The 105,623-nt window shown below is 33.6% G+C and overlaps 5 protein-coding genes across 21 annotated transcripts; 1 reads left to right on the forward strand and 4 right to left on the reverse strand.

Annotated features, from left to right (window-relative positions):
• Positions 1-502: 502 nt before the first annotated feature.
• LOC132267532 (AAA-ATPase At5g17750-like) lies at positions 503-3,070 on the reverse strand. Its single transcript, XM_059768686.1, has 2 exons — positions 2,063-3,070; positions 503-1,408 (listed from the first exon to the last, which is right to left on the reverse strand). Exons 1-2 carry the CDS (start codon positions 3,068-3,070, stop codon positions 917-919), a joined length of 1,500 nt encoding a protein of 499 aa, XP_059624669.1. The 3' UTR covers positions 503-916.
• Positions 3,071-5,881: 2,811 nt separating this feature from the next.
• Positions 5,882-9,172, reverse strand: LOC132266672 (AAA-ATPase At3g50940-like). Of its 2 annotated transcripts, XM_059767617.1 has the most exons (4): positions 8,651-9,172; positions 7,847-8,524; positions 7,686-7,743; positions 6,890-7,315 (listed from the first exon to the last, which is right to left on the reverse strand). In XM_059767617.1, the coding sequence occupies exons 1-4, from the start codon at positions 8,993-8,995 to the stop codon at positions 7,215-7,217; spliced, it is 1,182 nt and encodes a 393-aa protein (XP_059623600.1). In that variant the 5' UTR covers positions 8,996-9,172; the 3' UTR covers positions 6,890-7,214. The 2 variants fall into 2 exon arrangements, with proteins under 2 accessions (XP_059623598.1, XP_059623600.1); XM_059767615.1 differs by lacking the exons at positions 6,890-7,315; positions 7,686-7,743 and adding an exon at positions 5,882-6,514 and having other exon boundaries at positions 8,651-9,156.
• A 1,660-nt stretch (positions 9,173-10,832) lies between these two features.
• Positions 10,833-20,888, reverse strand: LOC132266671 (toMV susceptible protein tm-1(GCR26)). 3 transcript variants are annotated; one of them, XM_059767613.1, is made up of 10 exons: positions 20,004-20,877; positions 18,612-19,268; positions 17,851-18,057; positions 17,268-17,483; positions 16,924-17,140; positions 15,855-16,102; positions 14,376-14,554; positions 14,025-14,278; positions 11,584-11,778; positions 10,833-11,255 (listed from the first exon to the last, which is right to left on the reverse strand). In XM_059767613.1, exons 1-9 carry the CDS (start codon positions 20,136-20,138, stop codon positions 11,627-11,629), a joined length of 2,265 nt encoding a protein of 754 aa, XP_059623596.1. In that variant the 5' UTR covers positions 20,139-20,877; the 3' UTR covers positions 10,833-11,255; positions 11,584-11,626. The 3 variants fall into 3 exon arrangements, with proteins under 3 accessions (XP_059623596.1, XP_059623595.1, XP_059623597.1); XM_059767612.1 differs by lacking the exon at positions 10,833-11,255 and having other exon boundaries at positions 11,412-11,778; XM_059767614.1 differs by lacking the exons at positions 10,833-11,255; positions 11,584-11,778; positions 14,025-14,278 and adding an exon at positions 15,033-15,238 and having other exon boundaries at positions 14,424-14,554; positions 20,004-20,888.
• A 21,552-nt stretch (positions 20,889-42,440) lies between these two features.
• Positions 42,441-63,369, reverse strand: LOC132266673 (uncharacterized). Of its 14 annotated transcripts, none has more exons than XM_059767627.1 (14): positions 63,125-63,369; positions 62,829-62,926; positions 61,569-61,780; positions 61,293-61,410; positions 58,435-58,596; positions 57,859-58,080; positions 57,458-57,535; positions 51,477-51,814; positions 51,234-51,344; positions 50,644-51,131; positions 46,119-46,287; positions 43,088-43,327; positions 42,864-42,998; positions 42,441-42,779 (listed from the first exon to the last, which is right to left on the reverse strand). In XM_059767627.1, exons 4-14 carry the CDS (start codon positions 61,393-61,395, stop codon positions 42,651-42,653), a joined length of 2,175 nt encoding a protein of 724 aa, XP_059623610.1. In that variant the 5' UTR covers positions 61,396-61,410; positions 61,569-61,780; positions 62,829-62,926; positions 63,125-63,369; the 3' UTR covers positions 42,441-42,650. The 14 variants fall into 14 exon arrangements, with proteins under 14 accessions (XP_059623610.1, XP_059623611.1, XP_059623603.1 ...); XM_059767628.1 differs by having other exon boundaries at positions 58,435-58,593; positions 61,293-61,414; XM_059767620.1 differs by having other exon boundaries at positions 61,293-61,414; positions 61,569-61,746; positions 63,125-63,368.
• A 20,666-nt stretch (positions 63,370-84,035) lies between these two features.
• Positions 84,036-87,371, forward strand: LOC132266675 (S-adenosyl-L-methionine:benzoic acid/salicylic acid carboxyl methyltransferase 3-like). The gene is made up of 4 exons (XM_059767633.1): positions 84,036-84,186; positions 84,593-85,000; positions 85,136-85,390; positions 86,715-87,371. The coding sequence occupies exons 1-4, from the start codon at positions 84,112-84,114 to the stop codon at positions 87,120-87,122; spliced, it is 1,146 nt and encodes a 381-aa protein (XP_059623616.1). The 5' UTR covers positions 84,036-84,111; the 3' UTR covers positions 87,123-87,371.
• The last annotated feature ends 18,252 nt before the right edge of the window (positions 87,372-105,623 follow it).

The raw sequence follows: 105,623 nt of genomic DNA on the forward strand, positions 1-105,623 counted from the left end.
ATAACTCTTACAATTTCGATAAATTAAATTTTGATCACCCATAGCCAAAATCATCCCCACAAAAAGTGATAGTATTGTTTACAAAATGGTATAGAGATATCACTTTTTATGCAGGTATTATTTGTTATGCGAATGATTTTGAATTTTTTTTTTTTTTTTTTTTTATATATAGTTTAGGCAGTTGGATAAAATGAACAAGTGTTATTTATTTATTTATTCATGTCATTAACTCCATGAAATAATAAATAACAATTCAAAATCTATGTATTTGTAATTTTTCCTTATCCTAAACGAATAATCTTGGCACTTCAACGTTTAATATATCAGTATTAAATAATAATTAATAAGTTTTATTTTAAAATTACCCTTTTACAAAATTGCTAAACCCATTTTATTTTACTTTATTTTATTGTAATTTTTTTTTATTTATAACAACTAATGAAATTATGGCACCAAGTAGAAATTACATTATTTTTTTTTTTCTTTGTTTCAAATACTAATTTCAAATCCCTTGGAGATTAGGTTTTGTGAAAGTTTGCAAGAAAACAAATATAGAAAAATTTAAAAATACTAAGAGATGTGAGACAATAAAATATATATATAAGAAATGGAGTGAGATACCACTGAGAGGAAGATGGAGGGGCAAGCAAAAAAAAGAAAAGAAGGAAAGATAACCCTAAAAAAATTAAAATGAAAAGTTTTACTATTATTTTCTAATATCCATACCTTAAAGTTCCAAAGATAATGCTAGGGCCAAATCTAATTTATACAGGAATTTGAAAGTAGCAAAATATATGTCACACGGAACGAGAACGAGAGTCCGAGCACATTCATGTGGAGTGTAAGACCAAGTGTAAGAGCGCTCGGCTTGGTGAAAATTTGTAAAATTCAGGGCCGAACCCACTATTAACACGTCCTATTGGTTCGGAGCCTTAGCTACAGTTTGGGGGATTTTTTTTTTTTTCGATAACTTGGGTGTCTGGGGAGTTTGGAGCTTATCTGCTTCCTGGAATTCAATCCCATCCTTCCCTTCATCCTCAGTTTTATGACTTTCGGTTCTCTTCAGCTCAAGGAAACCAATGAGTCCTTCAAGAGAGACATCGGCATCATTGCTCTTCATGAGTTCCTCTGCAACTTCTGCAGGAGTAACATTTGTTGTCGCGATCAGTTCTTCTATCTGTGGATAAAGCCGGTGACAGCCGCCATGGATGTCAAGGTAATTGGAGGCTAAGAACTTGAATCCATGAAAGGTACAGTAAGACATGTGAATGTGCATATCCATCCGCCCGGGGCGCAACAAAGCAGGATCAAGCTTTTCTTTGTTGTTCGTTGTAAATATGATGATCCTCTCATCGCCACAGCTAGACCATAGACCATCTATGAAGTTCAGTAGTCCAGAAAGTGTGAACTGCATGCAGAAAAGATAAAGATGATCAAGAAGTAGAGCTATAGACTGCGCTAGCATAATATTAGTTTCTTAATTTAGAAGGACAAGTGAGAAGCTCAACAACAGAGGACATGAGGCATGAGTGTTTTTATTCATTAAATTATTTATTTGACTTTTTAGGCATTTTAAAATATTTCAATTCAATAATTAAATAAAGATAACTTATATCTTTGTCATAAGAGAATTTTCTTAATAGTATTATTCAATTAGACGTCCTAAACTTCATATATCCTCAATTACCCATGGAAATTTAGGGTCATTGTAAAGGTATAAAACTTTTGTTTGGTTTATTTCTTTAAAATTGATCCTCAATTTTTACCCCTCAAAGTAAATTTATGGGAGCGTTCATGCCTCATAATCACTTCCTTTTGATCTAACCTTCCTAGCTTGTGCACTCCCTAATATCATCTGTCAATTAGCATTGCACACCGTGCTCACGATTTTCAAAACCGGACACTCCTCTACATCTATATCATGATATCTACAGACATGCAAAGCGCGCACACAAATATATATATATATATATACACACACACACACACATACATACATGCAAATATTTGTGGCAGAGTAAAATATGTACAGCAAGTATATATAGATGACACCAAAACTGACCTGCGGATTACGTTTACGTGGTTCAGAACCTGCCGGAGACACCAACTCTCTATCCGGCAATTCCACACTGCAATCAATATCTTCAATCACAAGTATGGATCTATTTCCAGTTGCAAGAAATATTTTTCTCAAGCTTGAGTCACTTTTTGAATTCATGAGCTGCAAATCATACACATCAAACTTGAGGTAATTAGCCATGGCTGCAACCAAGCTCGATTTCCCGGTCCCCGGAGGGCCATACAACAAGTAGCCTCTTTTCCAAGCCTTGCCCACTTTCTTATAAAAGTCCTTCCTCTCAACAAACCTATCAAGATCATCGATCACCGCCTTTTTCAAGTCCGGATCCATAGCCAGTGTGTCAAAGGTTGACGGGTGTTGCAGATTGATGGAGTCCCACATCTTTGCCCCTGGATATTGTGACAATGTGTGCAGTTTCACAACCTTCTTCTCGGCTTTAATGGCCTTCGCTTTTTGGACCACGAATGGCAAGTAAGAGCCCAACACTTTGTCCCTGTGTTGTTTGTCAAAACTTAGCTCGAACCGTTTCTTTTCGTCTCTGTGATGGAGATTTGCCTCCCCGCCAATTTTCGCACTACCCTGTGAAGATTTCTCATGAATGAACTTCCACTGAAGCTCGAGCCCTTCGAAGGAATCAATAATCTTCTCACACTCTGCGAATTTGACTCTTAAATTTCTCTCTCTCGGGCCTTGGAAAATCTTGAGCCGTTGCGCGTTGGGACTGATCTTTGTGCACAAGTAAGTTTCACAGGCATCGTAGACTATGTTTGGGGTCATGCCATCGCCGTCTTCAACGATGAAAGTGACACGATTGGGTGGGGATTTGAACAGAAAGTGTTTGATTTTGGAGACGATATAGGATTGGACTTGGATAGGCACAAATTGGTTGAATATGGTTTTGAACAACATAATTGAAGCAGACACTGAAGCATAGGTCGTGAACATTGAGGATGATGAAAACATTGGATTCATGCCTTTCAGGGAAAACATGGTGCTAATATTCTCTGCACTATCAACAAATATAACAATTGTATTCTGAGGGCTGAATACGTTTATGCTTTTATAGGGGCTAGGAATCCTTTATGCTTCTATAGGAGCTAGGAATGGAAACATCATGGACAAAGTTTATGCTTATAGAGGGGTTAGGAATCCCTTCTAGTCATGGAGACATCATAGAAATTTAGATACCAATGTCGAGTCTTAATTAAATTAGGAAACTACCATCTAATGGTATAAAAATTATACTGTTAATTAAATCAGAAATTCACAAGTATTAGGATAATCACATTACAATTCAGTTTTAAAAATATAATACATAAAATCACAAAAGTAATTTTATTTATTTTAAAATTTTCAACAATTTTTTTTTCCTTAGTTAGTATGTTGGTAATTTTTCAGCAATTATTGCTTTGTAAATTTGCAGTAACTAATGATTATTCGCCAATGCAAAGGAATTGTTCCTAGGTTATTCAGTATGGCCTGTTTACTAACAGGAAGTAATTTTTGTTTTCTACTGTCAACTCTGAAAAAGCAGAAATAAAAGTACAATTATGTTTAATAAAATTGATTCTGATTTCTAAAAAGAGAAAGTGAAATTAGTTTTAATGAAGAAAGTGAAAAATGACTTTTCGATGCTTTCTATACTTTCTGCACTGTAACGGGAAATTGATTCCTACACTGTTACCACACGGGCCACTATTCATCCCAAATAAGTTGTGCGTGAGTTGCTGTCTCGTTTATAACATCTTCTCTCTTCTCTCTATGCTCGCCACTCTTATCTTTTTTACACTCTATTCGAACCATATCTCATCCCTGAATCCACCATGGACGACACAACCGAAGGCTTATGGTTGTTCTTCAAGGCTTCTCGTTTCGAACCCACCATATCTCCATCTACCCAAACTCTTCTACCCATCAAATTTAAGCCTTTGCGTCTCTATTACTAATCACCATAATCGAACCCAGATCAAGGCAAGCCACTTCTGTAACACCCACAATGGAATCTTCAATTTCTTTGACGAGGCTGAGGTCCACGATTCCGGCATCGGAAGAGAGAGATGATTCGCTAACAGGAACTAATGGATTTTGTTTTGGTTGTTTGTAATCATTTGTGTTTGTGTGTATATTGATTTCAGAATCGAGAAGCTATATGACTTTGTTATCCATCTCTTACACACAAGATTAGGAAAACAAAATTAAAATTAAAATTATTAAACTTACTTTTTATTTTTTGCTTTCAAAATATTGAAAGTAAAAGAAATTATTGAACATTATTTTACTTTCTATTTTAGTTCAAGAAATCAAAAACATGATTTTACTTTTAGAGAAAGTAAAACTAAAAAAGTGAAAGCATTAGGACGGGCCCTATATACATGTTATCTCTTCCAGAGGATAAGTCATTATTTATTTATTTTATTTTTTGTGAAAATTCTTCATTTCTCTAAAAGTGAGTATGTGTATAAATACCCTAGAATATTGTATTCTTGAATATATATATATATATATATATATATATATTTGGTAATTATTCCAGTAGAACACTTGGTCTCCCCTGTTTTTTTAGGCTCTATAAAAGAGAGGCCCACCCTCCCAAACGAACACTTACAAATTTAGGCTCTTATCTTTTTTTTAAAAGGATGTATGATCCCGTTTTTAGTGGTTTAACATAAATGGGAGTATACTATATTAATTATATTTGGCATATATGTACATGCTAAGGAAGATCTAAATTAGAGAATTGTAAGCCAATCTTCTCAGGCACTTACAAGTCCTTTTTGTCCCATTAGGCTGTGCTTTGTAATGGCTAAGGGCAATATGTAATTATTCTTCAATTATGCAATTTATGTATGAGGGAGGATGAAACAATTGAGCATTTGTTCTTTAAATGCAGTTTCTCTTCCTACATTTGGATCATGTTCAACATACATGTGGTTTTCAATGCGGTGAGCGTAATCATACCAGATGGGTTGACAATGTTTGGAATGACAATTGCAATTTTATGAATGCCATAACAGTTAGACTATGTTTTTCTACTGCTGTCTATTTTATATGAAAGAAAAGGAACAAACGTTACTTGTGAAAGTTTCCTACCCTCGTGGTGTGGAAGCTCATTGAAGATTGTATTTGTAGTCGACTTCTATCCATGAGGTTCAAAGACTCTAAAAAAAATCTCGGAGTGTGGTTGCGGATTGGAGACTACCGAGTGTAGTCATTGATAGCAATACTAGAACTGGCTAAGTTTTTGCTCTTTGTTTGTGTCTCTGTTGTGCTTGTTCCCTCTGTTTTGATTTGTATGGAGGGTGTCTATTGCCTTCGGGCTTCTTTGTTGGGCCTTAGTGCCTTGTTTGTTGTTTCCTTTTTGGGCTGCCTTTTTGGGTAGCCTGTGTATTTGTTCGTTTTTCCTCTTAATAAATTGACTTACCCAAAAAATAAAATAAAATAAAATGTGAAAAGTCAGTTATTTGTAGACGAATTTAGATGAATCGACACTCCAATGATAAAATAAAATTGTAGGAGTGAATTGGGAACATGGAGATGAAAAAAGTAACTATACAAGTATGAAATGAATGGGTCTATAAAATAGTGTATAAATATATGTGGAAACAAAGTGAGTTCTACTTAGTAAAGCAGAGTAATATTTTGCATTCAGTATATTCTTTTGTATTTGTAACATATTTTTTTTATTTCTTTCTATTTATTTATTTTTGGAAAAAGTCAAATGGATTTCCCAAGAAGACCCACCTGACATGCGCCTTAAAATTGGGCCTTTTTAAAAGTAAAATGTCTCTTTTTACATGCATAAATAACAACAACAATCTATTGATGCCTCAATTCTAAGCCCAACCCAATTCCAATGTTGTTGCACTGATTTGTAATACTCTAAAAATGTAATGCAACGATAGATGCTGCTTTAATGAGAGTTAAGTCATGCTCAATCTTTTCTTAGTTTATATTTGTCTCTCTAGAATTATGTATTATTGGAAAGCACTACTCTTCTGATTTGTTACTCGCTTTTTGTTGTTCACTCTTGCTTTCTTTTTCTACTAAATTTTCTTCTACTTTCTTAGCCTCGGCCTCTTCAATTTCCCTCTTCTTCGCATGGAGGAAATCAATTAAGCCACCGAGGGTAGTTTCAGGCTCATCACTCTTCAGGAGCTGCTCGGCCACTTCAGCCGGAGTTACTTTCGTCGATTGAATTGCGTTCTCAATCTCTCCGAAAAGCTCATGGTCCTTGATGCCGAGGTAATTGGCTGCAAGAAGTTTGAATCCACATGGAGTACAATAGGACATGTGGACGTGAACGTCCATTCGTCCCGGACGCAACATTGCCGGATCGAGCTTGTCTTTGTGATTCGTAGTGAACACGATGATCCGCTCATCGCCACAGCTCGACCAGAGACCATCAACAAAATTAAGCAAACCTGACAATGTCACCTATAGGGAGTAGAAAAAAAAATTGTGAATGAGAATCAATTTGTCGGTGTTCAGTGCATCAATTAATATTTATTCATTAAAACACTCTTCGTGATATTAAAGAGAGCGCGCACATAGGAGGTGCCACGTCAAAGGAAACTCGAATAAATTTAATTCAAAATTCTTATTTTCTTTTAAAGATTCAATCTTTATACATTAAAAAATTTAGTGTTAATCCTAAGATATGTACCATTATAAGAAAAGAGGAGGTTAGGATGGTCATTTTATATATATTTTTTTCCTATCCATTTCCGAGTCTCACCTTATCAGAGTGACATGGCAAAATTGTCTGTTTATAGAGAATGATTCTGGCATCGTTTCCAAACAAGTCTGTCAAGATGATATTTGAAGAATAGGAGGCGGACAAGTCAGAAAATTAATAGTGCCCTGTATGATCGTGCCCAACATACAGGCAAACTACTAGGAGACTTGAAAGCGAGCATACTGTTGGAAAAATTGAACGCACTACTAATTAAATAAATAGATTATGTGAAGATTTAGACTCAAAAGTTCGTAATATCAAGGTCAACAATCATACTTGACAAAGAATTATAGCATATTCCGTGTAATTCAAGTATGTTATATTGTATCAAACGAATTCCAACACGTAACGTGTGAGTTTAGATTTGTCGGATGCAATGTCCTGATCCTAACTTGTCCACTAGAAAGGTAGGCCTTTGATAGTGTATTTCACCGTATTATCATTTTCAGCCACACTCCCCATATTGATGCACCCAAAAGAAGGATGTTCACTGTTCAATACTTAAAAGACATTATCAAAATTTATAATTAAAGCAATTTCTAACCGTGAAACCATTGATTCAAGAAAACTAAAATTTTTAGAATTATGATGTTGAGACCGAATTAGGTCTAATTCAATATATACATAGTAAAGTGGGACCCACCACAACATGGTGTGTTGGAAGAATTTTGTTAATTTTATTATTGTTTCCTAGGAACAATATAGTGAAAAAAATAAATTATTAAGTAATTTTGTGACATGGTTCCAAGAAAACTGTAAAAATCAATGTATTAATTTTATTCAGCTTTTTAGTTGTTTGGCCTTCTCTAATTGGCCGAGACCTGTCTGACTATTCTTTTGAGGTTTGCATTGAAGCATAGAAGTACTCACTATTAATTTTCTCAGCAACCAAACCCTTCAACACCATTGAAAGAGACCAAAAACAACTCTGGTTGACCAAAAACCAAACAATAAAAAACAAATGGAAACACAAATAAGAAGAGAAAAAATAAAAAAATACACACACAATCCAAAAAGTTAACAAAACTAACCTTGTTTTGTTGCTGATTATGTGCAGCATGAATCTGTGAAGCTTCAGCCACATCCCTATCTTGCAACTCAATGGTGCAGTCAATGTCCTCCACCACCAGTATAGACTGGTTCGCCGTCGCCAGCAGCAGCCGCCGGAGCTCGGAGTTGCACCGGAGCTCCGTCAACTCCAAATCATAGATATCAAAATTCAAGTAATTCGCCATGGCGGCGATCAAGCTCGACTTCCCGGTCCCCGGCGGTCCGTACAACAGGTACCCTCTCTTCCAAGCCTTCCCAACCTTCCTGTAGTACTCCCTCCTCCTCACAAACCTCTCTAGATCCTTCATTAATGTATCCTTCATCTCCGAGTCCATCGCCAGCGTGTCGAAGGTCGCCGGATGGTCGAGGTTCACCGGAATCCACGCATTGGACAACCCCATGTACATGTTTTCGTGATCGACGGTGAAGATCTTCAGAGTCTTCTTCTCGTGGTGCATTGACTTGGCTTCCTTTAATATGAATGGCAAGTATGAGTTGAGTACTTTGTCTTTGTGCTTCTTGTGGAATGTGAGCTGGAATGATCGGAGCTCTGATCGGAGAGTCGAGTTCGTGTCGCGGGGATTGTAGAAGCTCTTGGATTCAACTTGTGTAGTAACGAAAACCCATTTCAATTTAGCCCCATCAAACTCATCTGTCACCTGAAATTGAAATTTGATTAGTTGACGAAACGAAGTTATTAGAAATGACTTTAAAATGTTAAATAAAAAAATATAATATAAAAAATAAAAATAAAAATATGTAGCGAGATAGCGTTTTTTTATTACCTCTTCGTTGCTGTCCATTGCAATGTTGATGCTCTTTTCTTTGTCGGGTTTGGAGACTTTTAGGCGGTTTGTGTCGTAGGAGATTTTGGAGGCCAGGTAGACCTCGGCGGCGTCGTAGATTTCGTTATTGACGAGGCCGTCGAACTCGTCGATGACCATGGTGAGCTGAGAGGAGAAGCGGTTGAAGAAGGTTCGGATGCCGGAGAAGAGGAAGTCTTGGATTTCAGGTGGGAGGTAGTCGTGGGTGACGGATCGGACCACCATGGCCGCCGCGGCGACTGAGCCTATGGTGGTTACGACCGTCTTGGCCATGGCCAATTTGGAGTGCTCTTCTGTGGAAGACATGGTTTGGGATTTTAACAATTCAAAGTTGTTTTCAGTTCTTTGTTTTTTCGTGTTTTGGATCTCTTCTTAATTTCTTATAGAGTTGGTTTTGTCTTGACCTCTTGACTTGGGTCGTTCCCAAAACTTTTGCTCTTGTTGACTAGTAAAAAATAGTGCAAAAATGTCATTGAAAAAAAAAAAAAAAAAAAAAAAAAAATTTAATTTAGATGACGATAAATGATCAGTCTTGTTAATAATTATCTATTATTATTATCATCGAGTTGTGACAATAAACAAGATATGATTAGTTTTGTCAATACTCTGATAAATTTTTATTCTTTTCTTCTTTTTTAGGTTATTTCAAAATGGGTGGGTGTGTTTTGGGACATGTGAGGCTTAGTGGCTAAGAAAATGTGTCATTGTTCTAAGATAGAGAACTCCAAAACCAATGAACAATGAAGCAGGCTGATTCTTCTTCGAGAATGTGAGGTTGGGCTGACTCATTGACTTTGAGAGACAAACAAATGATAATGGAGTTTCTAGGAAATTTCTTGATTTTTTTTTTTAAATGGCCAAAATGCACCTCTTAAAATCTTGGATGTATAGACTGCAAAAAAGTGTTTTAAACCATTTATGTATTACTATCGTTATCAGGATTTTTCAATGTTAGTTTTGAAGTGTGACTAAGCCAAGTCAAGTGAATTGCTAAAATGTATGTAAAATTAAAGCTTTTTTAATTAGGGAGGTGTTAAAATATTTTCCCAAGATAAATATTACCCAAACTTTTATCTTTGTTGTTTGAGCCCTAAGCTGAGTTGGGTAGACCTTATTATTTGGATAAAAAATCAAATAGCATTGGATCAAGGGCCTTAAACAAATAGTAAGTTGTAACAATGATTCAACATGATCACAAGGGTTTGGATCACGAGTTAAAAGGATGTTAACTTGGTTCCTCTCCAGAACATCGGTATTTGTCAGTACACGAATAACAACTCAGATTAGCCCAATAACAGATATCAGGACTAAATTAATCCGGCTAAATTGATCCCAAACCGTTGCTAATGACAAGGACCGGTGCCCTAGAGGATCCTAATTCATGGTTGACACTGTGCCAAGAAAACTAGTAAATAGTACCACTGGTGCGGTGTCTTCTTGTTACAAACTGCAGTACTCAAGCACATGTATTGTATGAATGTACTGCAATGTGCAGCGGAAAAATCTGCATGATATTCCTAAGCTCTGAACACGCATGGGTGGTCTGTTTTTAGTGTCCTACATGGTGACATAGGCATAAGATTTGGGCTATGAAATTACAAAGTGCAATTATATAGTTCATGAGATTTCCGAAAGAAATTTTCAGAATACGAATTTTCATTGTTCATAATATGTTAAGAGTAAAAAGAAATCCTTTTATCTAATATCATCAATTTACTTACTGGAAAAAAGAAAAAGAAAAAAGAAATGGTTTAGATTTTAAAAAAAATTAATAAATAAAATAAAAAGTCATTTGTTCAACTTGGACTTGAATGACTTGATTAAATAGCATTTATTAGACGGAACTTGTGCACCAAACCAGACGTTGCAGTATTTGGCCAATGGTCCAAAAACATTGCTGTATTTCGTGAGAAAGACTCTGTCTTCTCTGACTGGAAACTAAAGAATGTCATTGTCACAAAAGATTGTGAACTTTTCTCATCATCAAATTTTTTCCACACATATCTTTATAGCCACCAAACAAGAATCATGTAAAGCACATAGAAATATAATATGTGTGTGTGTGTGTGTGTGTGTGTGTGTGTGTGTATATTGGTCCGTGCAAGACCAGGTCTTTAACAACCCTGAAGTCTTTTGCCCACGAAAGATGGCAAATACAGAGTGCCAAGTAGAGACATTTCCCGCTTGATTAAAGGAGGAAAAGAAAAGGGTGGAAAATGAAGTGAATGCAAGTAAATGAATATTATTGCATATATTTGGTTACTATGAAAAAATTTACAAGCAAGTTTTAGAGCAACACAATTTTATGATTCTAGTAGAGAAAGGGAGAAATCGGGACATACCTAACCTTTATATTTCACGAAATGGGTGCTCTACCAATGACACTGATGATCAAGCGTTAAACCGCTGAAACAGACGACAACACTCTCAAACGTGAAAATAACAGTAGATTTGATCATGGTCTACTTCACCCAAAAAGCAAACAGAGCCACAATGTTCCTAGAATATCTGGTAACTCTAAATTTTCTGATTTCCAGCTAACAACATCGTGAAACTCCTGTGTTAGCTAGAGAATAATACAAGAAAGTAAATATTAAGAATATCCTTATAATGACAGTATTTAGTACAGAACAAGCTTGACATGATAGGATGAAGCACATTTTTTTCTAGAGTATTGTTCATTAAAAATATGGTAAAAGCATTAAAATTATTGACAAAAGCCTTCCTCAAGTATTGTTTATTAAAAGTATTTCTTTTATTTGATGAATGTCTTTACAGAGAACGACACAGTTTTCACATACAATCTCAGATTTTACTTCACAAAATGTCAGTTTCTGCACATACGTAGGGTGTAAGAAAAGTGAAATGTAAATAAAAAACAAAGATGAACATACTGATAGCATCTGGCTTTACGAAGGACAAAATCCACCATTGTTTTTACTTCAAAGAAATCGATTTGTACTGTTGGACTGTCGCTGTTATAGCTTGTTCAACCGGTAGCCTCTCCAAGCTCGAAGCACCATAGAACCCATGAACTCCTTTGGTCCTCTTCAGTACGAATTCTGCCTCTTCTGGACCGGATATAGGACCTGTAAGTTGCACAAAATATTCTTTTCCGTAAAACAGAACTACCTCAAAAAGAAAGAGAGTTGAAAGGACAATCACGGTGTAATATTCATATCTAAAACACCAAAAACACATCAACTGATATTGTTAACCACAAAGCACTAGCAAACTGGAAAAAATTAACTGCTAAATTGTTATGAATCATTGGCATGAACTTGTTATGATTCCCAATTTAGAGTCAGTTTCCTGTAAGTTGCACAAAATATTCTTTTCCGTAAAACAGAACTACTCAAAAAGATAGAGAGTTGAAAGAACAATCAGAGTGTAATATTCATATCTAAAACACCAAAAACATGACAACTGATATTGTTAACCACAAAGAACTAGCAAACAGGAAAAAATAACTGCTACATTGTTATGAATCATTGGCATGAACTTGTTATGATTCCCAATTTAGAGTTAGTTTCAGTTGGATCCTACAACCTCTCAGGAAGATCCCAAGAACTAGAGGCTCATCCATTGGACTAGCACCAAAATTTTCATTTCATTCACATGACAGTACATAGCAATTTTAAAAGCCTCTCATCTGCATACATAATTTGAGCAATGAAAAAATAAGAAGGCTCTTCTAACTAGAGCATGTTAATAATCCATCACAGAGCTGGAAATGGATCTGATAAGGTTGAGTTGAATATTGAAACAGACCGGACCAAAATGGCATATGGGCTAATAAAATCCATCAACCTAACCTTCCTAGAAAAGATCCTAAGCCACAGAAAATCAATCTAATTTGCTTGAGATAAATAATCTTAAGCAGGACTAATTGTGATATTTTTCAACATAAAAAGAACAATTTATAGAATACCAATATTCATATGGCCATTACAAACTTCAGCATCTAGTTATGATTTTGGTCTTATTAAAAGGAATTGGTACCATTTGTTTTGCCACATCATTTCTTCTCTAATGCCATAAAATGGCATACATGTATATATGTATATATTGATATTTGATAATTAGACAACACACACATGTTCCATCTGGGACTTGAACCATGCACCATTACATCCTGAAACACAAAGAAACAGATGACATATGCTGGAACCTATTAAATTCTGAATGAAACAAGAAACAAATCCCCCAATCCAGTTTTCCTTACAAAGCAGAATATCCCAGACCATTCCTGCCAAAACAGAATGTATTTCTCTCCTCTCTCTCTACCAATCCTCGAACTCTAGACCCAAGAGTTGACCATGGAAACCAACTCCCAAGCCAAAGAGGTCATATGAGGTTCAGTAAGCAAAATGTATTTCATAAATGTGCTTCAGCATTAGACTTATGCAGCAATTAGATTCATGGATCTGGATAAAAAGATCCAAATCCGTTGTTCGTAACACTTTTTACATTGTGAATTTGGATTTCAAATCCAAACATGTCTGTATCAAATGAGGCCTAGACATTATAAAGTCCTTATCACACAAGTTTTAGAACTTCAAATCTCAAATCTAAATCCTACTATCCAACTGCATTCTTAAATCATTAAAGGATATGTCAAACAAGTCGATGCGAATACTATCAAACCACAACCTAGTTTGAAATAAAAACAAAGGTCAGGTGCATTGGCCAACTGAAGGAGATATGGCCATTGTTATCTCAAATTATACAGGATAGGTTTTTGTGAAGGGCTGCTAAAGTTGAAGATGGTTATCACAGTAATAAGGCATCACAATGACGATGCGCTAAAACGATTATGGCTGAATGTCCACAATAAGATGATTAAAACTCCATATATTATGGATAATTGAGATGGGAACATTGAAGTGTATAAGGAGAGAGAGAGAGAGAGAGATATTTAGCAACAATAGTCATCAGCATACCAAATATATTTGATCATTCACACAAAACAACTATAGGAACCATGCGAAGCACAATGCTATAGTGGATGTACAAAATGAGAAAGAACAGTGGGACTCCTCAAAAACAAAAACAAAAACAAAAACAAAACAAAACAAAACAAAAAAAGGAAGCAACGGGGATGAGAATGGATCTGAAAATCTTGAAATTGGCGCACATGTATGATGTCTAAGTTGTGTACTAGAAATATGACATTTTCCCACCCCAATCCAAAAAGATGGATTATACACAGGATTGCTGTCAGACTACAGGCAAAAGTTCATTATATATTCCAGACATTTCATGGAAGTATGCCAAAATTTAGGACTGGATCACCATACTTCTATCAAATAACAAATGGTTAACCAGATGATACCTCCATGGCACAGCACAATGGTCTCGGGATTGATCTTATGTGCAGCATCTGCAATAGCCTGAACACGAACTACACTTTCCTCAATTGAGACAGCTGTTTTTGCACCAATTGACCCAGATGTGGTGAGCCCCATGTGGGCTACTATGATATCAGCACCAGCTTTTGCCATGTCAACGGCTTCATTTTGGTTGAAAGCATAAGGAGTCGTTAAGAGACCCATTTTATGAGCTTTTCTAATCATCTCAACCTCCAAGCTGAACAAGAAAAAATAACAATTACAGTCTGGTCAACATAAAGGAGGAATTTGTGACTTAATGAGAATACTAGTGCGATCTAACTTTAAAAACATACCCATATCCCATTCCTGTCTCTTCCAGATTTTGTCTAAAATTACCATCAAAGAGACCGACTGTTGGAAAGTTCTGCACCCCAAAGAATCCGATTGACTCCAACTGTTGTAAAAAGTAATCCATTCGGCGAAAAGGATCAGTTGCACATACTCCAGCGAGAACTGGTACTTCTTTCACTACCTATTCATTTCAAATATGTGTACGCATCAGTTGAAAAGTTTCAACAAGCAAGAAGAATTAAAGCTCATGGATTGAACAGTCAAAAGACCCAAAACTAGAAACAGCTTTTATCTTCTTTTCCTTTCTAGACCAAATAATTGGAAAGGGGACAATTAAAGGTGGTATCAATTAATTTCCTAATTTTGCAGTAGCAGTTTCAAAGCATGTTTGACAGATTTTGATTCCCAAAAACAGCACATAAACACTTTAGCGACTAAAACTGTCACGAACAGATGATCTGGTATCTAAATACTGGTGAGAACTAGAAATTTTTAAACGACTAATTGATCATCTCTAATACGACTCCACACAATATATATTCTTCTAAAAGATTTCACTATAAGGCACCAGTAGTAAAGGGGAGGGGGTGGAACAAGGACATGAATTGTATACAAAGAATAAAGTATATCACTCTAGCAAACAAATAAAGAATCCATACCATCCACAAAATCCATAAAGTAAGGGTTCCAGCCTCCCTGTTACCCAACTGTATAACACACTTAAAAAGTAAATCTTTAGCCTATGGATTGGCTCGTCAACCCTTTCAAACGACCACCAATTCCACCCGTCCCAAAGACACCACATAATGCATATAGGGGCCCTATCCCACAACCTCCTCCCCCTTGGACTATGGTAACTCCTCAACTGTAAAATAATACAAACCAATTAAGGGAAGACCCACATCCCTAACATAGCCAATGCATAAAACCACAACTCCCTAGCACCTTGCAAAAGAAAAAAAATAAGAAAAGTAAAAAAAATAAGAAATAAAAAATTAAATAAATAAATAAATAAAGCGATCAACCAACTCATCATTCTACTCACACATGCAATAGCAATTTGGAATAAACTTTTCCCTAATAACCAAATTGTCAACCGTCAAGATCTTCCCATGAGCTTCCAAGCACCAAAGACATCTGGATAGTCATGTTGGAGCCGATTAAAATTCAAGGAACTTATATTACTTAATGTTTCCCATTTTAGTCCACCTAGTCAAATGTTGGTCAACAGGAAAATCAATTTTGAAAGATTAAATCCTTAGCACTTTGACATGGTTTTTCTTTCCTTCCTCCATTCCAATGGCTTCTTCAACCATGGTTTCAATTTTTCAAGTTCAAATTTGGTTGTTTTAAGATCACAATTAATTCATTTTATTTTATTAAAAGATAAGCAGCCATCAGACTTACACTACTTTTACAAAATTTGTGTACAAACTCCTGAGTTCATTTGAATTTAGAACAATCAAGCAATTGATACTTACAGGCAACACTTCATTGACCATCTCAAGTACTATTGCATTCGCATCAGCGAAAGGTAATAGACCTGCTAAGGAACCCCTTCCTGCCATTCGGAAGCGCCCTGAGTTGTACAAGACTATCAGATCAACACCACCAGCTTCCTCAAACTTCGCAGATATACCTGTTCCAGCACCAGCCCCAATAATGGGCTTGCCCTTACGCACCTGATCTTTCAGTTTTTGCAGCACTCCCCAAGTTCTCTGCAGGGTTTCTATTAATAAAAAGTTGAGAGATTAGGTCTTTGTCCAAATTGACAGTACAAGGTCCCATATCTGTCCACAATCAAACATTAGAAAAGTGTAGGCCTAAAGATGAAAAGCTGAATAGAATCTGGGGACGGAACCACAAATCAAACTCGCATTAGAAAAGAACATTCAACCAGAGTAGACTTTAACAAATTACTAATATAGCTTCAGCTATAGATATTTTTCTAGTGGTTGGTCAAGACTTCAGAATAGCCTAAGGCTGGAGATTTTTTTGTACACGGTAAAAGTAATAAATCAAAGGAAATTAACTACTTAATTCATCAATGTTAACTCAAGTTTGACATCTTAACAGTATATATAACGAATATATTATAGACAGAGACATCACATAATTTTATTATTAATATTAAAACCACTACAGCTATTGTTGCTATCACTAATATCACTACTATTATTACTGTGTCATTGCTAATTAGGTTTGTAATAAATCTACATAGTTCACTTGCATAACATAGTTACCGTTAAGTATATTGTTTAGCCTCTGTTATAAAACTTTAAGCCTTTCAGATAGTTGGATGTTAGAGACAGAGTCATGTTTTAATTACAAATTTTCTGTACTTGTGATACAATCAATAAACAAGAACTGAACTTACATACATGGTATTACAGGTAGCTTAAATGAAGTATGTCGTACATCTCCAAAATGCTTTAGTTCCATTTAATGCAATAATATGTGCTGTGTAATTGTAACTAATACTATCTAAATATGACAGTTCAATGCAAAAAGATGTAAATTTCTAAAATGAAAAACAAGACAAGCTTCCACCTGGTTTTGCATCAGGGAAATCATTCGGGCTGTAAGAAATTGTCCCATAGCCTGATGAATTTATCTTGGAAACAGAATCCTTTTGAAGGTCTTGATTGGATTCACAAAAATCTTGCTGACCAATTGCACCTTTAGAATTCTTACATATCTCTAAAAATGAGTCAACCAATTTGTTCGCAAACTCAGGGTCATTAATATGATAGGGATACACCTTGACCTATTATACACACAACTTTCAAATTTAATACATAAATTGAGATGATAATTAAATGAAACATGAAACTCAAGCAAACAGAAAAGGTCAGAAATTATAATACACACCATTTGATGAGTAATCATGGTACCTGCCGGTCTTCATCCGTCTGAATAAGCCTCTGTAATTCACCTATAAGACTACCAGTAGCCTCAGGATCATAGAAAGGCTTCCCTGGGGCATCCAGGGCAGAGATTCCTTTCTCTGGCAAGCAAACACATATCTTTGATGATGACCGGTTCAGTTTGTTTGCAATGAAGTCAGAAAATTTCTTGTTCTCATCCACTGTAGTTCGCATCAATGAAACCTGCAGATGATATACAGAACCATGTAACAGACCACACTCCCAAAAACCTGAGTTATAGGAGTGGCAACATTAACTAATGCCATAGAGTGAATCCAGTTGCCTGTTTGTTCCAATGATCCATCAGAAACACAATTCATATCACTCCAGTCCCCATATAGATTATAGACAATCACATCACAGGATTGATGAAAGCCAACTTATATCTTATTAGAGAATGACAATGAAGGAACTCCAATAACAGATACGTATGCAAGGATTATACCAAGCTAAGATTTTTATAGATACTTTCACTGGATCAATTCAACTCAAGGAAAAGTCAAAGACCCTATAAGAAGAAAAGTGAAGAAACAAGGTCCGAGAAATCTACCTGCTTATTATGTTCATGAATCTTTCGGTGTTGAAAATTAGAAGGTATGGTGCCTCTGGCTCCAAAATTCACCATATCCAAGGCTCCCACACTCAAAACTAAAGGGATCTTCTTCTCTATAATAGCATCAAAGCGAGTGCTCTCACAAGCCATGACCCCTCCAACTACATAATCTGCAACCTCTGTTGTTGTAATGTCCAAAACTCCCTGCATTATAGAAAATAAATGAGATAAGTACCAAAGGGTAGAGATTCTTATTTGTTTCCCTGAAAGGTACAGATATAACTGGGGAAAAAAGGTACACATATAACAGTCATCAGATAGCTCAATACTTGGAATCATCTACAAGTGAGGGAATCAGATGCGCTGGCTATGCCAATTACATCTTGAAAAACATAATTACATCTTGAATCAAATAGAGGCTTGCTCAACTCTATTCAAACATTGCTTTAAGATGGAGTGAAAGCATATTTGCTTGGCTTTCAAAAGAACTGATAGACAACTCACTCTTATGAGAATTGGAGGAGGTTTTATGTTTTAGCAATCAAATAGCACATATATTAATGATATGCTTTATTCAAATTTGCATAAACAGCATAGAGCTTGTAATACGAGCAGCAAACACATTGCTCTTTATCATGTTCGTGCTATTGAGATAAACTGTTAAAGTCATACAAATCCTCATCTTCCAAGAAGACATGCGTTTGGATCAAGCTTTAAGATTTTAGAATGCATATAAGAAGTACAATCGAAAGGTATACCTGTATTAATCCCCCTTTAACCAGATCCTCCATAGCCCTACCCCCTACCCCTGTGGCATGGAAAACCAGGGTCTCATAGCCTTCTTCAAGCAATCTTTCTTTTACAGCATTTACACATGGAGTTGTAACACCAAACATGGTCATACCAACAGTAAACTTCTTGTCATAATCACGGGAATCCCTTAACCTTTTGAGCCTTCCAACAACCATTCCAGCAAAAGCAGCTCCGGCATTAGATAATACGACCCTACTCACATTGTTAATGCCACAGACATCCACAACCGATGGAAACAAAATCAAATCCGATGTCCCAACATAAGGTTCAGTCTGACCACTAGCTACGGTTGATACAATGAGCTTGGGCATTCCAAATGGAAGACATCTGAAGGCAGATGATAGCAGAGACGTTCCTCCGCTGCCCCCAAGCCCAATAGCTCCAGCGACAACACCATCCCCGTGGGCTTTTAGGAGGAAATTTTCTATTGCTTTACTCATTATAGCCATAGCTTCGCCCCTATCACCTGGAAGCATGGTTGGAGATTGCTCCTCTGATTTGAAATAGCAAGAGAGAACATCCTTTCTTGAAACAAACTTGAAATCACCACAGCTCTCTGTTTCCTTCGGACTGGCAGAAACATCAACAACTGTCACCTGGACCTGTAAATTTCCATGGACTAATGAAACCAATTTTATGAACATATCACTTTAAAATTTGACAATCTTAAATATATACATACAGAATTACACCAGAAAACCACTTTAAAAAATTACCAAGCATACACTTGTCAAATATATATATATATATATATATATATATATCAAGCATACCATCTTAACATGTCACAAATTTTCATGTACTTATGCATCAACTAAAAGTTTTAGTTCATTCGCAGTGTGCAACCCTAGATTTAGTAATGTAGTGAAAGAAAGGGTTTTTTTTTTTTTTTTGGATATGTTGGAAAGGGAAAAAAACACAAAGAAAATTTGGGTAAATTGAAAGAAAGGCTTAATAGGGCAAGACTATAAAATCAAAACAATTTCTACCAGACAGTTAAAACATAAATGAAATAGGGATTGCCAAAGATAGATACTATGTTTAATGTAATACAGACTAACAAGAGATTGTGCCCAATTCATCCCAATACATGTAATTTAAATTACTCTCTAAAGATTGTACACTGAACTTTCCCCTTAAACCAAATAATGACAAAATACAACATTTCAATTATTTATATGGTTCTAGAAATGGGTTTGCCACGAATCAAGCTAGAAGGTGCCACTATATATTGTGTGTGTGTGTATGTACACATTTAAGCATATATATATAGACACACACACATACATACAAGTGAAGAATGAAAGAGAAGTAATACTAATTCATAAAGAATTTACCTTGAAAGAAGATTCTTTGTCCGAGAAGGTGTTAAGATTGGATCGAACGGACTCGGAGAGGAATCGGAGCTCCTCAAGCTTTGTATCAGCCGTTCCGACACAGAAAACTTGAAGGGCAATATTTTCATTCGCCATATTTCCGGGGAGATGGGTTTGGGTTTCAGAGTTGAAATGATAGAAAGAGTGTGTGTGTGTGTGTGTGTGTGTGAGAGAGAGAGAGAGAGAGAGAGAGTTGAGTGTAGGTTGGAGATGGGGATTGATTTTGAAGTCCCACTTAAGAAGAAAGAGTTGCAACTGTGTTGCAGGTATGAGGGCATAATGGAGATTTTGGGGAGTAAAAGCTGGTTTACACGTGTTTGCGAGTCTGCGACAAATAAGGGATGGGAATTCCGTTGTCCATACGCAATCACATCTGCAACTCAATTCATCCGATTATTTTATGAGAAGATGAAGAATATTTTAGTAATGACTCAGCCTGATCTTCCGATTATTCTAGTGGATTCACTCTTCCTAAATTTAATTTTGGTGTCAAAACTTGTTCTACCCAGCCTGATCTTCCTATTATCCGAGTGGATTCACTCTTCTTAAATTTAATTTTGGTATCAAAACTTGTTCGATGGAGTTATAATTTTTGTTTTACTTTGAGAATTGATGTTAGAAACAGAACATCAATTACAACTCATGTGCAAACATAATTTGATTTTGACGAAAACATTATTTATAACATGCATAAGTGAGGACACTTGTATTTCAAGCTTGGCGGGTTAAGATTTTGAATGAAAAATCAGAAATCTAAAAATGTTTAAATAGTCTAACTGGTTGCACTTCATTGTAATGGTTTCTGAGGTTTTTCTAAAGTTTGGAAAAGTTCGACAAGTCGCAATTTTTTTTGGAAAGATCACACTTGCTGGAATTCTTAAGTTTTGCAATCTGTAAAAGTTGGACCGGTTCTTAGACCGGTCTCATTTTTCCTGATACGTACGAGATTTCATGTCTTTTGCAAGAATTTGTTTCTATTTTGATCCAAAATTGTGAGTGACGTACTAAAACGTTTTTGACCTATTGTAATGGAAAATGATAGTTACACCGAACCGATTTAAATTTATGTGTCTCACTGTAAATTTATGTGTCTGCTTAAATGGATATTCACGTTGAAAGTCAAAATAGTAACTCTAAATTCTCTCTCTTCCGTTTTTCTCTCTCCTTACTTATCTTCAATGCAAAGCAAAAATCTATTTTTCTCTCTCCTTCCTTTCTCATCTTTACCAATATTAATCTCTTTTGCATCAGGCATCTTAACTATAAACGCCCACCTTACCATCTCGCTGACCACTAGCGGCAATTTAATCCATTATATGAAAGATATAACATCCATATATATTGTACATAATGTTATAACAAACAATTGCATATCGCGAACTGATATTTTTTTTTGATTGATAAAGATAATTATTTAAAATTTAATTTTAAACAAAAATTGCAGGGACGCCAGATTTCCTTTGGTTTCCAAAAAGACGCCGGGATTTAAAAACCCTAATTTTTTAAAAAGATTGCATACCATACAAGTACGAACTATAAAAAAATAAAAATTCCTTTGGTTTCCAAAAAGACACCAAGATTTAAAAACCCTAATTTTTAAAAAAGATTACATATAATACAAGTACGAACTATAAAAAAATAAAAAACTAAAGGAAAAGAAAAATAAGGAAAAAAAGGTTTTTCTAATGACAAAGAGGTTTAATTTGTGATATTTTTGAAGTTAAATTTGCGAGGTTATGAGCAGTGGTGGTTGTCGTCAACGTGTTTTAGTAATTATTTTAATTAATTTATTGAGAAACGTGTAATTTTGATAAATAAATAAAGATAAGCGTAAATTTGGTGACATGGCATCCATGTAGATTCGGCTAAGAAAATAGGTTAGACTCTTCCAGTGTGAGTATCACTACTCTATTGTAATACATAAGAACTCTTAAACCTTTATAAATAGTCTCATATATTCTCCCGTTAAAAATTAGAAGTTTAAGGCATGTTTGGCAATCGCTTTTTCTTCCTATTTTTTGCTTCGAATAGTGTACGGTAAGGAACCGAAAACATGTGTTTGGTAACTTTTGGTATGATTCGAATAGTACCAAAGTGTTTCTAAAAAAGTGGCAAAAACTAGAAGCATCAAATTGGAATTTGGTATTTCCGTTGCTTCTGCATTGTAGCAAAAGTACAGTAGGGATGAACAAATCCCAAAAAAATTAAATAAAATTTCTAAACTGACTTTTTTAACTAGACATTTTATTTTTCAAACTTGTAACAATTTTTTACCAAACATGTTTTTTATGCTTTTATTTCTAAAAATCTTGTAATAAATATACTTTACCAAACATATTTTCGAATATTATTGAACACACTCCATAGCAAAAATATTGTTTCTTTTCGGGTTAAAGCAAAAGCACAGCAACTCTGATTTCCAAATATGCCCTTAGAGATTAATTCTTTTCTTAAGAAAACTTTAAAAAAAATTATAGTATTTTTGGCAGAAAATAATCCTTGAATATCAATCCAATAGATATATACTCAATAATTAATAATAAGGTTTGAGTCCCCAGCCCATATGCCTTATTTTAATAAACCAGCAGGCCATTGGCCTAACGACACCAGGCCCCTACCTCCCAAAGGGAGGTGAGGGTTTCAAACCTTGGTGGAGATATGTGTGTGAGTATCAACTAAAAAATAATAATAATAAGAAGAAGAAGAAGAAGAAGAAGAAAGTGCAATGAGGGGGAGGAGGCCAGGAAAAAAAAGTTAGAAAGGGGTAAAATATAGGCTTTAATTCTTTAGATTCATTATTAAATCTTACCAACAAGGTCAGTGACCGGAAAAAAAAAAAATTTGACATTGATTGGGGTCTATTAAGGAAATAAAAAGGACATTAATGTCAAATCACCTTAATTTGTGAGGTTTCATTGCCACTCCCATGGCGATATGGGTTTTGATATAGGTAATAGGTTTTTTGCATTTTTTGATTTTTAGGGCAAATCATTTTAGCCTCCCCAATAGCCTCTATCTCCTCTCTTTCTCTCTCCAACTGCAAACTACAAAATCTACAAGAATCCGAAGTTAAAACCCTCCTAAACTATTGCGGAACATGCAAACAACCCCCTGTACTACAAAAAATGCAGAAAACCCCCTGAACTAGTCACATTTGTTGCAGATTGCCCCCTCCGGCAATAATCTGGCCAAAAACGTCTCTAATTTGAGCGCGTGTGTGACACTTGATATAGGAATTAATTTTGATGGACAATAATGCCCTTACAAAGCTGAAAGGACCAATTCGCCCCTGTTATGACCGTTGCAACCAAATGCACCTTAAGTCTCAATACTTTTATATATACACACACCTGTATATACACCCAACTATTGGAAACCCTAAAATAATTTCAAAAAACCCCTAAATTGATTCGTCATACCTCTCAATCCTCTCAATCCATATGATTATATGTTTGTTGTGGATCCTCTATCTCTCGTGCCATCAGTTTGTCGTCTATTAATCACACTCTCTCTGTATTTGCTGTGTTCTACTCCTCTCTGTGAATCTCATATCTGTATCGACTATAAGGTAATCATCTCTCTCTATTTGGCTCTATATTGATGTCAGTTGATATATATATATATATATATATATATATATATATAAGGTAATCATCTCTCTGTATTTGGCTCTATATTGACAAGTTTAATTGTACAAATAGAGATCGTGTACATATATATAGTTCTCCTAATTTTTTGAAGGTCTTGATAATGGACAATACTGGGCCTCGAATGATGAATAAGAGGTGTTGGTGTGGCTAGAGAGCTTCTGTATTCATTCCTGAGTCTGCGAATAATCCTGGAAGGCCATATTATAAGTGTAGTAGAAGGGTTTGCAAGTTTTTTGAATGAGGAACTCCTCATTTGATACCAAACATCAATCGACATCCTCAAGCTGGTCCTCTTGTTCCTTTGGCTAATGAAGTTCCTCCAGTAGCTCTCAATTCCATCACATCATTTGCAATGGCTATGTTTGTGGGAAACATTATATTCTTTGGGTTCTCTATTTTAGTTTTATTTAAATCTGTTGCTCTTAAGTGAATGTAATGTAGGTTAAGACTGTTTTGGTTATTGTATGATGTTATATGGAGGTTTGGGTGTATGATGGCATGGAGGTTTAGGTGTATGATGTTATGGAGGTTTGGGTTATTGTATGATGGTTTAGGTTATATAGTTGGATGTTATGTAGGAAGATTATGCCAAACTCTGTTTTGTAATAGTGTTGTTGACTAATGCCAATTTGCAAAACCCTTGGTAGCTATTGTGTTTTTTAAGTGGTATTGTGTAATGTTAAATGACATGGTATTGTGCTTTTGACGTGATATTATGCACAAACACACTGCACTGCAATAAAGCAAGCCTGCATTAATAACAAATGGAACACATTCAAAGTACACTAAGTCTGTGAAAACCAAACTACACTGCAATACATGCCAATGACACATTTAAAGTGCAATTTAATGACCTGTTCAATGACAACTACAAATGGAACACATTGAAAGTGCAATTTAATAAACTGTTCAATGACAGACATGTTCAATGACACTAGGCCTGTTCAACCAAACTACACTGCAATTTTTTAAAGCATTCAAAGCACACTGCAAGCAAATAAATATACATTAAAACCAAATGTCTGAGCACCATCAACCTTTAATTACAATGAAACAAATTTCTAGAAATAACCTGTTCAATGATAGTATATCTGTTCAATGACACTAAGCCTGTTCAACCAAAGTACACTGCAATTACATAAGAACATTACCATTGTAAACAGAAGTAACATCAGTACTACTTAATAACATACATATATGGAAATCGAACTAAAGTTCTCCTATCCCATGAGCATATACAGTAACCAAAAAGTCAACATGAGCCATAGCAGCAACAAAACAACATCCAACAGCAACTTGGAGTGACAAAAACCATTGACAGTAAGAAGACCATAGACAAAAAGGGTCATCTACTAACAAAAAGCATCAACAAATGCTGCAATTACTGGCCTTCTTCACTACCAACAGGCATACTCACTGTCCATCATGAACCTGTTAACAAACCAACCAATTTGTTATGATTTATAACAAGTCATACCAACCAACATAAAGAGAACATAATGGATTGTTTTCAGCATACCTAGAAGAAGATGATGCCTAACTTTGTGAAAGTTGTGTAAAGGGTATGTTTAAAACCTAAAATGAGTGGTACAAGTTAGCTCAGTTAAGGTAGACATAACATGAAAATTATCATAAATATCATATTAAAAGTACCTCTTGGTTTGAAGGTACTGGAGGTGGAATTTCAATTCTTTTAGCTCTCCCTCTTCCTCCCCTTCTTCTTCTTCCTCTGCCTGTCATGCCTTCAGGTACTCTTGGTCTTCCCCTTCCAAGAATGGGTGGTCTACCTCCCCTTCTTGGAGGAGGTTTGTCAATCACCAATGGCTCAGGTGCTTTGCAAGTCCTTGTGTTATGGCCACTCTCCTTCACCTTGAACATTTCAAATTTTCCTTAGACCTACTAAGTTTGGTTCCACCCCTGGTTTCATCATTCTTCTTATTGACCTTAAGGATTCCATCTAAGGACAATCTAGAGATTTTGATGATAACAAACCATTAATGGTGTTTGAGGACTAATGTTTACATTGAGTGTTATAGATTATTCAAATTCAAAGGATGACCTTAATGAAGCACGAAAGATCATACCAAGTATTCCATTACTTAAGATCACGTCTATGGAAAGTAAAGGGGACAAAAGGAACATGAAGTTGCAAAGAACCAAATGCAAAGTCCATCCAAAGATAGCTTGGACTACAATGAGCAAAAAAACAACTCAAATGAAGGAAGAAAACAAGTCTACCTCAAAGCCTAAAGATCATGAACAAAGCTTGAAGAAAAAGGTAGATAGGATGGTGAGTGTTTAGGATTCAATGTCAAAGTATTTATGAATCCATTTGAAGCTCATCTCTATAGGACCATGCATATCATATCATCATTCATATGCTCCTATATCTATTAGCAATAGACTATGCACTTCATTCATGTACAATTGACACATGAAATCATTGCTAAAGAGAGAGTTAGTTCAAGCTTGCATAAGCTTTGAAAGAACTCTTCACTTGTGCTAGAAATGCTAAGACCGTGCACATCAATCATATAATTCATATTGGTCAACAATTAAGGTATGAGAAACCTTCATTACCATGAGTTGGTAACGGACATTAGGACCCCAAAATGCGCGTCATGAAAAACTGTGTTTTTGGCTAAGTGTGAAAAATGAATTTTTGAAATAATGATTATTTCAAAATAATTTTTTCCAGTAATAACTCCTTATACTTAAACTAGCCTAAACTGATTTTATCAGAATTTTTGACTAAGTCTACATTGGTCTACATGCGGATTCATTTTTACCAAAACTGTCGGAAATCCAAATTTGTACTAAAACTGAATTTTTACATTTTGATTTAGTTGGATTTCAATTTTCTAGTATTTTTTATTGAATCCAAATGGGGGGTACTTCCTTATTTACATTGTAAATTTAAAGTAAATGGACATATAAATTAAAGTAAAAGACATTTACTTACAGATGTCCTGTAGTGCACTGTCTCACCTATTAACTTAGAACAATTCATGAGGCAGCAGGTCTATTTCGGTCTACTGAAATTCAGGACTATTCTATTTCGGTCTACCGAAATAAGGAACCATGGCCAACCTGAACCATTTCGGTCTACCGAAACAGAAAAGGGTTTCACTTCAGTCTACCGAAGTAAAAGTAGTAAGAGTGATGTTCAAATCCATAAATCATTTCGGTCGACCGAAACAGAGATACTGAGAGGATGACATCCAACCTTAAGTAATTTCGGACGACCGAAACATAAGGGTGTTTCATTTCGGTCGACCGAACCTGCGCAGATTCGAATCTGAACGGCTATTTTGCCTTGCATTAAGTGCACAACAGCTATATTTTTGAATTGGCTTATCAAAACTCTATAAATAGAGTAAGGGGACTTCGGGATTGAGTGTTGCCACCATTGAGAAACATTATACAGCATCCAAAGAGCTTTTGTTCTTCATTATATATCATACTCTCTCATCCCATATCATTCATAGAGTATTGAGCTTCAATATATTCATATATACTCTAGAGTGAGCTGAAAGTTGTGAGCTTTGATTTACATATCTATCTTTGAGAGATATACTTGTATGCAACAAATTTGATCTTCAATTTGTAAGGGCTGGTGTGGCCCAAGAAAGAAGAAGCAAGCTAGCTTCAATTTGTAAGGGTTGGTGTGACCCAAAGGAAGACTAAGAGAGGTTGTCTCTTAGCAAGGTAAAGCAAGGAGTTGCTTCATGTAAAGGTTGTCTCTTAGCAAGGTGAAGTAAGGAGTTGCTTCATGTAAAGGTTTGCTCTCCACCCGTAAGGAGAAGTCATAGTGGATTGGGAAGTCTCAAGAGGGGTCTTGAGCCGAGGAGTAGGAGTTTCTGAACCTCGCTAAAATCGCCGTGTGAATGTTTGCAAATCTCTCTTCTCTTATCTCCTTTACATTTATGCTATAAATTGATTATGCCTATATATTGATTATTGCATAATTGTTAGAAGGTTTTAGTTAAATTTGCAAAACAGAAAATTGGTCATTGTTTGCCATAGACTCTATTCATCCCCCCTCTAGAGTCAATACTTGGGCAACACTAGCCTTCTTTGGCCTACCATTGGTCTTCCTATAGTGTGGTAGAAGCAGTGGTTAAATGGGGTCGGTTTTCATCAACCTTCCCATTGGAATAGGTAGGATTAAACCAACATAGGACTTGAGGTAGGTTTCTCTGTGATGGTATGGGTGAACATATACCTCAGGAGCTTCCCTCTTCATAAAGATGCATGCTACAGCATGCCTACGGGGGATGCCAGTCAAATTCCACACCTTACAACTGCAAGTTTTCTTCTCAATGTCAATTGCTTCACTTATTCCATAGTATCCATAGTATTCAGCCTCATACTTTTGTTCACCAACATAATGCACCTTACACATTCTAGCTTGGTGTTTCACTTTGTTGAGATTCTTTTGAATTTCTAGACATAACAAGCCTTGTTGTAATGACATCCATTATCTTTTGCATTGAAACCTTAACATTAGATGCCTCCTAATCCATTCCAGCATGTATATTATTGCCTTATCTCTTGCATCAACAATAACTGTATTCCAACTTTCACATATGTTGTTGATGACCATATCACATTTTGAAGTTTGGGTAAAGCCTGACCTTGACCACAAAACAGCTGGCACCTTCCTCAACCACTCATAAGCTTCCATATTTAAGTCCCTTATTTTCCTCATATATTGTGCAAAGTCTGCTTCAGTATATGCCCTTGCTGCCTTCCATAACTCTATTTTTAGCTGTTGTCCTTTGAACCTGAGTTTGAAATTCTCATACAGATGCCTTACACAAAATCTATGGTCTGGCCCTTCCATCATGTTCTTAAAGGTTTCTACTAAACCCTACACATGAGACAAATCAAACAGAAAATCAGTGTTAAAAAAAGTAGAATAAAACAGACCACAAAATTAAATTAAAATAGAATCTAAACATAAATAGAAGTAAATTAAATAGAAAGTGTACCTTCTGTCTATACGATATAAAAGTTATATCTTGGTAAGGTCCTATAGCATCCATTAATTCTCCCATAAACCATTCCCAATAATCTTTTGTCTCAGACTCCACTACTGCAATTGCCACTGGAACCATCTGTCAATTTCCATCATTGGCCACTGCACTCAAAAGGTGGCCACCATATGGTCCCTTTAGGAAGCAACCATCCACACCAATAAGAGGCCTACAACCTTCTTTAAAACCAGTTTTCATTGCATCATAACAGATAAATACTCTCATAAACCTTCTCTCATTCTCAACACCAGTGGGCTCAGTTTGCAATTTAACAATACTGCCAGGGTTACTTCTCAAGATTAAACTGTAGTAATCTCTCATTTTTTCATATTGCTCTTCTTCATTTCCTTCAATCATCTCTAATGCTTTCCTCTTAGCCCTATACACTTTGTGTTTGGACACATCAATGTCCAAATCAGAAGCAATAGTGCTCTTAAGTTACTCAAAGGCATCTTTGGGTTCAATCTTAGTTGTTCTAAGTATTTGTTTGCAATAAAGGATGATGAGGCTTGTGCATTGCTATAAAACCAAAGACAGTTTGCATGATCTTGCACATATGTCTTAACTATCAAACAATCATCACCTTCTGTTTTACTTGCATAGATTCTCCAACCACATTCAGCCTTACATACTGCACTTACCTTACCTCCATCATTCTTTGTGAACTTTATATCAAACTTACCCCTCAATGCTGTCTCTCTAAGGGCCAACCTAAAATCTTTAGCAGAGCCAAATTTCATACCTATTTCTAGTTCATTTTCTCCTAAATCCCTTAAAGGAATATATTCTTGGTACATAGATTCAGTATCAAGAACTTCATCATCAGATCCATTCAAGCTTATCAACTCATCATTAGGGCCATATGGGCTTGACACAGGAGCAATGGGGTCTGATTCATCCCACCCTACACCCCAACCCACATCATCACCTAAGATATCCTCATTTAGTGCTTCATTCAACAAGATAGGTGCAACAATGTACAGCTTAATTTTGTTGATTTCCCTATAGGCTTCATGGTCATAAAACATTCTAAATACATCTAAGTCACATTTGACTTCATTAAACTTTTGCCATTGATAAGGTACTTTGTAGAACACTTCACTAACCTCCCCATATCCCAACTGAGTTGCCATCCCTTGAATTTGAATAAAGGATATCTTATCTGGGTCTACATTATCAAAATTTGAGATTTTTCCTCTCATGTATGTCATAGGGTGTGATTTCTCAAAAATACCCCCATGATGCACTTCAATAGTGTACTTACCATCCATTTACAACAACATAATTAAATAAACAAGTGGGCTCAGTGAATAAGTGTACAGACCATCGATTCAATCATTATGTGTACAGACAAATTATTGTCAGCAACTGTGCACCTACACTGAACAGGTGTAAAAATAATTCATATAACAAAGACAATTCAATGAATGACAACCAACAAAATTTTATACACAAGGACTACCTAACCACTACAAAGCATAAAAAAACACATATTCAATAGAAGGACCACCAATAACATGACCAATTTTATACTGTTTCATGAAGACAAAGTTCACTGATCGAGACAACATTTGAACAAAAAACAAATATTGCAAAAAAAAGGCTTGAAAGCAACTACATCAACAGAATAAGGCATAAAAAGCTAAAAATTATGCAACATAAAGGCAGACAACATTTGACAAAAAATAATGGCACAAATAAGGCATGAAAACAAGTAAATCAACAAAAAAAAGACACAAAAAACCTACAAATTCAGCAACACAAAGGCAGACAACATGTGACAACAAAAAGGTAGAAAAAGGTGAAACCAAGTCATGAACAGAAAAAGGCAAAAAAAACACTAAAAATGAAGTGACACAAAGACATCGAAAAATTACTTGAAAACAACAACATCAACATCATATGTAGACCTTGAATCCTTTCAAAATGAAAATATACTTTATACATACCAAGAAAAAAATGACAATGATTATAAAACTAGTAAAAAAATCATCTACAAACTCAACTTAGAAATGGTTTCAATCAATTATTTAGGGTAAGAGAGTTACTGATTTGGCTTCAACACTTTTAGCAATAGAGATATTAAGATTTTAGTCACGTTTTAGCAATAGATCGAGGACTTGCAAAGCTTTGCAACTGCTAGTTGATAAAGACAAAAAATGGCGCCATTGGGGTTGTGTGGTTGAAGGAATATATCTGTAGCCTTATCACAATTGCATTGTTGTCGCATTTTCATTGGTTCTTTAGATTTCACTTTCCACATCAGCAATTATAGATTTCCTTAGCCTTAAACTATGTCGTTTTATTTAGGGTACAATGGTCTTTTCGAATTTCCAGTATCGGAATGTTGACCCAGGGAGTAAATTGCAACAAATGCATAGTTTGGGGGGTTTTTTTGTACTCTAGGGGGTTAGTTGCAATACCCCAATAGTTCAGAGGTTTTTTTTACATTTTACCCTATTTTTAATAATAATATAATCAAATATATATAATATACATATATATATATATGTATATAATATATAAATTTCTGAAAAAGAAAAAAAAAATTAATTCACAAATAGTGGTAAAAAAATTATAAAAAATTTGTTTTTTTTTTTTTTTTTTTTTTCTTTTTTGTTCCTTTTTTGACCCGATATTTTTTATTTTTACTTCTTTTTAATTAGATTTAATTTTAATTTCCTTCAAATGTCTACAACTTGACTTAGAATGTGCCTAATATTAATATTACTAATGCAAATATGAATGGTGGGAATGGTAGTTGAAAAAGAATGGTGGTTGTGTCGAAAAAATAGCATTTTGCATGAAATGCACCATTAGAACAGAATTGCTAAAATGTAGCATTTTGACACTGTAGCACTTGTCAAAATATAGATTTGGCATGCGAAAATGACTTTTAGCATTGGGAATACTCTTCATAGCTTTAAACTAGCACGGATACATTATTTGAGATGTGCCATGCTAAGTGTAGCAATTTTTTTTTTTTTTTTTTTTTTTTTTTTTTCAACACTCCATTAATCCACAAGTATAGGTAGATGAAGCTTTTGTTAATGAGAGCTAGGCGAAGGTTACGGCTCCTTCGGGCATTCTCTAGCTAAGGACAGACACTCCCTCTATCCGATGGTGCGACCTAACGAGGTACCGCCCGTCCATATGTGACTTCCGTTTCACAACCTTGGTTGACTCGATGAGTTGGTCATGTACCAGAATTGAGGGTATGGCGTCTTTGGTTATAAAAAGGAAATGATCTAGATAACACTAAAAAACATGCATTGATTATTGAATTTAAATAAATAATAAATAATTATTAAATTTATATATTAATTTCTTATAATTATCTCATCAAATATATATATATATATATATATATATATATATATATATATATAACTTACAAGTTGATCATTTCTACGTTATAATTATGGAGTCTCGTACACATAATTGTCAATTTCTGTTTGGAAATTTTTCTTATCATTATAATCAATAAAAACTCTACCCAAAGCAAAAAGTAAATACAAATTAAAAATTATGCAAAAAGTAAAGTAATGGAAATAGGAGGAGGGGTTTTCCATAAAATCTTTTGACTGGCTTTCTCAATGATAGAGCAGATTCAACGCTTACAAGAAAATAATGTATATTTTCATGAAGCATAAATTGCTGATTTAACTCTTCTTTCCTGATCAATCTCATACATATATTAATTTGCTTTCACTGTCCTCAATTTCTGAAGAGAAAAGAATCAATCCCACTTTTGTAAGATCCAAACAACGTACGTACTTTAGTAGTATATATAAATATTAGAATGAAGAAATATGGAAGCAACATGAACATGCAATCCATACATGATCAATTATCTTTGTTATTTTATTTTATTTTTAATCTGAAAAGGAAAGAAGATTGTATTAATATCAACAATCATCAATACATTCAACATTTACTATCTCTATCACCTACATAATGTATACCCACGTACCAAAAAATAAAATAAAATCATAATGTGTACCCAACACGAGTTGCGCTATTGGTGACTTTAGGAGAATAAGACGCTTCAAAGTTGCCTTGCAATGTTATACCTCCAAATCCATTCAATGCACCAATAACTACTGAACTAGACATTCAAAGTCCACCAATCTTTATATAAGTGTATGCATTAATTATTTAGACAATAATTATTTTAGTTTTAAGTGTTGTTATTAATTATACTTACTAATTATAAATAGGGGTGGTAAAATAGGTCACAACTCATCAACCCGTCTATATTCGCCTGCTTTTTAATGATTTTGGGTAAACCATATTTAAGATGGGTCAAAAATTGGTTGGGTAAATTTTAACTACTTAATTTGAGGGTCAAGATGGATTGAATATGAATACCCATATTCAATCCATATTTCAACCATCACATAATAGACACACAATACACATCTATTCTCTCTCTAAAATTCTCTCTCACTCACAATCCTCTCTCTCTAAATTTGTCTCTCATCAATCCCCTCTCTCTAAGTTTCTCTCTCTAGAAATTTGTTCTCTTTCCTACATTTCTCTCTTTCTCGAAAACAAGTCGATAAATATTGTTGAGTTTGAAATTGTTTTTTTTATTTGTTATTAAATAAAATTTTAAAACCTTTCGGAAAAAAAAATTAAAATTAAAAAAAATTAAAAGTTAAAATTAAAAAAACAAACTGTCGCTTCATATCCTGATACATTTATCTCCTCCTGGATGAACAGAAAATTCAAAATGATGAGTCTCAGTCATCACATCCTTTCTTAAATCATCAGCAGAAGGTACCACTAAACGTCCCTTGTACCTCAAACCTCCATCAGTGCCCAACATAGTAAAATGGGACCTCCCTATAAGCTATCTCTACAACTCTGTCAATGCACTGCTGATCCGTGAATTGCGCTTTCAAAACTTTGTGAATAATAGAAGGTGTAATCACCATGCAAGCCATGAAAACATCCGACAACTCATCCACCGTCTTCAAAGTATTCTACTCAGTGGTGAATAAAGCAAAAAGACAAGCAGCGGGTTGGCGACTGAGTGCATTTGCCACCACATTCGCTTTTCCTGGATGGTACTGTATAGAAAGTCAAAGGTACAATTTTTTTTTGATAGAATTACCAATTTAACCTTCTTATATTAACTTATAAAAAATAAACAATCACGTCATGTGGATCCAATACGAACATATTTGATAATTCACTTCCTATCAATATAATTAATAAATATTAAAACTCAGCCTTTTAAAAAGTTAGATTCCGAAAAGAAAATTTTAATTTGAGGCAGACGGAGTATTATTAGTTAATGATATAAAAGTATGAATATATATTTATATATATTAATAATTTAATATACTAAATGTTGGGCATATAATTAATTAATTACTAAAGTTCCAATTCTTCAATTGGTAGAAAACTCACAGCATTCATTTGTTCTTACAAGAACGCCTTTACCATCCCTTCTATTGAGAATTAGACGAGAAACAACAGCAGAGTATAGAGACACTTGAACGCATTCATTTTTGTAATTAATTTTTCATTTATTGAATTTTATTATTTCCTGCTCCTATAATATTAAATGGACCTTGGTTCAATTTTCTAAGAATAATTCTCTATTTTTTATGATTAAAAATTAAATAATTGTATAAAAATTTGTTTGGTTGATATTCAAGATGCTTATCATGACCAAAAAGACATGAAAGTCCTACAGTTTGATACATATTACACTTTCTCATTTGTTTTATGAATTTATGTTTCATATTTCGGCATACAAAACGTATTGGCAATTGAAAGAGAAGGTGAGAATGAACAATCAAACTGAGTTTCTCTCTATCTCTAATTCTCTTTCCCCCACTAATGTATATTATATATATATATATATTACTTTGTGTGCTTCTTGTTCAAAATTTCAGATTTACTTCTGATTTTCGTCATTGATTTGTCTTCCTAAACTCCTCTCGCAGCTAAGAAATTGGAGGGAAACAAGATTATATGTTCTTTTCTTGATTTTACAATTTTGAGCAATCAGAACGAACAGTTATTAGGGTTTTTGTTTGATTCCAGAAAGAAAGAATTATGCACACACAGATTACACATTGAGTCTGTAATGTTTATACATATACTCTCAATCCCATAAAAAGTGTCACTTTTAATAAATCGTGACTCTTACAAATTGAACTGACACGATTTGCCATTAAAGACACTTTTTTTTGGACCGAGATTGTATATATTTATGTAAATGTTAAATGAATTTTTTTAAAGTCACGGGGCCCACCACTAACTTGATTTTTGTGGTCAAAAGGGGCCAATTCAGCCTATTTTTCCTCTCTTCCCGTAATCTTCTCACTCTCTCACTGGTTCTTCACTTCACTTTTTTTTTTTTTCAAAAATTCAAGTTTTAATTACTCTCATCTCTTAGAGTTTTTGGGAGCCGTTTGCGACAAAACGGAAAGCACAGCGAGATCTACGTGTGACAGGGGTGGCAATTCGGGTTCGCGTGTCATAATCATGTCGTGTCGAATTAGGGGTATAATACTAAACAGGTCAACCCGAACACGACACGATTAATAATCGTGTCACATATCTTGAACTCAAACACGACATGTTTATTAAACAGGTAACATGACACGACACGTGTAACCCATTTAATAAACGAGTCGTGTTAGACACACCAAACACGACCTGTTTAATGACCTGTTTAACATGTTTACCTGTTTAACCTGTTTAAGGTGCTTACCCACTTAACATGTTTAAGGTGTTTACCCGTTTAACCTGTTTAATGTGGCCAAAGATTAAAAGACTAGCAAATTAAAATACTAGCAAACATTACTAGAAATTTTATACTGTAGTGATGTAGTCCAAAAGAGAGATTAAAAGCCAAAGATGAAGATTAAGTCACAAGTTACAGACCGAAATAAAGATAAGTTATAAGTTATTACAGACTAAAATTAAAATATTTATAGAAATGTCAGGGTAACAAGTAATCTTCTTAAAAGCCAAGGATCCATAACTCAAAAACTTCCTCTTGCAATTTGCATGCACTCTTTTCTAAAACTCCCAAAAGTACAAATTCCTACAAAACAGGTAAGTATAAAATAAATAATAATAAAGAGGACATAAAATTACAGTAAACTTAGCATAATTTGTAAAGAAACCAATTTTTTTTTTCTAGTATAAATAATAACTAAAAACTGATCCAGTGAACAACAATAATAATGGAAAAAATAAATATATTTATCAACCAACAATAAATATTTGAGACACTGATTTACGACATTGCACCTAAAGACACAGATGGAATAAAGGTCATGAGACACTGCTTGGCTACCATAGTGTTTTTGCATGACCTCAGCATTTTCCAAATACAGTAGACCCTCCCTCCAAGCACATGGGTCAAAAGTTATCAAATTCATTGTATGATTGATAAGATAAGAAATACAAAAAACACTCAAATTATCACCACAACAGCCTGTCTAAAAACAAAGTTATCACCATATATACAAAAAGAACTAATAATAGATCTCTCTTATGCATGGAACAAAACAAGTCCACCAACGGAATTACACATCAACAAAGTTTTTAATTCACAGACATTTCAATTTCACAATTGAATACAACCAAATTGATTATCACAACAACAGATTCAATTCAACTAAAACTTCAGCAAAGCTGAGACTTCAATTAGCCTCGATTTCAAATATCCAAATTAATTAACAACAACAATTCTTTTAAACAGACAACAATCTTCATTTTACAACCACAAATTACCCAAATTATAACTAAATATATATGAGAATGAGCCCATCTCCTCCAAGCCTGTGATACCAATGGCATGACTCAGTGCTGGGTCACAGACAGTGAGACACCCCAACACGAGTACCACTGCACCACCACGTGACAGATACAAATGATTTCTAGAACTACAAGTCATGGTCAAAAATTTGCCATAGCAGCTCTTAAAAAGGAAGAAAATAAGAACTGCGATTCAGACTTTGGTTTTAAAATCATCAGTCAAGTCATCTAAAAAAACAACAATAATAATGGAAAAAAATTAGATAAAACTTGTTTCAGAATAGATCTAAAAGAAAAAAAAATTAAAGAAAACTCATTTCCAAGTAGATCTGAAAGAGGAAAGACAAAAAATAAAAAATAAAAAAAAAATCGAACTTTTGTTGTTTCAAAGTAGATCTGAAAGAGGAAAGACAAAAAAATTAGAGAAAAGTAGAAAGCTTACTTCGTTTGTTCAAGGTTTGTGTTCTTCGCTGGTTGCTCGAAGTGTGGATTGTACTGATCTTGGTCACTCGAAGTGTGGTGTGGATTTGAGAGAGAGAGGGAGTTGTCTGGGTTATTGTCGATTCAGCGATTCAGAGAGAGAGAGAGAGTCTGAGAGAGGAAAGAGGAGAGACCGAGAGAGAGACTAAAGAGAGAAAGAGGCGATGCCGCTATGTAAATAATGAGTCTAAAATCTAAATCCGTAAATCGTATGATATATAATATATATTTGTATAATAGGGTTTGTTTTGTAACCATGAAATGACCAAAATGTCCCCTACTAATCAGGTTAAAATAGGTAACGGGTTAGACGGGTTCACGGGTGACACATTTAATTAAATGGGTATAAACGGGTTACACGAGTTGAGTCACAAAACTCGAACACGACACGTTTAACTAAATGGGTTATTCGTGTCAACCTGTTAACAACATGAACCCGTTTATGATAAACCCATTACCCATTTAACTCGTGTCATGTACGTGTCGTGTTGACGGGTCGTGTCGAACTTTGCCATTCCTACGTGTGAGAACAAGCAATTCATCATTTGGTGCACTCTAGGGATTTCAAAATTCTAAAGTTCTTGGGCTCAAATTTGAGCTTTTTCTCTCATTTGAGGTAGGGATGTTTAATTCATGCATTCTTATTCTTTTGTGAATTTTCTAGTATGTGTTGTGCTCTAGCATACCTATTTTGTGGAAACTCTTGTAAAAATTGTTTAAGTGTTGTGTGTGAGATTGTGAAAGTAGAAGTTAATTGATGAATTATGATGATGCATGCTTAACATGAAATTAATTCCATGTTTTATATGTTTAACATGTTAAATTATGGTTGAATGAAGGCATGTCATGTTTTATTGGAATTATTTGTAAAACATGTTATGTTGTATAATTTTTAAACTTGTGTAAAATGATAAATGTTGGTACGATGCATCCATGTACCTCATTGGGAAGAAATGGGAATGATGTTTTGAGAAAAATGAAACGGGGTTTTCGGGAAGAAGTTTTATATATGGTTTTATAAAAAACCCGGTCACCTAGGGGTTACTGAAGGGCCGTGGTGTTAGTGAGGCCTAGAGGGCACTAGGAAAATTCTCCTTAATGTGTAGTTGAGCTATCTGGGCCCAAATGACACCACGGGGTTACCATGGGTCAGGGACAATAGTCAATCCTCCTCTCGTGTAGCCAGGGGGTCACCGTGAGACGGGTTTCACTAACGGTTTGGAAATGATGATGGTTATGATTTTGAAAAAGAAAAAAAAAATGGTGAGAGACATAGCACGACATGACATTGCATTTTATGGCATCTTCTTTCATGCTTGGGTTATTGGTGTGATTGTGTAATTATTTTCCCGGCATAGCATGATCCTTGTTCTTTTATTGCTATTCATGGTGTGGATTCACGAGGTTTCAAAAGGTGTGTCTTAAGCACTACCTACTGAGCTTTATGCTCACCCTATTATTTAATGATTTTCAGGACACGGAAAAGAAGTGGCGGATGACATTCCACCACAGGCCTAGCATGGATTAGATGATCGTTTTGTTATTTTTGTATCTAAGTCTCACTTTTTTTTTGTAAAACTTAACATAATGTATTTTGTATGAAGACTTATGGACCCTTATTATTGTAATTATATCCTTATTATTGTAAAGCTTGGACATTTGACCTTAACTTTGTATTTTGGGACTGTAATTATGACATTTGAATGAAATGGTATGTGATTGTTTTACCATGGAATGAACTAAGTTAAGGCATAATAAATGGAGGAAAGGGATGTTGAAATATAATATTTTGCATTGTGTGTTGGAACAGATTGAATAAGTTTAAAAGGCCCGAGTGAGGCTATTGTATATTTTTTTTATACATCTAAGCAGGTTGTTATAGGTCCCTTTTTAACAGAGGTCATGCAGATTTCTTTTTATAATTAGTATCATTTTAAAGTCGTTACAACTCCTGAAGTGCTTGCTATAAATACAAATATCTATTGTGTTTCTTTTCCTTTTTTCTCAGATATTGTTAAGCAATATGGAGAAATTAAGACTTCAGGTATCAGAGTATGATTATATGTATATCCTATTTGGGGAGTCGGAACTAAAAATGTTGGACCAGCAAGCATCCATAGAGGATCTTCAAAACAAGCTAAGAGAGAATCAAGCCGGCCACCAGCCTCCGCCGGATGTTGGGAGAGGCTGAGCGTTTGGTCGAACAGTATCGCCGCCAAATGAGAACATATGAAGGCGATATGAACACAAAGAGAGAGCAGATTATCAGGGACATGATGGAGATACGTTCACCACGACGACGGAGATTGCTGACATTGGACGACGTGAGCTTGATAGCAAAAGCCAAAGAGTGGTCGCCGGCGGGGTTGGGCGGTAGGGAGTTAAGTATATGCTATACAATGGGGAAAGTTTCTGAAAAGATAGGGAATACGATGAGGTTCGTCGGGGAAGGATATGGAGTCTTTGTGCCGGAGGTCAGAGATACCAAGTGTTATCTCAACTTCAGCAGGCGGCGAAGTACAACAGAGTCTATTTCATAATTTAGTAGTTTTTTGTGTATTATTATTATTATTAATAATTTCACTTTGTTCCAGTGCATCACTATTTTATTCTTATTGATTTATTTTTATAAAAGAGTTTCTATCACATATTAAACGAGTAGTTTTTAATGTAAATAATAATACTCTCTTTGTCCTAATATAAATGTTCTGAATGAAAATTTTAACTTTTTATGATAGTGGAGTTTCAATAATTTTTTATTGCATTGATAAGAGTGAAGATTCAAATATGTCAAGATAAAATAGTATTCCGTGATTAGTGCAATTATTTAGTTAAAAAGATAATTTGGAAATGTTAGAAAAAATAGTACATTCAAATTAGGAATAGGACATGTTTTTTGGGACATCCCAAAATGAAAATGAAAGATGGATAACTATTTTGAGATGAAGAGAGTACTAGTATTGTTTTCAATTTCTTTATTAATTATTATATTGAAAATACAATAATACTCTCCCTCCCTACCCTCTCAATTATTATAGGAATTAAATAAGTTTTTTTTTATATTATTTTTTTGTATATATGGTATTAATTAAGAAGTCTTGTTGAAGTTTATTACTAATTGAAACATATTTTCTTTCTCTAATAGGTTATTCTTTTTGAAGTAAAAAATTGATTGCAAAAGATATTTTAATTCTTTCTTCTATATTATATTGATTTTACTTAGTATTATTATTTTTTCATTATTTGAGTATGATTTTTTTTTTTTTTTTACTTAAATTATACCCTATTTACATTAATTATTTGAATTAGAAAAGACGAGATAGTAACACACTAAGAACATATAGAAAATCAGTACTCCTTAATTTTTATATATCTTTCATGAACAAAACCAATACATACTAAGCTTCGCAAGATTACAAGTCATGAAAGGTTTTTTGGGTTGTGCATCAAAATCATGCGATAACAAACGCACGTAATGATGCAGTTCACACGCAATAATGTGTGTTACAAAGCACATAATTGCTTGGTGTATATTGGGAGGAGTACATGTCTTGTCTGGTTGGGGGTATCAATGGTTAGAAACCAATGGTTGGTTGGTTAGTATTAAAAATGGTTATATTCGATGTATTCATATCTTCAGCACACATATTGGATGTCAACATGAATCTATTTTATCATAATTAAATTAAAGAATAACTGTAATAAAATTTTTAAGAAATTTTTTTTTGAACGGTTTCACATCTTGAAGACGAACACAACTGTGTTGAAAAACAAGGATTAGAGGATAGTAATCAAATATGATATTGAGATGGCACTGTCAGATAAATATAGGACTAAAAGATGATTTTTTTTTTTTTTGTTCTTTACCATCCGAAGACAAAAAGAGAAGTAAGAAAAAGAGAGAAATGAAACTCATGTCTCTGAATTTGAGGCCGAGCACATAACAAATTTATATAATTTACATAATAAATGTAGAGAATGTGTTTCTTTTCTAATATTTTGGACAGGTGATTTTAGAAATGGTGAGACTCCAAGTCCCTCTAAAAAACGCCATTTGACTTCTAACTATACATTTTTTTGGTTAGTCGTTTGAAATTCGTCATATTTTTTGTTCACTCTACACTTTCACAGGACGCTCGAAAATGGTTTTATAGGTTTGTGATATATACAAATGAACATATTTGAGTATGAAATCTCCATTTGAATGATTCGTGGTAGAAATTCCAACAAATAGTAAAAACATCATCCAATAAGATATTGGATCTCTAAATTTAATTTCCTCCAATATTACAATTATTTCAATAATTCTCTTCAAATTTAAATAGTATAAGTTCTAAAAATTCAAGAACAACCATTACAATATGATTCCAACTAATAGTGTTAAATACTCAATATTCATAGAATGTTTTTAAGATTGTGCATAAAGATCGTGTGATCTTTAAAAGCAGCAAACGCATGCAATGAAATCATTTTGTTCATGCGTAAAGATATTTACTAACAGCCATTATCAAAAATTAAAAATTCAGTCTTTCATTTAAAAAAATAATAAGAAGAAATAAGAAAGAAATATCTTTTGTATCATAGAACACCTGAGCATAAATAATTGTCTTGTCAATATAGAATTGGAGAGATAAGTAGATGTTAACTTTTAATTGCCTATATATGATTGTATATAATAATATATATATTATTAGAATTCTTACAAAGTGTGATTTAGAGGTAGACAGTGTGAAGATGCATTAAAACTACAGAAAGAAGAGGTATTAGTATTTAATAAATTGTCAAGCACTCACCTCCTCCTCATTTTCATACAAGGATATATAAGAAAAAATATCATTTCAACACATTGAATTCTTCTAATTAATTTTATATGAGATATATACAGAATGGACGAAGCTCATCAAATATATATATACACACAAAATGGACCAAACACAATGAAGTACAGCACAATTATATACGAAACTGAAATAAAGAAGTGACGCCATTCTCTAAGCGTGAATTTGATTTCATCTGCATGATATTTATAAAATGTAAACATTTCGTTTTGTTTGCTTGAAAAGGTAAAGAGTCTCATGGCACAAATACATCGTGCAGTTTGGAACGGTCATGGGTTATTAAATGATTTTGGAAGGAAATAAAGTTTAAGATCGAAAATCCACATGATTATAGAATAGTGATGGGAATAAATTACAATTTTGTAATTATATCTTATTTTACATTCAATAATTTAGGTATATATTAGTCAAATTCCTATTTTATTTTTCAGAAGTTTCTAAATATAGTTATACCTTAGTTTATCAGTAAGGATCAGTTTTTGTTGATATATGTCTTTTATTTATGTTCATGGACCAGTTTTGGTTTGAAGGTCTCTTTTCATTTATGTGATAAACATTACGTTATTTTTTATTTTTTTTTCAAACAAAACATTAGATGGTGTATATAATAAAACTTTGAGAAATATCTATCAAATTTCAGGCGGTTTACGAACAAGAAAATGCATCTCCAAATAAATAAAAATTACATGAATACAGGATCAGGAGATCGAATGTACATCCAATACATATCCTATCCAGTAAATACACCAAGATACTCCAAAACCATAACGGCACTTTCAATGTCACCAGTTCTATAGGCGCAGTCAGATTGACCTATTCTTCCCCTATTATTCGGGTTACAATGCCTACAGCAACAGTTCTTCCTGATGCTCTTAGGAATGCCCTCCCAAGAGCCCTACAGTTCGAGAACTCCTCAACACAAACCGCTCCTTGCAGAACCACCTGAAATATGAGAATACCCATTTTAGCAATTTGAAGAACTTGAGCTGCACAAACACAACGGTAATTATTGACATTGTAACAAACCTCAACTACTGCACTCTGCTTTGATGTTAGACATCGTGGTGACTTCTTTGTCACCTTTTGAGTCTTTGGATCGAGTAATGACAATAACTTTACTACCCTTGCAGCTTCCTTTGCATGATGTATATGAAACTCCAACTGCTCATTTCCGTGAAAAAGTTTATTTATATCTCCACAACAGAGTAAAACAATGAAGACAAGACTTAATCTACAGAGGATGTTGTTACCTGAGAGCCAATTAAGATTGGGGTTGTAACGTCTAAGACAAGAATCTTCAGTTCCAAATGACTTGCTACTGAAACTGGAAAATCTGGGTGGCATAACATACCCCCAGCCATCACATGGCTCTCATCAATACCTTGTAGACTGACAGCCACATTGTCTCCAGCTCTTGCAATGGCACAAGCCTGAGAATCACGTTCCAAGGAACGCACCATGCCCATGGCTCCTGATGGCATAACTAGAACCTATCACCCACACATGGACAAGTATTGTTATAGTAGTAGATTCAACAACTCTACTTTAGCAAATTATATCCTCAGTCTATATATACGGGTATAATTCATTTTTTTTTTTTTTTTAAAAAATGAATTTAAATATTTGGCAAAATAAAATGGAAACGTAAAAAATACAATAAATATACCGATATTGTACTTTTTTTAGTTAAAAATTCGGAAATTTGACTATACACATTCATTTTAATTTCATATCTTACCATTACATACCAATAAAAAGAATAAGGGTTAATTACAACGACACCCCCTGAGGTTTGCTATATTGACAGCCATGTATAACTTAGCCCTTTTTTGGACAAAGACACCCCACAGGTTTGCAAACTTGAACACAGACACCCCATTTTTAAAAAACGGAGCCAAACACGGCCTTAAGTGACATGAAATGTCTAATATGTCCTAAGATACATTTTAATCCACCTAAAATAACCAAACTACCCTCTCATCTCATCTCCTCTCTCTCTCTGTCGTTTATCTTTCAGTCCCTCTTTGAGTCACGGCGAAGAGGAACGGCCAACAAGGCGGTGTAGAGATCACTGACGGTGGAGAGCTCAGCCGGTGAAGACAGTCTGGTTCAGGCAAGGTGGTGTCGGCGATGGGCTGTGGGTAGGACTCAACCGTGATGGTCTGGTTCGCGGCTTGATGCGAGCTTGGTTTTGATGGCAGGTGGCTCGGATGGTGGAGAGATGGGGATGGCAGGGACGACAAACAGCTGGGCCGTGGGCGACAAGCTAGTTCGGCTCGGAACGGTGGTAGAACTGAATTGCCATGGATGACTCGCGGCGGCTGCCACTGTAGATGAACCGCGGCAGTGCTCGGCGAGACAGATCCAGCTTTGGCGACGGCGGCTTGTGAACACCGAGGTGGAGATGGGCTGGCTGTGACGGCGATGGGCTGGTTGTGGCTTTGGCTGTGAGCTTGTGGATGATGGCAGCAAGCTCTCTCAAACCCTGTACTCTTTCTCTTTAACCTCTCTCTCCAGGCAAAAAACGGCAAGAATGGAATACGTCGGAAAGATGGAGTTTTCTCTACCCATCCACCATCATCTCCACACACTACCCACCACCCCTGTTATCTTTTCTGCAATTTTTTTTTTTCAACCAAACCCTAGCTCTATCTACCTTCAAATTGACTCAATAATCTACATTAACATTAACTGAAATATTGGGGTTTTGTTTCTAATAATCAAATAGACTTTGTGTCGTCCGTGAAAGCCTCTTCGAATGTTGCCGTCGCTAGCTTCGAAAGAGTCGAAAGACCCCGTGTCGTCGTCATGAAAGTCTATTGGACTGTTTGGGTGGTCGTAGCCGCCAGAGGCTACGGGCTGGTTCGGCTTGGCGGCGGCGGCGAACAGCCCTGCGGTGGCCATGACAGTGAGTAGACAGTGGAGGAATGGACTGCGGCTGTGGATGGCTCGGATGAGGGCGACGGCAGGACGTGATGGGCTTGGCTGTGGGCCTGTAGCGGCTTGATGGACGGCGGGAAAGAAGGGCATAGGGAATGAATGGGAAGATAAAAAAAAATTCGAAGAAGAAAGTATTTTTTAGGATGAGGATAATTTGGTCATTTTACGTGGTCAAAGGGTAAACATGTACTTTCATCATGTTTAGGGTGTCATTGTTTAAGTTTGTAAACTTGGGGGGTATCTTTGTTAAAAAAAGGGCTAAGTTGTATATGATTGACAATATGACAAACCTCAGGGGGTGTCGTTGTAATTAACCCAAAGAATAATCAGTGGATTAAAATAATAAAGCTTCAATATAAGGCAAAAAATTCTGCACCTTTATTTGATAAAAAATCAATTTCAAGAATCAAGAAATACAATTCAAGTATGAACCTATGGACTGTCAAGATCTTTTCAAGAATTTGTACACTTCCAAACTAACAAATGCACACCCCACAACCAGTCACCCACTCCTCACCACAAATCTACCAATTCACCAAAATTTCTGCAGTGCTTTTTTCCCTGGAAAATATCTTCATAGTTGATATACATAAGATAGATATATATGCCCATATGATTTAACAGGAACATAAATATACATGCATAGTGTTTACTCTATAGTCATACAGATAAAAGATAGAATTTTGGCAGAAAATATATGCATTAGTATACTACTTGGCAAATATTGAACTTTCACATAAACTGTTGTAGTTATATATATAGCAAAATATATATTTATATGTAATTGGAGAGAGAAAGAAAGGAGCATTTCGTAAGGAGTGTCTGGTAATGAAGCTTTTACAACTTAAGGACTTGAGTGAAGATGGACGATGGAGAATGGAGAATGGAGAATGGGGAGAGAAAAAGCATGACGATATTTGCCAAGGTGTTTCAGTTTTGAGTAAAAATTGGAACTGAAAGATAGGGTTAGGGCAATTGGAATTATCAAGATCTTTTATATATACATGTATATATACATTATATATACTCCTCGTCTGATACCGCTATGGGACCCAATTGAAAGAGTTTTATACTTCGATACAGTTGCAAATAGATAAAACGTGTATTTTACACAACAAATGGGAGTTGGACACTATACGGAAGTTTTTTTTAATAAAATTGTAAGCGTATTATTAGCGTACAATACGCAAATTTACCAAGTTCAGAAGAAATTAATTAAATTTCAACTATGAGAGAGGCCTACATCCTACTCTGAATAAATAAATATATTTTCAAAAAAGACCAACATGCCATTTAATTTAAATACTTTAAAATAACTAAAATAGCCAGCTGATTACATACCTTATATCCACTTCGAAGTGCCCCGGCCTCCAATTTCCCACATGCTGACAGCTGCCCAAGTGACTGAGATCTGATAACATCACAGATGGGCATTAGTAGGGGCTTTGAGTGATCTCTTGCCGGAGGTTGGAGAGAATCTATTGCATCCAATAGAAAAGGCCCCTTGTACCTGCAATTTAATCATCATCATCATTTTTCAGCATTATTCAATATCACAAAAAAAGAAAAAAGAAGAAAAGGGCCTAATTGAAAAAGAAAAAATCAATGGAAATTCCTCGAACCATAACAAAACCTTACCACTTTTCACCAGCCATAAAGTATAGTTTGCTAATAAATTGTGGTCCCTCTCAGAACATACATTATTATGGTACCAAAAGTGTGCTATGCTATGTCTTTCTCTTTCAATATTATTCAAACTCTGCTTTTACTAAAGTATTCCACCATAACTTACACAAAAACACTTCCCGGCTTAAAGTAAGTGTTCCATAAGCGTATGCCTACCAAGCTAAGGTGTAAACAAAGATGCTACGAATTGTGCCTTTTTGTCTAAGCTAAAGACGATTCCACTTCATAAAACATCCTAGTTAGTTTTCCCATCAAGACTTTCAATGCTTCTTTTGTTATTTGTTATGTTCTTTTTTAAAATATTTAAACCACGTCGATTTTTTCCTTCTTTTGTTACTTTATACCAGTAATGCATCAACGAGACGTAGATCTTTATCGATTTGCTATATTTAACTAATTAAGGCATAATCAACTAAGTTAATGTTTTGCTTCATTTTAATATTTTTTGAAAGCTCAAAATTTGTTTTTGAATTTTTAATATTATATGCAATCTTTAATCCTTATTTATATGCAATATTTAGAATTTTATCAAATTAATCAAAGATAAAGAATCAAAGTCTTATTTACCCTCTTGCGCTTCAACCCTGTTTGATAGGGAGGAAAATTTAGGACAGACGGATAATAGGGGAGGGACGGAGACCGTTTGAAAGGAAGGGAGGAAGGAAGCCTCTTCCCTCCGGGCCCCCCCATATTCCTTATTCCTAGAAGTGGAAGGAGAAAGAGGAAAAAAAGAACCCTTGGAATAAAAATTAATTTTCTTTTACAAATTAAAAAAAGAAGAAGAAGAAGAAGAAAACTCTTTTTAATAGAAGGGTATAACAGTAAAACATGATATGGCTCGAACAAATTAAATGAGGGAAAGGCCAATTTCCTTCCTAGGGTTGCCTCCATCCCTCCTTCCTTCCCATCCATTTTTTCATCAGTTGTACTAAACAAAGCATTGTAAGTGCTTAGAGGCTTACACCTCATCTCACAAGGTATAAATCCCAAGGTCAAAAATTTTGCCTTCAACCACACTACAATGATGAATTGTTCTATGACATTTTTGCCAACCAATCAAACTAAAAAATCCATCTCCTGACACAAATAGACCGTTTTATGTACAAAAAATAACTCTAAACAAATCTCAAGATTACCAACAGATGTACCGCCAAAAAAAGCTACATGCAAGTCAAGGTCCTTAGCATGCTTGATTATGCAATATCCAAAAAAATTTGGATCCAAATCCTTGTCCTTAAAAGTAGAGCTTGAACAGAACTAAATTTTCCTCAGTCAGCACATGAAATAGCGTGCATCTCTCAACCCATTTGCTATAATGAACCTATAGAAAACCTCAAATATAGTTTCAACTCCATGAGAACTCTCGACTTATTGAGAGAGAAGTTTTCTTTCTGATGTTTTCTTAAATAACTTTTTCCAGAGAATGGAGGTGAATTTCTTTCAGCTTGGTGACAAAGTTTGCATGAATAGCATTAATGAGAAAGGATATGATACATGTGGTTTGACTGAAGCTATGGTCTTGGATAAAGCAAAATGGAAAAATAGAAGCCAGCTCAAGTAGTTGGAAAAAGGTATTGCTGAGTTGCTAAAGATCTCTCTAAATGGACTTCCTCTTATTTTCCAAATCGTGTATCATATCACATATCAAAATCTATATTTTCCATGTTGTGTAGTGTGTATATGTTTAGAAAAGGCCAAATATGTATTATATCGATTCACAGCATAAAAAATAAAAATAATAAATTTTTTTATTTATTTTAAAAAGACGAGGAAAACCATAATTAAAAATTTGTTGATATACTGGGCCCACCCCACCATGCATATTCATGACGTATATTATTCACCCATCAATGGGTTCCAAAAGAGAGCATCTCCTTATGACACATGGACCAGCGAAGTTGTGACACGTGACTTTCTCTGGAACCTTCTCAAGATGTGACTGTACCTTAAGAGGTTAACAACAGACCTTGAAATTGAAGATCAATCAGTAGGAGCAAGAGTGAGGTTATCCTATAAGAATTACTCTAGGAGTTATCTCCCACAAACAATCTCAACCTTGATTTCCACCACTTTTCTATGTGCTACCTCGGCACCCCTACCTAAGCCACCTTCAGGCGCACAAAAGCTAACATATTCTATAATTGACTCCCTCGAATAGGGTTCGAGGAGCTCTCTGAACTCGTTAAACGGCCATGATCTGACCCCCAGGTTACATTAAGATCCTCACTAGGATCCAAGAGGTTTTGTATCTTAGTAACTACAAACGGAGAGGTAGCGGAACATAATTTCCTGCCACAACCTATATAGGCAGTCTGAAAAAAGATAGAAGCCAAAAACCTCCATGACATGTGCTTGCTACTTGTCACACTGGTCTCTTTATGTCACGTGTGCTGGGTATTGCCAATTATCCTCCCTACTGTGGAACTCCTGTAGCTCATTTTCCTAAAATAGACAGCCTCACCTGCCTCATATGAAAATATATGAGGAAAGGGGCAGTGAGCTCATAATCCTCTTAATTTTGTCTCATTTCCAATACCACCACCGTCTCTCTCCCTCACCCATAAGGCTGCCTCAAGTTTTATCCTAATTCAATCTCAAAGGACTTCCGTTATTCTACGTGTAATACCCATTCTCCAAAACCCTACACAAACACTTACAACTGACAAACAGGAAATAATTTTTTAAAAAAAGAGTGGTGATTTACATTATAAATGGAGTGGAAATATTCAATTCCTGATTTAATCTTAAAAAATAAAGGGTTTTTGGGTATATAATTCTATCAGTGGACTGATTTTTTTTTTTTCATTTTCATCTGAGCATGAAGAATTTCACATCCTCCTTTGCCATGGTATCCCCTTTTTTCCCCCTAGTTGAGACCCACCCACCCACTTTGCACCTATGGGACTTACCCTTGATCTTCTACTTTAGAAGGTGAGGAAGTACCACTACGCTACAGCCCTTGGTGGTCCTTGCTATCCTTTTTTTTTTCCATAAAATATTTCTTTTTCCACAAGGAAAAAATAAAATGATATCAATAAGATATTCTTTCACAACATGCCATTACAATCAATTGCATCCATACATATACTAACAACAAAACTCTATGATAAGACAAAGATTTAATCGTTTCCAACAATTAACTGTGATGGGAAGAGAAAAAGAGAATCTTATTTGCAAAAGTTTTACCATGACCTAGACACTAATGCTTGGACAATATAGCAAGTTTGATGTGTCAACCTATCATTTATATTTCAATTTCTCAATCACGAACTTCTAGAAGTTAATTTTTTTTCAAAATGCCAAATCCTGTTGCATAAAAATTGCAGGGAAAAAAATAATGGTTAGACCTTGTGTAAAGGCCAGAAATGATGGTATTACATTCTAAATGCTAGAAGAGTAGATAATTGTTGTTGTTTTTTTTTTTTTTTTTTTTCATTGGCAAGAAACTCACACACCCATTTGACTCTATGGGCACTTGAACCCTCACCATCCACTTTGTGAGGAAGAGGAAATACCATTAGGCTACAAGGTCCTTGGTGAAGAGTATACAATTTCATTAAGGAGGAACAAGTAACAAAGAATCCTTTTGATCTTCACATTCCATTAAAACAATAGTATTGTAATGCTGATAAAAATATGTTTAAATTAACTTTCCTTAAAGATGCCACAAAATATTAATAACTTGTATGCATTTTTATGTATCGCATCATGTACTACATGTATTCTGTAACATAAAATTGATGGGATACGTATTGGCCATTTGTTTTGATTACCTCTAACATTCATAAAATCATATGGTACCTTGTGTTTCATTTATTAACAACTTATGGTAAACTTCTTATACAAGTTGCCATCATTGTGTTGTTATCGTCAGATATCCTAGCAACCAAGGGACCAAGGCTGAGTAGAGCAAAACAATTGTCAACCTATGTTTGATCAGGCTGGACCAAGTCCACCTAGGCCTAAAACAACCCTCAGTGGACAAGTCCAAAAAGCTCAATATTCATGTTAGCTCAACTTTGTACTCCCAATGACAAAAAAAATTTAAAATCTTTGAATTTTGATCCAAATGCTATTTAAACTTTAGTTTATGCTTATGCTTCCTATTTAAATAGAAAATAATCATAAAAAAATAATAATAATAAATAACTTGAAAATGACAAACGCAAGCAAAACTAACCAGGACAAAAGTCGTAAATCAGAAGCAACTGCCACCAAATTTTGGTTTTCCATGGCACTCAGCGGAATCCATGAGATAGAAGAATCCTTGAAGCCACATGAGCGGAGAAATGTTCCAAGTTGCTGTTTAATTAAATCAAAACGTTCTTTGGAGTATTCCACAGCATCCATTTTGTTAATTGCAACTATAATGTGATCAACACCAAAACTTCTAACAAGCCGTGCATGTTCCCTTGTTTGCCCTCCAGTGATGTCCATACCTGTTTCAAATGAACCGACTGAGGCATCTATAACAAGAATTGCGGCATCTGCTTGCGTTGCCCCAGATATCATGTTTGGAACGAAATCTTTATGGCCTGGGGAGTCAAGCAGAACAACATGATATCTTTTAGAGTCGAAATAAGCAACAGCTACTGTCATCGTTATTCCTCTCTCCCTCTCTTCTGCACTCTCATCCAATGTCCATGCATAAGCAAAGGACCCCTTTCCCTGATTGGATAACAAGAAGAACATCAATCCAGTAACCCGAGCTCTAACAGCACGAAAAGTGCTTGAGCACACAAAATAGAAAAATAATTTTAGTTAGATTACTTGTATTTTAGCCTCTTTTTCATATTTATGCATTTCCTTTTTTGAGATTCGTCCCAAAAGATGTAGCAACCTTCCCGAGAGTGTTGACTTCCCAGAATCAACATGGCCGACCTAAGATGATAATTAAATTAAAATGAAATTACCCAAAAAAACAGATTAAAAACAAAAACAAAAAACAAGGAGATGGACTATGAAGAAACAAACTAATTCTGATCACATAAGTACATCAGACGGATGACTTACAATAGCGAGATTTAATTGAGTCAGTATATCTTCTGCTTGGTCAGGTAGCATCCATTTCTCAGGTTTATACTGAGAATATGATATAGCTCTTCCAGCATTAACATTCTTCGAGTATTCAGATTTAAAATTCAAAGACATATTGTCAAGGCTACTGGAAAGACTTTGTGGCCCATGCCCATTAACTGAAGAACTGGTCTCCTCTACACTAGCATTTCTGCTCTGTGACATTGATGAAGAAGAGCTATCAGACTCTTTAGCATGTGACTGACATTTGATTGCAGTGTTCTTCTCTATGTTACTTGACGGAACATCCAAAGAAGCTGACTTGTTGAAGTTCGCTGCAAAAATAAAGTAACATCATAAAGAGAGTATTGTCACACACTAACACAGGAGTGTTAATGAAGGAACAAGATCCAATTAATCTAGCCCACTTCTTTCACCACCAAAAAAAAAAAAAAAAATTGCAAAACAAATTATACTTGCACTAGTTATGTATGCATAAAAATTGCCCAAATGCGAAATTTTTAAGAACAGGGTATAGTGTTTGTAAGACTTAAACCATCAGTTTTTATGACAATAGACAGGTAAAGGGTATATATCTGACACATGCTATTCTTGTGTTCCAAGAATAATAGTGGGAGTTGGGCCGAGGTGGTGAGGAGTGGAGAAATGTGGTTCATTAATGTAGGTCTGTTCGATTACTTGACATTGCACAAGGCAAACAATAAAAATTTAAATTTAAATTTAAATTTACATAAAGATCACTTCACCCTCCTCTCCCTTCCTATTGTACCTAAGACATTTCAATCACATCCTTGAAAATATACTTAACCGAAGCCAAAGAAATCTTTTTCCAATCACTTGAGATTGGCTACATGAATCCTGTTCATCATTCCAGTCTATTTAGGGTCATAACCGTAGTCAAATCACATGCTATCATATATTTTCTATCTCAACCGATGTTAATTTAGGTCTTACCCAAGCATAACCTGCACTTATTGATCTTCGATGCACATGACCAAGCAACCATTTTAATTGATTCCCTCTCATTTTATACACAATTTATGCAACTTCAACCATTTCACAAAATATTTCAAATTTTATTCTTTCTTCTCTTGCCGCACATCCATCGTTCACATTTCAGCCACTCTTTTCATGAGTACGTTATTTCATATTTGCCAAACATTCACTGTTATCAAGTATGGCTCATTACTCATGTAATAATTGTTTTCTACTATTTACCTTTCAATTTCAGATGTATAGTCGGACATCTGTCAAAAGCATCCTCTGTCTAACCCAGCAAGCTTTAATTCTGTGAATGGTCTAACTTAAGTAACAAAAATGTTCACCTTCTTGTATCTCTTTACTCACAATATTCATTAGATTCCCACTTGCTTTTCTACTTTTGCTAATATTACCTATGTATATTCAACTTTAGTCCAAGTTATCGCAAACCCTCGTAATTCTATAGTGTTTGACACCTCTAATTTAGCAATTATTCTTGTTCTACTTTCATTAATTAAATCTCAATCATCAACATATAGCATACACCATATAACATCACCCAGATTTGTTTTGTCAGTTTATTAAATGATATAAGCCTACGATAGTAAAAGTTTACATGTTTCTCCTAAAGTTGCTCTTACTAGGAAATATATAGAAATAAAACTTTTTAAAAAAAATAAAATGAATTAACCTGCTAGAATAATTGTGGTTTCAATAGAAATAATTAATAAAGAATTCATAAATTAAAAAAAAAAATGTAAATAAAAATACTTTATCATGCATCCTCTTTCTTTGAGGCATTATATCACAATATTGTAGACATTATGTTCTTCTACAGTGCTGCAAAGCTAATTAACTGACATAAAATTCCTAGTTAAGGACCCACAACAAATTGATATACCAAGATCACGCTGGACACTAGCCAAAGTTTATTTGGTCCTTCTACTAGTAGTTAATACAAATAATTATATAATTATATTAAAATAGGGTTTTTTGATTGATGAAATGGTAACAACTCAAACTAGCAAAAAACGTGAGGTCCAAGTCTTGAAAGCATTCACATTGTAATATCAAAGATTAGGTATGTCACAAAATTTCCCTCCAGCACCCTGCATCCATGGAGGAGACATTGTGTAATGCAAAAAAAAATAAAAAATAGCAGCATTGAACTGAAAATGCTACGCTTTATATAAATGTCATCTGAATATTAGGTAGAAATATATATTATATATAACATGCATGCTTTGCTTTGCAAAGCTATGTCCATCATTCCTCATTGTCATAATTGTAGTATCAGAGCACTTGGTCCCCATTCTCCAATCCCTCAAAATATCAATACAGGAACAAAAATCATGAATCGACAAAGACAACTTTCAGAAATCACAACAACGCTAATGCAATTTTTCGCTGATACTATTCCCTGCCCTAAGCAAAATCTAGAAATATCCCTAATAATTAATATTTAGTACATTAACAATTTTTATAGCTGAATTTTTTTTAAAGAACCAACTTGGTTCCATAGAGATATAGAATAATTCAATTATTTATTGATTAGTATCATTAATTTTTACAAAAAAAAAAAAAAAAAGGTCACTACCCAGTTTGGTCCCCATTGATTGAGAGTGCTAGAAGCGATAGATTGAATATAGACCTAATCTTTGGCATTATTTGCACAATGTGGCTGCTCCCAGGATTTGAACCCTGAGTTCTAACGATCGACAACTAGAGCATTTTACCACTACACCAAGCAACACCCCTTCTTTATTAATTATTACAATGGATATATATAATTTGCATACACTATCTTGGAAGAAAAGTTTAACACTATCTTCTCATGTAAACGAATGATTTGCATGTCTCACCAACTTTGAAGTTAATAATTAGTGCAAAAAATACTTCCTTTTAGCTTAGAATAGACTTAGTATACAAAAGAAATACATTGTCCATGAAAAGGTTACAAAAAAGCTCCGGTACACTTACCTATGGAACCAAAAAAGTCTTGCCTAATCATTATAGGAGAAATTCTACAATGATACTTTATTATTCAAGAATTGATTTTAAACATTCTTTGTCAGTGTTGTCCAATAATGCATAAATTGACTCTCTCTAGATCAGGATTCTCTCAACTTGTTTTTACAGATATCTTAAAAATAATATCCATTCCACGGTAAGTCCTCAGCTGGCATGACTTAAAAAATTAATACAAAAAAATAAAAAATAAAAAACTACTTGTGAAATAGTTCTTTAAGGAGAAAAAAAAAAAAAAAAATCGAAATTTCAAGCAAACGCGCACAAACCCACAATATTGCCCAGTAGAGCTCAACTTCTCCTTTGGGGAGGAGAGATCATACCATTTGGGCTAATGCCCACTGGTTCGGTGAAAAATTACACCACTTAAAGATTCAATTTCTTCAAGCCTTCTAGTTTTCAAAAGGCCGAGAAGATACAAGTTACAAGCTCCTTTTCAATAAAGGAAATAATTCACAGATCATTGACATATGAACTCTCAATTTTCCCTTTTTTCTCATTTTGGAGAGAGGGGGGGGGGGGGGGGGGGGGTGCGGTTTTGGAAATTAGTCCCCCTTTTTCTTTTCTGGACCAACAATCACAGGTGCGTTATTTCAGACAAAATCACAGCTATCTAAGAAAAGGATTTCACACGAATTTGGAAAAATAAGAAAGGGGATTGTTCCAGGTCATATTACCCATACAAAATAAAATTGGAATACAAGTCTACAAGGAAGGTGACACTTTTTTATTATGTGTTCCAATAAGTAATGAAATCAACTCAGCACCCGTCATTAGTAGCTTTACAGACAACACTTTACGTGTCGAGCAAATTAGATAATCCACTTAATGAAAGCAAAATGTCTAACACCAATGAAGAGACAGGGCCATGGAACCTGGCTCAGGTTTCAACAGTGAGGACAATAAAAATTCTCAATTTCCTTCTACATAAATGTAGCAAGAAACAACAATTTCCCATCAGAGAGAACTTTAACATGCAAATTAAAACAAAGCAAAATAAGTACCTAAAGAGTATAATTTGAAGACCATGTATGACCCTTTGAGCTAAATAATCACCTGTTTAGTATCAAAGCTTGTTCTGTAATAAACTCTTTGAAATTTGATCTCTTTAAGAGGATTAATTCAGCAAGGAAATCCAAACTAGTGACCTGATCATTATCTTTCTCCTACCTTAATTTTGCAATTTTTAATTTTATTTTTTAAAAATACTGTCAAATAACCTTAGAAGCACAGACACGGATACGACATGACACAGATACAGCGACACGGCAAATTCTAAAAAATTAGGACACGGACATGGCGGGGACACGGCAAATAAGAAATATATTTTCTATATATATATGATGTCATACTTTAAGAAATTAAGAGTAATATTATTTTTTACAATCTCATAATGAATAAAAATGTGTTTTGCTGGAAAAAATAAAGAATGATAGAAAAATGTGTTTTGCTGGAAAAAGGGTTAAGAAAAGAGAGAGAGAGAGAGAGAGAGAGAGAGAGAGAGAGGATTAGGGTTTTGTTAGAAAAAGAATTAGACCTTAGTTAAAAATAAAGGTAAGAATCCATAGAAGAGAAAAAAGTTCATGGGGTACAGAGGAAAGAGGAAAAAGGAGCAAAAAGAAATTTAATGTGAAAGGAAAAAAAGAAGTATTTAGGGTTTGTGAAGAAGAAGAAAGAAAGGAGGAGGACGAAGAATAAGAAAGAGAAGAGGAGAGAGAGATAGAGAGACCATTCACCGGTAGCGAAGTTTGGTTGGTGGGACAACAAGAGAGTCAAAGATGATCATGCAAGGGTTTGAACCTTTGAACTAAAATATAAGAATAAATATCTAATTGTTTGAATATAAAATTGTTTTATGAAACAATAAGTTTTTAAGTAATTATGTAATTAAACAACTCCTAATATTTACACTTCAACTCAACATCGTTTTTAAAACTTTCTTAAAAATCCCCAAAGAGTGGGACACCTGTGTCGGACACGTATCCATGGCGTGTCGGAAGTGTGTCCACAATATGTCTAGATATTTGAAAAAATATAAAACATTCGGACACGTATTTTGGCGTGTCCGACACATGTCGGGGCATGTCTGGCGCGTGTCGATGTCCGACACGGATTCTTTGCCCTTCTAGGCGTGTTTGTGCTTCCTAGCAAATAGTTCAAGCAAATACTAAAAAAGCATCCAACGAAACCCAAACTATATGAAGGCGAACTCTCCGCAGATGATGTGGCACATGTTTTGAATTCTTTGATCAATTAATCTTTTGCTTTAAGAGAAGTGGGAAAAAAACAGGTTACTTTGTTTGTTGTGGTGGTGGGGGGGGCATATAGATATTGAGAACTGGAGAAAAAATTCCAATATTGCCTACCACAGACCTCAAAATTATCCCGGAAGCCCTTAGACAGAAGAGTAACACCCCCTATTTTCAGTTTTCACATCCAGTCCATCTAGGTGCCTCTCATGCACATGGCATGCCAACTCTGCTGCCAATTAACCTCAACTTCAGCCATAATAATCAATGTGCACACGGCTTTTTAAAATAAGTCCTACTCTTCATTCTTCGAGCATGTGAAAGAGCATCGGAACCCTTCCCAATTCACCAACTGACAGCAGACCAATCCTCAAGGAGGCTATATACCTTGTTCTTACCATAGAGAGAGAATTATTTGGGTACCAATTTCAATTGACATCCACACCCCTCATGAAAAGCAAATAAAGACTCCCTAACTTGGATATTTGATTGGCTTTTGAAAATGAGATCAAGACGCACTACGTGGAACAACAGATGGACAAACTTATCCTCCTAGTAATCCAGGCAATTAAATCTACATAGTTGAACAGTGAACGAAAAGGTAGTCTAACACGTTTCAAGTCTATATATAATAATTATTCAACAAATAATTTCCATGGAATCCAGCCGAAACTCAAATTTGAGACCACTAGAGTATACCTTTTGAACCCATTTTGGAGGCACGCATTCCATTTGATACCGAATCATCTGGAGATGGGACGTCAAACTTGAAAGGGGCTGTTATCATCAACATATGTAAGGTTGAAAATATATATATATATTTTCATAAATAAGGTTGAAAATATTTGGAAAAGACAGTTTTTCTCAGAATGAGTTTAATAAATATATCAGCTGAAGAAAATAGAGAAGACGTCAAACTTGAAAGGGGCTGTTATCATCATCAACATATGTAAGGTTGAAAATATTTGGAAAAGACAGTTTTCTCAGAATGAGTGTAAAAGATATATCAGCTGAAGATAATAGAGAATCCTATTCTCCAATATAAGATAATTGATATCAAACACTATAGAACAATATCCTGTGTTAGAACATGTTCAGACCTATATTCAAACGATAATGGTTTTGACAGCTAAAAGCCTTATGAAAATCATCAACAGTTCCTAGGATATTTCCAAGCTTGTGGAAGTTATTGCGCTCTTCCGTCGAAAAATCATCATTCTGTTGTTGAAAGATCACAGCCTTTTTTGGTATGCGATGCAGCAATGATGCAAAAAGAGACTTGGCCGTTATGGATGCTCCAGAATCATTGCACATGCCATCAGCTGCATGAAAAAGATCTATTCTATAAAGGGACAATGAACATGAGATGAAACCCACGTAACAAGGATGCAAACTTAGGTACCGGTGCCAAAAAATGGATGTGAGCTGGTGATTACAAGGATGGTCGATCAATGACTCAGATTTTTGCTTCGAATCCAATCAATAGTCCAGTCTTAATAAGGATCCAATTCATATTATTAACAAGTAATGACGATCTAACAAATGTGTGTACTAATGTGACTACAAGGCTGAAAAATGCAAAGAGGCTGAGTATGAAATAGAACAATCCATACAACTCAATTCTCCAAAGATTAAGACAACATCAATAAAAAATGAACAAAGTAACTCTGGAATACCTGTAGTCTTATTGCCATTGTTATGAATGTTAACCAAAGGATTACGAAGAACCCCGCATATATCACATGAAGACATTCCCTCTTCATTATCAAATGTACAAATGGAGCAACGCCAAACCCCAAGCTTAATGCTATTATGTTTTGTCTCAGGTGCTGCAGCTGCTGCAACAATGCATTCATCAAATAGTTAATATAATAGAATGTAAAATAGTAGCTCCACAAGCCTGAGATCTTTATACCAGGACAAGTACATACGCACACACACACTTATATTATGGTTGTTAAAATCGCAATCCGTATGTTAGGATCATACGATCCAAAGTTCTAAATCAATCTGAATCACATGAAAAATCGCTTGAAAGTATAACCGATAGGATTGTAAAATCATATAGGATGGTACAATTCTACTGGTCCAACTAAATGGAGTTGTTTTCTTCTTCTTTTGGATTTCTTGGGCTGTAGCCCATTCTAGACAAAGAAACTTAAGACTTTTAAGTATAAGGCCCAACTCTTTTAGCCTCAATTTCATTCCAAAAAAGAAGGGGGAGGGGGGAAGCAGAGACCCAAAGTTAAAAATGTAAAAATCAATAGCTAAGGCTCACAACTGTTGCAATGCTACCCTCTTGAGCTACATTCTCCAACATACTGAACTTGTTCCTACATGTGTGTTGTAGTATCTCAAGGTGTTTTTTGTGTTTTATCTTTTTGTCTGTTTATTTTATATTTTTATTTAGAAACTTTGTTTTAGTTATTTTCTACTAGTTTTGATCCCTATCCTATGGATCCCCCATCAATACTATGCAGAGTCCTGAATCCTCGATCCTGACAACCTTAAGTGTTTATATAATATATTTAATAAGAGAACTATTTTTGAACACACACACAGATCTATATATACACATGTATATGCATATGGGCTGTCCAACTTATCATCTTACCATATTGCAATCTCAAAATTTCTTCATGACCAACAGGCCAGTGGCCTAGCGGTATCAGACCCTTACTTCCCAAAGGGAGGTCAAGGGTAACTAAGGGGGAAAAAAATTCTTCATGCAACTAACTATTAACTAATGTTCAAAAGAAAGAGGAATAGGATGCCCAAAGGCACAAAACAATAAACATGAAGCCCATTATTAGTTAAAATAAACCACCATATATTAATAATTATACACAAACAGCCTCTAATATCTTGTATTTCCCAAGGTATCAACTCGATTCAATAATATGCATTGCAAAGATATCTAAATCTCACCTCAATTAAAAAAAGCCTTTTCCCAACTATTTGGGTAAGCTACATGAATCTGAATCATGTTTCTAATTCCTCTCTATCTAGGGTAATAGTCTCATTCGAAGCACATTCTATCAAATCTTTCCTTACCATCTCAACTAATGTTAGTTATGGTCCTTCCCTTTCCCTAAAATTACCATCAATGCAGACCACACCACTGTTACATATAGATTCAATTAATGGTTTTTTGATAAGTAAGATTGTATCAGAAATGTTCAAATGGGGAATGCAGCCCACAAAAGAAGAACAGGGGCCAAATAGAGCCCCTAAGCTCTCAGAATGTCCAAAAATTCAACTAACTCCCCCATAGATTTACAATTTCTCCCAGAATCCCAAGAAAAAAAGAGAACTAAGAATACAGAATTGAAGTACCCCAATAGGAGTCCCCTCTCCATTGAAAGATCTCCTATTCCGCTTCTTCCACAAACAGCACCAAACGCATAAGAGCGCCACCCTCCACAAGTCATTGGCTTAGGAATCCACTGTACAACCTCTCCACGCCTCAATCATATCCCTTGGAGACCAGGGCATAACCCACTGAATCCCAAACAAAGCAAAAGGCAAACCCCAAACAGACAAGGATAAGACACCCAAAGTTCCAAACACACAAAAGAATAGCACGACCTAAAAGGCAAAACAGACAAGGATAAGATACCCAAACACACAAAAGAATAACACGACCTAAAAGGCAACACTCAAGAACCTAGAAATGGGCAGAAAGAAGACACATCCAAGCACAGCCTGCCATAACTCTAAAAAAAATTTTTTAAAAAAAACTATACACACACACTGTAATACACAATCCATATTATTTATCAAATAAATAAAAATAAAAATAAACAATCCATATTATAATTAACATACTTATTATCAAAATAATATATGATATATTATATCCTATTTCATGAATTATCTATCATAAAATTATGCTTTCATATAATATTACATCTCATTAAAATAGATAAACACATACCAATTCATCATAAATTAATATTCAAGTAGACCACATTCTGTTTTCCTAATAAATCTTTTACAGATCTGGTTGACTTATCAAAGTTCTATCTGTTAGTTATGGTTTCAAACAGATTGAAATTGTTGGTGGATATCAAATTCAGCACCAAATCTTGCACTCTGGACAATTGACTTGGACTGGAACTGTGAACCTGAACTATTAACAAATTCATGCTGTACATATTATAGGATACTAATAAAATTTAGATGACCAATCAATTAAGGCAAGCTAAAGGAAGTAAAATACTTATAGGAACTTAACAAAATCCATCACTTCTAAAATTTTAATTTAAAGCAATCTTCAAGAAATAAATGAAGCCATATTAGGTCAAATTAATGGTAAAATGGAAGAACCCAAGGATATAAAACCCAAAAGAAAAGTGTCAAAGGATCCTATTAGAATCACACTAGCTTTTAAATGCAAAAGGGGGGGAAAAATTAAAAAAATAGAGGACAATAAGATAGAAATGACAAATAACTTGACACGTGAACCCCACCCAGATTAATGAAGTTGGTTTATGCAACTAGTTATAAAGTCTGGATTAAGAAAATAACTCACAGTTTGGTTCTGCATCAGAATCAAAATCGTAATCTTCATCGTAATCTTCGTAGACATCATAGTCTTCATCATAGTTAACTCCATAATTAACTTTACGAGGCATGGTCCTGATTTCTATCTATCTAATATATAAAAAGAAAAAGGCTCAATTAGATATACATTATCTAGACACACCTCAAACATAACAGAATATCAAACAAAAAGAAGCTAAATTGCAAAGAAAAAGTCACCATGAGGAATTTTTGCATTTAAAAAGAGAGTTAAAATATAACCAACCTTAGTCAAGCTGATGAGTACACCATCATCAAGGGAACATAATCTCACATCTAAATCATGCACGAGGCAATCCTCCAATGGAATTAATTAATTCTTTTCACCATCGAAGAGTGTTCTTAAATTATTTAGATGGCAATCCTTATAAGGTCCAGGGCTGGCATATAAGTCAGTTTAACAGCTGGAGACAATAATAACCTTCCCATCAGTATAAACTGCACCAACCAAAGAATAACATAATTGAAATTGTTTAATTATTAAAAAGTAGCAAAAATCATATTCTTATAACTTTTGTTACTTCGGTTTCCAAAAAAGGCCATGAAAAACACAATGGAAAACAGGGGAATCTCACATAATCAAAGTCACCCGGAAAAAGATTTTTCAAATGAAAGGGATTCTTAGACACATTACTTATTTATCTATTAGGCATGTTTCAAATTCAACAAAAGAAATACTAATATAACGTAAAAGAAGGAATCAAATATAAATTATAATGGAAGGTACACACAGAGAAAAAAAAAACGATAGGGATACATAGTTACATTACTTTTCCATGTCTCAATTACCTAAGCAATCAGGACCTATCAAGTATGACCACGGAAACTAAAAATATATATATTGCAGCATGATAAGAGTTAAATCAGAAAAGATAATCATGAACAATAATACTGCAAGTTTCATAGAAAAATCATGATGGTCCAGAATTTGAAATTAAGTTATCATGAATATAGATTGACCTATTTAACAGGTAAAAATAGAACATATATCATGATGGTCCAGAATTTGGAATTAAGTTATCCTTAATATAGATTGACCTATTTAACTTTTAAAAATATAACATATCTCAATTGGACTGGTTAATTATCCTAGTCTATCACACATTTCAAAACACTAGGTATCCTTCCAATATTTCAGTTCAACAAAAGAAAATGGAACCAAACGAATAGAAAATTTTCAAGTCATAATAAAATATCAAATATATAGAATTGTCTACAAAACAAAGTTCAACTAAATCAAACCAATGCCATAACATTAGCACCAATATTGTATCAACACATATTCAAGCTGATACAGCATTCACAGAAACACAGAACTCCGCCAACAAATCCGGGAAAAAGAGAGAGCAAAAGAGAAGATTTTTCAAAAGCATATCAAAACTCTACGCTGCAAAATACAATTTTTTTTACAAAGTACCAGAATTGGGTAGAAAAAAGAACAAGTTGGGAAGTGATTGAGAGATACGCTTCAAATTTTGAAATTTACAGATGAAAAGAGCAATCTCAAATCCTAGTGAGGAGTTGTCATTGTCTGTGTCTCTGACGGTTGATCGAAGAATGAGGACAGAGGTGATTGAGAGAGGTCTGCAGACGAAGAGAGAGAGTTAGGGTTTGAGAAAAGATATCGCTTGACAATCACATTCAACTTTTTCTGTGCAAGCATTAAAAAGATAAAAAAAAAATAATAATAATATCAATTGAGAAAGAACCAAACCAAAACCCTAATTCCTGAATTCCATTGAATGCCAGTATAGATTAATTTAGTGGAGAGCAAAACCAAACCAGTATAGAGGTATGGCAATTATGAAGCTTTTTGAGATCGGCGGGGTGGTGACGACGAGTTGTGGTCCGCGGCGAGGAGACGTGGTCGGAATGCACCGCCAGCGACGGTGGTCGGGAGATATGGTCGGGCATATGATGAGAAAGAGGGGTGAACGTTCGAGAATATGGCGCGCAGTGGGGAAATCATAAAGCCAAACGCGTGTGAGAATATACGTAGCGTAGAGTTACAAAAAAGAACAGTGACAATTTCAGTGAGTAACTAGCTGGTAGTCTCTAATTTGTCAGGATTAAATAAATAAATTAAATAAATAAGTACACAACGAAAAAGCATATGTAAATAGAGTCTGCAGCCACGATTAAAAAAATAAAAATAAAAATAAAAATAAATAAATAAATAGAGTCTGCAGTTGTGGACCTGTGGTGCTAGCTTAGCATAGGATGTGTATTGTTTGGAATTTTTGGCCCGTGTCCAAAACGTATCACCCTCATTTTTCCTCCCTTTTAACTTTTAACTCCCTAATTTCCCTCTTATTTCTACATCACCAAGTGTGAGAAGTCGGAAGAAGTGTTGGTTAGATATTTAAAATAATTAAATTTATTTATAAATTATGGACATATAGATGAAGTGTTGGACATATATTTAAAAAAAAATAATGATAGGGGAATTGAAAAGTAATTCTTGAATTAACACCGAATTTGACGGTTGGCTTTACTTATTACCTGTTAAATAATTATTTTTTGAAAACTGTTTAAATCGATGAGGTGGACAAAAACACGTCAAATTCGAGACTTATTCGGGAAAATCATTCGGTGATTTTATCATTTCCCTTCGAAAACAAAACCTAAGATGTTTGAGATGAACATGGCCACTTTGAGAATCAATCAAATTATTCTAGACCCAACCAAATTCTATACAAAACTAGCCCACATTCTCTAAGGACCAACTGGCTCTATCATGAAACCAAAAAAAAATTCAAAAGGTTCTCGATTTAACAATTCTGTTGTGTTTTTCATTATCTTCAATAAATTGGTGAAAACCAAACTTAGTAGTTGTGAATCAGTTGATTCACATTGAACCAATCAATTCAACAAACTATGATCATACGCATATATGCACATGTCACTTTTATGCTATATTTGGTTAGAATGAAGGATTGAGGGAGGATGGATGAGAGGGCAGATATATGATGCTTCTCATATTTGGTTGGAGGAAAGGTAAGAATGAGATGAAGTAAGGAGGAATAAAGTATTCTTCCTAACCGATTGTTTTTTTATCTATTTAGAATTGAGCAGAGGAGACGAGAGAAGAAATAATAACTAATCTAATAAAATGTAAAACCAATTTTAACCTCTAATTATTTACCAAATAGCTTGTTATATCTTACATAAATTATTTCAGACATAATGAGGGTATATTAGTAAAAAACAAATAATAAAATTTTTCTTCCCTTCCAATCAAAAAAAAAAAAATCACCTCATTCACGTCTCCTTTCTTAAGGTTTTTTCATCCATCCCTCGTCCTCCTTTTCGTCTATTTTTCTATCCCTCCAACCAACACAATTGCAGGCAGTAGGGTTCACCACCCCTATGTAAGACACTCGTTATTCAAGTGCCATAAAAAAAATTCTAATTCGATTATAGGATATATTATACCATCCACATTATAATCAATTAACTTCACCTTTTTATTATTTCATGTCTTACTTAAAAAAAAAAAGGTCCTTTTTTTTTTTTTTTTTTTTTCATTTGCCTTACTAAAAAAAAAAAAAGGTCAATGCATGCTTATATAACCACATAACAATCCTTCATAATATATATATATATATATATAATATTACTCTAGTCAAGGAGGAAACTTAATAGCTTTGGATATTTCAATTTCTTTCTTTTCTTTCTTTTGACAAAAAGAAAGAGCCTTGATAGTTTGATTATTTAAAATTAGTTTTCAAAAATTTTGAAAACATAAAACAATCTTTAGACAGATCTAAAAGGTAATTCTTTGGATCAACTTTTTAAACTCAATTTATAAAACAGCCAACCAAAAAAACTGTCTCTAGTTGTTTTCTCAATGATGAAGATAATTTTTTTTTCCCACAAAAATTTTTGTGACAAAATGGAGAATGACAGATTAAATTCCTCCCAACGGGCCACCTGAGCCCTTTGATTGCGGACGTCCCATGGATAGGGTTGTGGATCTGGGCCTGAGCATTCTGGTAATAATCCATTTCCATTGGGCTTCTTCTCAATCTTACAAATTGGTCATGGTACTCCAACTTCAATATTATCTGCCCCTGTAAATGCAACATGAGGGACCACTAAATTGTCAAATGTTATATAAACATGAGCAATAACCAAATGCATATGAACAGAGACCAGTGAAAACTCTTGTTTCATTTCTCTCACTAACTGGCCAACTCAATGTACAGACAACTTTTTGTGTGCAAACATTGAAAAGATAAAAAAAGATATAGTTTGACGATTACATGCAATTTAATTCACACACTAATGCGTTTATATTCCTATAATTGAATTCAATCTACACGTCAATGCGTTTATATTTCTATAATTGATATACATTAAAGTTGAAAATCACAGGCAATACAATCCACAAACTAATGCGTTTACATTCCAATAGTTGAATTACATTAAAGTTGGGAGTCGGATGGAATCAACCTTTTTTTTTTTTTTTTAACAGTTCACGAGTGTGATCGCATATGCATTGCATACAAATAAATATAAAGATGGTGAATCCCTCGAGTGCTTTGTGCTATAAAGAATTCATAGTATTGCTTGACAATCACAGACAACTTTTTGTGCGCAAACATTAAAAAGATAAAAAAAGAGACATCGTTTGACACATCGTTTGACAATCACAAAGTAATCCAATTCACACACCAATGCGTTTGCATTCCAATAGTTGAATTACATTAAAGTTGGGGGTGGGTTGGATTCCACTTTTTTTTTTTAAACGATTCACGAGTTTTACACTTGTGATCGCATATACATCGCATACAAATAAATATAAAGACGGTGAATCCCTCGAATGCCATGAACTATAAAGAATTCATAGTATCGCTTGACAATCACATGCAACTTTTTGTGTACAAATATTAAAAAGATAAAAAAGATATTGTTTGACAATCACATGCAATCCAAACCACACACCAATGCATTTTCACTCCTATAATTGAATTACATTAAAGTTGGGGGGTGGGGTGGATTCCACTTATTTTTTTATTTATTTTTATTTTTTATTTATATATAACGGTTTATGAGTTTTACACATGTGATAGCATATACATCGCATACAAATAAATATAAAGATGGTAAATTCCACGAATGCCTTGTACTATAAAGAATCTATACTTCAATGTTATTATAATAAACATGACTACCGAACCAAAAAAAATTAAAAAACTCTTGCAAGTTTCATTTTTCCTAAATTCTAAACCATGAAATTGGTAATTTGTTGGAACTTTTTGAATTTTTTTTATGCTAATCAAATGCACATTAAAAAACATACTTTTCTTTCATTCATTTTACATTTTTTTTACTTTCAATTTTTATTATTAACTTTTTATTTAACCAAACGAATCCCAAATAAAAGATAACGTAAGATTTAAATAATATATATGTGTCTATATATATATAGATATATATATAATGTTTTTCTCAAACGGCGTAAAGTAGTTCAATGAGAAGTGTTTAATGTTATGGTGTTCTTTTTTCTACTTTCTTAGTATCAGCAAGGTATGAACTCAACAAGATAACATTAAAATCGAGAGCAGGAGTGTACATGGAGGGCAAACGTTAGAGCATAGCATAAGAGCTAGTTTTCATTATACCCCATTTAAAATTAGATCACATGTAACTATAAATGTTTAGAAAAATTATGTAACTTATGTTATATCTATCGTGATACTCAAGTTTAGTTTTCATTATACCTCATTTAAAATTGTTATGTTATATAAATATCCTTACTTGTGACCTCTAAAGTACATATAAAATTTTAATTTTCCCTGTTTTCAAAAGTAAACACTACGTATAAGTTACGTCACCTCAAAATTCATATAAAATTTTATTTTAGACCTTTCTAACCTACTTTTGAAAGCTCAAATCTTGTAAAATAAATATATAAATTCGTTGTTGGTAAAATTTTACAACAATACATTACGGAGTATTATTTAATTTATTTACAAAATACATGAACATTCTTCGTGAATTAATTCATGATAAATATTAAAAACAAAAAATTAAAAGGATTGTGATACCAAGATAACAATAATGCCAACAACAATAATATTATCACATATACTAATATTTTTAGTTGTCACATGTTAGAGGACAAATTCTATAGCAACTCCTTCTATAAATTATTAAAGTACTTCTCTATTTTTTTCTAAAAAAATTTAAGTTAAAATGCTACATTTTTCTGTTAATAATTTCATCGATAAAGGTAATAATGACATATTTTTCTCAAAGTGGAATCAAAGTAACAATTGTTGAATAAAATTTAATTCTTGAATAATATTTCTTTCTTCACAACTTTTTTTCTTTTACCTATATATAACTCATCTCTTCATCTTCTTTATTTTTTTTTTCTTTTTCTTTTTTATATAAGTTTTCATAACTACTAATTATTTAAGTTTCTTTTCCTCATTTTCCCCCGAAATTGTAATTTCTGACTCCGCCCCTGTTGCTTAAAGCCTCTATTTTCCATCACCATTTTACATTGACTAAAGGTTATATCTATGTTGATGCTTTAAGTTTGGTTGTTTAATGAAAATTTCAAAATGATCAAGTACTATTATATTTGACTACATGGAGTCAGTTTTTACGAATACTTACACAGAAATGTGTGAAATTCACAATATGATAGAATTCACACATGTCTAGGTAAATAGTCAAGCAATTAATTACATCTTTTTCTTTTCGAAATATGAACATGAAAATGACCGTTTTATAAAAAAAATGAATAGGTCCATTTTAAAATTTGAATTTCACCTAAATAGAAGTTACTGTATAATACGTAGTATTCGTCGCTATCACTATACATGATCGATGTTTGCACCATCTGGTAAAAGCCTGACTGGAGTTCAGGTGTGAATTGAGGTGGTACTTTGATAAAGCAACCCACTAAGCTTTGGACCATCATTTATCAAGAAAAGGAAAACACAGACACACAAATTTGGCGGATGGACCACATTCCTTAAAAAGGGTCATTATTCTGTACTCATTAATTACAGTGTGTTCTTCGTAAAGCATAAAGTTGCATGGAAGACACGAATTAGTGTTATGTGATATTAATGCAACATGGAGGTTCTAACACATGAAGCTCCATATTAGTAGGGAATATATATATATATATTCGGTAAATAAATTTGAAAAATATAATTTTAGTTGCGTAAGAAAATAATAATAACAATAATAATGGATAGCATTCACCTATACTGGTGTACATAGGGGCGGAGCCAGGAATTTGTTTCAGGGGGGGCGCCTTATTAAAAATGATAAATTATATTTTTTTCAAGTGAATAGTGATGCAAGACAATAATGCAAAAAATAGAACTGTAATAATGGTGGAATAATAGTATTTAATAATTTGAAAAATAATTATTTAAAAAAAATAAAAACATAAAATACACCTTAAGAGTTCTGTTAGCAACAAATTTAATTACCAAACTTTGAAGAGAAAAAAAAAAAAAATAGTTTGAATAAAAGAATGCAACTTTTTTTTTAGGAGAATATAAAGAAGAAGAATAGAAGAAGAAGAGGAGTAAGAATGAAAAGAATGGAAAAATTAAAGATATTTTTAAAAAATAATTATTTTAGTGGGCATTTTTGTAAAATTTTATAAATTATAGACCTGTTTGTAATAAAAATTAATTGGCCCAAGGGTAAATAATTATTTCAGTGGGGGCATTTTTCACTTTTTTATAAGTTATTGGCCTATGTGTAATAAAAATAAATTGCCATTTTTTAGAAAAAAATTATTTTAGGGGGGTATTTTGAAAACTTTTATAAATTATAGGCTATTTTATAATTAAAACTAATGGGCCAGCATGGGCCCCCCTGGGCCTATGTTGGCTCCGCCCTTGGGTGTACATTCAATTTGTATTTAAAAATGAAATAATAATAATAATAATAATAATAATAATATCTCATCAGTCTGGGCTAGCATTATCTCCTCGTTTTCTAAATAACACACTTCTTCTCGGAAGAGCTTTGTTCGATGGAGATAATTAAGGAAGAGAGGAGAGAAAAAAAAAAACCATAAATAAAGACAAACTACTCACCTTTATATATATATATATATATATATATATATATATATTTTAGATATATAGAAAATAATGCTATTTAAGGGGTTAAGCTAACCTTTTTTTTTTATTCTCATTTTTCCTTAATTTCATATTTTCTCAAATTTGAAACCAAGTTAAATTAAGCCATTCCTCATTTCTTTTTAATTGATTCCATCCAAGTCAACAAAGTGTAAATGTTTTATCTAAAAAAATATGCATAAAAAACAAAAAAAAAAAAACAAAAAACACAATAAAAGGAAAAGAAAATGGTCAAGACTTGCCTACTCACCAACTCACCGGTGAGTAGATCATCCATCCTCATCGCTGGTGTAGTTCAATCATTAATGTACAAATATTCTGTAATTACAAAATAAGGACAATAATTTTTTTTTTTTTTTGTGAATAAATTCAATCACTCTCTCTAATTTCTTTACTCATTACTTTCTTAATTTTGTAATTACGGATCATTTGTGCATTTGTGATTAGACTATATCAGTCCTACTAACCGTCCTACTAACCGGTGAATAGACAAATTTTGTCCAAAGAAAAAAATAAAAAACTATATTCAATTAATTGATACATAAACTAACCGTTTTTTTTTTTTTTTGGTACTTAGATAAATAATTCACACAATTTTATCATATTTAAAAGATTAATTAAAATTCAAAATCCTCTTTGTTAAGAAGAGTAGTGTTACTCCGGTTGATCATTTCCTACTAATCCACATATGTCTTTCTCCCATCGATCGGTACTAGTTAAAGTAATACAAATTTTCCTATTTTTTTTATGACAAATGCGAAAGGAAAAAGGAAAGAAAAATTAACTAAGGGATGATTTTTTTTATTGGATCCGTCACGTCGGGACTAACGGGGCTCGAACCCCGTAGCTTCTACCTTGATAGGGCGGTGCTCTGACCAATTGAACTGCAATCCTAGAGAAATAGGAGATATAGCAAAAAATGCGATTCTTTTTTATTCCTCCGTATTAGATATTTCTAAAAGATAGGAGAGTATACCAATTCATGATAGATTGACAAATTTTTGGCCTGGGCTAAATTTGAACCCTCCTTGGTCTAACACCGTGTATAGGTGAAATTCTCGACCGAACAATGTCTATAAGCAAGATAAATTTTGAAATCCTCCACCAAACAATGTTTATAAACAAGATTAAAAAGGAGGAGGAGGAGGAGGTATGGACCTCACTTCCTTATATTTAGGATAACATATCAATCATTCAACAGTCTAAACATGGTGATTAGGTATGGACCTCACTCCCTTACATTTAGGATAACATGTCAACCATTCAACAATCTAAACATGATGATTAGAGAAAGGTTATACCAGGACCACTTAAATCGTGTGGTCTTGGCTAACTTTTAAACAAACATATTGTCATTCATGTCATATCATATTATTAACTGATAAAAATGGGTGTGGCTCTAAAATTAAGACCTGCTGAAAGCCAAAAACTGCATCTCCACGCGAAAAAGGTTGCTTAATTATTGATTTAAAAAAACAAAAAACTATTATTGTACATAAAAAAGAAAAAAAAAAAAAGAAAAAATAGAAGAAAATAAATCTCTACTTTTGTGCATCAGAATATAGGGTAAAGTAGTGCCATATGTACGGTAGGGGATACTTTTTGAATTAAAAACTAATTACAATAACTCTTGTCTTCTGACAAACAAATTTTGTGTAATAATTTTATTTTCTTTAATTGAAAGACGTTATACTTAAAAGAATCTTTTTTATGATTTGAGCAATGAAAATAAATTATTAAAGTAGGGTTTACAACCCCAAGATTTTTATTTGATTATAAGGTTTGAGAATGGTGCTAGTGTGTAATAAGGGAAAATTCAAAAAAATTTCTTGAACTCCTTAAACTATTAGAAAGTTACATTGTTATCCCCGATGGCAAGACATTAATTGCTAGTGTGTAATAAGGGAAAATTCAAAAAAATTTCCTGAACTCCTTAAACTATTAGAAAGTTACATTGTTATCCCCTTTCGATGGCAAGACATTAATTTTTTGACAATCATAAGGTCAAAATTATCTATTTACCCCGCTTATAAAATATCATACCTGTTAAATACTAAGAAATTGATGTTTGGTCACCGAAATTGGATCACAATGTAACTTTTTAAAAGATTCGGGGTTGATAAGCAACAAACAGTAATCCAGATTTTTTTTTTTTGCAAGTCTGAAATAATTCATGAGAATTTTTTTACACTTTTGCTTAATATTAATAATAATAATAATGATCATTAGTTCAATATCGTGGTTATTAATGCAATGGACTAACAAAGCACTACCATGTTTTAATTTCAAAAGCCATACTTACTTTATCTTTATAATTGAGAGGTATCAATTATTTTTGTCATAATCAGATAAGTAACAGGAGATGTGGTTCACAAATAAATGATGAACCTAAAAATAAAAATAAAAATAAAAAAATGTCGTCCATGAACTTATGAGGCACTGGGTCCCACTTGCCTTTTTCCATCCTCTTTTTGCAGGTGTCCTTAATTCACTCATTGTCAAGAAAAAATAAAAAATAAAATCCTTAAGATTCACAATTATTTAAGGAATGGAAAACTCGTTGTCTGGCGGGGTCATGATATGCGCGCGCTCACATTATGACACAATGGGCGGTCAACATATGTTCGCGCTCACACACACACACACACACACACACTACGTATTACCCAAAACCTAGGTTAATTATCTTTTGTGTAATAAGGTAATGGTAATGCCTTTTATGATTGGAAAATGATAAATTGAAAGTCCCCAACACATTTGATTTTTAATTGCGGTTGAGTGAAAAAATTATTAGGCGTCCGTAAGTCATTAATATTTGATAAATGAATTTAATTTGATCTTTTCAATTGAGAAAATGATTCTAACAGGAATATATTAATATATTATAAAAAAATCTCAACAAATATTTATATTAAATATTTAATAATTTGTCACCAAAAACTGTGAGCCATTATAATAACGTCATTTTTTATTTACGTTTAACTTACACGACTCTTTAAAATATTAATTAACATTTAAAATTAATTTTAGCTTGACTCTTTTTTGAATCATAACAACCTCAAAAAAATATCAGGGTCCATACCATAACAGCCAACCAAAATTTACCAAACCCCAAATTAAAAATTAAAAACACAATTGAAACAATAAGATGTCGACAATTCTGTCACTCCCCTGTAGAAAAACAATTAATTGATTAAGAAAGAATATGAAATTATTAATTGTGACCTGAAATATACGTAGCAGTAGGATATAAAAATGTTACCAGAATGACCTCACTAGCATGAACTCACCATGGTGACAACTGACAAGTTTTGATCCACACACCATGTGTAAATTATTGATAGCACAAGAAACCAGAGCTCTTGCGATTTAATCATCCTCGTCGTGTTTCATGCATGTCCTGTACTTTATACTATAAAACAACAATGAGTAACTGGCTAAATATCTAAGGAAAAAAACAAAAAAAAACTGGCTAGATATCTTTACGCTGTTTTCGAACCTTAAAATTTTAACGTTATTCGAACAACGTCTTAAATTTTTAATAAAAAAAAAATTTAGTATAAATTTTAAACTATTTTTTTTTTTTTATTTCAAATCTTATGCACCAATTCGATGTTTCTAAATATAATATTAGTAAACTTCAACTACCTAATTAATCTGTAAATAATTGCTAGAGAAAGAAAACAATATAATTTAGGGAGACCATAAATATACTCTACTTTTTGTTTTGTTTTTATAAATTAAATGCCGTAATTGCCTTTTATAATGTTAATAAACCACCCAAAAAACTTAAACTGTCAAATAGAATTTAACTTTACTATTCAAATAATTTAACATGTCTCTTTGCGTGCGACCTTCTTTTGAATCAAAACGTGTTTCAAATTTTAAGTATTGCAGGACATTGAAATTTGAACTCGATACCTTTAACTCTAGTATCATTTTAATACACACATATATATATATATGATTTTAAAAAAGAACTATTATATCATTCCATATTAAAAATAAAGTGCACTTGTAAGTGCCATTTCATCATGTAGTCATGCCTCATTACATCACTTAAGCCGACGATATAATGAATATCTAATACAGTAAAAAAGATGTTGTAGTGGTTGGCCGGGTATCGTGATTTTTTAATATATGACCCTGACTTACAATTAAATATTGGATATGCTGATTTGATTATGGCCGCAAAAGAAAGGGAATGCAAATTAATTAAAGAAAAAAAAAAAATTGAAGAGGCAAGTAAGAAGGAAAATAATGAAAAAAATTAGAAAGTTTATTAAAATCAGATATTTTACGAGGCATTATATATAATATTACACAAATTATATAAGTTTATAGATAAAAAAAATTAATGGGCCAACTTGTTCCATACACTCCGGTTCACACCGACTCCGCCCCTCACAAAAGTCATAACCCCATTTACATCATTTATACAATAATAACAACTTCTTCATTTACTTTGGTCTAAACATGACTCGTAACCATGACACAAAATTCCATCTACATGCCAAGGGATCGGAATTTGCATTTATGACCTAACAAATGAGCCAACTGTTGGGAATATTTTAATAAAAATATAAATTATATTAATTATGGTTTAATGAATTTTTATTCTACTAATTAAATTATAGGGAAAATTACATATAAATGGAGTCAAAGTTCCATATTTACTTAGAGACTGAGTCAAAGTTCCATATTTCTCTAAAATGAATTGCTGAGGTGGCACATGGTTTTTTACTGTTTAAAAAATTGTGGTACCTAAAATGCCCTTCCCTAACAAAAAAGTAGTACCTTCAGTTCAAAAAAGTAGTACCTTCAGTTCAAAAAAGTAGTGTTCAAAAAAGTAGTACCTTCGGAGAAAAAGTAGTACCTTCGCGGGTGTTTAAAAAATATGGTACCTGGACGCCAAAAAGTAGTACCTTCAGTTCAAAAAAATAGTATCTTCGAAGAAAAAGTAGTACCTTCGCGGAAGGGTATTTTAGGCACCACAATTTCTAAATAGTAAAAAATCATGTGCCACCTCAGCAATCCATTTTAGAGAAATATGGAACTTTGACTCAGCCTCTAAGTAAATATGAAACTTTGACTCCATTTATATGTAATTTTTCCTAAATTATACTTATGGTGTATATTATTTTAATTTTAAATTCTATCATATTATACGTTAGCGGTTACATATTTTACTCCCTATATATATAAATCATCTAGAGTATGATTTGAGGTAGATGGTAAAAACATAAAGTGACACTTTTGTAAGGTTTTGAGCATATTCTATCATTTCATTGAGAGTACTTTTAGATATTAAGTTTATGAGCAACTATATAGACTTGGACATAGTCTTCCTGTGGTTGTGTACATGGAGGAGACGCCGCTGTGAGCTAATTGGGTTGTATCTTGGAGCTGACTAGTTTCACCAATACCCGCATGAAGGGAAGGACTATCAACTTTAGGTCAATGTGTTTACACATACCTCAACAATCAGACTAGCACTTTCTTACCTATATATATTATTGTTTTTTTCATTCTTAATTTCAATTAATATTTTAATCAATCTCATTTATTTATCATGTTAAGTTTTTATTCATCATTATATCTATGTTTTTCAATTGATGTATTATACAATTTTATGAAAGTATTTTATTTGGTTAGTCGTTGTTGTTGTCCATTTTCTTTGAATCATTGAGTATGAATATTGTACTTTATATTTCTTCTATAAATATGTGAAATTTTCACAACAGTCTAAAGCTGATATAATCCTACCTTGACTTGATTTAATGTGTCGTATTTTACCTTGAAATTTTCTATAATACTAGTCCTAGATATGTTTTATTTGTGATTGTTCTTATAGGACTAAAATATATGTGTTGTGAATCTCATGTTAAAATAATATGACACCTCATATGTATATATCTTTGGAAACCAAATAGAGGTATATATATAATATATTCAACATAAACTTTGTGCCTTTCTGGGCTTTAGATGGCATGCTTTGACATTATTGAAAATATATATATATATATATATATATATTCTTGAATTTGAAAAGAAACTTCCTATTTCATATATTTCTATAAATTTAAATTTATATGTGTTGTGTTGGCCTATTGTATTGTGTATTTTGTGTACTTTAATTGGCTTGACGGATGTTACTGTTTTGGTAGGAATTTTTTTTTAATATATCAATAGTTTTATTATTTTAAAGGATCTCAAGAAGTAATTTCTTTATATATAGCACTTGTATACATTTTAGCCTAAGTCCCACTAGTGAGGATTTACACTATTTTCACTGGTGATGTGGATCACCATCTCTGTGATTTGGTTGTGATTTGATAAGTGGGTATTTACTCACCATATTAAATTTAGTAATTAAAAATGGCATGTCTATTTATTATTGGCCCACATCATTAGTGAGGATGGTGTAAATTCTCACTAGTGAGGACCTAAGTATTGCTCTTTCATATGAATGATACTTAGGTCCTCACTAGTGAGGATCTATAATTCTTAGGTCCTCACTAATGATGATCTATACCATCCTCATTAGTGATGTGAATCAATAATAAATCACCATCTTTGTGATTTGGTTATGATTTGGTAAGTGGGTGTTTACCCACCATATTAAATTTAGTAATTAAAAATGGTATGTCTATTTATTATTAGCCCACGTCACTGATGAGGATGGTGTAGATCCTCGCTAGTAAGGACCTAAGTATTGCCCATTTCATATTTAAGCTGATTTGTAGTTTTTCAATTTATAGAATCTTTTCTATTAAGAAAAAGGAAATTAGAGATTCTGAAATGGTATATGAAATTAGAGATTCGGAAATGTCATATGAAATTTTCTTTTTCTATTATATATATATATATATATATAGTTGTTTATTTGAATGTTAATCTATTTATTGAAACAGTTAACGTTGTTTATAGAAACCGTTTAAAAAAAAATTATTTTGGTTTAATGCAATTTACGGAGTATTATGTAACAGTTTGTGGTCTTGTGAAAAATACTTTCTATAATATAGATTCTTTATATATGCTCTGTTGTTTGCATGCATACTCTCTATATTATAATTGTTGTGATTATGTTATGATATGCATCAAACGAGTTTACTATTCGTTAATGCATTGACTTGTGCTTCAAAAACAACAACAATAATAATAATAATAAATGTGTGTTTTGAATATCATTGAACACGTATATTCTTGCAAGTATATTTATTCTTTCAATAGCCAAATAATAATAATAATAATAAATAGTTGAGCATATTATTTTGCATAATTTATGGCTTGATTGTAGCAATTAATGTTTGCATTTATATTTATATTTTAAATTCAAATAGTCATGAGTTATATAGTGAAAACTTATAAATATATAACCGTTTGAATGTTATTAGAGAGAGAGATTCTTATTATTTATGTTTAAAACTGTTTTAATCATATAACGGCTATGTTGATTAGAAAAGGTTAATATTATATTAATAATTATTCTATCTGCTACGAGGGTTTAAATATGCCTTGCATATTTATTGACAAATATGCCTAAGAGAGTAACTGACTATTTGAATTCTTTTGATAAGGAAAATAACTATTTCTTTCTTAAAACGTATTAATTTGCCTATTTGTATAAGATGATATAGGTTGAGAGTGAATTCATGATGGGATACTAATAATATTTCTTGTTTCTACTTCATGTGGTGGTGTAACATATATATAAAAGAATGATGATGGGAAGAAGAACTGGCCATCGTAGCTTGAATGGAAGGTTTAACAAGTGTGGGGAAGACGAGTACATATGTGGATGATCATATACCTGCTTTATCGACCTGGTTGATGTTCGAATCACATTGTGATCAAAATAAGGAGCACATAATTGATTGGAAGAAGATCGAAGATAAACAAGTTAATATCTATCTATATATATATATATATGTAATTATATGCATGGACCTTACCATAGCGGGTGCGCTTGCATGGTAGGGCAGTCCTAATAAAATTGACTATTTTATTTGCGGAGAGAGATCGCACAGGTTTGCCAGGGTTCTCTCATCCCATGTGGTGTGTGTGCGCGTGCATGTGTCTTGCTTTAAATTCTCTCTCATGCCACTTCTAGCATTGCAATCTTGCAACCAAAACACTAACATTCTATCCCGATAGAATTAACAAAGCTAACAAAAGTATTCATCTCAATATTTTTTCAATGATATATTATTCAGTGATGAATTATTTTGTGGAGGAAAAAAGATGATGGAGAAAAAAAAAAAAAAAAATGAGAGAAAAAGAAGGAAGTGGTGGGGTGAAAAAAAAAATGGTGAAAAAGATGAAAAAAATAAAAAATGAGAAGAAAGAAAGAAAAACCTAAGAGTATGTCAACTAAGAAGTCTCACAACACATTATATACAACCCCAATGGTATTTTATACTTACCAAAATAAACTGGTTAAAACAAATCGGCAAATAAAACTCCTCCACTCCTGACAGCATGCAACAATGTATTTAAATTACATGACGTCCACAACCACAACCCAACCAACCCTCGTGAAACTTAAATATATCACAAATATCTTTGGTACAACATCCCTAAAATATCTTTCAATTCAGTTCATTCAATTGGCTAACCAAACTAGAAATTTAAGACTTTCTCCTTCCTGGACAACATGCACATTAATTTTTTTTAAAAATTCATGATGTCCATTTATATTAACACACTAGCATATGCTAACTATTTTATGGTTTTAATAGGTTAATTTTAAATATCTAAAACCCCACGCCACTTTCCATTAATTTCACTTAAGCCCCTGAAATTAGAAAAAACCACAAAAACCCATGTACTGGGCATTTAGAAAATTGGAGCTGCCTCCAATTTTAAGTTGAGCCGGCTCCACCCATATTGGAGCCGCCTTAACACTTTGTGGAACCGGCTCCACTTCAATGGAGCCGCCTCCATTGAAGGGTGGAGCCACCTCGACTTCCCCAGCCTCCGTTTTTCCTTCTCTGCTTCCTCTGTGTTGCCTTCTTCGCGTCCGATAAGTTCTCAGTCCTCTGTCCCACCTTTGTTAAAGATTTTTAAGGTTCAATTTAAGTCCTAACAAGCCTAAACACGTCTCCAATTCTAGTATGAATTACTTATCAAAAGCTTAAACCATGATCGCAACAGTTTATGTTTTCTCCATTTGTCTTCTTCGCTTCTGGCAAAGTTCAACCCTCCGTTCCAGAACTTTTCTTTACATTCCTAAGGTTCAATTCAGGTTCATTCAACCCTAGAAACTCCTCAAATTTCCTTGTGAAATTATTGACAAAAATTTCAAACGAAAACACAACAGCTCATAGTTTCGAAAGCGAAAAGGGGTTTAAAATTGTACAGAGACTCTATCATGCATAAACATCCGTTTTAATAATTAAATTAGATTCCTGGAGACTATATAGAATGCACAGAACACAAGTTTACAGGAAGGAGATAGAATGAAACTTGTCTTTAGGTTTCAGTTTGAAACCTTACAACATCGTCTATGGAGTTTCCGACGAACGGACGACCGGCAACCTTCTTACTGCTCAGTTCTAATACCACAATCCATCCACTCCTTCCTCCTTGATACAACCTTTAGGTCACGGTTGAATTCCTAACTGGTGGCCCATATAGTTTTCTCTCAAAACCATAACGTATGCCTCTGTTTTCTCTCTCAAGAATGCTTATGTGCATAGGTTTTTGTTTAAACCCTAACAGACTTGTAAAGTTAAATATATAGGTTACCATAAAAACTTAACCCTAATTCCAACCTCTTATAAGTCAGCACCCATAATTACATAATCGTAACACCTTAAACCTAATTAATTAATTACACATAAAACAAATAAGGAAAGCAAATAAATAATCACTTCAAACACATAAATAAATTCAAGACAATAAATAATTAAATACATACCCACTATTCACAACTAAACAATATTAATTTAAAAACACACTATTAATCACTTAAGAAAAACAAAACAACTAAATCACATAATTAAATCAATTAATCAATAAAATAAATAAATAAATAAATAAATAAAAATTCCAATTTTATCCTTTTTAAAACTAAGGGTATTATACATGACGAAATGTTCAATGGGTAGAAACAATTTGCACTGCGTGACTCATTGACAACACTCTTTTTAGGAGGTTTATCGAGAAGATTCTTTCATATTCATCCCTATGACATCAGTGTTGTGATGTGACGTTAAGGAAGGACTTTACTTTGAATGAATTCGAGGCGAGCATACTCTCGCAGCGTATAGGTTACATATACCCTCGGAGGATTCACCTAAGTGAAAGTCGTCGTGAGGCCGCGACCGTGGGAGTTGGGCTGTTCCCTAGAGCTTTCATGACAATCAAGATACCAGCACATGACCATTAATTGCACTAACTCGCCAAACCAAGTCTATCGTCAATACTATGTGTGTGATATGTTGAAGTATGGCTCAAGGGGCCGAATTCAAAACTTAGTTCATTCAGGTTCCTCAAATGGAGACTATTATACTAAGTGTAGGTTCAAGCCCAGAAAACACCTACGCCGATTGCATAGTATAAAGTTGCTTAGTAATATTTTACTTATTTATTTTTATTAAAATAGGTGGGGATTGTTGGGAATATTTTAATAAAAATATAAATTATGGTTTAATGGGTTTTTATTCTACTAATTAAATTATACTTATGGTGTATATTATTTCAATTATAAATTTTATCATTATTATACGGTTACATATTTTACTCCCTATATATACTATATATATAAATCATCTAGAGTATGATTTGAGGTAGATCGTAAAAACATAGAGTGACACTTTTGTAAGGTTGTGAACTTATTCTATCATTTCATTGAGAGTATTTTTACATATTGAGTTTATGAGCAACTAGATTTATATAGACTTGGATCTAGTCTTCATGTGGTCGTGCACATGGAGGAGACGCCGCTACGAGCTGATTGGGTTGTATTTTGAAGCTTACTAGTTTCACCAATACCCGCACAAAGGGGAGGACTATCAACTTTAGGTCAATGTGTTTACACATGCCTCAACAATTAGGCCAACACTTTCTTACCTATATATATATTATTGTTGTTTTCATTCTTAATTTCTATTATTATTTTAATCGATCTCATTTATTTATCATGTTAAGTTCTTATTCATCCTATCTCTGTTATTCAATTGATGTATTATACAATTTTATAAAAGTATTTTATTTGATTATTCGTTGTTATTCATTTTCTTTGAATCATTGAGTATGAATATTTTATTTTATATTTTTTCTATAAATATGTGAAATTTTCACAACACCAACTTCATACGGTGCTCTTGGACCCACACTGACTCGGCCCCTCATAACCCTATTTACATTATTTATACAATAATAATATCATTTTTTCATCTAAACACGACTAAGAACCAAGACACATAATCCACTCCAGAGGGTTTGACCGAGTTGGTAAGGTAACGACCTGGAAACGCTCATGTCCCAAGTTCGAACCCTTCCATCGCCATTATAACCCTCGACTGAAATTGTTGCTGAGGTGTGGGGCAGTCGACAATATCTCCGGTTTGTAGCCTGGGGTAATCCCGGAGGGACCCTGCCCTGGTGAGTTCCCGTGTTGAGAGAGAGAGAGAGAGAGAGAGAGAGATCCCTTCTACACGTCAAGGATAAGAAATGAGGCCATTAGCATGAAGCATGCTTTTCCAAGGTGACGAATGTTGGTACTAGATTCCTATGTAGTCAGCCAGTCATGGTTGAAGGTGGTGATTATGTGGAGGAGGACGACAGAGCATGTAACACGAGGTGAGGTCGCTAGATAGATGATTTGATAGTTTCCCGTTCACACTCTTAATACTTTAGGTCAATTCTAGTAAACTTATACCTAAAATGAATAAATAAACGGAAAGAAAAATGCAAGCTGTACAAGCTTTGTTTACCTAGGCTAAATTTTTTCTTACTTTCTTTAATCATGGTGGTCAAGTTGCGTTTTATTAATTAAAAAAAAAAATTCTAACGATACTAATAGCAACAGGAATAAGAAATATGGACACATCAATATGATAAATTACTCTGACCTTTTATTTTAGAAGGTAAAAAAGTATTATTAAGCTATAAAAACTCTTGGTATTTTTGGCATAGAGTTGAATAGATGCATTGTAGTTTTTAGAAGTTATATTATTTTTCTAACAACTCATAATATGTTTTAAAATATTAATTTTTTAAAAATAATTACAAAACTACGTTGCTGATTCGGGGACATTTTTCCACTCATGTTAAATTAAAATAATAATAATAATAATAATTCATAATATTTTTAGTTGTGTGAGAACATTTATCGAATTGTGTCCCGCATGTGTCAGGTTTGTACTTGTCCTTTGGATAAGAAAAGAAGATAACCGAAAGCAAAAACGTACATGCCCACGCGTGTTTTGCACGAACAGTTGGGATGTCTCCGATTTACAGTGCACCAGATATAACGGATTTTTACTTCCGATTCAGGTTTCATGCTGAGCTCTGTGCTACTGTATCAAAATGAGGCACGGACCTACATGTATGCCGAGGCTCCTGATTTATTTTTAAAAGTAATGTACCCTTACTATTTTTCCAATTATATACCCATTGAATATTACTATTACTTCTATTCTCCAAAATTATTTAAAAAATTCATTATTATAAAAAAATGGGCCCACCACCGTCCATCCCTGATCAAAAGGGTGCTGTTTGGTGCACCAGTGAACAGGAGAGGAGGGGTCCTCTTCCTCTAAAAATCCACATAATGAAAGGCTGAGCTGCACTTTGTATTTAGCATTATTCGTATTCCGGAGCAGAATGGGACTAGGATAAGACTATACTTTCGGTATTGTGTTGTCTAATTCAATACCTTGTAAGCACGACAATAAAACTAATGGTAAAGCTGCGTTTGGTGGGACTTTGAATAAAGACACCACTGCCATTGTTGCACGGCTGCAATTCGAGCCAACCCAACTCAGAACGATCTAAGTTCAACCCCAAAATTTTCAAACTTTGAGTTAGGAATGACAAATTACAACGTGATACGAGTTAAAAGAGTTTGAATTTGGCATAAACGAGCTTGGGTCATAAAAGGGTTGACATGATTAACCCGTTTACTTAACCGTATCGGGTTAGGATTGAGGAGTTCAACTCATGTAACTCGTTTATGACCCATTTAACTCAAAATGTTGTAATAATAAATATAACATATGTAATATATTATTTATTTAAAATCAATTAGTTAAGTCATTTCAACATAAACCTTATTTATGTCTTATAATTTTTCTTTTTATTTTGAATATTTAGGTTAATTGTGACAATTTTTTTTCTTCTATTATTTAGTATTTGATTAAATATTAAATGTCTCATTTTTATAAATAGGTTATTAAATGGGTTAATACGTTTACCTGTTTAATAAACATATTAGGTTACTGTTGAGGGTTCTTGACACAATTATTAAATTGCAATTCGATTTACACTTTGAATAAAAAGTAAGAACCCGATTTCATTTCGAGTTGAACTCGGATTATTGTGTTAGGGAACTCAAATTCCTGAATTACAAAACTAGATGAACCTGATATATATATAAAATATTATATATATATATATATATATATATATATATGTATCCTGGTCTTCCAAATGAGCTTTACGAAGAAATTAACAATATATATATATATATGTTGGTTGTATGTGATTGATTGTTTTGTGGATTCATTTAATTGGTTGCAACCCATATGCCATATGGAACTTTTTGGCTTTTGATCCACTTATTATTATGTCATCCATTTATTTTTAATTATTTTAGCCGTGAAAAAGTTGTTTTATTTGTTATTACAGCAACTCGTAATATCAACTTAAATTGGAAGCTTGGATTTAGTCCGAAATTTTGGTTCGATTTTCAAGGCTAAATTCAACCTAAACTTAAAAAATTAAGAATAGATTGGGTTCGGTTTGATTCTCAGTTTGAATTAGGTTAGGGTTGAAGAATTCATACTTTGATTTGAGACTCCAATGTGCTCAAGTTACACCCCTACCGTTGAACAAACCATTTAAGCAACAAAAAATAAGCATAAAAAATAGAATAAGAAACACGAGGCTTGATGAAAGAGCTAGGAAGGCTCCAATCATATATATATATATATATATATATATATCTTGAAAAAAAAAAATTTCAAGTTACTAAATTATAGAGTTAGTAAAAAAGAATATGATAGTATGCAGCTAGCTTGATCCAGATGAAGAAGTGAAAACTAAATTTATTCAATGGATTGTCTCACAATAAAATTTTGAAAAATGGAAGACGATGTAAAGCAGAGGAATCTTTTGGTTTTGCAATGTTTTCTTTATTAACCGAAAAAAACAAAACAAAACCAAAAAAAATAAATAAAAATTTGGTTGGTGTGAAACCAAAAATAAAAAAGGTAGAGTTTTGCATATGGAACTTGTGTAGCTCACTGACATTAACAGTTTTTTTGTTTTTCATGTGCAATAATTTGTTGAAAAATAATCACAACCACCTTCCATCACCACAATTGTAACTATAAATAGGTAACATCACCATAGAAGGCTATCAAGTATCAAAGTATCGGACAGAGAAAAAGAGTGATAATAGAGAGAGACAGAGAGATGGAAGTGATTGAAGTGCTCCACATGAATGGTGGGATTGGAGACGCAAGTTATGCAAACAACTCTTTAGTTCAGGTATACATGTCTATTCTATCAGTCCATATGAATACATATATACACACACACACACACACACACATATATATGTCAAAATGGGTTAAATTACACTCACGAATTGAGATTCTTGTAGTACAACACAGGCGTTGAACTGCTTTGAAGGATGAGAACCATTTCACACAGTAGTGTGTGAAATGATCCTCCTGTGTGAAATGATCCTCTACGATAGCATAACACTTGTGCTGTACTACAGAGGAACCTCGGTGACACGAGTGCCCATCTTTTCCATGCATGCATAGTCAAGAATGTATATAAAGTCAATCATCTCATGTCATATTATGAATGTAAGTAATATATATATATATATATATATATATATATATATATATATATATATTGATTTGGTGTTTTTTGGCTTTGACAGAAGAAGGTAATAGCAATGACAAAGCCTATAACAGAGAAAGCCATAATTGATCTCTACTGCAGCACATTACCAAAGAGACTTTGCATAGCAGACTTGGGTTGTTCCTCCGGACCAAACACTCTGTTTGTGGCCTCTGAACTCATCAAGACAGTTGACAAGATATGCAAAGAACTAGGCCACCAATTGCCGGAATTTGTCGTGAACTTGAATGACCTTCCCGGAAATGATTTCAACACCATTTTCAAGTCCTTATTGCCAAGTTTCCAACAACAAATCAGAACAAAATTGGGGTCTTCTTTTGGCCCGTGTTTTGTCTCCGCGGTCCCCGGTTCGTTCTACGGGAGGCTCTTCCCTACAGAAAGTCTGCATTTTGTGCATTCTTCTTATAGTCTCCAATGGCTATCTCAGGCAAGTTTATGCATATGTTTGGTTCAGTTTTCTAAAAATAGTTTTCCGTAAACAATCAACCAAACATATATATATATATATATATATATATATATATTGTACGATTTTCTGATTTTCAGTTCATTATTTTATCAGGTTCCTGAAGGGATAGAGGGTAACAAAGGTAACATATACATGGCAAGTAGTAGCCCACCAGGAGTGCTCAAAGCCTACTATGAGCAGTTTCAGAGAGATTTCTCGGTGTTTCTCAAGTGCCGTTCGGAGGAAATGGTGAGTGGAGGACGTATGGCTTTAACAATTTTGGGGAGGAAAAGTGAAGATCCATCTAGCAAAGAGTGTTGCTACATTTGGGAACTTTTAGCAATGGCTCTCAGAGAAATGGTTTCTGAGGTAGTTTTTATTTATTATTATTATTATTACTATTATTATTATTATTATTATTATTATTATTAACAATTTTAAACTCTCGAATAATAATTATAGCCTAACAGTATTGGCTTGATTTTTAAAGTTAAAAGATTCCATAGTTCATTACTCTTAAATGCAAGTGGGTGAATGCGATTATAGTCAACTGAATTACCCTAAATAATTATTAGGGATCGTGGATATTTTAGAAAAGGTAAAGTGACTCAAAGTCAAAGTCCTATAACCACGACAAAACATAACACAACACTGAAAATGGTGGGCGAATACCATAATGTGGTCTGAGTTTGGGCCATGTGGTTCCCGCATGAATTGAAATCCCTTTACATGACAGAGAGTTGTGAGGGTGGGGTATTTTTGGATTTGCTGAGGGGCATAAGAGGAATATAAAAAGAGAGATATTATTAGTTATGAAAAAATAAAATTAAATAAGAAGATAATGTTAACTTATGTTGAAATTTGGATAATCAAAAGAGAAAAGGAGAATGATAAGAAATTATGATGGGGAGAGAAGAGAAAGGAAAAAAGTATTTTATTTTGTAAAAAGTAAGGATAAAATAGGAATTTACATGATATGAACAAAATAGATATTAATTGTTTAGAATTTAGTGATACATATATATAGCCAGCAGAGTTTGACCTCTGCAAGATTCTCCAAGATTATGTTATTTAATTAGTGTCTGAAAGTAGAAATATTTTTTTAACAGGAAAGTAGAAATATTTTTTTAACAGAGTCCTTAAGTAAGCTAGTTATTTTAACAACCGACTTGGTAAGGATCCAAAAATAAATAAATAAATAAAATAGTACTCTTTTGACCCCAATTTCATGACCCTTTTGTCATTTGAATTTTTTATTAAGTAAAAAAATTTTAAAAAACCTTAAAAGCTAGTACTCATTTTTGACTTTTTAAAGAATATTAAATTTCTTGAAAGGAAATTATGTCATAAATTTTAACTTTTAAGATTATTTTACACAAAATAACAAATCTGCAATGAAGTGGGACCTTTGTTGCCCTCACTTCACTAAATTCTAGATGTGTGCAAAAGAAATTATTATATAATCATGAGATTATTGGTCCGGTCAATCACATAATAATATATACTGAGTAAGTTAAAAGATGAGTTGAAGTTGACATAAAACTGACACATTTGATTATGTGACCATACGTGATTAGTCTAGAACCATATAATAATTTCTAATGTGTGTAATAGTGTTTAGTTAAGTTTTCGACTCTTCTGCTACACAATTATTATACTTTTCAAATTGATCTAAATAAAGTTTTGATTGCAGGGGTTGATAGAAGAAGATAAAATGGACTCCTTCAACATTCCTCAGTACACACCATCCCCATCAGAAGTAAAAATTGCAGTTGAAAAAGAAGGATCATTTGCGATCGATTGCCTCGAAGCCTCCAAAGTCGATTGGAACGCCTATGAAAATGGATTGTCCCTGTATAATGGCTTCAAGGATGGTGGATCATACAATGTTGCACAGTGCATGAGAGCTGTCGCTGAGCCCTTGCTTGTCAGCCACTTCGGCGAAGCCATGATGGATGAGGTTTTTCGTAGGTACAGAGCGATCATTGCAGACCGAATGTCCAAGGAGAAAACCCAGTTCTTCAATGTGGTCATTGCCATGACTAAAACAGGATCATCATCAAGCTTGGCTAGCAAAATTGGACCATCTAGATTTACCTAATATAGACTCTTTTATCTGGTAATGTCATATGTATAATGTGGCACTGTAATGTTTTGCAATGATTTGCTTTGTGTGGGTAGCTTTGCAATTTGCTCGTGTTTTCATCCTCTAATAACGAGGATTCGAGTCTCTGTAGGAACGAATGGTACGAGTCTTGTCAAAAAAAAAAAAAAAAGGGGTTGTATTTTTATTACCTAGTGCAAATTTAATATATATAAGTCCATCCTGCATCTATATTTTGAGATTCAACATTTTGGTTGTAATTTTATGATATGTACAAACTTATGCATGTGGACATGGCTGGACCAATGCAATTAAGCTTTGAAGAGCTAGGCCCAAAATCTAAGGCCCAATAAAGCCATGGCATAGGTGATGATTTGTGAGTCATTACAATGGGCTGCATTCATCTATATGGGCCTGATCAGTTCATAGGCCTAAGGTCCCAAGCTTATGTATGCAGTTACCTCAAACACCCCTTTTACAATGTTAAAAAGTGAAGAATGTTGCCTATTCACTTTGCGACTCTTCAAAGTCATAGTTTACAAAACACGTCTATACAATAGGGAGGAATCCATATATATAACAACTAGGCGATGTTGGAATTTCACAGTGGGATGTCAGAATCTGGTCAGAAAGGTTGTGGGCCCATAAAATCAGATTCAACCAAATACCACACAAGTCGGCCAAAACTAGACCCCAAAACAACCCTAGGTGAGCCACACTCTCTCCATGCACATGGACCGTGAATGGGTTTTGTCAATTTCCACCACCTTTCGAATCTTTCCCACTTCTCTTTCAAGCACCAGTAACCCATAATTTTTCCCTCTAACTAGCCAATCAAACACAATTAAATCCTCAAGATTTTTACATAATTCCATTGAGGCCTCTCTTGGCAATTCTCAACAAGAAAATTTCTAAGTTCAATGAGTAATGGAACACTGAATCCGTGAAATAATACATCATACGAAGGATTTTTGCACCTTGTGTAGATACTGTCTACTTTGTACCCTCCATTCTTCCGATTTTCAAAATATGTCTACATATAAGTGTCAACAACCTCTCCTCTCAAATGACATGAAAAGTCCCATAACGGATCCCACAATCGCCTCCCTCCTAGAGTTGGGCTGTCAAGAGTCAAACTTTGTATTAGTGCTCTAATTAGACATATTAAATCGGAAGGCAAACAGTAGTACGGGTTTTCACCATGTTTCAACTTTGAATGTTAAAAGAAGAGACATGAGTTTAAACAAAAAAGAAAAGAAAAAGAGCAACGATAATGGAAACAAACGCATGAGTTACATCATCCTAAACACAAGAATCCAACCACATAACCTCACTAATGAACACCAACCACGTAAAAGGGTGTGAGCAAATTGACTATTTAAAAAGAACTCCATGATCTAATGTATATATATATAGTTTGTTATGTTTGAGAATTTGGAATTTGGAATTTGCAAATTCAGGCTTTTTCTTGTATGTTTGCATAGTACATGTAAGTGAAGGGCCCCACTTCTTTATTTATGCGATTTGTTGTAATGAGACCTATTTCTTTTAATCAATCCATTTGTTGTAATGAGACCTATTTCTTTTAACCTATCCATTTATGAATAAATAAAGAAGTGGGGCCCTCCACTTACATGTACTATGCATAAATAACCAATCAAAAATATTCGGTGTAGCAATTTGGTGCAATAAATCGAAACAAGTATCATTACTCATGTTTTTTTTATCAATATAATTGACTTGGTGCTGACTCAAGAGAATATATATCATAATCTTATTTATGGATGGCATTGGAACAATGAATAGGACAACCTCATTGTCCATTAATCAGTCTTGATTTTGTTGCCTTAGTGGACAAAGTATCCAAAATCCTTACATAGATTGTCTTTGACATCATATGTATATATCATATATTTTGTTCCTAATTTGTTAGTTTTGATAAGATTAAAGACTAGTTAGCAGAAGAAACAAGACATAAATAGAATGAATCTAATTCCCTTCCAAAGAGTTCTTTAAATTTTCTATGGATGCTCAAAGGCATACCTTATATAACATAGAGAAGGAAGAATCAACCTATCCGCTAGTCACTTCAGACTCTCGGATGGTTTACAAACTCCAAATTCAAGTAATAATTTGTAAATCATGTGCATCATTTAAGTTTGGGCCTCATCTTTGATGAGTCTCAAACCAGAGATCTAAGGAGAGTATCTCCAAAGATCTTACCAGCTGAGTTAGCCCGTCGAGACAATATAAAAGAAAGTTGCTTCCTTTTTTTTCTTTTCCCATGCTTCAATTTTAGTTTTTATTCTCTCAAAATTCATTCTTTATCAATCACAATTTTCTAACAACTCAATCCATTAGAATCAAGAGTACTGATGTCATCCCATTTAGCGCAATATAATTTGTTAGAATCAATGAGCAATGGAACACTAAATCCGTGAAATAATGCATCATACGAAGGATTTTTGAACCTTGTGTAGATACTGTTTACTTTGCACTCTCTATTCTTATGATTTTCAAAATACGTCTACATATTTAGGGAGTGTCAAGACAAATAAGTGTCAACAACCTCTCCTCTCAGATGACGTGAAAAGTCCCATAATGGATCCCACAGTCGCCTCCCTCCTAGAGTTGGACTGTCAATAGTCGGATTCTGTATCAGCGCTCTAATTAGACATATTAAATTAGAAGGCAAACAGTAGTAGGGATTTTCACCGGTTGTTCGACTTTGAATATTGAAAAGAGAGACATGAGTTTAATCAATAAAAAAGAGCAACCATAATTGAGTTACATCATCCTACACGCAAGAATCCAACCAAAGAGCAACCATAATTGAGTTACAGCATCCTACACGCAAGAATCCAACCACATAACCTCACTCATGAACACCAACCATGTAAAAGGGTGTGAGCAAATTGACTATTTAAAAAGAACTCCATGTATATATATAGTCTGAGAATTATATAGTTTGTTATGTTTGAGAATTTGGAATTTGGTGCAAATTCAGGCTTTTTCTTGTATGTTTTTTTTATCAATATAATTGACATGGTGCTGACTCGAGAGAATATATACCATAACCAGCTTATTTATGGATGGCATTGGAACAATGAATAGGACAACCTCATTGTCAATTAATCAGTCTTGATTTTGTTGCCTTAGTGGACAAAGTATCCAAAATCCTTACCTAGATTGTCTTTGACATCACATGTATAAATCATATATTTTGTTCCTAATTTGTTAGTTTTGATAATATCAAAGACTAGTTAGTAGAAGAAACAAGACATAAATAGAATGAATCTACTTCCCTTCCAAAGAGTTATTCAAATTTTCTATGGATACTCAAAGGCATACCTAATATAGAGAAGGAAGAATCAACTCATCCGCTAGTCACTTTAGACTCTCGGATGGTTTACAAACTTCAAATTCATGTAATAATTTGTAAATCATGCGCATCATTTAAGTTTGGGCCTCACCTTTGATGAGTCTCGAATAAGAGATTTAAGGAGAGTATTTCCTAAGACCTTACCAGCTGAGTTAGCCCGTCCAGACAATATAAAAGAAAGTTACTTCCTTAATTTTAATTTTTATTCTCTCATTATTCATTCTTTATCAATCACAATTTTCTAACAACTCAATCCATTAGAATCAAAGATAACTGTTATCATCCCATTTAGCTCTACATTTAGGATAATGACATATACTTATACGTCATTCCACTTATAAATGAAGCGTAATTACAAAAAGATTGAAAAGGGTGGGAATATATGTAGCTAAATTAATTTTTATTTACTAGCATCAGGTTCTCATGTATTTTAAAATTGGAGGTTCAATGCATGATACTCCAAAGATTGAAAAGCACTTGGATAAGCTCCTCTGATAGTCTCACATGGTTTTTCTTCTTTGATTATGTTCACAGATGACCTACATAAGAATCACTTTTAATTCATAATATTTTGATATTCAATTTAATTTCAACCACAGATAGTTTTAAGTCCACTAATTTTCCCTTTCTTTTTTCTTCACTTTCCCAGCAAACAAACAAGCCTCTTGAGAAAATGAGATTGACATATCAAGAGACAAAAGGAAGATGTTCATGTTTCCCTTTAGCAAAATAACTTCTCCAACTAATAATAGATAAGAGCATGATGCTGCATTGTAAATCAAAAACCTAATCATAGAATATGCATTCCTTCACAAAAAAGCATCTCTCTCTTGGTGCCCACCACTAAACACACCCCCTTGGAACACTCCTAACCAAATTTTCTCTTTAGTCACACACACACACTCACTAAAGAGAGACAAAAAGAAAAAAGAACAAGCAAAGTGTTTGACATGTCCTTGAAAAGAAACATTATCACAAGCAAAAAGCATTTTCTTAGTTGGGTAAATTAATTCTAAAAAAAAAAAGACCCTAATTGTCATTCATAATGGAATTGATCATGATTACTAAAAGAAAAAGAGAGGAATACAAGGAGAGGAAATGCATATCACTTCACTAAGAATCTAATCTATCACTAGAAAAATCAATTAAAGTGACTTTTTTTGTTTTTTTTTCTTGACTGAGAGATTATGGAGATGGTGAAAGTAAAGCACACAGAGGGTAGAACATTAATTATTGCCATATATTCATATAATATATGATTAGTCCTACCATCCACTAGAAAACTCTATTATTTTATATAATTTGTTTATGTGGTAACAGAAATTTTGCTGCTTAAGAATAAATAAGTGGGGATATTAATGCTTAACGGAACCATAGTGGAAGAGACTTGCTGTGATAGATTAGATTATCTCAATCATTCCAATAAGAAAATAATTAATTGTACATTCACAATAATGAGTCTTTTCTTAGCAAGATTCAAGTTTTTCTATGAGATGAGACTGATTAAGCCTGAAATGATAGTTAAAAACACATATTTAACTAACGGGTCAGTGGTTTAGCGGTATCAGCCTCTTACTTTTCAAAGGGAGGTCATGGGTTCAAGTCTCAAAAGAGATAAGTGTGTGTGTACCAATTAAGAAAAAAAGAACACACCTTTAATTGCTTCTTAATTGCAGGGTTCATGATTAACGTTTTCAAATGAAGCTGCTTTCTTTTTGGTTCTTAATGGAGTAAGTTTTTAGTGAAGGAATAGGAAGGAAAGGGAAAAGAGAAGAGGGAGAGTTTTATCATATGTATGGTTTAAAAATGATCAGGAGGTGTTGGGATACTAAACCAAATTCTAGAAATTTCTTAATATTAAGTGTTGAAAGGTTCATTGTTTTTGAAAGATTGAAGGCCATATATTAGGTTCATATTCTTTGAAAGACTAAAAGATCTTATTTAATATGTATCTAAAGTATTCATGTATCTAGTGAATTCATGTACCCACAAAGCTATATATACAGTCCTATATATTGTGTTGAAGATATGAAGAAAAGAAATAGAAAGTATCGTTTCAGAAATTAAAGGTTTTTTCTTCTTCTATTCTGTTTTCCTACAGGAGGGAAAGAAAAGGAAAGGAATAATTAAGTGGATGGAGGAGTGATTTGCTAATCCTTAAAATAATGTTTGGACTATCATTCCCACAAAAGTGGTCACTGTCTTTCACTCTGGTTTTGTCCCATTTACTCATATAATAGGAAAGAAATCCTCTCATATAGACTGGTTAGTAGCACACTTTTCTTTCTTGGTTTTTCATAGTTATCCCAACTAAGATAATATATTAATAATATCATTTTATTTTCTTTCTTTTCTATTGCAACTATTATAATCTTTTCAATTCTTATACTCCCTATGTACCAAACACGCCATTAAAAACTGACCAACCTGCTAGATATTTACGAAATAAGAAAAAAAATGATCGAAGAAGTGGAAGAAATAAGTGAAATTCAAAAATCAAATTCTGCTCTTTTTAAAGTAAAAAGTAGAGGGGTCTGTTTAGTTTTCTAATAAAAATTTTTATTTTCAAAAAACCTAAAACTAAAATGTTATTTTTTAAAGAATTATCTTTTATAGTTTTATGAAAATATTTTCTTGAATTCTTAAAAACTATTTTTTAAATGACAAACGTAGTAGACTTGAGAGTTCAAGTCTTTGTGCGAGAATATGGCAAATCATAAAGCCAAACGCGTGCAAGAATATACGTAGTGTAGAGTTACAAAAAAGAATAGTGGACAAAATGAACTTTAATGCAACACCACTGAGTGCAATTTCAGTGAGTAAAACTAGCTGGTAGAGGCTCCCTATTTTGTCAGGATTAAAAAATTTAAAAATTAAAAATTAAAAAAAAAGTACACAACGAAAAAAACATATGTAAATAGAGCCTTCGAGTCTTCGACGCATTTGAAGAGAAGAGCTCCACCGCAAGGGCTCAGTCGAATGAGGAGCAATTTTAGACTTTCATGCGCCATTCGGTTATCATTTCTAGAAATCAAACTTAGTAGTTGTGTTTTTTTATTATCTTCAATAAATTGGTGAAAATCAAACTTAGTAGTTGTGAATCGGTTGGTTCACGTTGAACCAGTCAATTTAGCAAACTATAATTATACGCATATATGCATATATCACTCTATGCTATGTTTGATTAGAATAAAGGAGTGAAGGAGGATGGATGAGAATGGAGATATAAGATGTTAAAGTTGAAGAGAGAAATAGAAAATGAAGTACGCACAAAGCCCAAAGGATTACATCATCTTTATTTATTATATTCTCTCTTAATTTTTGTATACAATGGATCACTTCTATTTATAGAAGAAAGAATAGAGGTGATAAATATGAAAAATATATTAATGAAATCAATACCATAAATTATTTTGATCAATATTCTATTATTAGCTAAAATCCATATCAAATATTTTTTTAAGGTGTAATTTAAGGAGGAAAGAAGGAAAAGGAAACATAATATAATATATATATATATATATATATATATATATATAATCTCAATATTATCCCGCAAAGTCAAGATGGGTTTCCAACTTGAGTTTGGAGATTAAATCTTGAAAAAGTGGTGGAGAGAAAAACATCCGAAAGGTCGGAACAATGCCGTGAAAATGGTCGGAACAACACCGGGAAATGGATCGGGTCGGAACAAAGCCGATAAATGGGCCGAAGCAACACTGGGAGACATCCAGGTAATCCATCTGAAAAATAAAAAAGATCCATAACAAAGTCAGTAAAAGGCATGAACAAAGTCGGGTAAATGGCCGGAACAAAGCCTGGGAAGTGGGTCGGAACAAAGCCGATAAAATAAAAACGATCTAGGATTGTTGCTCTGATACTATGTTAAAGATGAAGATCTGATACTATGTTAAAGTTGAAGAGAGAAATAGAAAATGAAGCATGCACAAAGCCAAAAGGGTTACATCATCTTTATTTATTATATTCTCTCTCAATCTTTGTATAGAATCAGGGGCGGAGCCAGCATAGGCCCAGGGGGGGCCATGCCCCATGCTGGCCCATGATTTATAAAAAGTTTTCAAAATGCCCCCCTAAAATAATTTTTTTTCTAGAAAATAGCCATTAATTTTTATTACACACTGGCCATTAATTTATAAAATAGTGAAAAATGCCCCGTGAAATAATTATTTATCCTTGTGCCAATTAATTTTTATTGCAAATAGGCCTATAATTTATAAAAATTTTACAAAAATACCCACTAAAATAATTATTTTTTAAAAATATCTTTAATTTTTCCTTTCTTTTCATTCTTACTCCTCCTCCTCCTCCACTTCTTCTTCTTCTTATTCTTCTTCTTTATATTCTTCTTCTTCTTCTTCTTCTTTATATTCTCTTAAAAAACAAAAAAGTAGCATTCCTGTATTCAAACTATTTTTTTTTCTCTTCAAAATTTGGTAATTAAATTTGTTGCTAAACGGACTTTTAAGATTGGTATTTTATGTTTCCATTTTTTTAAAAATAATTAATTTTCAAATTATTAAATGCTATTACAGTTTTATTTTTTGATTTATTATTTTGCATCACTATTCGCTTGAAAAAAATCCCCCCCCCCCCCCCCCCCCTCCCCACAAAACAAATTCTTGGCTCCGGCCCTGTATAGAATGGATCACCTCTATTTAGAGGTGATAAATATGGAAAATACATTAATGAAATCAATACTATATATTATACTATATATATTATCTCAATATATGATGCTTCTCATATTTGGTTGGAGGAAAGGGAAGAATGAGATGAAGGAAGGAGGAATGAAGCATTCTTCAATTTCTTCCTAACCGATTGTTTTTTTTTTATCTATTCAGAATTGAGCAGAGGAGATGAGGGAGAGAAATAATAACTAATCTAATAAAATGTAAAACCAATTTTAACCTCTAATTATTTACCAAATAGCTTGTTATATCTTACATAAATTCTTTCAGACATAATGAGGGAATATTGGTAAAAATAAAAATAATAATAATAAATATAATAATAATAATATATATTTTTGATAAGTAATAATAAATTTTCTTCCCTTCCAATCAAAAAAAAAAAAAGCACCTCATTCATGTCCCCTTTCCTAAGGTTTTCGCATCCATCTCTCGTCATCCTTTTCGTCTATTGTTCTATCCCTCCGACCAACACAGTTGCAAGCAATAGGTTTTATCTCCCCTATGTAAGACACTGGCTATTCAGGTGCCATCAAAATTTCTTCTTATTTTTATTTTTATTTTTTCTTCTTATTATTATTTTTAATTCAATTATAGGATATGTTATACCATCCACATCATAATCAATTAACTTCATCTTTTATTTTTTTATTTTTTTTATTTCATATGTCTTACTAAAAAAAAATAGTTCAATGCATGCATATATAACCACATAACAAACCTTCATATATATATATATATATATATATATATAATATTACTCTAGTCAAGGAGGAAACTTAAGAGCTTTGGATATTTCAATTTCTTTCTTTTCTTTCTTTTGACAAAAAGAAAGAGCCTTGATATTTTGATTATTTAAAATTAGTTTTCAAAAATTTTGAAAACATAAAACAATCCTTAGACATATGTAAAAGGTAATTCTTTGGACCAAGACTTTTTAAACTCAGTTTATAAAGCAGTCAACCAAAAAATCTGTCTGTCCTCCCAACGGGCCAGCTGAACCATTTGATTGCGGACGACCCATGGATAGGATTGTGGATATGGGCCTGGGCATTCTGGTAATAATCCATTTCCGGCCATTGGGCTTTTCCTCAATCTTACAAATTGGTATCTGCCCCTGTAATTGCAACGTGAGGGACCACTAAATTGTCAAAGGTTATCACCATGAGCAATAACTAAATGCATATGAACATAGACCAATGAAAACTCTTGTTTCATTTCTCTCACAAACTGTGCAACTCAATGTACAGACAACTTTTTGTGTGAAAACATTAAAAAGATAACAAAGGTAACGTTTGACCATCACTAGCCATCCTTCTGCTGCTCCCCACCCCTTTCCATCGGAGTGGGGAGGTGCCGATCCTTGTCACCCGCTACATAATAAATTCAGCGTATTATAAATAATTTGTTCGGTGGATGGTTTGATGCCGTTTTGCTATTGTTTTGCCCAATCTATTCCTGTTTGGCTGATTTTCTGGCTCAACGAGATCGATATGTTGTTTTGTTTCCGGCTAGATCTCAAATTTATGTCAGGTTTTGTTGTTCCTGCCTTCTTGTGCGGGGTTGGGTGGTTTTTTCTCCAGTCGGCGGCGCCTTGTAGACGCCTGTGTTGGGAAACGTGCTAGTTTTAAAAACTTTCTGAGGGATTTTTATACATAGATATTAATTCATCACATAGAGACAAGTTTTATGCAAAAATAAAATATGATGTATCATTCAATTAACAGATTGAATACTTACGTCAAAGGTCTGAGTAAACCTTTAATTCTTTCATCTGAAATGAATGTTCTCACTTATTGTAGATCCCTTAGCAAGATGCATTCTCTTTGGATCTCCATCTTCTTGGTAATTGTTTTGTCTTTAGGAATCACTCATAAGCCTCCATGAATGACCTTGGAAAACTAGGCTTGTGGGAGCCTCCATTAGATGAGAACATAAACCCTAATTTTCTAGAGAGAGAAAATAGATTCCTTTTTCCTTCTTCCAAAAATCACCCCTAAAATATACATAGACCATGTATATTTATAGGCAACATAAAGATAAAGAAAAGGAAACAACAAATCCTTCTCAATCTCTAATTCACATGTCTCAAATCTAATATGATTCCAATATCAAGTTGGGCTATGAGTGAGAATCCATTGGGCCTATTATTTTATTGGCTACAATGAATTAATAATTGGCCCGGTCCATGGATCCAATTCAATTAATTCATAAATTAATTTCTACTCCACTAAAAGAAATTAATTGAACTCCAATTAAATAATAAATAACCTCTAAGTCAATATTACACTTTGACCCCTCTATGCATAATTAGTTGTCGGATAAATAAAGTCATCAATCCGACTACTTAATTAATATATTTATTTTGGTACCATTGATTATTTCTGGCTCGATCACAATAAAACATTTGTTTGACAAAAATAATAATTTAAATAAATAAATATATAATAAATCATTTTGTCTAAAAACATACGAAGGCCTTCGAATTTACTTTGTGATCAACCATAATCAATACAAAAAAAATACAAGTAGCAATGATGCAAATATTGAAAATATAACTCTCTAACTATTAATTACATAACTACCCAAAGTGTCGATCTAAGGATCCCGAAGAATCCGCCGAACAAATCAAAGTAATTATTAATTAATAAAAGAATCTATACTTTTCTCATGTTTAAGAGTCAAATGCCATTACGGTGATAGGGAGCAATTGCATACGACGGCTCTCGCAATATATCTCAACCTAACACGGATCCAGTTCAAGTCTTAATTAATTATGATTCCATCCATAATTACCGACTATGAACAATTTATGATTACTATTTATATTCATGTATTGATCGTCATCACATACATATATAAATATCTCTTGTAATCAAGAGGACACTATCAATTCTATAATGAATCGAAATATAATACATTGAATTCAGCAATTGTACAAAACATAAATATTTCAGAAACGTCAGGAACCTATGTCACTTTAATCCAAACAGGAATTTGCTATGCCAGGGCATATAAATACCAACAGCTCCCACTTGCCCTCATAGCCAATTCAAATTGCACTTAGCTCCAATGTTATCTAGATGATGATCAAAATTATTGATCAATGACACCTTTGATAATGGATCAACAAAGTTGTGTTCCAATGCAATGTTTTAGCTACAAGTACATTTTCTTGCCGGACAATATCATGTAGAACATGATACTTCTTCTCAATGTATCTTATTCCTCTATAGAACCTTGGGTCATTGGTTTGGATTACTTCTGCACTATTGTCGCAACATAGCTCAATAGGCAGGCTAGTATACTCCACAACCTCTAAATCAGTGAGATCAAACCAATAGGCTTATTTTGCCACCTTTAAGGCTGCAACGTATTCCACCTGCAGGTTTGAGTCAGCAGTTGAAATCTGCTTAACAATCTACCAACTGATTTCCCTTCCATTAAATAAATATACACTAAGTCATGAACCTCATAGTATCTACTTCTAATTGAAAGTCAGAACTAGCATACCTGACTAGGACCATATCATCACATCCATAAATGAGTATGATATCCTTGTCCTCCTTAGGTACTTAATGATATTTTTCACAACAGACCAGTTATCAAGTCCAGGATTGGATTGATATCTTCTGACTATCCCTACTATGTAGCGGATGTCCTATTTGGTATAGACCATGGTATATATGAGACTTCCATATGCCAAAACATATAGTTCTAATCTCATTTGCTTAATCTCTTCTGTTAGTCTTGGAAAACTACTTACTAGAGAAAGCAATCCTTATCAATAAAGCAAGAACTCATTCTTACCAAACTTGGTCAAAACTTTATCAATGTAGGATTATTAAGATAAACCTATTTTTCTTTTAACCTGATCTTGCAAAAGCTTGATCCTAAGAATATAGCTTACATCTTGAAAATCCTTCATTTAAAAGTAATTGAACAACTACCTCTTTATTGATGACAAAACTTCCACATCATTCTAAATGAGTAGGATGTCATCAATTGTAATACTCCTAATTTTAAAAGGCTATTCCTGGAATTTAATTTATGGCTTATTTGCATTTTATTTGCTTATTTGCGTAATAGTTTTAATGGTTTATTTGTTTAATCAGTCATGTTACTTAATATGTTTTTGGTAACTGTTTATATAATTTTATTTATTTATTTAATTGTTTAATCAATTTTATTTAATGAAAATTTAAATTTAAGGGAATTTAGTTTTCTGTTCTCTACGTGAATTTAGGGTTACAATTTACATGGGTGGCCGACGTAGGTATATATCTTAGGTCGGTTTATGGGCCGAGATGGGCTCTGGCTTTAAGGTTACAAGGATTAGGGTTTAGAGTTAAGCTTATAAATATATTACGTGCGGTAAGCTTAGGGTTTGGATTCATAGCAGTTAACTTGGAGACGTGAATTGCATTTTGTGAAAGACACAGAAATTGTGAGGTACAGAGGGAGAACAGAGGAAAATAGGAGGTGTCTCTGGGTTGAACCAAGTTACTGGGGAAGCAGACTTGCAGTTTAGGACACAAACATATCACCACAGAAGCTGAGAATTTAGAGTTTCAAGTCTGAAACTCAAAGGCAAGTTCTTCTCTTTCTCCTTCTCTTTGGCTCGTGTTCTGTGCACCTAGATAATCTCTAGGGTTTAACCAATCAATAACTGGAAGATATATGTTTAATATATGTCATGTGAATGATCTGTTATGTTGAAAAATCAATCTGTTACTGTTCATGCATGTCTCGTTTCAGTTTTCTATTCTTTAAGCATGTTGCTCTGTTGTAACTTTAGTCTTTGGAATTGCTTTTAATCTCTGTAAATGAACCATGGGGATGTTATTGGGATTGATATAAGATCTTTAGGTTCAGTGGTAAAGGGGAACAGAGGGTTTGGAAGAGAACTGAAATTTTCTTAAATTAATTTTCGGTGTTGTTCTTCAAGCATACCAATTTAATGGTTTCGGTTAATCTCTGTAATTGGTTTTAAATTATTGTAGTAAAATATTGGGGATGCTATTAGGCTTAAATATGACTCTTAAGTTAGTTTTAAAACCCAACAGAAAGATTGCAACTGGCCGGAGTTGGAACAGAAGTCAAAACGAAGCTGAAACGGAGGGGAAGCTCGCAGGGGGAGAGAGAGCCGGCTCTGGAATGCCAAAAGCCGGCTCCCACCTGTTTAGAGCCTGCTCCAAGGTGGTGGTAGAGCCGGCTCTATGCTGATTTAGAGCCTGCTCTATTTTTCTAGAGCAGGCTCTTTCATTTTTTGATGCATATAGTGTTTTTTTTGGCTACTGTTTGGGCACTTGTGGTTCTTGAACAGTTTTGAGAATTTAATGGGCTTTTAAATAAATAATTTATGATGTAATAAAGGTCTTGAATTGCATCAAGTACCCTCTTGGTATTAGTGGAATTAACAGTGCGTTATTTATCAACTTTGCGTACGGTTAACGGATGGAAGGAAATTTATTGTCTAATTTTGATTTGACAATTTAAGGGGCTATAATATGAATTTAAATTAAATTTTAGATGTATGATGAAGTCTTTTATTTAATATTTTGGACTTGTGGCTTAGTGTATGTCCCGGTGCTAAAGGGTAAAACAGAAAATAAGTATACAACTTAGTACGCTGTTACCAGATGGAAGTAACTAAATCGCTTAAATTAATTTAGCGATTTATTGGACTATAATATTATTATAGAATTGATTTAAAAAAAAAAAAACATGATAGGGTCATTGTTATATCAAATTTAAACTATGCATGTTTTTGGATGTTAATTGTTAGAATATTATATTATTCAATGCAGTTACATGGATTAATACTGGATTTTAATTACTAGATTGTTAAACTTCTTTCTGCAATTATTTGGTTATTAGTTTTGGATTGTAAATTACTAAAATGTTATATATGATGTAATTTACAAGGATATGGAGGATTGTATGCACCGGTATGGGACGGTGACATACTAGGGACGGTTTAGCTCAAAACGCCTAAACCTAACCTAATGGATTAATGGAATGGATTGAAAGATATCAAATCCTAATTGTAACTAAGTCAGATCAGCTGTAACCAAGTTGGATGACTTCCTGGATTAATGGATTGTAGTTAAGTTATATCAACTGAATAAGTTGAGTAACTAACTGGTTCGTTTATTGTATGTCAGTTCAACAAATAGTTGAACTACATACCCTGGATTTGGATGGATTTTATATATATGTTTATGGTACCATGAGCTGAGCTTGAGTCTCAAACTCGTTGGTTAGGGTGCGTATATGCGGTGGATGCCTAGCTGGTTATAATAGGTTGAGGTGTACCCTGTTAGGTCTAGGTACTCATGCCCACCTTTGGGTGCGTATTCGCATGTTACCTTCTATTCAGGTTGAGACCCCTATTATAGACTAGTGAATGTCCCTTAGTGTGGATATATTTATACATATGGACTAGATAGATATTGTGAGGTGTCTACGGTGTATCTGCGTATCGGGTTACTCGTGGGTCTGACCCATTCCTTCATTATTCTTTTCAGGTACAGGACGCTTCCAGCCTTAGAGCTTGATCGTGCTTGTCGAGGACAGTCTCACCTTCATCTGATTACGTAGGACTTCTCTCGATGTTTCTAGCATTATCTATTTTCAGTTTTCAGTTTCAGTTGAACTTTTGGTTAGGGGTCCATCAGTGGATTCCCAAGTTGTAACCTTGAAGTTTTGGGAGGATTGGAGTTTTATTATTTCAGTTATGCATGGAGGGTTTTATAATTAATGTTTCTTTCAGTTTTATTCCATCTTTATTATTTCATTTTTGTAATCTGTGTTCGCTTTAAAATACTTTAATTGTTTGATATTCCCTCGGGTTTGGGCTTGGGCCTGATCAACCCGTGTCTCGGATCCGAGGGGTATCACATCAATATATATAGAATCAGAAAAATAATGACATTCCCTTGTACACTCATGATTTATTCACTAAGAAATCTTCTGGTATCTTTTTGTATATTAACTTGCCTTCCATAGGTATCACCCTACTAGAAAGTTCTATAAGATCCCAGAATTTCTTAGAATACATAGATTCCAACTCTGATTTCATAGTAACTCGCCAAAACGATCTGTATCCATATCGGTTCATGTTTCCGTGTAGCTTACTGGTCCAACTCATGTTTAACAGGGATGTCCATAACGGTCTCACCTAAAAACATGATTCTGTCGGATTGGATGATAATCCTCCCACTACATCAATGTACCGATGCAGGAATCTGTGTACTAGATGATGCTGACGCATCAATAGGGAATTCATATATTATTCTCAATCTCTATAATAAGTGTGTTCACATGTGGTACATCTGGTATTTATACCATATTCTTTAACATTATGCTACTAGGTATGTGATTCATAATATGATTCTCCTATAGATAAACAGTGAGTGTAAACAATCAACTTTTATCTTTGAGATCATAAAATAATCCATCCTATTAACTTTAGAGTAGCTATCAAATCTAGCATGACTATGATCTGCTTCTAACTTACTTGTCCATATCAAGCGCACATGTGCAAGACTACCCCATATGTGCATGTGATTCAAACTAATATTTAGTAAAAAAACACAGCTCAAACGGTATCCTTGAGACAGACTAAGATGGAATGCAGTTCATAATGCGCATCGATATCATTAACGCTAAACTCTTAAATGAAAGAGATAATGTAGCATAACTGTTCACAGATCTAACCATGTTAAGCAGAAATTCTGTTATTCCTATCTGACACCTTAATCCATTGATCGTCAATTGCGGAAAACTGGTACACAATACCCTCATTGACTATATAGTCTTTGCACTATCCCAAGAAATACTCATATCCACGATCAGATCGAAGTGTTTTGATAAGTTTACCTAATCTGTGCTCAACGTCAGTCTTGACACTTTCGGAAAATACCAAAAATTTAAAACTTGTGTCGCATCAGATAAACTTATCCAAAACGTGAGTAATCTTGCTTGGATATTCATAAGACCACACGTATCTGTGTGTACCGACTCCAATTGTCCTTTATGTCTATTTCATCTGGCTGATTAAGCTCTTAGAGTTATCTATCCTTCAAAACAGGATTCACAAGTTTGGATTAGACTCCTTTGCCTCACTAGGTAATAAACCTTCTTTGACCAATCTTTGAATCTCATTTTGATTGATTACAACCCAATAATAGACACTAAAAATACAATGAGTCAGGAATAACAATTTTTCTCTTAACATTTAATCTAGAAGATGCAACATTAGTTTTTACATCCTGCAAATCTTAAGAGTTTGTGATTATAGTATATTAACCATCTTTCAATGCACCAGAAGTAATCGCATATCTATTCAATTTTATAAAACCAATTTTACAAAATAACAATCCAGTTTTTATAAACCACAAGTGAAACAAGAATTAGATAGCGTCTAACTTCTGTGCATAAAGATAGTTCTATAATACTAATATCCTCATACTCTCAAATTTCAGATGTAATACTTTCACTGACTTAGCTACAACCTTGACATCAGTCAAGTACAAATATATTCCATATCATCGAGGCTTCTAGATTCCTGAAATTCTTGCAATGAATTGCAAACATGTTTAGTGGCTCCAGAATCTATCCATCAGGAATTAATAGATACAACCACATAACATGGCTCAATGATTAAATATATATTTTCCTATGCTACGTCATTGCTTAGACAGTTCGTCCTTGAGTGTCATAGTTAGCGGTAAAAGAAACAATTTCCTTCGCCCTCAACATACACTGCCTTATTCCCTTTAACCTTTTAGATACCCATGTTTTGTGCTAGCCTAGTCCTATTATCATCCTTCTTTTTTACTTTGCCCGTCCACCTGGACCTAGAAGAAGATGGTATAGACTAGGTTAGATTGATAGGAATGCCCATACTCTTGATTATCCCTTGATCTATTACCAATTCTATTAGAATATCAGCGAGTGTGAACTCAAACTGATTCCTTATTTAGTTCACTCTAACAGAGTTGAACGAGTTTGGTAACAAGGCAATAATCATGTCAACTTGAAACTTACCACCCAAGTCCGCCCTATTGATCTCCAGCTAATTTTTAAATAATAAACAATCATTTTCCAAAATTCGATTTCATACTGGAGTTCCTTAGGCTATCTTGATTGTATTCAAGTCTGACATAGTACTTTGGCATACTCTCTATCTAATCTCACCAAAACATCTTATTGACATTTAACATGATATTTGAAGAAAATAAAATAATGTAAATGTTAGCTTTGGAGCGTATTCGAGGTAAACTCAAGAATATTCACCAAGTTATATCATTTGCCTTATTTCACTTATTCAAAACATTAATGTTCTCTTGGGTATCTTAAAGTAAAAGGATTAGGTTTAGGAGTAGTAAATATATTTGTACCCTTAAGTTGTGAATAAAATATCTAAGTTCCTTTCCCAGTCAATATTAATGAGGTCCAGTTACCTTGAATATGTAAGCAAGCAGATAAACTGGATTAGACATAATTAATTTGAATATAAATGCATTCATACAATATGCAAGGTGAATTATTAATACTGTCATGCATATTTAAAATTAAAATGAGTTTGTTAACCACATAATATAATAAATCTCAATCGAACAAGAGATCATTATCATTATTGGTGAACAATCCCTTTTAATTAATGCGGGTCCCTCAACTCTGTAGCATAATAAACCAACCAATCAATATGTCAATAACTTATCCTGTTGGAGGAGTTCATTATTACTATTGTTGAGATTCATTTACTATTAGGGGAGCACGTCCATTAAAATAGTATGTAGGTCCCTTAACCACTGCATGAAAAATCGGATAACCAATACGCCAATAACTTATTCAGTTAGCGAAGTTCATTATTGTTATTGGCGGGCAAATCCCATCATCTCCATATCTCTTAAGACATTTCCTTGTCTATCTATATGAAATGATTCCCGATTATGTTTAGCCTTTCTAAAATCATCTAGTGTAGACCACTCCGTTGGGGAGCTAACACTATTGATTTTAGATTGAGTGTACAACGTTATTAATGCTCTAATGAAAAATAAAACATTAAATATCTTGTCATTATAATCTAGACTCTTTAAATCATGCGTAGGGCCTTATTTTTAAAGATCTAATTACAATGAACATTTAATATTATTATTTTCATGAGACAACCATTCTTGTAATATTAAGACTCTTCAAATCATGTGTGGAGCCTTATTTTTGAAGATCTAATTACAATGGTGTTAATAACGAAGGCCATGGGGCAATGTAAAAAAATCCCCGCTCCCACTCAATTTTTAATCATTTATAATTAGGGTTTTCATTTTATTCATTTACATGATATAATGCATGCAAAACGTCTTGATTTTAATCCAATTAAATTTAGAAAATAGTTGG

The sequence above is a fragment of the Cornus florida genome, unplaced genomic scaffold, assembly GCF_030987335.1.
Source record: "Cornus florida cultivar Cherokee Brave unplaced genomic scaffold, ASM3098733v1 CherokeeBrave_3.0.0_Hap2_Chr07, whole genome shotgun sequence".
Classification (NCBI taxonomy): Eukaryota; Viridiplantae; Streptophyta; class Magnoliopsida; order Cornales; family Cornaceae; genus Cornus; species Cornus florida.

What these genes read in the sequence shown, in the direction of transcription:
- LOC132266673 (XM_059767627.1), bottom strand. Translation starts at nt 61,395, where the DNA reads ATGCCTCGTAAAGTTAATTATGGAGTTAACTATGATGAAGACTATGAT. An exon ending in GATTTACGACTTTTGTCCTG is followed by an intron (nt 46,288 to 50,643) that starts GTTAGTTTTGCT and finishes ATTAAATTGCAG; the next exon opens with GTACAAGGGGCCTTTTCTAT. An exon ending in AGCAGAGTGCAGTAGTTGAG is followed by an intron (nt 42,780 to 42,863) that starts GTTTGTTACAAT and finishes CTCATATTTCAG; the next exon opens with GTGGTTCTGCAAGGAGCGGT.
- LOC132267532 (XM_059768686.1), bottom strand. Translation starts at nt 3,070, where the DNA reads ATGTTTTCCCTGAAAGGCATGAATCCAATGTTTTCATCATCCTCAATG. An exon ending in CACGTAAACGTAATCCGCAG is followed by an intron (nt 1,409 to 2,062) that starts GTCAGTTTTGGT and finishes TTCTGCATGCAG; the next exon opens with TTCACACTTTCTGGACTACT.
- LOC132266672 (XM_059767615.1), bottom strand. Translation starts at nt 8,995, where the DNA reads ATGTCTTCCACAGAAGAGCACTCCAAATTGGCCATGGCCAAGACGGTC. An exon ending in CAATGGACAGCAACGAAGAG is followed by an intron (nt 8,525 to 8,650) that starts GTAATAAAAAAA and finishes TTTCAATTTCAG; the next exon opens with GTGACAGATGAGTTTGATGG. An exon ending in ATAATCAGCAACAAAACAAG is followed by an intron (nt 6,515 to 7,846) that starts GTTAGTTTTGTT and finishes TACTCCCTATAG; the next exon opens with GTGACATTGTCAGGTTTGCT.
- LOC132266675 (XM_059767633.1), top strand. Translation starts at nt 84,112, where the DNA reads ATGGAAGTGATTGAAGTGCTCCACATGAATGGTGGGATTGGAGACGCA. An exon ending in CAAACAACTCTTTAGTTCAG is followed by an intron (nt 84,187 to 84,592) that starts GTATACATGTCT and finishes TGGCTTTGACAG; the next exon opens with AAGAAGGTAATAGCAATGAC. An exon ending in TCAGAGAAATGGTTTCTGAG is followed by an intron (nt 85,391 to 86,714) that starts GTAGTTTTTATT and finishes TTTTGATTGCAG; the next exon opens with GGGTTGATAGAAGAAGATAA.
- LOC132266671 (XM_059767613.1), bottom strand. Translation starts at nt 20,138, where the DNA reads ATGGCGAATGAAAATATTGCCCTTCAAGTTTTCTGTGTCGGAACGGCT. An exon ending in ACAAAGAATCTTCTTTCAAG is followed by an intron (nt 19,269 to 20,003) that starts GTAAATTCTTTA and finishes GGAAATTTACAG; the next exon opens with GTCCAGGTGACAGTTGTTGA. An exon ending in AGACGGATGAAGACCGGCAG is followed by an intron (nt 17,141 to 17,267) that starts GTACCATGATTA and finishes TGTGTATAATAG; the next exon opens with GTCAAGGTGTATCCCTATCA.